Genomic DNA, 144,179 nt, shown 5'->3' on the forward strand with positions numbered 1-144,179 from the left:
ATACGAATATTTGCCTTTTCTACATTTGCTGACATTTTCCTAATAGTGATGATAACATGAAAAGAAGAAAGGTGTGTTATCCAGAGCTGATCCTTATATGATTTTAAGTATTAGAAAAGCCACCTAACTAACAGATGGAGAAGAATTTTCAATAAACAAAGATTTTAATTGTTTTCTTTTTTGCTGAAGCTTGGAAGCATCAGCTAGCTGCAATACGATAAAAGTTGCTTCACTTAGAAGAATATTTCTACATATCAGTGAAGTTTTGCCCTCTTCATGGTGCCAGGACATTTCTCAGAATGGCTTTTATCTTCGTTTAATCTCAAAACGTCTTGAGTAACAATAGTTACGCAAAATAACTTTCAATACTTTGGTGAAACTGTTCATGCTTCTTTAGCTAATACTATATTTTACTGTATGACCCAAACTAATGACAGCCCACCTATAATGTTTAATAATTTTTTTTTGGTATTTCCGAAAAAATGTCTAAATGTGAAAACATCTTCATATTTCTTTCCAACTTAGGCTTCAAGCATGTTGTTTCAGAAACTGCTGATTGATTAGCGACGCTACACTCATGCATTCGAATTAGTCATTAAGCTGATACGATCGTTTGAAAGCACGTATTTTGACCATAAATAGTATTCTCATTTACATAAACAATCAAAAGGTATTTACATTCTTCTTCCCTATCTTTTTTACATTTTCACTTCTTGTTTTACTGTTGGTCATGGAAATGGATTATGAAAGATGGAGGAAGAAAGTAATAAAAGTAATTGCAGAAAAACAAAATTTATATTAGAAAGTAAAAACATGATTCTGATATAATGTAATATAATACAATACCAATATTAAGTACGCACGGATATATACCAATATTAAGTACCAATATTAAGTACGCACCAATATTAAGTACGCACGGGATATATACCAATATTAAGTACGCACGGAACTTTCGATATTAGCATTATTTTACACCTAAACGCGTTTTGGCGGTATAATCATTTGTAATATTAGTAATTTTAAAGCATAACGAAAAGTACTAGAGAATTAAGAGCTCTGAAAATGGCCGAGTAAATGAAGAAAAAGTAATTCAAATGCGGGAGTTTCCGGGAAATACGGGAGAACTGGTCACTTTATATTCAAACATATAAAGTGATTATTTCCCTAAAGACTGGGAATTGTCTACAGATAATATCCTTCAAAATAAAAGTTTCCAAAAGCTAAGGTATTTGTAATAAATTATAAACATGGCAATCAAATTAAGTTATAAACTGATAAAACTTTTCAAACCTCAGGTTTTGGTATTCAGTTTATACAAATACAAAGTTTTAACGTAAAAAGAAAAGTATTAATTTTCAATTCATTAATCAGTCTCATGATACTGTCCCTTTTAAACTAATCCAAACAATACAGCTTCTTGGAATTCTAATTATAGCCATCCACTCTGTCGTCTATCTATTCATTTGAGCTAACGGAAGCTACAAAGTAAGTAACTTTATAACTGTTGTTAAGAAGTTTAATCTCATCATTAATAGTTTAAATTTTATCTTGCCCTAAGAGAGGTCGGGAGGGGGGGGGAGTGTTTAACGCAAGCTTCTTTTTAATTTAATGACCTGCATTTTTATTGTTTTATTCACTGAAGAAATATATTATGTGTTTAATCTTCAACTAATGTATTCATTACATTAAACGTTCTATAAATCAGATGTAATGAATATTTTTTTTTTCAGTATCTTCTACAGGGTGATTCTAAATTGTTTTTACAAATTAAAAGGGGTGATAGTACTCATCCAGATGAGCAATAATTACCACAGAACATAGGTCTCATTCCACTCTGAGAGGCTACCGTATTATATCCACAGATGTGCCAATTCAATTTAAACGTCTTCAATTTCCAATTAGATTGGCGTTTGCAATGACTATCAATAAGACCAAACGATGTCTATTTGTGGCTTAGATTTGAGGCTTAGATATACCACATCCTTACACACTGTAAGTTAGGTATTTTTTTCTACCAAAATATTCCCTAGAAATAATTTATATGGCAAAACAACGTTTGCCGGGTCATCTAGTATAACGATAAAATTATCAAATGAAAAGTAAGCAGTAGATTTTTAATAGTAAGTTAGTATCAATGAAAAGTAAATAGTAGAAATATAATTAGATTTTTAAATAATCACTTGAATTATAGTAAAATTAATATTGATTTTTTTCTCCATTTAATTTTAGACCGAAAGTGATTTTCCTTCAAAAGCTTCAAATGCTGTTATATTCCTTAAACTGAACATAAAATAAATTTAACGGCGATTCTTCTCTCTGGTTAAATTCTAGAATTAATATGAAAGTGCAGTTTAAGTAATGTTGAAAAATTTGTGTATTTGACATCTCTTTTAGGTAGTGTTGTAGTAATTGGATTGTCACTAATTAATGAAAACCATGAAGGATCCATTAAGTCATTAAAAGGGCGGTTTGTCAGAAATATATCGTGATTAATTAACACTAGAACAAATTGCTAAATATAGAACCGGTAAAAAATTCTTTGAACATTATAGCTCTTAGGAAGCTCTATTATGATCAAGAAATAATATGTAACTCTGGTCTCTAGACAAGAAACATTAGGTTTGTGTCCTTTTCTTAAACACAAGGATATAAACTTAATAAATGTAGGATATGATGTTCCCGAAATAACAGTGCTTTAGGTGCTGATATAATGGGGCATTTTTTTGACTGGTGTCTCATAAACTTATAAAATAATTTGACTTTTTTGCAAACTCGGTTACGCTGAATGTGATGAGTTAAAACTTCAGTAAATAACAGTTAACAACTTCTTCACAATAAACACAGTTATACCTCGAATGCTATTGATTTAGCGGATTTACAGAAATTGGAGACTACAGTAATCAAAGTTCCAGAGGATATGGAAGCAAAGGAAAATACAGAAAATGCATTACTAAAATTCTTTAAAGAAACCGTGCGGAAGAAAGATACGAAGTTCGATTACCTTTCAATGATGGTCACCCTAAGTTAATTAGTAATAAAGAAGAAGCCAAAACGATTATTTAAAGTCACTGTGCGGTTAAAGGCAAACAATATGAAGAATACGAGAAGAGTGGTTGAAACCTAACATTATAGAAAACATTGCTGGGAATGAAGAAAATAACTATGAATATTTTTTGTCTCACCATGCTGTCTTCAAAGATACTAATTTGACAACACAAATCAGATTTGATTTTGAAAATACATCAGATTTTGATTCAGTTTAGAAAATCCGCTATTGCTGTAATATCTGATATACAGAAAGCTTTTCTACAAACTAAACTATCCGAAGGAGACGAAAATTACGTGAAATTTCTAAGGCGAGAGACTGATTAGTTTATCAGCATTAGGAATTGCCGTGGGGTATTTTGCGTGTCATCTAGATCCTTCCTATTAGAGTGACCATAAAGTATCTATTGATTAAGCATCTATCTAATTCTCTTAGCGCTAAAGGGTGCTTCAGAAAAACCGAAACTGTCATTTTATGTAGATAATGCGTCACTTGCGAAGAAAATGGAAAGAAACTGTCGAAATTTGTAGAAGCTGAGTTGATGTCCATAGGACAATTTGAACATACAGGATGGATCAGCAGCTCTAAAACTATAAATATATATAGGATAAAATCTTCGGTAAAAAGCCTGTTTTAGGTCTTAGGCTTGCTATGGAACTTGTCTTCTGATGGAATGTTTTGTGACATAAACCGAATTTCAGTGTCATCTGGCACAATAACCAAAAGACAGTTACTTTCAATACCGTAAAAATATATTTGATACTGGTTTCATTTGCCCGGTGATATTTGCTGAAATTATTATTTTAAGAAATTTGGAATGATCGATCGAAATGTCGGAAAGAATTTATCCATGAGATGAAGATTTACGCATTTGTATTGCAAATAAACATAACAGGTGGATGAAACAGATCTTGAGGCGATTCGCTTCTGAAAATCTAGAAACAGCTAAGTGAGTCTTGTTTCCTGAGACGCACGCAGGAACGCATTCTTCCTGAGGACAAAGAAATATGCTGATATGTCCTTAATGTTTCATTGATAGAGGATAGGAGCATTTCTGAGGGAAGAAAATGGGCAAATGTTATTCTAAAGATTGCGATAATTAGTATAGTATTGGAGAAAATGAAATGCATACTGGAAGATCAAAATTCGCTTTGAAGACTGGGGTACAATGGCAAGCACAATTTTGAAAGGTTGCATACAAAAATTAAGAAGAAAGTAATACTAAAATTGAACAAACATTGTTTAATTATTTAATTGTAAACTATCCGTATGGAGAAGCTTGGAAGCCCTTTCGTTGATGCATTCGTTGACTCATATGTTGTCAGGTTCATTTTAATTAATATGTTATTTGCTTGTGTTAAATCGGTAGGGTACGAACTGCGCAAAATTTGATCGAAGATTCCCCTCCCCCTTTTATCTAATCCAGGAACTGCGCGACGTTTCCTGTCCCCTCTTTCTTTGCCCAGAAGATTGGGTGCTACAAGAAGTCATTTATCGCCATTAATGGGACATTTTATTGAGACTGCAAGCCTCTATTTTCGTTTATCAATATTGTAAAAACTGTGCATGCGAAACAAATATTAACTTAAAGTCTGGTGTGTGCTAAAGTAAAAATGAATTTCTTTTACACTCATTTTAAAGTTTTATGATGCTTAAAAGAATGATGAGCCAGATCTTTTTTATTCTCTGTAAAAATTAAAAACTTTCCAAGTTGTAGATTTTAGTCGCTGATATATATATATATATATCAGTTTTGAATAATAAAATTCATAGATTAATGATATACACAAAACTGATACATAATCAACCTATCAAATATAGGATTTGTAGCGCACTTTAAATAAGTTTCTGGCCTAGATAAGTATTAACAAATCTTCTTAGAGAGCAGATTGGTTTTAACTTTCAAATTTATCATTTTAGGTAAACAGTTCTAATTTAATTTAAACAATTCTCTTTATTAAATCTAAAAATTGGATTTCTTAAGTGGTTCTAAATTCACACTAATATCATTGCAATATATTGCCGTATTAAGCTTTCCATTTTTAGTCATTGAAGTCCTTTTAAGGTTATTTAACTTTTTTACAAATTCCATATTTTAATACTAGAAACGTTTAAATATTTATTCTGTTTTCCAGTTACTCTATCTGATGTACTTTGGCATACATTTAATTTCTAATGCACATTTAATTAATAAATTCATAATTATGAGCGTTTTCAGAATTTTCTTTTCATGTATGTAGAATTTATATATTTTGTATTGCATTTATGCCAATTTATATTTAAATGATAATTTTTAGAAATTCTTGCATAATAACTCTAGTTAACAGAAGATGTTTCTAACACCTTGGTAAAGTTTAATCTTCAGCACGCAGCTCATTTTACAACCTAGTTTCAGGCTGAATTATTTATAAAATTAATTATTTGAAATTATTTATTACCAAAGATGGTCGCTTAATTACGCTAATAATATTTCTTACTGTTGTAATTTAAAATACAACGAGTTCATGTGATTTATAATATAATTCATTTATAATTTTTTCAGCAGTATTGATATTAATAACAGATACTGATAATGTTATACATTTAGATTACAGTGATTTAGATTGTCATTGCCTCACTGATGCTTTTATGCTACATTCCTAATATTTCATAATGGCATATAGATAAGATTAACTCATTCACCAAACATGTAAATCTCTAATTCAGCCCACTTTTGTTCTTATCTGTGCTGTATCTTCCATTTTCCTTAAGATATTGTTCAGCCTAATTTCAAAAGGTCTTATGATCAAGTGGGAAAGTTACTAAACATTAGTAGTTCGACCCGAGTTTCTAATCCCAGAGATCTCCCAGCTCTTTCTATTTTTGTACTTATTTACTGTGTAAAAATGTATCGTAAAAATTTCAGTTCATGAAGTAAAAATACTTTTTTAATTTAATCTTTAAAAATATTGCAAACATTTTCACCTTGTCGCGCCTTTTTACAAATTCCCCTAATAAGAAAAAATAAGGAAAGAAATTAACTCCTTTTCGGTGATTTATTCCTCGGTGCAAATTATATGTAACTTTTTCCAAAAGCATAGAGTTTATATGGATATCAATAAATTAAGGATTATTTCTCCATCTAATTTTCTTAACATGTTTATTCCAGAATTTTCTCTTCACACTGTAGCGCTTAACTTTATATGAGTTTTCTATAATCATTCAGTTTCTCTAGCCATGGCAACTTTGCATGCCTTCTGACAAGTAGTTATATTTTTAACCACTGTATTTCAATTCCTGTTGACTATCAGTATATTATTCACTTGTTTCACAAGTGCAACTTTTATTTTATACGCAAATCCACGTAAAATAGCATTAAAACTTCAGTTATGCGGAGCTCCTGATCGATTGCTTGTTTTAGATTGAATGAAATTAAGCTTAATGTTACTGTTAATTAGCTTGTTATTAATTTAATTATGCATTTCTGATTAATTATATGTTCAGATATTTCTAAGTATATTACTTAAACTTTTGCATACCAATTTTTAATTTTTGGGTAAAAAACTAAGCTTTTATTTATTGAGAGGCCTGACTGATTATATTAATTTGCAGTATTGTTTACATAATTCCTTTCTTCTAGATAAATTTTAGAAAAACTTCTGAGCATAATAATTTAAATTTATTTACAATTTATACGTCAGTGTTCCAAATGCATAGTAATGTTGTTATAATAGATTTCATGTTAAGCTTTTTTTAATTTAACTAAATTTAATTTCTGCAAACATTTACATGATTACTTTAATTAACAAAAAATATTTTTAACATACTTTGATATGGAATAAGTTTTTGCACGCTAGTGAACTCTATTAAATTTTCCAGTCTAGTTCAGACATATTGACTATTATTGATGTCATTTATTAAAAATATAATTTGTATGCTTTATAATTATTTAATTTATGATTATCATAAATGAAAGATGTTTGTAATGCTAATATGTATGTTTACCAATACCTTTTATTTTCTTTGTTAGCTCTCGCATTTATTACTGTTATTCAAGTAATTAGCCTGCTTGTTAGATATTTTTTACTTGTTCTTGTGATATGTAATTCTATTTATTTATTTTTATTTTTCTCTTGGCTACGATTGGCTTCGAAAAGTTAAATTGTTACCCTGTAGGCAGAAGGGGGAAGAAATTTTGATTGGCGCAGTTGGACTATAGCATGAGCCGGGGGGATTTTCATTAGCGCAGTTGGAGTACACCCGTTAAATCTATCCTGCATCCTTACTGTGTAGTCTGCTTCCCCAGAATATGTTAAAGAGACGAGTTTTCAATAGAAGTAAGAATCTAAGTTGAGAGGATGAAGTCTGTCAACGCCAATCGGCCATAAAGCATTTATCTGGTTGTTTCCGACGTGAAGGATATTTGCTAACAGTTGAAGAGTTTTCCCTTTCATGTTAATATTAGATAGCAGTTATTAAATAGCAAAGAAAGCGGAAGTAAAGTTTAGCGAGTTGAATTCCATATTTCAGGCTGAAGGTAACAGTACGTTTTTAGTTTTTTTTAATTTCTGTTCCGTTTATTTAGCGTTCTGCCGTTGTAATAAAAACGGGACGTAAACTCGTCTTTCAGGTTAGTAGGTTAGAGTAAAACAAAGTGCAATCTTATAAAGTAACCCAGGTATTATTAAAAAGCATCAAATTTTCCTCTATACAGATAAATATTAGCACCAAACTATTGATGAAACTGTATACAGGATGTACGCACTAACGTACACTAATGGAATAGATAAATGTCGCTGCCTACGTATCTAACTGCGCATCTAACTATGAATCTAAATGCCACATCTAAATTTCTGTAAGTGGTGGTTCAGTTATGATTCTATGATCAAAATACTCAATCCAGTTTTAAAAAGGATTTATTAAAATACTAAACAAATTAATCTAATCCAAAATTAAATGTTATTTCTCATGGACAGCGTTCGAGTTGCATCAAAAGAATCGAAAGTCAAGTTCTGATTGTTGCCATTCCAAGGCTGAGAAAAGTTTCTAATCAAACCGGAACATCAGCAGAGATAAGTTTCTAATAAAACCGAAGCATATGAAAATACATTATTTATAAATATTTCGTACCGTAAGTCAGTGTTATTTCTGAATATTGAAGTTATTGGATGACTTCAACAAATATCTTTGCTGTGAGCTATTTTTTATTCATTCCATTATTTTTTAAGAATTTTATACTTGTTTACTTTTCGCAATATAAGAATCATTGGAAAAGAATAAAAAAATTTATGGAATAAGAAATTAATATGATTAGAACATATTGAGTGGCAAATATTTAAAGAACACTTTTTATCCTTTGAATGAAATTATTAAGAAATTACACAGATAAAAATATTTTTGAGAGACTGAATTAAAATTAAAATTTGCAATACTCTTAATCGGTCAGAATCAAGAAACTTTTATAAATAATAGTTAAATAGTAAGCTATGAGTAAATAAATAAAAACATAATACTAATAAGGTAATTTTCTATGACACCTTAAGATATTTTAGTATTCTTTCTCAGATAAAAAGTCTTGAATAGGCAAATTAAATGTTAAAACCAAATTAAATGCGTATTAAATTCAGATAGTTTCTGATAGGAAGTTATGTTGCATTCAGATTTCCCCCCGTATTATAGTCTTAAAAAGATGTTTAGTGCGTCAAAGAAAATAATGCTAATAATAATTTATGTTGATCATCTTCGTGTGTTTTGTGATAATCACTTACATTTAAATTTAATTATATTATAAATTTATTAACTGACTGTCATATCGCTAAAACTTCCTTCGAATTGGATTATTTTTTTCATAAGCATTTATATATATATATACCTAATCTGTAGAAGGATTCATTTGTTAACTATGTAAGACAATATTGACAAGAGGTGTACATTACAGTTACTAAGTTACTGAACAAAGCTCTTGAAATAGTTTCTAATTTAAATTTAAATTCAGCAGAACAAAAATATTAATGAAGGAATTTATTTTTAGTAATTTTGCTACTATATATTTACAAGTTTTGCTAAATTTTCATTTTACTTCCTATTCTTGCGGTCATGACCTTAATCAGAACAGAGACAATAGTCTATCGATCTCCGCACGCTTCCACGTTTCAGTAAATCAGAGAACAAGACTCGGATGTTTTGGTATCAAAAAGAGGAACTTTACGCTTCGGCGGCTCCGTGAGGTGAAATTTATTGACCATCGCACGACAAAATTTCGCAGAACAATCTTTTCCCTGACAACCACTATCCAAGTTCAAGAAACTTTTTTCCAAAGCCATTGACGCGGCGATGAGGTTTAACTACTTCACTCTTCCGAGCAGGATTCCAAACATGTCAGATTTAATGAAATCATGTGTTTATTTAGCTTTTCTTTAACGGAATGCTACAAATTCTCAGAAAATAACATATGATCATTATTAATGATTCCGGTGGTATGGAATACGTCGACAATATACGAAAAAAAAGTAAATGTCTGATTATTAAACCGAAAAGAATTCTAAGAATTAATTTCTTTATTAAAATGTCGATTTCCTAATTAATGTGTTCTCATAAAACTAAAGAGCACTTGGTTAAACTTCGCTGTACATGTCTTCAGAAAACTTAGTAACTTAGCATTTTTATATAATAGGTCAAGTACAATTAAATATTATAAAAGCAGGCTATAGTTCCTTCAAAGCTTTTAGGGCTAAGGAATCTACTACAGTACTCTAAGCTTGCAGAGCTGACTCCACCGGGCTCGTCCGATTTCACTAGAACAACCATTTTTGTCAAAAGAGGTTAGGTTAGGTTAGATTATTTGAAAATGACAAAGCTATGACGGCTATGTGCCTAAGAGGGGGGATGCCTGCGTGGAGAACTTTCTAAAGGGAAACTAGTTTGCATTCAATTTACACATGGGAAAAGCCACAAAAATCAGCCATATATCCAGCCCATTCATCTGGAATAGAAACTAGATTAGATTCAGGGGTCTTAATTACTTGGCCACTAGTGGGACTCTGAAAAGAGGAAAATACTATTTATCTTAAGTTTTTTAAATGTTAAGCAAAAATTTATCTTTTATTTTAATGTTTTGAAATATTAGATATATGTTCATCGTTTGACTTAATGTTTTGAAACGTTAGATTAAAATTAATATTAGAAAGCATTATTGCCATTGTAAGGATCTTAAGTTTAACGTTTATTTTATTTTAAAACTTTACTATCATCTCTTATTTTCCACTTCCGGCCAGAATAAATTCGTGAATATGTTTATGCAAATTGTTCTTGCTAATGCTTAAGTATTTAAGTTGTGGCTTTTTGCCAAGAGCAGAGTTTGATGGGAAGAGAGTGAGTCATCTTGGCCACTATACTTCACGCGACCTTGCAGTTAGTTGCTGTCCGCCTTTAACCCTTTCCGGCACGCTACTCCTTAAAGTTGGAATTTTACCAAAAAAATTTGTAGGCAGTCTATTTAGGCCTAGAAGAGTATGCAGGTATAATTTTACAAAGATTGCACAAACCGTTTCCATTTTGTGGGTGTGTTCGAAGCGAACACACTGAGCTGCACGAGCTACAATAAGTGTGCATTGCTGTGAAGCACGTATCACAGTAAAATACTTTGTCTATGATTTAGAAACAGTAGAATCTGATCTCTGTAGCAGATTTAGCATAACCAAGTGTGCACCTCGGGGAGGCCTGCTACTCTAACCCCCCCCCAAAAAAAAAAGCTGGGAAAATAAAAGAAACTCTCATTGCTTCGGCAATGCTGAAGCCTCTCCGAGCCATTTACGCAATTTTAAAATTTATGAGAAAAATAATTAAAATACCATAATATTTACAGTTAATTATTAACTAGAAAAAATTATTATTAAATATATATACAAATAAAAATCTACAGAAATTAAAACTAAGCAAACTACGCACGATGAAACAAGAGAAAAAAAAGATTCTGCTCTCGCTGAAAATCAAATAGCTAAGTGAAAACAAAGCACCGGGGACTTCAAAACCAAGAACAGAAAAGAATAAAAACAAATATAAATAAATCTGCACTCTCAGCCTCCCCCGTGTTTGAAGCACGAGACCAGATTCTGTGACTCACTCCCACGTGACAAGCGCTACAGTACAGTGGCTTCAGTCCGAACACACCATACACTGAAGGCTTCACTATACGCAATATTTCAAAGATAAAAATTAAAAGTAATACAGAATAGGCAGATTAGCATACGAACAACAAAATTATATAAATCTTTTTTTCATTGATATTCTTTATATTTAAAAAAAAGTCTGAAACATTTCTTTGAAAAATCAGTGTCTTTAAAAACAGAATATATCTCTCTAATAATATAAACAGAATATACGTTAATGATTTTCTTGTGTCGTCCTGCCATCTATTATTCATAAAAGAGATTAAAAGTAACACCATTAGTGTAGTTTTCGTGATACTTATCGATTATTTTCAGTGTCTAAAGAGGGAATATTTTTGGTGGGTTCACACCGAACACACTGCGCCGGAAAGGGTTAAGGCCAGAGGTTTTAGTCGTCTTGAAAGCTAAAGACGTATTGAAGTTTTCCGCAGTTTGCGTACTACATACGCAGTAATTTAAAAGGCCAGTCTTAGTGTTAGTTATTTGTGTAAAGTTTTCAAAGTTAACTCTTATTTTTAGTTAGTTAATAGTTCGCATATTTTTACGTTCAGACCACAAGTGGTTGGTCTTTGTATCCCGAAATGCGGGAGCGCATATTATATCGTGGAAAATAAAGGGTAATTAAACCCTTCTCATCTTGTCGTCTCTTCGACACTCCATAGGACATAGTTTGTAGTCAAGCTCACTGTCTAGTCAGGACACGTCATGTTCGCCAAGCAGATTAGGAGAAATGCAAGTCATGATACCATAAATATTAAAAGACTAGTTACAATAATGAATATGCCAATAACATGCTTTGGGTTTAATTGCTGCTGGGAACTGCTTAAAATGTTAAGCAATATGCGGAGGAGGCCGTGAAAATGCCTATGAAGGAAGCCAATTACGTACGAAATTCCAGTATGCCATGATTTCAACCATTTGACCAGAAGGGAGCCAACTCTGCACGAAATTCCAGTATGCCATGATTTCAACCATTTAACCAATAATTAGAAGATCTCTAGCAGAATTTCTTTTTAGAATACGAAATAAAATCATTTACTTAACATTGAATCTAATGCATCATTAGAGCCATTTAAACTTGAAATTTAGGATATAGATTCACTTTGTAAGGGAAATGGTTCATTTTCCTTGTGCAAAGCATAAGTGCTTAGCATAGCACGCTCATCTGCGTAGTAGAATACCCAGTGTTTGAGTCCAGGCGCGGACTGAGTTGACATTTCATGTCTCCTATTCCAAAAGAGAGGTTGTTTTTGAAATGACAACCGAACTTAAATCTAAGAGTAAATACTAATTTAATCACCTCCTGCATTTGAACCACTTGACTCTGTGGTTCACTTATGTGTGTGCGTGTACATGAGAGAGGATGAAAGAACCCTTATTTCTCCATACGTATTTCCCCATACGTACTTTCGTGGTATAAGTGGATAGTATGTCCAGTCCAGATCGGAAGATTCATGGCTGAAAACCCCGTGACGGCATTGCTAATTTTTTATATTTCTTGTTCCGCAAAACCTAATAGTCCTATAATCTATTAAAAGAAATTATTGAAAATTTCAAGAAATCACTGAGTATATCAAAGCACCATTTTTATGCCTTATTATTATTTATGACCACATTATTAAAACACCATTATCATTATTAATCATAATATCATCTATAAATATTAATTCCAAACAGATACTAGAATGTTATAATAGAAAAGGTTGATTCAATATGATAAGCAAATTTTTGATTTTATATACTAATAAAGATTATTTGATAGTTAGCTTCTAATGATTGTGTTGACAATCGTACTTCTGTTTTAATAATTAATTTTTTATAAAAATTAATTAATTTTTATAAAAAATATTTTACTTGAAGAAGTAAAGGAACTAAAGCCAAAAAACAAAAATTTTAAGTTAAAATAATAATAATAATGTTGGGAGATATTAAATAAAATTCATTAAATTCATGACTCCCCCTTTTTTCGGTAATTCACATTTAATTTTTGGCAATCGATTATTTCCTCTGTCTCCGTAATACGAAATAAAATGTTACGAATATGGTTGCTTCGATTATTTATCACAAGCAAAATTAGTTTCGTTTTAGCGCAATGAAAATAGACTATTACAGTTATCATTTTTATACGCATTTAAATTTATTGTTTGTTATAAAATAACCATTATTTTAATAATAACGTTTAGGTGAAGGAATACGTTGTTTAAAATTTGATGACTGTACGTACTGTCGTTTTCTCACAGTGAAAGGAACATACACGCGGATTCATCATTATTTAATTTTTTAAGAATAATAGAAGACGATAAAATCTGGCAGTAATAATTTGAATAGTGATTCGTCGTTTATAGTGTACCGATACAAAATACCATTTCGAGACTAACAGCCACTTTAGAGCTAAAAATTGGAGAAGGGAAACTTTTTCATCTGTTCGAGTGAAGATTTTTCAACTAAGATAATTGGCAACCACAAGATTACTTCCTGTTGCTATAACAACCATAATCAAACAGTTCCTAGATGAATTTCTACTAATGTTACACTTGCTGGGTGAAAGATGAGACGTAAACTATATATACATGGATCGATATTCAAAGATAATAAGACATTTGAATTCACCAAGGTAGATAAAAAGTACAAAATATTTGAAGAAAGAGATTTTAAAGAACATTTAACAAAATGGTAAAATATTAAATATTTAATTTATAACAATGCTTGGCTTTTTTTGTTTAGCAAGGAACCAGTTTACTATTTAAATTATAATGCTTTTTATATATTTTTAAGGAATATGGAGAAAAATTTAAAACTTTTAAGCTACTCTTTTCATGGTGACGTAAGAGAAGGAGAAAGAGAACAGATAATAGAGGTAAGAAGATGGAAATAAATCTTATTCTGCGTTTACGTAATTCAGTAAATTAGATTGTGGTGACTCTCTTATGCTGAAAAAATTCTATTTCATTATAGATTTATAGATTATAATACGTTTACATAAGGATGAAAGTCTGTTGATCTTAAGAATATTTATTTTAAAAATTCTGATGGTTGCGATCTTCAAAATTTTAAAAATTAGCCTAAAAAAATTATTGAGGTTTTATCCTCCACAATTTTTAATTAAGGTACCATTCTTTCTTGAAGTACATATAAAACAAATTGACGAAAATTAGAAACTCAATTCTATAAATATTTAACAATTGCAGAATGATAAAACGTGTAAAATGTCGATACTGTGATTGTAAAGTCAGTGATTTTTTTAAGCTTATCTTAGAGCTACTTTTCTTTCGTCTTCGCTAGCTTCAATTGGTATGCTTTCGCTTGCGATTCTTTTCTTTATTCAAGAGTTTGGTATTAATTGATACATATGCTGTTGGTATAACTCCGCAAATCTGCATTTTTTTGGTGTTTTTACATACAAGCACTTTCTACATTATTTACGATATCTTAATAGTAGGACAAATGAAACGAATGTGTGTTCTATGAGATGAAAAGAAAATAGTTATTATGTAGAAGTCCCACTAGATTTTTTCTAAATTAAGTAGTTATTAAGCTTTTAAATGGACATTATTTTTGAAACAGTGATTTTACACATTCGTGGTTTTTGCTTGATGCTGACGATCTTAAAATCTAAAACATGTTAAATATTTTAAATTAGAAATGGCGCTGAAAAAATTAATATTATGCTTATTATTTATTTTACGATAAGTGGTATGTAGAGAATAAGTTTTTGTTTATAGATAAAGCGCAATTTTGATTTCAGAACCAGAAGTTTACCATCTAGAAAGGTAAGGAACAAATTTACGACTAATAAACTGCAATTTGCTTTTATAGATTGTATCTTTAGCTCTCAAAATATACAGAATTTAATATTCCAGCGAGTATTAATCTTTCCGTTGTAGGGCAGTACTGCATTTTCCTTTCCAGATTGAAATTAGGAATCTTTCAACTGCTAGTTGGATGAGCTAACCACTCACGCAATAACAGTGAGCGTGTAATTTCTTACATTTCCCGTGTTTAGCATGCTGCCCCATTTGAGTCGTTCTCAGATCAGCAGAAAATCAGAATACTCTCACTTAAGCAGATAATACTGCTCCATAAAATTCAGAAAAAGACACCGACGCAAATAAATGGAAACTTCTCAATTTAAAGACCAAGGCAATGGTCAAGATTTCTCAGATTTCTTCATCTTCAAGTTATCCATACGCAAACATACCCCGAATGTCCAATTTCTTACTTACTTAGCGACTGCTTGCAAAATTTCAGTTTTAATTAATAGGAGTTCTTTCTTTGGTGAAGTGAACAATCTGTATTCTTCCCATATTGCCATTTTTTAAATGAAATTTCTCAACAATTCACATGTTGTTGCTTAAATCTGAAAGAGCCAAAAGTCAGCATTATGATTCAAAAATTCTTTAGAAAAAATTCATGAAATTAAAATTAAAATATGTAGATTTATAAAAAAAATGGGCTTCATACTAGTGTACACACGGGATTTGCCGACTTTTGGCAACATTATGATGAGCAATAAGCACGGTTCTAACAGTAAATTAACACCCGAAAGAAAACCAAAAATAAAATTGCTTTAAATAAAATCTACTGCTTTTTTAATAGTATGTCAAGAATGTCAAGCTTGTTTAATAACTTCATTAATTTTAAGAATTATTAAGGAAAGATATTATTTATATTTCTACGTATTTTATTTTTATTTAACTGAATTTATGTAGAAGACTTGTTTTTAATGAAAATTACTTAGAATAACGCTTTTAACCTTTCTAATTGTTGCTTAAATTAGAATTCGCTTATTAGATACGATCATATTCATATTGTTGTAAAATTTTTTTAATATTTTAATCCTTTTTTATTGTGTATTTGATTGTTTATAGTGTTGTAATAATTTACATTGTTTTATTTATTTATTTTATTTTATGATGTTTTATATATTTTACATAATGATGTTAATGCTTTTGTAATGATGTTTTTGTGGTTTTCTTTGCGTTTAATGTGGTCTGTGGCCGCAAGTCTTGCATTTCAGTGTTTATTTGTTGCATAGATTGTAAACCTGTTGGTTCTGAGTGCAATGGTTTGGAATTGTATTGGTGGCTCAGTTGGAACTCGAGATATGAGCAATTTTATAAGGGTTCTTGGCAATAATTTGTATCGCCACGTTGGCAGCGTCTGCCAATTTCTCACCAACTTGGCAACTTTCTGCAATATTCGTGAAAACATATTTTCGAAACCCTACGAGCGATTCTTCCATAAGTTTCCAGAGCCCTCGCTGCAGAGTATAAATACGTGTGGGAGTGCCATCAAGATATCAGGGGAGTTCAGTTATGAAACAGTTGCGAATGGGCTGTAAGATTTGTCGGTTAGCTGAGCTGCGAGTTAGGTTTTTTATCCTGAGAGTGATCTGAGAACTTTACTACTGATTTAGTAAGTTAAGAGGAAACTGCTGAATATCCGCGTTTCCAGCCATTTTTCTTCTGTGTACAGTGTACTATTTATTGCGCCTTTTTCTTAATACATTGGCATTTATTCCTGCTTATATGGGCTCATTATTCAAAGAAACATCAACTGTCCCATAGTTCTCAACAATATGAATTTTGTGTGTGTGTTGTTGAGAAGTTTTATTTCAAGTATGATAAAATGGAGAAACTATAGCTTGTCTGGCACGCGAGAGAAAAAGGTTCTATTAATTAATATGCTATGTTTGGCAAACCATCGCTATATATATATGCAGACCAGGTTAAAAAGAAGGTTTAGGTCATTCCTTTGTGTGACTCCTTCCCGACGCGGTCCTTGTAGGGGGGTTAACAGGAAGTAGTCTGACAGGGGGGTAACAGGAAGTAGTCTATGTTGCATCTGCGCTGACTTCGCATGTTTAAAACTAGCAATGTGGGCATTCCAAATTAATTTTAATCACATATATTAATTTCTATTAAAGCAGTGCCAAAATCAAATTGATGGCTCACGGGCCGCATGCGGGCCTCGAAATAATTTTTATGTTGCCTGCGAATACATTTTGCGCAAAGTAATTAACGTTATTATGACAAGAATTTGAAGAAAAATTTTTAATGTTTTGGAGCCCAGTTTTACGTTATATTCATTACCAAAAACGAATGTAACTCTCCGAAAAATCTAGAAATAAATATTGCATAAGAATACTCGCTTTGTTTTTGAGTACATTTGAATAAGATCAGTGTCCCCCCTCTTAGTTGAAAATTAATAAGTCTACGAAAAGAACCAGACTGCTGATGAGTATCTACAATTTGTGATGATACTTTCCAGTAATTTCCCTCCAAGATTACAAACTTCATAAAAATCGAAATGTCTTGAAGTGGTTTAGCTGAAAGGTGTAGTAAAAATCAAATACATTTACAATAATTTACAAACAAGTATTATTTTTTCTATTTTGTGACATAGAAAAATCTAATAAGAGAACAACAGATTGCCATTATTTATTCTCAAGTTTTGTCCCTCCCGTATATTTCTTTTTATTTTAAATTAAAAGTAACTTACTTAGTAGTTTAATATAATATAATTAGTTCAATAAATGCCAGTCTGAAAATTTTAATATTTAGCTGTCTGTTTGAATTCCAAATTGTGACCAATAGAAATTTCTTGCAGATACCATCTTTTAGATTTCAGCAGTCTACGAGTATAAATTTTATATTTTCCTTTGCATTATTTTTATTCCTAAGTTTTTACAAATATTAATTAACAATTTTTTTTTTTAAAAAAAAGGCTTTTGTTTTTTAATTGCTGTTCGTCAGCTACTGTGAAATTATGCATTGGCCCGTGTGCAGTGTAAATTTGAGACCACTGTTGTAAAGTATCGTTTATGCAATATGTATTCTTGCGTTGCAGCAGAGTGCCATAAAACTGTAGCAAAGTGCCATAAAATAATCATAGAAAGAAGAAAGATAATGATATTGTATTCATATTGTTACGTTAGGAACAACGATACGTATTAACAATACGTATTCATATTGTTACGTGAAGGAAGAAAATCCTTCACGTTCGTACGGGGTTCGTAGATTTCGAGTGAATAACGACGACACTTGATGAAGTATCGAAACACACTTTCTTTACCAGTATTGTCAGCACAGCTCCAAAACACGTTTTACAGCCGTCGATGAACTACCATAAACACGCTGACACGATCAGCGACACAGCCTTCAGGTTATCAGGCTATCACGGTGGAAACAGCTTCACGGCAAAGCACTAGAGTACAGCTCGCGACTCTGCTTGGTCGTTCTCGGAACTCCATGTACTCTCGAGACTCTCCACGCTACAACTCGCGATGCACCCGACGCCACACAGAGCACAGCTCCTGACTCTTCGGTTCAGTCGTTCCCAGAGCTCAACACGTTCTCTCGACGATACACTAAGAGACTCCTTCGGTGAACTCGACGACCCACTCGGCACTCGCTGCCCGGCTGTCAACTCGATCGACTAGACGAAAGATCAACTCGATACTGACTATCTCGCACTGCAGACGAAGCACGCACACCCGCCTTCTCGACGAGGCTTTCTCCCGATACTAACTGACTGTGGACCAGTAGGGTTTATATAGCTTTCGGCTTGTGTTCAAGAACATTCTGGGCTGAACCGGTAAGAATTCGTTCCAGAAGGTTCTCCATCCGTCTATGGTATGTTGCCAATTTTGTCGCCAAATATCGCCAAATGGGCTATTTCTCGCCAAATGGGGCAACCCTAAAACTGCTTTGCGGGGAAGCCATCTCACCGCGCCTGTACATTTCGCAACAATTTCAAAAAGGCAATTTGTCTTTGGAGAAAAAAATGGATATATGTGTCGAAGACAGGATTCTGTTAACGTGAAGAGCGCAAAAATTTTCAGTGAACATTTTCTAATTAGTGATTGGGAAGATGATATGAAGACTCGCTTACTTGCGCAAAAGAAACTGTTAAAATCCAATACTGGGCCAAGAAAAGCAAAATAATGCAGAGTGCTAGACTATACGAATTAAATTTGAAGAAAATTCATTTTGAGGCTGATTACGGAAATGATGATGAGGTTAATAAATCAAATACGAAGGATTTAAAAATAGAACTCACAGATGGCGATGTAAATATTGCTGAATGCCCTAACTATAAAAATAAACGAGAATGTATTGATAGTTTGTGAAAAACAAAGCTAGATCAGTATTTTAAGGTAATTTATAATCCTATAAAACGTCAAAATAATTTCGCATAAAAAAGATCTTCCTCCTTTAGCCCTCTTTTGAAAGATTAAGTAATTCTTTTTAGATACTGGGAGCAAAGCTCTTTTGGCAAACTTAAGTCAACGATCTTGTATTTATTTAAATATAATGTGTACATATAAATGTGAGTATTGGTTAGACCAGGGATTCTTAAACCATGGGTAGTGGGACCTGCAGCAGGGGGTAGCCAAAAATTTTAGCAGTTTTGGCATTTCTTTAACTTATTAGAATAATTTCACAATTACCAAATATTTTTACACAATTTATCTGAAAATAGATAAAGATAAGACAATACAGGCAAAGAAAAAAACGAAAATGTTTCGACGCATTTTTTTTATAATATAAACGTTCATTTTCCTTGCTTTGCACGTGACGCTGTCATTTCGTCTGTTACTTATTTAAAATTTTCACACTGTTCTATGTCTTAAAATTAGAAATTAAAGTTAATGACTTAAAACTTCAATAGTATATTAGAGTACAAGTGAAAAAATTGACAGTTTCATTCACGCGTGTGTCGAATTTGCGCAATACTTATGGGGTCCCACAAAATTTTTAAAAATATTACGGAGTCCTAAGGGTAAAATTCTCAGTGATAAAAAGGGGTCGCGACTGAAAAAAGTTTAAGAAACTTTGGTTTAAGAATTATTTTTAAGTATCTGTAATTATATCAAATCGGAAGAGAAACACGCCAATGTAAAATTTATAATTAGGTCAAAAAAGCAATCTTAGATTAGAATAAATTTTGAATAAAACAATGGATTTCAAAGGCATTCAAACATAAATTCTTCTTCTTTAGCAGCAGAAAAAAGAATTTATATACATATTCAAACTACGACAAACTCAAATGTTCTTTTTTTCCCCGCCTAACTTTAAAAAACTGCTGTTATAATTATCTCAGAGAGAGTAATTGAATTCTCCCACTTAGTATACAGATAAAGAAAAGATAATGAATGTCATAGTTTTGTTTTTCATGATTTAATAATAAATGCACAGGGAGTAAAATGTGCAACTTTTCAGAAAAGGTAACGTATTTTATCAGTGATTTTTAAAACTAATAAATAAGTATTACTGACTTTTTAAACGTTATAAATCTTTGCAGTAATAACATCTTCTAAATTATTTTTTCAAGCAAAGTTTTTTAAGGCTTTTTTTTTTTTTTTTTTTTTCAAATTTAAAACGTTTATTTCTTTGCTGCGAATTGCGCTTTGCAGTCAACGTGATTACGTCATCACTTACTTCCTGTTTCATAGGGAAAAGCTCTATGAACTAACCCTTCTTTTCTAAATCCTGTAAGAAGACTGAAGACACGAGACACGCAGAAAAAAATTAGCGTGTACATAATTAACTTAGGAACGTGTGCATATCTAATAAGACAAAATCTGTTAAGTGCTGAATGAAATGGGAAATTTTTATTCACTTATTACTTTATAAGAAGGAGTTTTCGGCTAAAGTTAGGTGCATTTAACTTGATATAATCGCATTGACAGAGCGTCTATGGACGTATTTAAAGATTATTTTATTTAATGTAATGTGGTAAAATTCACACTTTAAACCCATCTACAGATAATTTATCAGATTTTTTTTTAAACTTTTCAAAAATTATATGAGAGTAAATAATATAAAAATAGACCTTTTTTATTCCAAAATTCTCAGGCGCTGCAAAAGTTATATTCGGAGCACAAATTAAATGATGATATAGCATATACATATATACGTGTATACCTAAACACACACGCATTTATACGTATATATATATGTAATTTAAAACAATTTGTGATATGTTAGCAAATTATTTATATACGCGTAAATTGGTCTTTATACCAAAACGCAAGAGTACTTTGGAATCATTACTGCATATTACTTTTCAGAATAAAGCAGCATTTATTTGCCTTTAAATGTGCTTTCAGTTATTTCCATAATTTCTTCTGTAATTGCAGTTTTATTGGATTTTTTATAAAATTCTGTAAACTGTAGTTTTTGATATCAGAATTAAAAAGATATTGCAGATCATTAAAATAAGTAGATCATCTTCTTTGATGTTTGAAGAATTCTAAAATTTATGAGCTTCTACTTGATCTGTTAAAAGTTAACTAATCCAAAACCCCTAATAGCTGAGAAAATAATTATCACTATGTCTGAAAGTAACTACAGAGTCAGATAAAGGTTTAAATAAAGCATTTTATTTAAACAGAACTTAAAACATACATGCACGTTCTTGTGCTAACAAAATCAACCACAGCTCGGGGTAATGTGACTAAATAGAAACAATCAGTTTAAGTTTGAAACGTAGGATAATATTCAAAAACTACACAATTAAATTTTATAATCTAAGCTAACTCAGTAACTCTACCGGTACATCAAATTCAAATTTTGGCAGCGATATAAAGCAAAACCGAATAATTACAACTTATCAGGGCTGGCTGGAATTAAATGTAACTTGCTCGCGAAAGGCAGGAACACGCTCTATCTTACAATCCCAAAAGCTCAATTTAAATACTAGCCAAATAATTTACATTCTCATAAGGAAACGGAAAGGAGAAGTTATAGTAAAGATCCAAATCATAAATAATGGTTAATTTAAATAATAGTAAACGTACAACATCATTGCTCAAAACTGTGATTTACTAGTTGGTAAAGCATAAATTTCAAAATTTACCGGTCAACTGGTAACGCGGTATTGCATCCCGTGGAGTTGAAAGTTTTTGTCCACCATTATTTATGCCTCTGTAAGGAATATTAGACTTATTAGTGAAGAAGTGCGCAAAATCTATTGCAGTCTTCCTGGGATTCGGATAACAGATCTTTTATTGTGTATTCCAAATTGCCTGTTCGCCGGGAATCCGTATCTTATTGAGAATGCGTTAAAATTGAAGGACTGGATGCAACAATCAAGTCAGTCCCAATTACATATAATAAGAAAATGGCATTCAAGATTTATGTATGAAATCAAGCGTGAAAATTGAAAATAATTAAAATTCTGCTATAAGAATTACTACAACTGTAGTTAACACATCCATATCTGGCAAAATTGAAGATCGTGTTTGAATGCCGGGGAGGGCAGTTGCTAGTTGGATGTGCTAACCATTTATACGACAATAACGATGAATGCGTTTATATGAACTTTATGCATTTAAAATGAAGGATGCATTTAAAGGGAAGAATGCGGTAATTCCTTTCATTGTCGTGATAAGCTATGTCCTATGATGCAATAATAGAAGAAAGAGAAATGTAAATTTATGCTGCTGATTTAACCACTTAGAATTTGTTAATTAAAAAATAATACTTTTATTAAAATTACTGGTTTGCGTTATAAGGCGATTTATTTAAAAATTAATAATTCCGTCAGATAGGTAAATCTATCAGAATCGAATTAATGTAGATTAGAGTAGGCCTTGGCTGACAGCGAAGTTATTTTATTATTAAAGCGAAACAAACTTCGTGTATCTTTCGCAACAAAGAGAAATATCCCCCAAATCAATTTTTTAATAAGATCTTAGAACAAAGCTTTTATTAGAAAGCTGATTTCCAAGACGATTCATTCTTCTTTACATAGAAATATCAACATTTTTTTTATGTCTTACTTGTAGCTTCAAAATATTCTGCAAGCTTACCTAATTACTTAACTCGTTTCAAAAATTGTCGTTTTCTTTGGTGGATGAGGAAGCACTTTCTACTACATTAGTAGGAGCAAAAGCCGCCCTGGACAGCAGACCATTAGTACATTAGCCAGGAAATGATGACCCCGAAGAAGCCTTGGCTTCAGGTCATTTTGAAACTGGTGAGAAACTGAACATGTTACCATTGAAACTAGAATCCGAAAATGGGAAACTTAATGAAATTATTGGATGCAGCAAGCTTTATCGAATACATTTTGGAAGAGAAGTTCTGAGTAATATTATCTAGAACTAAGCAGTTATCCACAAATTAGTTCCCATTAGAAAAGAAAATCCTGTACTTTTGCAGGAAGACGCAAGGTCACGGCATATTTGGAAAAGTGCCTTATTGAAAAGGTAATCGAAGGCTGCGATTGAAAATGCAGATCATGCGTACTGTGTGTTGATCGCAAAGAAATGACTCGACCAGTGCAGCTAGCTGGTCACGCCTCTTGAGGTTGAGCAGGATGGAGATGATGTCCCAGCCTCTCGACAGACAATGGCTACTCGTGATGTCAGTTATGATTTTCCTACGCGTGGGGTATCGCTGAACTTTGGAATATGGCAACAAAATAAATAAATAAATAAATAAAATGGTATATTTATGTTTAGAACACTTGTGTGTTTAATAATGAAATAAAATGTATATACAAATCACAACATATGCCATTCTTTCTAAGTGGAAGAAGGTATTCTATATGCTACTTTTGGCTAGGAATAGTAGGCTCTTTCATCGACATAAAAAAAAAGCTCTTGGCATTATCTTCCCGACACATAACTGAGAATGTGATTTAAAAAGGTGAATTCGTTAAAAAAGCAACCTGCATAGTGAGGGCGTTTTTTTTAAGTATTAATCTTTATTAGGGAAAGGACATCAAAAATTATATTGCACAATTTATAAAGGTTTTAAACAATTTGTATGCATTTCAGAATTTATTTCGGAGTAGTGATGTTTTGATGTCCATCGGCTGCAAGGAATTTCTGGACTCAGATGGAAAGGATTTGGCAATTGAAATTGAACCAGTACCCTGCAATATTCTGAGCATGGAACTCTTCGATAGAATTTACGATAATGGAATCGTTATCTCAGATGGAACTATTCGTAAATGCTTCGAAGATTACGTCGATGACATAGTCATAGCGGATGAGCTGAGAACTATGCTTCTTCTAGAAGGTTCTGAAAATTATTCGCTGTATTCCGAAGATGAAAGAAAAGAATTTCTTTTTCGCATTTTCCAGCATTTCTGCCTTGGAGGAAACCTAAATCAGTACGAAGATAATATAGAGCCATACATAATGATATCTAAAGCACTGTATAAGGATATTATGTGGTAAGTAATTTATTTATGAATCCAAAATGTCTTATGTTTTTAATTGTGAAAAATTAAGCATGTTGCAAAACTTGCTATTGCATTAACACGAAATTAGGTGTATAAAATGCATACAAGCTAGCATGCTGAACAAAATCTACTGATGGCAGACAGGCAATTTACTGCAATGTCCCCGTCACCTATATATGAATGATGATTTTATTGACCTAATCGTCCAGGACGTTTGCTGGCAATTCCAAAGTTAATAATAATAACTGTGCACAGTTATAAGTAATTTATCCGTAGAAAAATTACGTAATGTTAAGCCGTCTTTCTTGCATTCTTCGCAACAATTAAACTTCAGATGCCTTTATAAACAAGCATTTTTTTCGATACTTTGCGAAACAAGAAATTTACGGCCTTTTAGGGAGAGCTTCAAAATTCCAGTTTCCTTTCGTTTCTTCTTTTCCTTTTCTTTTTTGTAGATATACGTATATTTTACATAAATATGTGTATCTGAAATGCTAAACGAGTTATTTATAGCACGTTATTTTTCACTTCCTCTTATCTCTCCGTTGTAATAAAAATATTTTCATTCTGATTATAGAAGCTATACAATCTACCATAAATTAGACTTTCGAAGCTTAAGTATGTATTCAAGGGAAAACCGACGAGGCCCTGCTCATCTACTGGTAGAAGAAATATTTCAGACCAATAAAACGTGTTAAGAAAAGAAGGAAATTAATTAATTTTTTTTTTTTTTAAACATTTGAGTGTATTATAAGTTCCAATCTCATAAAGTGGTAGTACTCAAGTGCTTGCCCTCGGATCACATGTGGTCCGCGACATTCCTTTCTGTAGCTCAGTGTGAGATTAACAAAATTTTTCGTACCGTGTTAGTGTGTTGTGGACGCCCTGCTGTGTCATTGCATGAGATGACTTAATAACTTAAATGATAATTCCAGAATGGATTAAGCATAATTTAATTCGCAATAATAAAAGAAGACGTTACAGTTACAACATTAAAGCGAACTTGTTTTTGTTTACATTTCTGCTAGTTGCTACTCTAGAGAAACTAAACTTTGCAACAACAAAGGTAATATTATATATAAGGGAGCTGCTACATCCCTCTTTCCCCCGTAACAACATAGCTACGATACACTCGACAACCTTCAATAATAATAACAAAAATTTCAGTGTACATGCAATGTATATAAATGTGAAAAGAAAATATATGTATATAAATATAAAAAGTATATGAAATTTATATGAAATAACAATAATGAATAGTATGTAATTAATCTGTGAAACGCCCTGGAAACTTCACATGTCTACCAAAGCGTGTAGTATTTTTATGAACCTCTATATCCATCAAGTCTGATTGTTGCTTTTCAGGCTGTTGATGTGCTGTCAGATTTTCACTGGGCAACGTTTGTGCTCTATCGGACTGCTTAGGATGCGGAGACTTCACCTCAGTTAACAGCAAATAGAGTGGTTTTAATCTAGCTAGAGATATATTGACATTTCTACCATTAATGGTCACAGTAAAATACTTTTCATATCTCTTCACAATTGGAAAGGGTCCATCATAAGGAGGTTCTGATGGTTTTCGAATTCTATCAACGCGTATGAAGACATGCGTACAATTATGCAAGTGCTTATGGACAAAAATGTTTCGAGAAGTATATCGCTCAGATTTTAGTGGTTTTAACAGTTCCATTTGTTTCTGCAGTTCTTAGCAATCGTCTCGGTATCCAAATTATCTTTTAGTTTGTCAAAAAAATTTTCAGGTAACCTGATTGATTTTCCGTAAACCATTCGTGCAATGGTATACTTTATATCACCACGCAAAGCCGAACTTAGTACTAATAAAACTGTTGATAAGGTTTGAGTTCATTTAATAGAATTGTGTGCTCTGATTGCAGACTTTAAAAATCGATGGTTGTTTTCAATTTTCCCAATAAATTGGGGATGATATGCCGTTGTTGTGCATACTTTAAATCCACAAATAATACCAATGGTTTTAAACAGTTCGGATCGAAACTGACTACCTTGATCAGTGATTACACGGCATGGCATTCCAAAGCGCGAAATCCAGTGATAAAATATTGTCGCAAGGGATCGTAAAAATGAACAAGCAAGTACTCAAGTCTAAACTCAAGACTTTTTTATTAACTCGAATTCAATGAAGAACTACTTACTCGTATATACAGCTGGTGAACATTCCATACTTGAAATGTTCTGGAAGAATAAGAAAGAAATTTACATAAATAAGATAACATTAACAAGAAGGAAATTTACATAAAAATCAATTATCAGGTATCATGCCGTTGATGCGTTTTGAACCCAGAACCTTCGGGCTTCGAGTCCTGCGTCTTCGCCTCAAAGTTATGAGGAGCTCGGGCAAAAGGAGCAATTTTCACTACAATATTTTCGAACTAATGTTTTAGCTGTCACATTTGTTAAATAAATAAGTTATATCCAACATGTGAATCGATCCATATGGGTAAGGAAGTACGTTTTCGCTTTATAAGTACGAAATGGGCCTGGGATATCAATATGAATTTTACTGACTCTATCATCTGCTTCTTTAAAAGTGGCAATTTGTGCACGCGTATGTCTGGAAATTTTGTTCTTTTGGCAATGGATGCAAGATTTTGACCACTGGGTGATATCCTTTTAAATGTTAAGACAAATAAATCTGGAACCTATTTGTTTAACTATAGGCTTCATACCACGGTGAGCTAAGCTCTGAAAGTTTTGAAATATGTGCTTCCGAAAATCTTGAGGTATAAATGGACGAATTTTTGTTGGTGAAATATTACACTAAAGTAATTTACGAGAGTCCAAAGGATTTGGCTTAAAATGTAAAGATGGTTTAGAGCGTAGCTCGTTAAGATCTTTGTTATGGATTTGTGCATCTGCAATTTTATCATAATCTATGTCAGAGATAGATTCTCTACTGGATAACGAATCTGCAACAATATTCTCTTTATCGCCAGTGTGACGTATATCTGCTGAAAGCTCTGAGATATATTGCAAATGACGGAGCTGTCTAGATGACGCGTTCTCTCTCTCTCTCTTTTTTATTAGTCCAAAGGGATTTGAATCCCGAAGGACTATTAGTTTCGTTTTGGCATTTTGCGTCGGACTCATAAATGTCGGTTCACTTTTCAAACTGTTGCCACAAAATGTTACAGTCCTGCATTATATTTGAAGAAATTAAATAATGAAAAATCTGCATAAATGTATGTATATTTCTCGTATTGTGATAAAACAACGGTACATAGAGTCATCGAATTTTGAATAACGTAATCCTCCAACGAATATGAGCATGTGGAAGACCAAATTTGAAATTTGAAATTTGTTTTATGATCGATTTCCTATTTTTTAAAACTTTGACGAATTTTTGATTAACAAACTCAAGGATTTCAAAGCGAGCAATGGCAACGTTGTGCAGAAAAAACATTATTATCTCCAGCGCGTGAGTCTCTGTATCGGAAATTCTAAAGATATGCTCGTTTTAAAACTATTTTGCGATATTGCTGTTGCACTGGATCTTATGGTTTAAGTGCGAGGAACATGATATTTAATAAAGAAAGGTAACACACAAAATGTTAAAAAACGCCCCTTTGGACGTAATTTAAAATCTGAAACATTTCAGATTTTGTTTTTATGTTTTTTATTTATTTATTTATTTTTTTATTTTACGAAAAGCAAACATCAAAGCTTTATGGTTAGTATAAATTGTTATCCTTCTAGCATATGCTTGAATGATCGAAAGGTATATTCCTAAGAGTTTTCTTTCGTAAGTACTATATCCTTTTTAAACATCAGTTAACTTTTTGGAAAAGACAGCTAAGGGTTTCCAACTGCCTGCTTCTCACTCATGTCATTGTGAAGCGTCTGTTCTCATGAATTGCTTCATCAACTTTCCTTACCAAATCATCGGTGACAACAGAAGGCCGACCACTCCGAGCCTCGGCGTGGACATTTGTTCGACCTGCATTAAACATTCTTACCCACTTTCTCACCATTCCATCACTTATCGCGTATTCACCGTAAACTTCTGTCACTTGACGATAAATTTCGGCCGGTTTAACATTCCTCGCGTTCAAAAATTTAATCACGAAATTAATCAGAAAAGAAACAGAAGAAAGGATAATTTTAATGGTTCTTTTAAAGAGTATTACTTTATATTATCCAAGGAAAAAATTTTGCAATATTTTGATTTCTTTGAGGAATTACAGCATGATACTAAAAACATCCAATGATTAATCCACAACCATTTTAGCCAGAATAGTACGAAACTTTACCGCTCAGAGATAAGTTAGTTGTTATTTGTCTATTGAATCTTTTCATTAAATATAATTAATCTAATAATGATCAAGTTCGTTTTTTACTCACTTATTCTACAAAATATCAATAGCCTAAAAATATGGGTTAAAGTAAGAAAAGCCGAATTCATCGTTATAATAAAGTTTCTAGGAAATACGAAAATAGCGCGATAATGAAATTACATTACGATGGTTAGGAATTACATGACCGCAGCTCTGAACTGAGCCAGAACAAAAACAAAAAATCATTCATTAGATTGTATTTACTAGACTATGACAAAACGCGCTAGGGTTATGTGTCAGACAGGAGGATGCCTTCGTAAAGGACACTGAAGGAGAAAATTGCTCGTATTGATGTTGTATTTAAAACACGAAAAATTCCTCGTTAATCAGTCCGGGACCAAGTAGAGATACTCGCTTTCACCAGTCATATTCACTCAGCCGCTAGCGGTTCCATTCATTAAAAATTCAAGCATTTCATACTTCAGATCTATATACTGTTTTGAGAGTCTTGCATTTGCGCATGAAGCTAAGGATTTCATGTTGCTTTTTTTGAAGGTTAGCTCTCGAAAAGTAACACAATAAATAACTTCTACGCCGCGTTACTTCGGTAACTCCTAAAATGAAGAAATTGTGTGACACGCAACAAGACACAATTTAATTATGGGAAAATCTACATTAAATATGCAAACATTTTTCGGTACTATTCCGTTTTGAGGACCGTAAAAAATTGCAGCGAAAATGTATGCGCAAAAGCGCCAAATCTAGCAAAAGCGCCCATTTAAACAGCCAAATCTAGCGTACGCGCTGATTTCAGATTGCGTAAGTTTATGTAGTTCTATATTTCTTAAGACGCCATTGAAATACTATTTTAATTTTTAAATCCTTTTTTTGATATCCTATGGATTTAACAATTTGGGAATTGCCCATGACGAAAAGTCTGCAATAGAATTTTGGGTAAAGTGCAGAATCACCCACTGCTTGACGCGTTTTTAAGAATTGCACATATTAGGTATCCATGTACACATCGACCTATTTTCACTTCAAAAAAAATAATAATAATAAATTCCAGAATTGCACAAAAATGGCACTGCGCACACATCGATCTATTGTCACTAAAAAGTAAAAGAAAATTGACAAAAATCCAATTGTTTTTACCCTTGTAAAAAGTGGCAAACAAATAAGTGGGCGATTCTGCATATTACCGAGAATTTTTTCAAAGAAAAGGCATCATTCATTATAGAAAATTAGGATTGAACAACCAACGAAATGAAACTATGCTTTAGCGATAACTCGGTAGCGAAATAGTGATGCAGGCATCCATTCAGTTATGTTTAGCAATTTTTACATAAATTATAATAATGATCTGAAATAGGTATTTATTCTTATGCTTCCATTCAGTCATATTTAGCCTTTTTTATATAAACTACAATAATAAAAAAACATTATATAAAATTAACCATTCATCTAAATTAAAACATCAATCTTAGATAGTTATTTACTATACTTCCTTTCTTGCGTTTAGATTGCCGCAATTATTTTTGGCAGCATTGGCATCAACAATAGTTTAGTGATTTTTTACGGCCCTCAAAATCGAATCGTACCCATTTTTCTGACTACATCTGGTTACTAAGGAAATTACATCTCGTTGCTACATTCTAAAGATATTAAACGCAACAGTTCATCACGCGACGTCAGTCTTTAACTTGTGTAAAGTGGCAATGATGCCATTCGCATGATATCCTCCCCCTTTAGATTTGCTGGATAGCTACTCAAAACAGTCACTTAAAACTTAGATCCACTCTCTGCGGTTTCTTAAGAGCACGACCAGATCGAGTCACAGTCTTTGCAGACTTCTAGTATCTGTCATCACCTGGATCCGGCGAATATGCTGCCCAATCACTTGATGAAGAAATCTTTCTAGGAACAGGATCCAAGGGCAAGTCTTGACGAATCTTTACGCCAATCTGTGGAAATAATTCAATAACTCTGGGTAAAAGCCAGTATTAAGAGCTTTTTAATATCATTTTCCGATAGAACGATGTCGCCGACATGTATGCGACAAATTTGAGGATTTTGTCGATGCCTTTGGATAAGTTGCCCTAAATATTCTTTTCTGTGGCGTAATCTCAAATCTTATATTAACTTATCACGACACTTCATTATTTTCTTCAAATTCCTAGCATCAACCTCTTCGATATCCGCAACATCTGAATTCGGTCTGTAGATAAAATACAGGGCTGGAGTTAATGAAATCAGATCTTTCATGTCTTCTGATAAATATGTTAGAAGTCAGGAAAAAACTCTTTCACTATCGTATTGTCACTAACTCTTCGTGAGTTATAACAGCTTTTCCTAAAGATCTTCTGAGGAATTTTTTAACAATTCTAACAAGTCTCTTCCACCAGCCTGCCATGGCAGGCAAAAACTTCCAAATAATATGTTGTACCTCAGCTAATCGGTTTATTTTCACCCAGTCCATTTCTTTTAAGTAAATGCAAGCACCCTTATTTTTAGATACAAATTTACAATCTACATTGATTTCTCAGTTTCCTTGTATTAAAATATCCTCGAGAGGCATAACCTGCCATGCCTTTTCAATAAATGTTTTTTGTTCTATCACATCTGAAATACTTGTGACATAATTATTTGCATAAAATAAAGATTTTAATTTTTGAGCAAATTCTTCTAATTTAAATGGCATATTATCCAGCAAATGCGAAATTGAACCTGCCAATAGAAATGGGCTTGGCCTGACACAGAACACTACTCTACAATGTCTGCAGACAATTTCCTCATTTTCAGAAGGATAGAAAAATCGTAAAAAATCTCGATGTTCAGGCATTATAGCCAACTGCAAAAACGCTTTTTCTATATCAACTGAAAGTCCAATCATATAACTTCGAATCTATCAAAACATCAGAAATGAGCTCTATCTAATTAGGCCCTTTACGTAAAAGATCATTTAAAGAAGGTCTCTTTCTAGGAGATGCGTCAAATATGGGTCTAATATTTGTTGTTGTGCTATCATTTTTAATGACGGGCAAATGAAATAAAAAATAATCACTTTCCGGTATCACCTGTAACCCTTCTGATAATACCCAATTTCTCCCATTCTTGAAATACATGTTTATATTCATCCAAAATTAATTTTATCTTTTGTGCGCTGGCAGAGAATCTGCCAGCGCACAAAAGACTATTTATTATGCAACCAAAATAAATAGTCTTATGTGTGCCAGCGCACATAAGACTATTTTTAAAATTCTCCAATACCCCTCCAGCATACTCCCTGTTTTTCTTTTTATTTTCAAACAGGGTCTGAAATCCCAATATTTCCTAACCTCCTTAATTCACTAACTGATAAATGAATTATCCACTTGCAAAGCCGTTACATTACAAATCAGGTCGTTACTTTTCTCAGTTTCAGGAGTATTACATTTCCTACGCGAATATTTAGCAAATGCAAACTGGAGTTCAATATCACAGACTACTCTGTAAGAATAACGCCAATTACATTGGGTCCTAGCAACAAATTAATTTCAGTCTCCAGCAGTTTCACATCTGATAAACAAGTTCCTTTCTTTTTCAATTCATCAAAGACACTCATATCAGTGTCCCTGGGCACTGTGTTGCGAATATTTTGCTTCGGAAATGCTTCTATTTGAAAGGAGGATGTCTCTTCACTTAAGAGCAAATCGACAAACTATAAACACCATGTTCTGCTTGTTCCGTTCCCCGCCTAAACAAGTTATGCATCATCTTGACTTTTCGCTGTGGGTTTAAATTAAACATATCTATCATGAATTTGAGAATGTTGAGATCCGGTATCAAGGATGCACCTTAAAGTTGCTTCTGCATTACTTGATTTAGCTTTAACATTTATGGTCCTTAAAATATACAGTTTCATTTGTACAGTTATTAGTTAATGCATTAGTCTGAACTGATTCACTCTTTTCTTTATTTTCAAGTACTTCTGGCATATATTTTTCATTATTATTTTTACTGTGAGCACAGACTGATATAGTTTTTAGAGTTATAATAAGAACAAATATTTTGCATTTTACAAAATTTCGCTAAATGGCCAATACGAAAACATATAATGCACGCCTTTTTTCTCATCAAAATTTTCCTTTTAGCATCTAAACCCATATTTCTATCGGTAAAACAATCGCTTACCTTAACTATTGTAAGAGGTGTTTACCAAAACTGCTGCAGTAGGGGGCTTAACAGACGGTTTATCAGCACACTCTTTTCTTACTAACTAAAGTAGCACTAAAACTTGAAAGTGCGAGTTCAATCATTTCATCGTTTTTAACTTCTTGCCTCATGCAATTCATCAATTTTTCTAAGGAACGCTCTTATAATTCGCTTGTTTCACTTAAATTTCTTCTTTCGCGAGCAATCAGAATTTTTTGGGGCAAGCATGATTCCACTACAGGGGTTAAATCAGTATTTTTACTGTGTTACTCCCAGACTGTCCAGGCCCGCATTTTTTCTCCTAATTTATCATACAACGCCAACAGGTCTACTTTCAAACATCCAGAAACAGCATTCTTCAAGACCATATTCAACAGATCTCGCTCGTAAATTTGAACGAGTAAAACGTTTTGTCCGAAGCATTCCCGGAGTTGACTGATCGCTTTTGGGTAATTCACCAGCCGTAGTTAGGAATTTTTTTACCACTCTCGCTGCTTTTGAATTCAGGATTACCGCTTGAAACAAATACTGGAATTTAACCTCTTCAGGAATACTTTCGTCTTCATAAATCTTGGAAAATTTAGTCCAAAAAGTCAAATATTCTTATGCGTCTCCACTAAATTTCTTCAGTTCAATCTTCGGTAATTTGAACTTCCTTTTTCCGGAAATAATTTCTGCTGGTGATTAAGCAGTTGATATGGTTTTCGTGTTTGATAATTGTGCGATTCTGGAACACAGTTCTGAGAATTTATCACGATATGTTTCAGCAGATTCAAAATCTTCCTAAAATTCTTTCTCATTATCCTTTTAAAATAGCTGAAGTTAGTTATTTTCGGCATTCTTCTTTTAAATTTATCATTTAGCTGAAACTCCAAAACTGAAATTGTTTTCATATCGAGAACTTCTTTAAGTGATTCACTTATATATTGTTTACACACATTGTAAACGTTGCTCTCAACGGTTTTCAAACGTGTCACATCCATTATCTCTTATTAATTACTATCGCCAGCGCCTGCAAAATAGCTGAAGTCCTCGCCCCCGACTTTTTTTAAAAATTTCCCTATAGGAGAAGGATGTTTTGAAGAAAGCATTTGTTGAAATTTTTTTAACAATTTAACGAGAATAATTTATTTTTCTGCTTATCATATTTACAAACTTTTCTATAATTTCTTTTGCATCTTATCTCTTAACAGATTTCATTTTCAGTGGCAATCAAGCTAAATTTATAAGTCTTTCTTGCGATATATTTCACCATAAACATGTCTTAATCCATTTTAATTTGGAGAATGATCTTTTGCTACTAGGAACACTAACAGGAATGCTAAGTAGTATTCTCAATATGATCTTCAAGTTCGGGAAGCACAAATTATTTGACATAATTAAGTTCAGAATATCGAATGTGTCATTCATACTGGTTGTAAAAATATCTTTCAAAGCTACTATTTCGTCATAAAGGTCTGTGTTAATATCTTTATTGTCACCACACTGTAACAAGTTTTCTAATTTACTGCATTTTATTTTCAAATTTGCATTATCAATTTCTGATAAATTACCCAGGAAACTAAAATTATCTCAGTGATTTTTCCATTGAATAAAACCTTTCATTTAATGATACCCAAGCAACATCCAAAATTCTAAAAAAGACATTTCCCCTAAACTTCTCTTCTATGGAGATTAAGGGTTTTCATCAGAATGTTCGTAATCGAAGTGACATTTCGTTTTCTTTCGTCCGACTTCTTCAACAGTTTTAAACTATTGCTCGCCATCCTCTTCTTCACTAAGTTCTTTGGATTTCTCGAGAATACTTTTATAATTGGTGTCACTTCTACTATATTCTTCAATGAATGCTTTTATCTTACTGTCTTTAAGGCTAGTGTAACACTCAAACCCTTTGCTTGCAATTGTTTGCTGACAGGATTAATTCTGTTACGCAAATCGTGGCAAAGTATCAAGGAACTAATAAATTTATAATCCTTGATTTTGGGACACAGACTTTGTGCTGCATGTTGCACTTCTTTTGAAAACCATTCACCTTCGGATATTTCAAAATGAGCGTCATAGATTTCTCCTAGTTGATATCTTAAAGATAGAATGGCTTCAATTTTGCTTTCCCATCAAGTGTTTGAGAGGGGCTTTAAGGTTAAACAGAAAATGTTTTTTTAAAAGAAAGAATTGCCATCGCCAGAAGAAAAAAATAAATTGCATAATTCTTAAATTGTCGAAAAAAAGCTTATAAGGATTATGTTAATTTTATTAACAGTTAAATGTTCAGTTAAAGTTCGTTTCCTATCGATTCTTAACTTCAACTTACTACTTCCGGCCAGAACGTAGTTTTAGAATCACGTCTGAATACATAATGAGGAAGAGCGGTATTTAACCGCGAAGTTCTTAGGTCTTAGAGAGAGAGATACCAGGCATTCTGGCTGCACGCGTCCGCCTTTTTAAGCTACTTTCTCGTAAGCTATTATCTCGTTCGGCCGTACTTTAGGCCCTTGATAGCTTCGCAGTCTATTAACGTTAAGGGACCAACTCTGTTAGAATCTTGATAGCTTCGGCTATATCTCTTTAGTTAAGATTAGTTTACTTTAATTCTTAGTTTCTTAAGTTCAAGCCCAAGTGTCGGCTTTATTGTACACTCCAAGACGGAGTTTTGTTAAACTTTAGTTAGTTTACCCTTCTATCTTCTTGTTTCCTGTCACACGAACTCAAGAACGAACGAACTTATATTTAACACACGAACTTATATTTAATATTCTTCACTTCCAACTGTAACTTAGAATTACAAAGTGAGGAACTCTACAAACTAACTGTATCTGCAACCTTTGCTGCATCGTTAATCATTAAATTTAAGCTATGAGCGGCACCAGAAACATAAAAAGCATTAAGATTTATTTTTAAGCTATTATTTTAAAGACCTATTTTCTTCTCTTTCATTATTTGCTCAGTAGTTATATTCCTGGCCTCCCACAGCATCAAGGAAAATGTTCCACATTTTCAACATTTCCATTACTGTCTCACATAGGCCGTTACCTGCAGAATCATCAACTTTAAGAAAGCCTAAGAATACTCCTTGATTTCTACCACTCCATCGCTGCAGTAGACGAAATGTATGACAAGACTCATCTGTTCAGTTTTACTAATATCGGGAGTACAATCTAAAATTGTAGATTAATACTTCGAGATAGTAGGATTTTCTCTTAGACTATTGTAAATAATTTGCAGCATTTCATTTTGACTGTCTTTGCTTATATAATGAACTGTTGCTACCTTTAGATCATAATACTCTATCTACGTGAAGTTCCATAACTAGATCGAACTTTGCAAACAAATCTACTAATTTTAACAAGTTTCCGTTGTCTTTTTGGTACAGCACATCAGATGAGCTTTCTAATACATTTAACCAAATTCCACCCCTTTTTTTTCTTTCATTTTCGTACATCTCTTGTATTTGGGAATCAATTGCTGCTTTAGTTTTTTAATTTTTCTCAAGCTCTTTCCCTTTTAAGAAATTTTTCATATGTGCTCAACTAGTCTCATGCCTTTTCTGGGCTTTAGATACATTTATTCAATCATTGTAGCCTTTTAGGAGGATACTACTGTCAATTGATGCAAATATCTTGCAATAAAAGCAAAAAACAGAATTTATATTTATGGAATATAGTAGCCATGTAAGGGGAACTAATTCTCCGTTTTCCATTTTTCTGTTGTAATATGTATCACTAAATTTACGTCCATTATTACTTTTCGGATACATTAAACCTTTCCTTTGAATAGGCCCCATTTCAGACAAATCATTCTCACTTTGTTGCAAAGAGTTGGCCACTTTACAGGATCATCAAAATCAATATAAAGGAATGAATTTTCATTTATGCCAGTCTCTTCCATCGAATTATCTGGATAATCTTTAAATATTCATTTAATTCCATGCTTGGATCATCATTCTCTTCCATTAGAGTTTCATCAGTCCTTTCAATAACTTCATCCAATGTAGTTGATGTTCTTTGGCTCAATGATGTGTATTCTTTTGTAGACGATTCTCCTCCTGATTAAATATGAACATCATTTACGTCGCAGTAGTCTTCGTCTCCTTTATGAAATGATGCATTGCGTCTGCCTGCTTCTGAAGAGCAGCATTATTTTCAGCCTTGCATTTAGAATTTTGCGCATCGGATGGTTTCTTCTGTTTCCATGTAATCAAAATTTCACACTGAAATTTAAATTTTAAAATTCAATTCTAATTATTAAATATCTAATCTTTCTTTTAAAATAAATCATAACATCTGTTAAATAAAGATATTAAATCGATTTTCAGCAGGAGTTTATAATTGCAAATGAATGTATAAAGGATAATGAAGCATCGTCGCCAATACTGGACTTTAAAGTACTGGTTTTGAAAAAAAAAAAAAAAAAAAAAAAAAATGGAAAATTTAGTGAGAAGTTTTTCAGTCTTATGTGATGAGACCCGAGGGGAAACTCATGTGGTGTGATTTAATCCTCCGGTGCACAGCTAAACCTCAACTACACGGTAAGAAAAAAAAGGAGGTAATAGAAAAGCACGGTGAGAAAACACTTAAAATTAATTCAATTCTAATTATTAAATATTTAAAAATCTTTCTTTTAAAATAAATCATAACATCTGTTAAATAAAGAGAAAAAGAAAAAAAAAAAAAAAATTGAAGCTAATATGAAACTAAAACAATAACCTTTATGATAACGTTTTCGAGCAGTTGGTGAAGAATTAGCATCTTTCTAACAAAGGACAAGGAAAAGTTTGACCTGTGATGGGTCAAACTTAGATGCTTGCCAAGTGCTTCGTGTACAATGACCCGGAAACTTCTCTCTCCCCAAACACCAGCTACGTCTTATTTCAACCCATTTGTGCAACGCCACAACAGCACCGAAAACAAAACAGATACCAGCTCACGGCGAAAGTTAACCAAATAACAATGCTCCTGCAAATATTTCTGTAAAAAAGAAAGGTGGGGGACGCAAGCGCCCATAGTCCCTGTCCTGTGTAGCATTTAAGGTACATTTATTTTTCTTCCCTGGTAAGTGCAAATTCTTTTGCATTAAAAATATAGCTCAGTGTCGGTCCGCTGGTCGGCGCCCGCCTGCAAAAAAGGCCTTGCAGGCCCGCTTCCGCCGGCCTTGACTATCGCCTCACTGATGGGCACCAAAATATTTTATGTTGCGCATATCACAATGAAGCTCTGAAAAATTAACACAATGAATAACATCTACTCGAAGTTACTTCGGTAACTCCTAAAATGCAGAGATAGTCCGCGCCTCTTTTGACACGTAACAAAACACAGTTTAATTACATGAGAACCTACATTAGACATGCAAATACTTTTATGACTATATATGTTTCCTAAGGAAATTATATCTTGCTACATTCTAAAGAAATTAAACGCAACAGTTCATCAGGCGACGTCAGTCTTTAACTTGTGCAATTGGCTAGTGAAATGATGCCATTTGCAACACTATATGCCAAGGACTGGATGCTTTGAAACTCGAACCGAACTACCAATATTTTTTTACCCACTCGGCTACTGGTAGGTTCAAATAATGAGAAAAATTGATTCATATTTATGTTATACATGAGAAAATTTCCATGATTGTGTGTGTAAAATTAAGAAAATTTTTATAGTGTTACGTAAATATGAGCACTTTTCTAAAAACAAACTCACTGCGACTGAGAGGCTAAATGACAGAATAATCGTACTAGTTTGTTATAGGTGTTTAACAGCTCCCTTTAGTTGAGAATTTCAGAGCATTTTCAGTGTACTTGCTCTGTCTGGCCTATTTTGCAGACTGAAGTAGTCACACTCTTTTAGTTTCTCTGTTGCATTTTAAATCTTGTGATTTAACAGACATTTTAATGAGACACGAAAAGCTTAATGACAGTGCAGATCGCTAAAATCCTCTGGTCGTGAAATTACTACTTTTGTAATATCAAGTAAAGACATTATTGGGGAAGTTATTTCTCCAGTAGCATCAGATTATGTCCTCACGCGTCTCTTAACGGATCAACTGTCCGACGTTCACTTTTGGTGAGGCCATGAATTTTTTTACCTTCATACAGTTCACCGCAATTCGTCCATAATTGTAAATTTTCGCGGATATAGTAAAATAATGTAACATTGTAACTCTTTCTGCAGAATGAGATAAAAATACGGTACGAAGATTCAGTTTGAAGATAATGTCAAATCATCCGATTCTAAACCAATTAATTTCCATATTTCTGTTTGGATATTGTGAATGAACGCAGTTTTATTTAATTATGTCTCAAAAGAAAACCACTAATATTTTCAAAATGCTTCATCTTAGATTTTCTAGAGCATATGTTTGTTCGGTGTTTTAAATGAGAAAAACTTGGAGACTTAGCGTTTAATTTTCAAATATCTTTGATCAGGTGAATCTCTCTTCATTCATCTCACGTTTTAAATATTCTAAACAGTTTTGATTGCCATAAGTAGAATTTCTTCAGAGAATCTTACTTGGAAAATGATACTATATTTAATATTCGAGATTATTGCTTCAGAGTTTGCTGATGATAATCACTCGTCCTTAAAAAAAAGGCAAAATAATTCCCTCCAAAAAACTTCGCTTTCAGATAGTTATTTCTCTTTTTAAATATTGATAGTTTCTGTTTTTACTTCCTTGTACGAAGTAAAAAGGAAGTATTGTAATCGCGAAAAGTTTCAGGCAGCATATTTCAACGAAAATATCCATTTTGACCGCTATCGAATGCAATTTAACGGTGTTTTTGCGTCATATCTGTACGTAAGGACAGAATAAAATACTCTTTTCCTTCAAAAAAAAAACTATAAAACTGCTTTAAAATTAATTCTGAAGAGAATTTTCGTGGCGTCTGTACGAACGTATCTCGCATAACTCAAAAACGAGTAGCCTCAGAAAGTTGAAATTTTGTATATAGGACTGCTATAACATGTAGATGTGCACCTCGTATTTTGGTTGCAATCGGCCGCACCAAACGTATATAAATATATTTATATATATATCCACTCTGTTACCCGCCTCAGTGATCTCAGTTTCTTTACTCTTATATGTTGGTAAATTGTACATTTTTTGCTTTAAAAACGATTGAATTATGTTGTTTTTATCTTCCGGTTAAGGATTTTATGCCTTTAGTAAATCTGTGTGCAATATTTTTAGAATTATCAGCAATTTTAAAGTTTGTAGGGTTTATATTTATTTTAACTAACATTTAAGCTATCTTTCCTGTCAAGCCTTACTTTCCCTTGGAATTGCCAATGCCAGAGTATGTAAATTTTAGTAGAACGCGCAAAGTATTCAGATTGTCAGCGGAAGTAATTTTGAGTTAAATAGAAGGGAAACGAGTTCGAAACTGTGCTTTCTTGATTCACGAGTGTGAAGGTTGCTAGGTAGAAATTTAACAACCGCGCGTTTCGGCTTGTGTGCTTGCTTCGGCAGATAGTTGAATCTTTCAACTTTTTATTCAGAAAGTTTGCTGAAATCTCAGCTGTATCTTAGAACGCGGTTAGGTTAGTTACGTTTAGAGAGCCTCGTAGGTAGTGACCTGTTATTATTCATTTTTAGTTGTACTTTCTTATTTTTATTTTACCGTCGGGTCGGCGTAGTTTGTGAGCGTCAAGTGCACGCATCTGTAACTTCTAAAGTGGAATAAAAAGGGAGTTAAACTCTTCTTAAGAGTTTGTGTACTTTCCAGTTCATAGCAGTCACTACTATTGTTGCGTGCAGATTGGGGTCGCGCAACACCACAAGTTGTTTAATTGCCGCTAAGCCTGTTTTTAATGGCGGCTATTGATGTTTACATTTGAAACAGGAGATTAGTGGATTTGTTGCCAATCTAGAGAAACTTAGCTTCGCAACAACAAAGATAACGCATTCATTTATTATTGCCAATTAAATCATGCTTAATTCGTTCTGGAATTTTTTCGAGGAAATAAGCGTTTGAGATTTACTTTGTAATTTTTAATATAGATATTTTGAGTGTTTATGTATTTTTGCCTTCTCGCGCAGTGAGAGCTGAATTAATTCAATGAGAAATACTCAAGCGTCTGTGAAAAACTGTTTCTGTTTTGTTTTGTTTGCTTAATTTCTTTTATCCATAGTTCTAGCTTTATTATAGTACTTGAATAGAACATGTGGCAACGATTAGATAATTCTTTAAATGATATACATTTTGTGCATTCTGAGTTATAATATGAATGAAATATAATACTGTTAAGCAAACCTAGCGCCAGAGTGTCGCTATGGTAAACAAAGTGAATTTTAAAGAATGCATTTATTCCATTGTGGTTTATGCACTGTTGGCGAAGTAGGTTTAAATCAATCTAATAAGTTTAAATAAAATGCAAGAAAAAATGTGTATAATTTAATATTCTGTACAAGGAAGTCATGTGGTGTACACATCAGATTTTTTAATTTCATTTTATCCAGCATCAATACTATTAATGTGTAATGTAACTTTACATATTATGTAAAGCAGTGCAAATTCATTTATAAATTTTGGCTATCCTAAAATTTCCTATGTAAATGCAATTTTTGTTGTTAACTGACTTAGATATCATTCGCGAGCATGCAATTCTTGCAGTATTATTGCTACAGATGGAATAACCATGAACAAAATAAGCACATGCTTAGGGCACCAAGGAAAGGGACACCAGAAAAATTTTACATTCCACATTTTATCATAGAATGTATGGTGTCGTTAAACAAGACCGGGCTAAAGAAATGGGAAAAAAACTGGCATAAACATAGTTGGGAGGTCCCCCAAACCTTTAAGTGCTTTGGGACTCTTAAAATTCTAAACCCGGCCCTGATAATTGCATACAGATTTTTCTTATATTGCTCGTATATTCAAAGTAGTAAAATTGAAAGTATTTAAAAAAATGTCTTTTCATTAAAAGAAAATAATACATTGGTTTCATGAAATGATGGGATAAGAATAATCCTGAACGGTGCATAGATTAGAAAAGGCTGACTACCATATCAATCAGCTCCTCATAAGGAAGTATGTTTGTAACATCTTTCTAATCCCTTAGAACAGTATAATCCTAGTCTACCCCTTGTAGTGCAATACAAGTAGTGTTCTCGGTGAAGAAATGAGCAATGGGTTCAATCATCCTTTAGGAAGTGCTCAGCTGATAGAAAGGAGATATAAGAAATGCTGATAAATTTCAATTACTCTATTCACTAGATGTAACATGCCATATTTAACAAAAGTGAATAAATTAAGAAGGGCAGAGCAAATTCAATAATACATTCAAATGTAAACATTAATAAATGTTCAAGAGGCGCAGAGATCAATATCTTCAAAGACCTGAAATACTATAATAAAACACGGGCGCTTCGGTCGCAGGCAATTGTTTGAGCACTTTTCAAAATTATCTAAACGATAATGTTAGATGCCTAATCATAATGGAGGATATTCAGTGCTACCAACTATTATATAAAAGAAAACTGGAATAATATGCTATTATCAGATTTCCTTTATCGTATTATTATTATTCAATACGGCGCATGGTTAACCTACCAGAAGTCCTTAGTAAATTTTCATCCTGGTATTAATTTCAAAAGCTTCTTTAGCCATTTAAGGTTGCAACACTGACAATGCTCTAAATTAATGAAGGTGTATGGCATCACAGCGTTTACTGAATATGAAGTTCTATGTGATATACTTTGATATTCATAACCTGGAAAGTAATTTCTAGATGCTCCAAGAAGCCAGTATTTTAAAGGGACACAGGGAAGCAGCTAACTAGTTTTTATTAATACCACCTTAGTGTTATGCAAAGCAGGACTTTAATCCAACAAGGTATTCGAAGTTCTGAAGCATAAAATATTTCTTGCCTTCAGAATATCTCTAACGATATTCCAAAATGCACCAGTTTTTCTAAAAGCTCAATAATATATACTTATTCTTTAGTTAGAGTTATAATATAAGCTGGTTCGACTTACTATTAATTGAAGAACGTACAAAGTGTAGTTAGTCTGATTACCCGATTAGCCAAATTCCAATTTCCTATAGAAAATCTTCTGTGCAAAAGGAGAAAACACAGATGGAGTTTTTACAATCATTCTGTGCCTCTATTTAGATGGAAATTTTGCTCAGAAACTTCTAACAAATATATGCATGACATTTCAAGCACCTTTATAATTAAGTGGTCTTCATATGCAAAAACAAAAAAAAAACAAAAAAAAAAAAAAAAAAAAAAAATCCCGAAAGGATAAATACATGTTCTAAGAAAGGAAACAAGAGAACTCCAAAATACTTATGATAAATCCAGAAAGGTTACTATGAAAATGCATTTCATTTTCCATGTTTGAAGGTAACTTTTAAAATTATTTTAAAGTCCTTTTAAAGATAAAAACATTAACTAAGAAACATAATTACATACCAATATACAAATCAATAATGGCAACTTTTCTTTTTTCACAGTGTAAGAAAATCTGGAGTACCTAAAAAAATAAGCATCAAGTCCGAAATATTCAAAGTTTTATTTTAAAGTCCTTTTAAAGATAAAAACATTAACTAAGAAACATAATTACATACCAATATACAAATCAATAATGGCAACTTTTCTTTTTTCACAGTGTAAGAAAATCTGGAGTACCTAAAAAAATAAGCATCAAGTCCGAAATATTCAAAGTTGTGTGTTACGTAAGTAATTCTTAAGATTTTAAATAGATGTAAAAGTACAAGAGAGGAATGCTTAGGATTGGAAATATTTACTACTAAATATTTAGTCATATCGCAACAATACTAAAAGCTCCAACAATTAACATTATAGCAACAAGTAGCTGTGAAAAGTTAGCAACAAGAGGTGAATCAAAATGCATGCTAGGATTTCTTTATGACTGAATATTGATCATATCTTGGGCTGAATTCAATATCTCTGTTTAAAATGTTTTTAAGGGAGTCCTAGTATTACACAAAAGAAAATTAATTGCTTGATGGTCCTATGCAATGAAGTGGTACACTACAGCAATAGACGTGTCTTATAACCCAACAAATACTAACACTAACATTTTGGGAAAACTTTATGAAGAGATAAATTAGCAATGAAAAACTGAAATAATTTTATACATTTACAAATTAATGAACTAATTAAAAATCGTACAATATAATTATCTTACTCATTATTGTGATGCAAATGAAATAAATATGGGTAATATATTTTTAAACCATTTAAAAGAATATGCAAGGCTTTAAAAAGAAATACCAAATATGGAAGGGAAGAAGTAAAACTAATACTACCTGTTTCTGTTTTTGGTAATCAAGACATATTCACAATTAAAATACTATTAGTATTAAAATAAAAGGTACCTCTAATAAGTATTTGATTCACAAAAACTATGCAATAAACTTTAAACCAAATTTTTTTGGTACATCTGATTTTTTATTCTGCAAAATTTTCAAATTTTAACCTCTTGTGCTCAAGGTCATAAAAGAAGCATGTTTTTACAACAATGTGTGTGATAACTTATGCATTGATTTTATTTTACGTTCATTCTGCAAAAGAAATTTGTAAAGAGTAAATATTTAAGATGTTACTCATACGGTGTTTTAAAATAAAATTGAGCAATTGAGAATTATAGCAGATTGAAAAATTGGTTTTATATCTCTATTATCTAAATGAAGAACCTGTGAATGTGCAAGTTCATCACACAGTGGAAAGATGGTGGCATCTAAGTTTTCAGCAATCTTAGTCTTGCACACAAACAGGTGCATCTCAAAGCCCAAACACTGAATTTTGGGGAAATTAAATGAATTTTACATTCAAAAAGATTTACAAACACGGTGCATAAGCTATTTCTACACACACATTGCTATAAGGATACATTTATGACATCGAGCACAAGAAATTAAAATTTAAAAATTGTATAAAATAAAAATTCCGAAGCACTAAAAAAAAATTAGCTTTTAAGAGAAGTTTGTTGTATAGTTTTTGGGAATAAAATACTTATTAGATTACCTTTTAATACCAATAATATTTAATTTGAATTAAGAATATGCCTTGACTACCAAAAAAAGGGTACAGGCAGAATTTAGAATTAGTTTCATATTGATGGGATGATAAAACAGTTTTATATTAGAACAAACTGAAATTTGCAGAAAAATTACAAAGAGGCATAATAAATCTGGAAATGTTTGGAGAAAGAGGAAGAAGAATGGATTATATATGACTTTTGAAGCAGCATTATGAGCACGAAAAACACCTGAAGACAATTGCAGCAAGACTGCATTTTCAGTTGCTGAATTTCTGCATCTGTTGCTCAGTTATGATAATTCAGCATTCACATGCAATACAAAAGTAAATTATGTTTTATCCAGCCTGTGCTCTAGGAAGTATGACGGTGAGATGTCAAAACTGTGCTGCCCTGAAATGGAAAGGTAAGTGCTCCTGATGTGTAATGTCAGGGTGGGAAAATTTGGCTGCAGTTTTTGAGTGATTCTTCAAACTGTTGAGGTCATTGTTCAGTGCTGATTTACTAAATGATAAATATTTTTAAAGCAACACTAGTTGCTTGAGCAAGCAGCTTTTTTTCTGGCATGTGTAATTTGTCGGACTGAACATATACCAGGCCAAAAGCTAGTCGCACAAGACATTAATTTACTGTTAAGTGACACCATATAATGTTGCGATCTCTAAACCACACTTTTCATTTTTGAAGGGCAGATATTTTGCTTAAAAAATGGAATGTTAGATTGGTCACACTTCTAAACAGAAAGGGGGTGAACAGCAGCTAATTAACAGATACATGGATAACTATAACCTAATAAAATTGTATCAGATATCAAATGCATAGAAATACTTGAAGAAAAAGATTATGATTACTAGTGACCATTTTAAAATGTGAAAATTTTAATACCTGAGATGACTGTTCTGTATTTATTTGTTACATTTACTCTAAACTTTCCTAATTTTTTTTTTTTTTTTTTTTTTTAAGTTTTCAGAATATTTAAGATGACAGGGAAGCTTATGTAAGCCAAATAAAAGTTATACAAAAAGAAACTATACAAAGTCCAGCAGAAATAATTCCTTTAAAACAGCATGTTAATTTTCTTTAACATCTTAAAGACTAAAGAAGTATTATATAAAATAGCCCTCCTTCCATTTTATAGCAAATAGCTCTTTTTTTCCCTATAAATGATACATTACACAGAATTTTCAGGATAAATGGACATTTAAAACACAAGACAGATTTAAATGTATTTTAAAATATTATGAGACTTTATAATCTCAAAAAGAAATATTTAAACTGCTGATGTTACACTGAATTTAAATCTTAGCATATACTGAATCCTCCCATAAATAATGCAGTTTCTTCAAATGACCGAATTAGAAGTCATGAGAAGATGGAATCACCCCCCTCCCCTGCATCAACTTACGATAAAAGTAAGTAATAATTTTTCTTAGTCCTTATTCCTAGTGAAAGGTTGAAAAGAACAGTTTGATTTTAAGTGGTAATTTTTAAAGCTGTAATGAAAGTGACAAAGAAGCATATCTTGGTTTATGAGCTCAATTATAATTATAAAAAAAATTGCATTATTTTTGGGATGACCCAATATAACCTGATTAATCTCATTCATAAATACCTTTTCACAAAGTTTTAAATGTTGCTGTTATTTTACAGAAAGATGATGTGCCAGTGTATCCAACAAGTAAACAACACTACCAGGACTTTGCATACATTATTTTGAATATGCCCATGAAGCAAGTATCTGTCTTGCATCACATATGGTAAAGAGTAGTTTTTGTCCTCAGCTGTCTCTCTCAGAAATACGAATGCCACACATTATTCTTTATATTCTATTTAAAACCATATGTTAACAGTATGAATTAAGAAGAAAAATGAAAATTCCATCAATATTTTTTCCAAGACTGATCTTAATGCACTGTATGAAGCCTCAAATATATACCTTCATTCATGGAATGGGGTTAAAATATATATCAGTCATTCTGTGAGTAATGGCAACTTCTCATTTCTTGCCCAAAACAGGTTAAACAAATTTAAGATAAGTTAACTTGCAGGTTTCCGAAAAATTATTCATTTGAAAATACATACAAGAGAAAATATATTTCGTGTTAAAATCTTTCTTTAATCACACTTTTTACATAAATTAAAACATAAGACAAATTACTTATATTTATTATCACAGGTAGCCCATAACAATACAAGTTCATAAAATACCAGCACCATGTACTGACATCTGTAAACATTCACAAAGAAACTTTTTTTTTTTTTTCAAAATTTTCTTACTGTTTAAATTTTAATATTTTGTACATAATGCTTAAAAATATTCATTTCAATAATTTTAACAGTACTCTTGTTTTAAGAGATTTCACATGGAATGAAATACACCATTTAAAACACATACATACCATGCTATAAATGTATTGCTGCAGAGCATATCAAGAGCTTTCATCAAATGCACATGCAGGAATGTTAACTGCCTTTTAAATGAAAGTAATAACAATTTGATTTATGAAAAATTTATCCTCTTAGAACTCAAAATAAAAAACTTATACATAATTTAAAATAACTACGCTACCAATCCCTGCATATAACTCAATCATGGGTATGAAAATAACTTCCTACCCAATGATTAAAATTTATGTGAGACAGAATTTATGCTCACTTTATATATGAAGAATATTTATTCCCTGTGATCTTATAATAGTAGTGATTAAATTTACACAACTTTGTTTTTAAACTTTTTCACTAAACATTCATATATTTGAGTCGCTGTATTTTCAAGGTTTTATATAGCTGCCTTTAGTAGTATGGTGGTATTCAGAGGTTGCCTACAATGACATTGAAATGAATGTAAATTTTGAATGAGTTATGGATAACTGTATATGTAACATCAATGAAGAATGAAAACATAAATATATTGATCCAAAAGTACTCTTGAAAAACAACTGGTAGGGAAAGAGTGTAAAAGACCTCAGATCCAGCACCTCTTGGATTTCCTTGGTTAAAACTGATGAAGTTTATGCAGATATCCTCATACACTTTCCATTGATCAAACCCAACTCAAAGTTTTAAAACAGGATATTTAAAAATATTCTAATTATTATGATGGCAATCACATTTTTTTTAATTCTACATACTTTTAAATAAGGTTGTTACAGAAAAATATTCAAATCTACAATGAACATACAAAGTTCACATTCTCACATAAATGCTTTATTCTATGAATTAGATTCCATTATGATATAACTTTTATTCCTGACCTCTGCTTGAATGTGATTTCATCCATCATTATAAGAAATGTCCTAATCTTGAATAAATTCCCAAACAAAATTATACTTTTTGTTTACAGTTGAAAGTTGAATACTTTCAATGCTGTATACTGCTAATGCTTAAGAAGCTATGAAATGAAGTTTATATGAGTGAATATTTAAAAGACATGCAACATGCATGATGATGCAATTCTTTATAGGTGGAAAATGACAGTTCATTACAATATTCTTCTTGGGGGGGGGCTCAACTGAGACTTTTCTAGTATAATAAAAGATAATTTATATCTTTTGAAAATTTAGTGTTGCACTTTACAAATACACACATAAAGTACTTTTTAGAATCAGGTTCCTCTAATAAATATATGCTCATGCATACAATAACACAATATAGCAGTACAATACATACAGTTTAGTGGTACAAGTTCACTTACTGATATTGATGTTCATTTATTACACACACAAAACCATCAATACAGGACAATATCCTTTTACCTTCTTACAGGTCATTCTGTTTATTACACTTAAAAATAGATTAACTTTTTACATTAATAAAATTACATTTAAAAATATATTGATTTTCTACAATTATGTGCTCTGAAATAAATACAAATATAATTTACACCATCAAATTTCAGAGTTTAAAAGTTTAATGTATCACATAATTTTAATAATAACTTAAAACTCGCTGATCTATTAATTTATTATTGATACAGATTACATCAACCATTTTACATGACACATAATTACTCTGATAATGAATCTTATGATTATTCATAAATTAGGTTATTATAAAATATTACCTGGAAGCTTTAAAAAATATTTAGTGATATAAGTTTACAAGATTAATTAGGAACTGTGCAGTAAAACATCTGAACTATATACTGAACAACAGTCTAACTAAAATATAGTATATTTTACATGAAACAATGGATTTTAAGATAAAAGTTAAAAATGGCATAAAAAAATTTTAAAAAAAAAGAAGAGGAATTATTTCCCCTAAAATTTAAGAAATCTGTTTCTATGACAGTGTGCACATATATACATATATTGAATAAATTTTTAATTATTGTAATTTCAGGGAGATAAGCCACTGCTTATACATACTTAAAAAGTTACAAATTTTGGTCTGTGGCATATCTGAAAGAATTCTATTCTGCCTTTAACTGCTCTAGTCTATATTGCAAGTTATGCATTATAGAATTCCCTGGTGATATTTTAGCCTGTTACAAGCACTCAGGTTATGCTAAGGCAGTGCAACAAGTCTGAACTCGTTATGAAATTTGCCCAACTATAGTAGAATGCACTAAGACTAATACATGTGCTTTCTGCTGAACTCTGTGGCACTGACCAAGTTTTCTGATGATCAATTTCTGATGATTCTTAATGGCCACTGAAACTTATTTTGCCAAGTTCATTCTTGCATATATCTCACTGCTTTCTTATTGCTTATTTGTTGCAGTGATTATTTTATTGTTTGCACATGTTGAATTAAAAAAAATATTAGTAGTATTGCTTCTACTCAAAGAAAAAGTTACATAGTTGCTTTTAAGCTTTCGGCAATGACGAAAATAACAGAAATTAGAAATTGGGCTGAGGCTAGAAAATTTCAAATTGATGAGAGATGCAGTCAGTTGTGGAAGTACGGACAATAATTAGGGAAAATGCTCAAGATCTTGTTGGACTGGCATCATAGCCTGGCCTGTTTAGAAAGATAATTTAGAGAAATGGAGAACAGTGCGGACAGAAAAGTTATTATCAGTGTCAACAGTTAGAATTAGCCTTCAAGCAAAAGTAATAGCTGAACAAAAGGTCACTAAAGTCTCTTGAAGGACCTAATTGGTGTTTCAGATTTATGAAGCGAAAGAAACTATTTGTCAGGACAAAAACAACAGTTGGACAGAAGCTTGGACTGGACTGGACTGGAAAATGATAAAATTTTTTGGAAGTACACATCTAAGAAAATCAGCGAACAAAATTTGAGTAGAGGGCAAATAATTAATATGGATGAAGTGCCTGCTACTTTTGACTATCCTCCAAGCAAGACTGTTCATTCAACAGGTGAAAAATTATTTCTGTATTAACAACCAGGAATGAAAGGATTTCTTTTACTTATGTTTTGGGTTGTGCTACTAATGGAAAGAAGTTAACCTCTTTGATAATTTTCAAAAGAAAAAACAGTGTTCAAAAAGGAAATTTCCCTCAAGGGGTCATTATTTGTTCCAATGGAAAATGATGGATATGTGAAAAAATGTTGTTGTTTTGGCCAAGAGAAATTTATTGAAAAAGGAAAAGTGCTTTTTTCCAACCTTGGGGATTCAATGCGATCCCATTAAGTGGGTAGAGTAAAATTCGAAGTAAAAACATTCAGCAGTATTATTTCAGTAATATCAGGTAGGTTGACAAAAACTTTACAGCCACTGGATCTCTACATGAATAGAATTTTTAAGCACAGACTGCAGAAGCTGTGGGAGGAATAGATGTGAAGTGGACTCCATTCTTTCACAAATTCCAGATTGATGTAAAAAGTTTTGTACGAAGAGGCAGCCTTACGAGTTGAAAAGCATGGCAATCAGTTCAAACTAACATGATCATATCAGCCTTCATTAAATCCAAAATTATCAAAAAAGAAAGTGAAAATGAAGAGAGCAATGTCGAAAGAAGTGATTCAGAACAGAATGATAAAAGTGACCTTGATGGTTATTTGATAAATTTATTTAATTTTGACATTGATAAACTGAATTTTGAAGTTTGGTATAAATAAATGTAGTTTATTTTAATTATAAAATTCTGTTTGATTATATAATTTATGTATTTTTTTCATAATACGGTAATTTATGGTGCTAAACAAAAGTTTACCAAATCAATAAAAATAACATCTATTAGAAATCAGAAAAGTTTGTTTTTAGCGTATTTATTTTTTATTTATTTATATATTACTAATTATATTTATGCTGGCATACTACAAAATGTTATCAATGATGATTACATTAATATGGAAGACAATTACTGAATAAATGAATATTTAAGTTCCATGTTTCAGAATTCTTTGAGGCATTATATACGGTAGAGTGGCTGATCTGATGAACTTTAATTTTTTTTAGTCAATTATTCATGTTGCAGCTTACATGATAAGGTGGGTTTTCTACCCAAAATTACGGTATTTTACATTCAACATTTGGAAAAAATTTATTTATTCACAATTTCTAAAATATTATAGTTATTGAAATATTTATAATTATTCAATATAAAATTATTAGCATGTTAGATCATAAAAAAATTAAAATTATCATTCAATTTATAGATTTTGCAGTAAAAGTAAAATTAATATCAAATTTAATTATGTGTTAAATTTAATGATGCTTAAACGACTAATATTATCAACAGTATACAGTAAACGTTTCCTATAATACTGGCAAAAAAATACATACATAAAACAAGTTAAAAAATAAAGATTTTAAAACATGTAAGCAGTTTCCTTTTCCTAATGCAAAATAGTTAACTAAATTGCTTAAACAAAGATCTGGAATTCTAAAAAGGTCTAAATCTTTTTTCAAACTGCTCTACACAACCAGCCAAAAAAAAAAAAAAAAAAAAAGAGAGAACTCTTATTGTCTATGGAAAATACAAATATTAAGATTCAAAGTTTTATTATTATATATACGAATCACATTGAAAAATATTTTAATTCTACTTACTAAAACTATTTTTAAATTTAGAAATACTATTATACATAGCAAAATTCAAACATTGAAACACAAAGTATAAACTTGAAATAGTGAAAATAAGTCACAAACACTTAAACTACATCACTTACATCACAACAAGGCAAAAGCAAAAGAACACAAATGAAAAACAATGCTCTGAACTAGCACTTAATAAAAAAAATAAACTGAAATTCTTACCATATATAACATAATCATAAAATTTAATAGTTATATAACTAATTGTTCTTGGATATAATAATACAATGTAGAGCAGAATCTTGTTAAGGAAGATCTCAAATATATCTGTTAAAAATTCTAACATCTTAAGTATAAAAAAAATGTCCACAAATGATCAATCAATACAAGACATAAGATATATAACTACTGAATTTGGTATAACTATGGATTACTATCCCAATGTGGAACATTATGTCACTTTGGAATAGTTAAATTATTAAAAATTACACGAATATAGCATAATTTTATTTAAAGAATGATTTTTTTAAGTGAAGGCATATAATCAAAAATAATTCAGTCTCGGCATAAATCTTCACTGATATATAAAAATGAAATATCTTCTAAATTGAAATAGAAGTTTCATAGCACTTCTTCAATCAGATGTGCTCTAAAAGACCAACTTCAAATATTTTCTTGGATGAGATCCACAAATGCATTGAAACAGATAAATATTTCAGTCGCATTTATGCTTAACTGTAATCATGATTAAATTTGTCTGATGTATTAGACAAATGGCACTGAGGAAAACAGCTTGTGATCTAATAAGAGAGAGAGAGAAAACATATTAAAAGTGGAAATATTTAATAGATAACAGATTTCATACATAAAGTATGCAAAGAACAAATTAATTGCATTTTAAAGGCAATTAAGAATAACGCTTTTAAGAACAAATAAATATAGAAATATTTTCTTTGTTTAAACTAAATTTAGTAAGAATCAATAAAATTTGAAATATTTGTTATAAGCTGGTTGTTGTTCCACCTAAGAAATAAACATAAATTTATAGCCACAAATATATTTACGTACAATGAAACAAAAATATAACCATTTCACTATAATTCAAATGACATCAACTGAAAGCAAATAATTAAGTATAATAACCTGATTAGTAGTAAATAGGGGAAACTGGCTAATACTCATGCTACCCATGGGAGAAAAACAAAAACGTTCTATGCAGCTTATCTCATCAAACAGAAAATGAACCTAGCATGCTACTAATGTTTAGTTATTTTAATCAGTCAACCACTAGTATGCCAATAGTTCAGTTAAGGAAAACAATGACATTAATTGCATTTCTGTAACCATGCTAATTTTTTTAATTTCAGAAAAATTAAACTTCAGCAGCCACCAACTGAATGATTAATTTTAATAATGCAGTCAAACTTACAAAAATTAAATTGCAGGCTCGCGCTTCAACTGAAAATATGGAGGTGCAGAAAGGGGGATCAGGTGAACTGTTTAAAGCCTATACTGAAGCAGGACTCTGGTATCAACTTATCACTAACAACATAAGAACCAAAGATTTAGCTTATTACTTACTTCTGCATTATGTGTAATAATATATTTACATTATGTATAATAATTGTTCACCTTTTCTTCTCTAACAGTATAAACCTGAGCACTAACCAACATCAAAAAGAAATTTTATGCATATACAAATTTTAAACAACATTTCTTAACTAATCAATTTTCTGAAACATGAAATTACACTGAAAGTAAATTTTTACATAACAAAGTTCAAATTACTTACTGTCCTTCTCTAAAAAAGTCTTTTAATGTATTGCTAAATCTCTTGGAGTATTTGACAAATTCTCGTTTTCTCTGGTCTAAAGCCTAGAAAATTCAAAAAGTTAATTATAGTAATAAATCTGGTATCATGATTATGCTACAATGCAAATTTTTTATCTCATTAGCTGCTGAATCTTGCATCGGGTATCAAATCATACTTATAAAATATCTTGAAGTCCTCAAAATTAATTTGCTATATGCACCACAGAGAGCTGACACAATTTCAAGATTTGAAGAGCATACATTTAAAATATGGATATGGCCAATTTTAAGTTAAGTGTTTCATTTTGGAATGCTGGTGTTTTTACTGTTGAAAAATTCACTGTACTCAAACATCATAATATTGACATCTTGGGCACAGTTTCAGAGCTGGCCATGACTATTTACAAAAACATCTCCATTATGTGGGACTGGTAAACTCACCAGAGACAATCTCTACAATTGCCTTCACCTTAACGGTACTGCAGGCAGCAATTCTGCAAAAGCTATTAAACATTTTACTTGTCTCGAAACTTTACAGGACTGTCTGACAGAGACTAATGGCTGAAAATCCAAGGTCCAACATAGGTTAAATAAATGAAAAGATTTTTAGCAAAGATAAAACTTACAATCATTACAATTACAGTATCAAATACATAATAAGTCAAAAATGTCCATATAATATAAACAACATTATTTACTTCTTAATGTGAAAATGCTGTACAACAATTTAAAATATAAACTCCGTAATTTTAAATAAAAATTCATGCTGGATCAGATAGTGACACGTTTCTTTGTTAATTATACTGCTTCTGCAAATCACAGATTACTATTTCCTGCTCCAATTGAAAAACATAAAATTTTTGGATACTTAGTGATTATCTGCACGCCTCCTCCTAAAAGTTGTCAACCAATGGTGAATAATTTTTTTATCAAATTAAGATATATAGAGGCAAGAGCCATTTTACAAAATAGTGGCGTATTGAGCAATATGTAAAATAGTAATCAATTAACAGAATTTACAGTGCCAAAAATATCCATAGTAAAACACCTTTTTTCTCCCCTCCATGTTGTTCTTTCCACATATAAGATCTATTTTTCACTTTAAAAAAAAAATCCGAAAATTGCATAAATTTGGCATTATGCATGGTGTTATTTTCCTATGCACACAGTGATCTGTCTAGAAACAAATTGCTGTGTGCCCATTTTCAAATTTTGCTTACATATGCATATGCTGTCCCAGAAGAAAAGAAAGAAAATTCAAGATAAATTATGTTTAAAGTTTAATTTGAGCAATGCATTGCATAAAGATGACTACAAATATATGTCTACAATTCAAAATGTAAAAAAATCAATTGAAATTTTTTATATGAAACTCCTGAAATGTGTGATCATAGGCAAAAATGCCTCTCCCTTTCAAGTTTCATGTTATTCAACCTCTTTGTTTTGTAATTTAATTTTTTTAAATAAACAAGTTTAATTATTTTAAATATGACTTATTAGTGTGTTATATTCATGATAAAAATTAATTATGGAAGCTTTTCTCTTTAACAAATCAATAGAAAAATCATTTGTCTTCCACTTCATGTCAAGTCTGTCATTCTGAGATTATTTTATCCAAAATTAGTTTATAAATCTGTCTAAAAGGAGCAGTACATACTCAGTGACATAGATAAACTAGTCAAGCTAAGTTTGATTACTTTGAATATGTACTGCCCGCCATTAGATTGATTTACAAACTAATTGGGACTAAAATAATCTCAAGGTAACAGACTTGACACGAAGTGGAAGACAAATTGTTTTTATTGATTTACTAAATTTTTATATAAAACTTTTCAATTGGCTTTTTTATATTTTAAATTAAACAAATATATTTGCTCATGCAATGCATTGCTTAAATTAAACTTTAAATATTAATTTATCTTGAATTTTCTTTCTTTTCAAATGTAAGCAAAATTTGAAAATGGGCCTTCTGCTTAAAAATCCTTAGTGAGGCGCAAAACTCTGGCATCTGAGCACAAATTTTTACCCATACAATTCGATCATTTATGAAGTACAGTTTTATGGAATGCGACTTTTTACATTCTCTATTGATAAGCAAAATGCAGTATTTCTGATGACATGCAATACTGTCTCTTTCATCAGCTTGCGAACTCCACAGCCCATTACGCTTCTTTACATGAGAGGGGTGATGATCTTAATGCAACAAAAACACCGAATTTATCATCATCATCAACCATCAAATTTGAAATAAAAAATGTGACCTTCCATGAAATAAGTGCTTGTCTACTATGCACAAGTACATAAATGGTTTGATACATAAATTGGCAACATATTGCATTGCCTCATGAATGCTTTTCAGGGGAGGGGGCTGTTGATAATCAGAAGGAACCAATCTTCATACATTCAGCCTAGATTTAAATTTTGAAACATAAAAATGCTGCTAATATTTTAAATAGTTTTTAAGAAAGCTGGTAACAGGAAGCTAAAACCTCAATTACATCAAATATTTTTCTAACAAAGGTGTTCAAAGAAAATACAGAAATCTGGCATTAATAAATTTTTGATATTGCAAATATTAAAAGATCTCTTACAATTAGCTAAAGAATATTTTATATTAGAAAAGGTGAATATGTGTGCTGTGGATGCAGTCAGCTAATCAATGTTCATATTTACAATTTTAAGTGTGGCCATACTTTTTTTTTTTAGATTTGCTATACTTACATTTGAGATGTAAATTGATAAAGATATCTTGAGTCTTGCTTCGAATATCTTCACCTATAAAAACTGTTACTACTTGAAGTTGTAAAAAAGTTTGTAATTTTTTTTTCCTTTTCTAGATTATTCACAGAGTTTATATAAACTGTTAACACACAAAAATACTCAGCATTTAAAAACACTGGAAAATATCAAAATGTTTAATTTAATTATTATTTGATTTGAGGCTGTGAATGACAATGACCTGTAAAGCAACTTAAAATGGAATCCTAAATCTTAAAACTTTTATTTTGTAAAACATGCGAGATGATGATTTGCATGAAACATGATTTTTAATCTGTGTAATATTCCGATATTAGTTTTAACCCCCTTCACCACAGCATGTTGCTGAACAGAAAACTCTCTGCAGACAGGTGATGCACTGGTGCATTTCCACTTGCATTATCTTCCAAATGGGTGTGCCATTATGCACTTTCAAACATCTATGTTCTTATAGAATTTTTTTTAAAAAAATCAGTAGATGGCACTCCATGTTGATTACAGTTCGCTTAACCTTGTATCCCTGAATTCTCTAATGCTGGTGATTCGTTTAGATATATGAGCAGATGATATAAAGTAAACAAAAACCAGCTGATGCACAGTTAAGGCTTCATGTGATATAAACATTGAACACTTTCTGTTGCTTCAAATTTGTCTGTTTTTTTTCTATGGGAAGATTTGGTAATGAAGCTAAGGGGTTGATCTTTACAATATGGTAACTGGTAGTTTGGCGACATTTTGGAGGCGATAAAGGTTACTACCTGGGACTTTGGTAATAATGTGAGCAGTACTCAGTTCCGATTACGCATTATTTTGTGTGGGGGAAATGAGAGATCATGGGATATGTCATGTGATATTAATGGACGAATTACGGTTCTTTAATCGGAAAAGGGGGGAATTTGGACAAGTATCTGTGGATGTATATTATTTTGTATTAAGCTTCATTGTGTGTTGTGTGAAGTAGGGTTGAATAATTTTGGGATTGTATGGCGCTGTCTAAAGTGAATTGTAGATGTGATAAAGAGAATTTTTCTTTTATCAAATTCTATCAAATTCGGAAAAAAAATCATTCAGTAATTTTATTGAATCCATAATAAAAGTGTATCCACCATGTAAGGAAGATTCGGAAGAAGATTAGACTTTGTTAAGAATGTGAGTAGTATTCAGTTCTGATTACGCATTATTTTGTGTGAGGGAAATGAGAGATCATGGGATATGTCATGTGATATTAATGGACGAATTACTGTTCTTTAATCGGGAAAAAATCTGGCAATTTTTTATTTGGCTTTATTCTGTGTTGTGTGAAATAGTGTTTGTGAATTTTTGGATCCCATGGCCGTAACTAAAGTGAATTCGAAATGGGTATTTAGTGGTATTGAAAAGGATAGTAATAAATGTTTTTTAAGGTTGTGCGAGAGAGAAATAAAGATGTTTTATTATGTTATTTATTTTACCTGGTATCTTGCTTTGAAAGATAAGTATGATTTTAAAGATTCTGAAACAGAAGGAAGAAAAGTGTATCCGCCACGTAATCAAGATTCTGAAGAAGATTAGGTAAGTTAGTATTTTTAATTATTTGAGGATATCATTTTTATGCATTGTTGTAAATGTAAGGTGGAAAGGAATTTGGTATTATTGGGAAAATTGTTATTAGCAATGATTTAGTTTAAAGTAATTAGGATTGTAAGGTAATTTTTATTAATTGAATGTATGTGCTCATTTATATTTTAAGTAGTGTTTTTGAATTCAATTATATTTTAATGAAATGATAGTTATTTTGTGAATTTTATGTTTGTAGGAATTTGGTATACGTTTAAATTGAAATAAACGTGCATGGAAATAATTTAAATATTTGATATTAAGTATTTGTAATGCTTGCGGTATGAATTCATTGGTGACGTGTATAATGTAATAGATGATTTAGAGGTAAAAGTTTTTGGATATTCTATTTATTTTATATGTGGAAATGTTGATATTTGTAAAGGGTAAATACTTTTTCGCGATCATGTAATTTCATATATGTTCTTTTTACCGGGTTTAAAGATTGAGAAAATTGTCATGTATTTTCGTGAAATTTTTTTAATTTATGAGAAAAAAGCAGTGTACATGGATATAGTGAAGGGTGTGCGCAATGCCATTTTTGTGCAATTCTGGGATGTTTTTTTAAGTAAAAATAAGTCGACGTGTACATGGTTTAGTGATATTTTAATGAAATGATAGTTATTTTGTGAATTTTATGCTTGTAGGAATTTGGTATACGTTTAAGTTGAAATAAACGTGCATGGAAATAATTTAAATATTTGATACTAAGTATTTGTAATGCTTGCAGTATGAATTCGTTGGTGACGTGTATAATGTAATAGATGATTTAGAGGTAAAAGTTTTTGGATATTTTATTTATTTTATATGTGGAAATGTTCATATTTGTAAAGGGTAAATACTTTTTCGCGATCAGGTAATTTCATATATGTTCTTTTTACCGGGTTTAAAGATTGAGAAAATTGTCATGTATTTTCGTGAAATTTTTGTAATTTATGAGAAAAAAGCAGTGTACATGGATATAGTGAAGAGTGTGCGCAATGCCATTTTTGTGCAATTCTGGGATGTTTTTTTAAGTAAAAATAAGTCGGCGTGTACATGGTTTATGTGTATGTGTTATTTTGAAAAATGCGTAAGGAGGATGGTATTGTGCAGTTTTTCCTAATTTTGCAGTGAATATTTGTCATGATTAAGCAGTTTTGTTAGATAAAATTTCTAGCATAAGTGTAATTCGGCTAGTAGATTGTTGGAAGAAGTGTTCAGGAGATAAAAAGAAAAGAAACATGTCTTTACTTCGTGAAGACAAAATGGCGGCGGGGAAAAAAAATAGAGGGTTGCTGTAGGAGAGTTGGTCGCCAAATTTTCGCCAAAAAATCGCCAAGTTACCATAATGTAAAGATCAACCAGCTAAGGTTTTAGGAACTCTGGTTTATAATCAGTTTATATCTTCTTTATATAGCAGATGTAAGTTTTTTACACCAGTTAAGAGAGTTAAACTAATAATACGATGTCTAAAAGAGATAAGTTTTTAGGGACAGAAGAGTATATTCAAATTGTAAAGCCCATAAGTGTTCGTTCGAACTTAACAGTGACTATTTTGACACCAAAGACTCTAGATTTAAGTGAGAATAGTGATTTTGATACTCAAATTTTGTCAGAGACTGAAATGGAAGTTTGTTTTCCTTTCGCCTCACAATCCAGTAGAACAGTGGCTATTCTATCATGAACTCAATCTGTAAGGTAATTGAAGCCTTATGGATTTATGGGAACTGCAGAAGTAAACGTAAATCAAAGTTATGTGAATGAAATTGATTTCTTCAGCATTTTTTGCATACAACTAATGAACATAATAGTTGAAGAAACTAATAATTTCTATCAACAAAAGATGAGTGAAAATCCATTTTCATCCAAATATCAACATGCACAGATGTAGCTGTGCCTAAAATGATTAATCCTTCCTTTTCTTCATCAATAACTCTTGAAGAATGTGAGCAAAATCAGCTGGTTGCACATATTTTTTGCCATGAAAACCGATATAAAAATTACAGAGCCAAATGTATACAAATTAAAATAATACATGGCAACTAATAACACAAAATTACAAAATATTTGAGAAAAAAGGTATCTTCCGAATTTTCACCCACGACCACACATGTGACATAACTTTTACAACAAAACTGCCAAGTAGTACAAAAGCCCAGTTAAAAAAAAAAAGTCAAATGACTTCCTGTTGGGACATTCCATGATGTGGGGAAGGGTAGAAAGGAGGAATAGAAATGACCTTCAAATGTCTCAGCTTCAATATGCAAAAAATGGGCATTGAAAACAGAATTTGTTGTAATTTTTTTGCATACACGCATGCTGGAAGGTTAAGGCATGAGTTGCCCATCTTAGTTATTACTTCTAGTACTAGCAATGACATCCAGCATCTTTGTTACTATGATTCAGAAAGGCAAAGAGAAAAAAATGGTGAAGGGGGAAAAAAAATCGTATGCTTTGGATGCACCCAGCTGATCAATGTTTACATTTTTATGTAATGTTTTCAGAAATGAGAGTAATTAAAAATAATCTGAGATCACCGAGCAGTCAAAAAATTTTGTTTCTCTCTGTACACTCCACAAGTTAATATCAACACAGAATAGTCCAAAACATTTTTTCACTATGCACTCGAAAAATTTACATCAATATTAATAAAAAAGTCAACAAAAACAATTAACATAAAAAGATTATTCGAGACAGATTCTTTGGGAAATGAAAAAAAAAAAGATGAATGTTGGACACGACACATATATGTTGGATGCTCACTTAAATTTATTGGTTTATTTTAATTATGGCAAAGCACACTAAGGCTATCTGCCTAAGGGCAGGGATGCTTTCGTGGAGGACTTTCTAAGGGAAATTGGCTCATATACACGTTACACATGGGGAAAACCACAAAAACGCCCATGCAGCCAGCTCGTTCGTGGAATTCCAACCTCGGACCGAACTACCAGTAGTGCTCAGCAACTTTAACGCTCGGCCGCTGTCATTTTAACCTAAAACATTTCATTCATTTGAGAATCAAGGGCTTACTAGTACTAATATAAAATAGATTTGTGTAAAAATATAGTGCTATACAATTAGAATACTTAACATTGGGGGAGATAAATTTACTTAAAATTACCTGCTTTCCTGTAGGTGAAGGTATATACCCTGAAACTTCATTTACAGCATCAAGAAGTTTTTTTATGGCACTAGCGATTTCCCTATAAAGAATATGAACAAATTTACACTACATGATAGTTTCATTGCAAAACTCATTACTCTGATAAGACAAATGACATTTCAAAAAGATTAATAGCATGAAAATGATATACATGAACATATTATATATTATGAATCGTTTTCTAAAACTCATTCTAATTATTAAACATCAGAATGAATTTTTATGTATGGGCATTTAAGTTAGACCCATAATAGGTATAGCAGGAATTTTGACAGATGAACTACTCACGGATAAAAATTAAAGTGTTTAAGCTTTCATCAAATTCTGAACATTCTGACTGCAATTTGATGCAATAATTATGAAACAGAAAACAATAATAATAAAAATATATTAGAGCTATCTATATATGGATAAACAGAACATCTTTTCTACTCATGAGATTACTTAATTATTAAACTAGACTAACGAAATAAATTAATAATTAATCTTTTGTATAAAATAACGTAAAAGATAATTTTACTTTCACACTTTATAAATAATTGAATGCAAGTAAAACTGAAGCACTGATACAAAAATTATTTACTTGATTGTTTCTAAAAATGTTTTACGATCATTGATTTCATCAGGTATTCGACTTAGGATTCTTTTCAGAGATGAAGATTTTTTGTTCAGTTCTTGGAAAGCATCTTCATGACGAGATGATTTATATTCTAACAAGAACAAAATTAAATTTCATGAATTTTTAACATATATATAAAATTATTTTTAACTTCAAAAATATTATTTTTGATACTATACACACTATATTAGAGTTAAATGCATAAAAAAGTAATTAAAGTTATGAGAAACTATTCTGGTAGAAACATTATACTACCCAAATTCTAAACATTGATTATTTGATAATTCAAAATATAGTTGCTCTTTCATATCCAACTTTCTTAAAAAGCTGAGGTATGAACAGTTGATAAGTAACAAAATAAGATACAGAGCATTTTTGCATTCAACTTAGAGTAAATTGAATTTTTTGATTGGGCTTTTTTATGCAAAGAACCACATTAAAGTTGCATTTTAAAAAGTATTCTGCTCCCAGCATTGCAATTGTTCTCATAAAATTCTTTATTTTATTTGAAACAATATAGCTGAAAGTATACACATGCTTAGGATCAACATTCACAGAAATGATCCTGTATAAATAACAATTGCAGTCACAAAACCCCCTTATCCCTTGCAGATTTAAGGGCATGAAAATATAATATTCTTTATTTTTACATTTCACCAAGGGATTGCAGTCTAGAAATTCAGATAATATTTCAAAGAAGATTTTAGCACTGACATATACAAATTTAAAATTATGAAAATTTATTTAGGTATTTAACTTATCTTCTTAAATTAAAATAACATCAACTGTTGTTAACTCATAAAACTAAATCATAATTATTGAACAATAAACTTCAATTAACACAATTTAATTAAAAAAACTTTAGTGTTTGTTTCTCCATTTCTTCTGCAATCTAAAATGATTAACAAGAAAAATGTCAAAATACTTTTTTTAAAAAAAATCTTTAAACAAAAATAAATATAGCTATATGGTGGTTTGCACTCTATATATTAACACAAAACTTCATCATGATTATAAATTTTACTTTTATATGGAAGACACTATGCAGGAGATGTACAGTTAAAAATTTTGAAACTCAGCAGCTACAGGTTGCTAAAAAATTACTTTACTTACAAGCTAATGGTATAAACTAACATAACACCTGTCGTTTCTAAAACTTCTTTGCAGGTTAGAATATTATGTTGATCTCCTGAGACTGCACTAAAAACTTTTATGTTTGTTATCCCTGCAGTATTAAGATCATTACTGGTTATTATAATACTATAGTGTTCAAATTCTGGGATCTTCATTTTCTAAATTAATGAAACTCATTTCCTCTACCTCAATGCTGGTTGAAATCTGTCATAAAAGACACTGTAGCAGGCCTCAACAGAGTGAGTAAAATGTTTCATGTCAAGAAGTATCCATGTGGGTTGAGAATGTTTGTCATGAGATGTCAAACATTCTCAACCCATACTGAATTAAAGAATGAATATATTGTCATGGGATGTGTGTAATGATGGTACTATGTATTACAGTGTATATAATGAATTAAAGCATTCTAGTTTTAAAATGTGGAGTTATTTCTTTATTTATACAAGTTGTGACACGAAAAAAAAAAAAAAAAAAAAGAGAGAGACTGGTCCAATGAATCATTGTACTTACAGAATAAGTTCCCTTACACATTCACATACTTCTGCATTCGTTGCTGCCATTGCTGGTAACAGTTCTGGAATGAGGTTTTTGGATTCTCTGTTTTTGCCTGAACCTCTTCAACTGAGGTAAAATGGTTCCCTTTAAGCAAGATTTAACTTTAGGAAATGAAAAAATGTCACATGCAACCAAATCAGGTGAATAAGAAGGATGCCCCATTACAGTAATGTTTTTGCTCGTCAGAAACTGCTTGATAGATAGGGCTGTGTGAGAAAGTGTGTTGTCCTGGTACAACCACCATCCATCACTCCACAACTGTGGCCTTTTTTTTTTCCTAATTTTTTCATGAAGTCTTTTTAATATTTCTATGTAGTAGTGTTGATTAACAGTCTGACCATTTGTATCTCATTCAATCATGATGAACGTGCTGGATGCCCCCGGGTGTCCAGCACGTTCATCATCTTGCACACGGCCCCTTGCCCTGAAAACTGCTTATCCATTCAAACACAAGTGCATGAGACAAAGTTTCATCTCCAAAAGTCTCGATTAACATTTGAAATGTTTCCTCCGTGGCCGATTTCTTAAGTTTCACAAGAAACTTGATGTTGATTCACTGTTCAGTTTTTACATTAAAAATTTTTCTGGCAGAATGTAATTGCCTGTCACTCAAGGATGCAGTACTCCCTACTGGCATGGTCAGTTAAGTCGAAACGGCCGCATGGATGGAGGACGTGTGTGTGTGGCATGACATCACCAAAACAGTTGTTCCCAACTCCACTCTTTTTTCAAGTTACATACCTAGTCTCATTTTTTTTGTGTCACACCTTGTATCCACACTATTATTGAAGTCACCACCACTGAGGATAGAAGCTGTGAATTCTACTAGTTTAGTTGCAAGATTTTTCTGGTGTTTTGTAGAATTTCGCAGGAAGCGAAGGTAAGATTTGATTTGATCTTTTGTTTGATATTTGATATCGGAATTAGTGAAGTTTTGAAAGAAACATAGTGGAGTTAGGTCTAAATTAAATAATTAACGAAGTCGAATCTTTTATTATTGAAGATTCTAGCTAGATACATGTAACAAATGAAGAAGACAGATGTAACAAATAAAAGAATTTTGAGCCCAAATAGATAAGGAGACTAATTTAAAACACTTAAATGATGAAGTCAAAACTCTTTGTGATGATGATACAGAAGATGAAATTACTACGTAAGAGGAATATTCAGAAAATTATCTTCTAGAAACAAAAGATAACCATCTTAACTGACATATTAATCAGAAATGAAATCAATATTGATTATGTATTCTTTTCTATTCCTGCATAGGTTACACCAGAAAAACAAACCGGTTAAATTTCCTGAGTTGATAATTAATAAATACAATAGTGATCTTGCTTCTTGGTTAAAAACCAGTTTGAAAGCACTAAAATAATATTACATAAATAGGTAAATTTAAATATTTAAGGTTGTATTTAGGAGGTATGGCATACAACTGTATAAGTGGTTTAGTGTTAACTGAAGAATATTATGACTCTATGGTAAACAATTTGAATGAGTGACTTAAAATTCCTACTGTTAGAAGTATAGATGATTTAACTGAATTTAGAAGGTCCTTTGATAAAGCCGATATTCAAATTAAAATTTTAAAGTTATTAGGAGTTGAAACTAAAATCTTTCAGCACTTTACTGATCAACATTTTATTGGACAGAATTCCAAAATTCCTTTAGAATTCAACAGAATATATCCAGATAGTGACTGGAACTTTAAGGATTTATTTACTTTTCTAGACAAAGAGATATGATCTAGGGAAAGAACATATTTATTTAGTAGCAAAACTGAAAATTACCATAATTTGGGTAACGAATAGAAAAGTAATTCTAGAAAATTTGAAAATAAAAGGCTTTATATTAATTAGAATATACCAATTGCGAGTTATACTACAGATGTTAATAGAAACTGTATATTTTGCAATTGCAAAGAACATGAATTTTACAAATTTGAAAGTGCATCAAAAAGGAAAAATAGATTAAAAAAGAGATAATCGATGTTTTTGCTGTTTTTTTTAAAATTCCATTGGCCATGGTTTTGTAAAACTATACTCAACCCATGCAAGAATTGTAACAGCTTACCTCATCAATCTTTGCTATTAGAAAAAAGGGTACTTTTCTGTTTTGCCGGCGCAAGCGATAAAGTCGCCAATAATGGTACAACCGATGCCAAACGGAATATTCTCGCTGGTAACCTTTTAAGCCTCATTTTCAAAACAAGTCGCAGCTTTTTCTTATCAGATTGATTGTTTCTTTCAATACTGGCATATAATTACATAGAATTTTTATCAAATAGTTCAGTTTTATGTCTAAGGCCATTTTCGGTAATTAAGTCAATCAGGATGCAATCACAGCGCTTAACCCGAAGCCGAAAATATAGAAAAGGTAAAGTCAAGTGTTAAATTCATCAATTCTAACGAGAATGCATTAGCAAAGTAAAGCACTGCAGTTTTACATAATTTCTGAGTAAGCTATTCGTACGAATTGAAATATTTCTTGCATTTAAACTTGTGTTCCAAATTAAGATTTAACTTGAAATTAATGTAGATAATTACTGAGAGCATTAGATTTTTGTAGAGTAGTTTACGTGAGATGAGATCGCTTGGTGTCACTTGATATAAACCGGCGAATCAGGATGTTGAACCATGAAAGCATAGTAAATTCTTAAATTAATGTCTTTTTACAAATTTATTGTCTTTATTTATTGGCTTTTTATAAAATTTTAAGCGATATTAAAATGTTTATGCCTTCGAAAAAGGAATTCTTAGAACTAACATTTTTTTAATATTTTTTATGTGTATACTGTATGTTGTCGCCAATAAAGTCTGCTTGGCGAGATTTGCGCCGGCGAAACGGAAAAGTACCGAAAAAAGTAATAAATAAGCTGGAGTTGAAGGAACAATGGGGAATTAAATGTGTGATTCAATACAGCTTGTCTGATCATGGGCCAGTTGGCAATGCTTTATTGCAAACCTGTAATGTCTTGGCTTGTTAGAAAGGAAACTTAAAACTATATGGAGTGTTAATGGATAATGCCAGTGAGAGATAATAGATAACAAATTGTTTGGCAGATGCCTTTAGACGTAAAAGTATTTGAAAGAAAAGTTGTTCGTTTATGCTTTTGGGTCTTTGAAAGTCATAAGTAAAACTTGTAGTGTAGTGAATCTAATACTGAGGAATAGGAACGATCCTAAGAAATCTACTGAGAAATGAGCATTAGTTACTGAAATGATTATTGCAACACCCATTGCAATTACTAGTGTAAATATTCAGAACAAAAGATTTTAATATTAGCTGATACATAAAATCACTCAAGTGAAGATATTCTGACTTTAAAAGAAGCAGATCATTTTTAGGATGTCATTCAAAAGTAGGAAAAAAAACCAAAATGCTAAAATTGCACACGAACTGTTTTTGGAATCTCGCGACAAGGAATACAAGATAATTCTGAGGACAGAAATTGGGGAGATGCAGTATAAACACCTTTTTTTTTTTTTTTTTTTTTTTTTTGTTGCCATCGATATGCAGATGTTAGAGCATTTATAATCTTTGGGAATTACAAATTCTAATAAGTTGTCAGTTGCAGATGATAATTTAATTAAACAATTTGAAGATAATTTGAGGTTTGTAAATGGAAAATACAAAACTTGTTTGTTACGGGGAACCATGCCAATAGATTTAGAAAACAACTTTTGTCTAGCTAAAAAATGTCGAGGATGTGTAAAAAATTTTTAAAGCAGTCGACAATATGTTCATACACACTTACTGGTAAAGAAGCTGCCCTTTTTTCAGCTGTTAAATTTAAGAGGTGGCAGGTGCACCTCATAATTCGCAAATCTGAATTTTCCTTTTTTAAGATGCCTGCAACACCAGTCTTCAAAAACCTACCATTACTGGTGCATTATTGGCACCAAGTGCTAAGCAATAATTCAGAGGAATTGTATTTTGTTTTAAAGTTTTAATAATTAGTTATGATATACTAAAGCCTGTAGAATGCCTTTCTAAAGTGGAAGTAATCTACGCTTAAAGAAAGTAAACTATACACTTAATTTCTGAAGAGAATGAATTAAAAAAAGAAACAATTGGATACAGTTTTGAAATGGCATTATTGTTTCCATCCATAGAGAGGCAGAATGGAACTGTTTTAATTATTCAGTAACCGAAGAACCCCAATTACTTTAACAATTTCAGCCGTTCTGGTCACTGTACTCGAGTATTTCTGAGCGATTTCACTATTGGAAAACACTTTTCTAAATAAAGGTGCAGTGTGATCTAATGCATTCAATGGCAGGTTGTGCTTTAGTAAAAAGGCAGAGAACAGGCATTCTGCATTTATACCTTTTTGGTACTTTGTTTCCATGGAGAAATTTGACTTTTTATTTATTTCAATAGAATTTATGTTGTCCTTATGTTTTTGCATACGCGCATGTTTGAGAACATCAGCCCTTCCACCATGCAAAATTGAAAAATTGTAATGGCAAACGGTACACATCGCAAATGTATTACATTTCCTTGAGGAAATAAATAATAGAAGGAAAGTCATCTGTGCATAATTTTTAAAAAGTACATGAATATTTTTTGCCTTTTTTGCAGACTTAAAAAAAAAAGATAGTAATATCTTAAATTATTTCTTGAAGGCACATGCACTTGCACCACATTAAGATGAACAAAATAACCTTGATCTTACTTTACACTCATTGCCTAATATATGCCAGACGACATGCAGTATCACTTGATGCTCAATGGAGTACTGGAACGCAATGTTTTCGAACACATGCGCTTTCACTCACAAAGCAGAAGTGTGCCATAATTTCTCACTGATGAAGCAACTTTATGCAATGTACAGAAAGTTCAAGTGCTTTCAGACACCCAAAATCCCTTTTAGTGCAAATAACAAAGTATTAAACCAAGCTGCATAAAAATCGTGAAAAATTTTAAGAATAATATAAAGGTAACAGAAATATGATGTTAATCAGGTTGGCAGAAGAACAAATGGAAATTGGGAGTTTCCCACCTGAATCGGGAGAGTTGGCAACTTTAAGACTTCTTTCCCTAAAAGCATGTATATTCACACTGCACATAAATTTCAAATGTTCTGTATTTTTAAGTTGCCATAGAAACACAGGCTTAATTTTAAAATTATTTCATAGTGCTATGGATCTAATAATCTTGGAACTGCCTAAGAATGAAAAGTCAGCAGTACAATTTTTTCAAAGGAAAGGCATCATTCATGATAGAAAATTATGCTTGAAGAATCACAATATGAAAATGGATTTTATTTGTAACTCAACAGCAAAGTGGCACTACAGGAAGAACACTGTAACAAGAAGAATGGCTTAAGAGCACAAAATTGCTTCGAAGAATCAAAAATCCCCTTCCTTACGGACAAGAGGTTCATCAATTTTTGGTGTCAGGAGATGATATCTTTTAATATTTCTGAACTCCAACCAAATACATTACAACTGTAGATTGGAAGAGTTACATACATGAGGTGTGTGCTACAGCTTTAATTCATCAGCCTATATTGACAATAGGCAGATGTGACAACTTTTTGGAAATAGATAAAAATCATTTCACTTGAAGAAAGAGAACATTCAGCCTGTTTTCTTCTACCACACTGGATGTTTAGGGAATTGTTTAGAAAATCAACTGAACGTACTTTAGTTGCTGTTCTATATCAATCGGCAAAAATTTTGTTGAAATGCAGCAAAGGAGAATTGGAAATACGTGATTAACCAAAAGTCCATTCAAGAGGTTGGTGGGTGTGAGACCCTCAGACCACCTCCCAGGATGTTCTTCCTCAAAACAGAAGTGGAAGTTAAACAGGTTCGGCAATAGCTCCCTGAATGCCCTATGCTAATCTATTTAAATTTATTTTTTGTGGCTGGTTGTCCACACTGGTTTGCACAGGGGTCCATAATGCTGTTAAGATGGCACTGATTGCTAAAAAACATACAAATCAAATGTGTTGCGAGATACCGGCTTTGAACATTTTACTCTTAACCACAAATATAATTTTGTGGATCCTGAAAGTGGGTGTCATAACACAAACGGTAGCATGGCTATGCAGCAGTTCTAAAATAGTGAAAAAAACGTCATTGGGCACACTCCTTGACAACATCTTGATTCTCATTATCTCTGAATTCATCTAGTGATGTTCTCTCTCTTTCTCACACACACACGAAAAAAAAATTCTCTGCAATATTGAAAGAGATAAAAAAATTGTAATGCCTCTTGTTTAATTTCAATAATGTTTAGCTGTTTTATTTACTTATTAGCCTAAAAGGGACAATAGTCCTGAATGAGATATTGGTCTCAAAACAGCATTTTGCACTGAATCATAATAAATGGTGTAACCCTTTTCAAAATGTAATCAACAAATATCGCTCTGCATTACAGATAAAAAAATTAAATAATGAAGAATGTGCATGAATGTATATATGTTTCGTGCACTGTGAAAAAACTGTGGTATCTACAGCCATCACATTTTGAATAACACACTCCTCCAACAGAACATGAGCAACTAGGAGCCCAAGTTTTGAATTTGTTTTATTACTTATTTCACATTTTGTACAACTTTAATGCATATTTGATTAATAAACTCAATGATTTTAAAACAAGAAGTGGCAATACTGTACAAAATAAAACATTTTAATCTCCAGTGGGTAAGGCTGTCCATTGGAAATTGTTAAGATATGATGCTTTTAATTATTTTGTGATTTTGCTGCTGAATCTAATTTTATGTGGCATTAAGCACCAAATAGGTGATATCTGTGATAAAGTGAACACATGAACCATTAATAATAAGACAAAAAAATAAAGTTTTGTAAACAATCTTAGCAGGAAAACTGAACATTAATATGAACTGGCTGGGGGGGGGAAATGTATGCGAACACTTAATGCTGCACCAGGAATTCTAAATGTATAACATTATGCTCCTTTAAAATTTTTGTAATCTTGCTGTTGAATTGTATATGGTGTTAAGTGCAAAGAAAATGATGCTTAATAATAACGCTAAAAAAAAAAAAAAAAAAAAAAAAAAAAAAAAAAAAACTTAAACCCTTTTGGGGACTGTTCAATTCTGAAACCTTTCAGTTCTTTTATTAGTATTATTTTTTTGATGGTAATACAAATGGAATATATGAAATTAATCTATCATCTAAATTAAAATAATATTCTTCGATAGTTATTTTCTATTACGCTTCCTAACTTGCATTACATTTATCGCAATTATTTTTGGCATCACTGACAGCAGCAATAATTTGGCAATTTTTAACAGACCTAATAACAGAATTGTACGAAAACTTTTTTGGAACCATATTCTCAAAGAAAGAATCTTTGTTTAAAAGGAAGATGAATTAATGTTGATTTCAGCAGATATCTGTAATGTGATGTAGATTTTTTTCTCTGTGACATATTACATTAACCCAACTAATCTTAAAAATATTAAAGAATTATTTGGTAATCCAGAAATTTGCACATGCACAGCAGATGAGCAGAATTTCCACTTTCAAATCCAACCGTCAGTCCCCCCCCCAAATAACTGCATTTTTTGCTAGTAAGGAATCATTAACATGGATTTTAGAGTTTGCCAGCTGATGAAGAAGAAAGCATTGAATCTCTTCAGAAATAGGAGTTTTAAGTAACATTGGGAAAATGGAAAAATTCACTCTCCATGAAGTTGTGTTTCGTAATTGATAATATTTAATGCAAGTTGCTGATATTTTTAAGTGATAACAGACCAATCTAAGTGGCTTGGTGAAGCCAATGGTTGACAACTTTTTGGAAGGGGTTGCTGATAATCAGAAATTACTGGAAATTTTTCAGTATCACGGCAAGCTTGCAGGGTACTTCCTTATTATAGTGAGTCCCCAAGACTGAATCGCTAATCAATTGGGATATAGCACTGAAATCTCGCCATGTGTTCTTATGCTGTGGTACATGCTACATCTCGATTGATTAGTGATTAAATTTTGGGGGCCACTATAATAAGGAAGTACCACTTGCAGTTACCCATCCTTCTGAAGCACTGCTAAGTTACATAACTGCAAGAGCAAAAAACCTTATCCAAGATATTTAATATGATATCACATTTAACTGTATTTTTGAAAGCATTAAGTATTCCTCAAACTGATTATTTTCTAAAAAGTATTAAGACAGGCAACAGTCTGGGAAATTAAATTCTGCAGCTGTATAAAGAAAAAAAATATGACTTTTACCTTCACAATCAGGAACTGATCCCTGTAATTTAAGAAGACTTTCAGCCATGTTAACTGAAACATCTGCTTGCTTCACCAGCCCCATAACTAAATCATATAAGAACCCTGGATGTGTACTTTCAACCTAAAAACAATTCAATAGAAATAATTGTCAGATATATGAAGAAATTAAAATGCATAAAAATAGTATCCAGTTTACACAAGCTTTCAATATTTCTGAATTAATATGCCACAGAGAAGAAAAATATAATCTTGATTACAAAACAATTACATATACAGTCAAAAGTCGTTAATTCGGACACCCATAATCCGGACTTCAAAGCTACAAACTTTCTGCGCGTGCGGCGCATTGACGCATGCGTGTAAGACCTTTACAGCTGCGAATATGCATGTGCGCATGCCCAAAATACGTTTACGTATTCGCGTTTAATGTATAATGGACGGTATAAGCTAAGCTAAAATTATCTAATTCAGTTAATGTTGCAGATTGCGTTGTTCCTTAATCTTCAAACTGGATTCGGCTTATTATTTTTTGCAGACTGTTACAGCAATTTTATAAAAGTAAGATTGAACTTTCGATTATGTCAAATAGAATTTCCGATATATATTTACTAATATGTAAAGGATCTACAAAGCGAAAGTATGTTTCGAAGTCCATTAACACCTTAACTGCCGCGGGCGTATATATACGCCTTGCTCAGCCGATGCGTTAACTGCCCCAGATGCGCCCAGATGCGCAGCCGATGCGTTAACTTTGCGAATAATTTTAGGTGTAGCAGCGCAAAGCAAATGATAGCAGTTTGGAAGGACGTATATATACGCCTGGGGCAGTTAACGCATCGGCTGAGCAAGGCGTATATATACGCCCGCGGCAGTTAAGGGGTTAAACAAAAAGTGGAATTGCTGCAAAAAATGGATAAAAGCATATCGTTTGTTTATCTAACCATTCCGAAATCTGTTTATCAATTTCACGCTGCTCTGCGGCGGGGGGACGCCGCGGTGCACAATGAATTGGAAAGTGATCTGTCAGCACTATCCTTATCTTCAGGGCAGATGTTTTTATTTTATTTGGCTTATAATTCCTTACTAAATGTCGTATTTCATCTCGATGTACTCGTCTTTGATATGATTTAAATCAAATTCCTCGTCATTATAATTCGCATTTGATAGCGAAGAAAGTAAAGTAAACAAATAAATATTAAGCTTTTTTATGTAAATTTTGATACCCTTTAGATCATAATTGTTCTTTATTTCATAAATTATGGTTTCATATTTTTAATGTTATAATTTCTGCATGCCATCTTACCAGATTTAAATTGATGATCTATAATCCGGAATCGCCGAAGTCCCGACGAGTCCAGATTAATGACTTTTGACTGTATATATATATATGAAACACTGAAATACAAGCATATTTCTATTTTGTGTAAGAATGCCTACTTTGAACAAGATTAATTATAAATCAGACAAAGTGAATAAAACTGTTTTCAGAAAAAACTCATATAATTAACAAATTAACTTCATTATTATATTTTTGTTAAGATTCTGAAACAGAAATTAACTACTCATAATTTCCTTTTAATATTAAAATATATTATACATAGAATCATATATGCCTTTTAGTACACACTTCAAGAATAAACTATTAAAAATATGAAGAGTTTTTGTTTATATATATCACAGTCACATGGACAAAGCAGTAAGAGATATGAGCAAAAGGTACTTACATATTATTGCAACAACCTAAGGAGAAATTGGAAAAACTTCAGAATACAACAAAATCAGGTAACCATGTGCATAACAATTATTGAGGCAACTATACATATGATAAATATTCAGTTCCCAACAAAGCCATTTTCACACATGTTCTTTTTGTTGTATTCTAAGTTCTAATGGCTTTTATAGGAATATTATGATTATTCTATTTTAAAATTTATGCTTATAAAATTATCTTATAATAGAAGAAAAAAAAAAGAGGAGGTGAAATTTCTACAGAAATACATTATTTATTTAAATTATTTCTGCAAAATGACCAATGCTTTGAATTCTTTCTCAAGGAAAACTGCTACAAAATGTCCCCAGCAAGAACAACAACAACAACAACAACAACAAACCCCTTATTTTTAACTAAATTCACTGATTGCCTTTTGCAATAAATATATAACTGAAATGTAGACTATGTATATATGCAATATATAGTTTTTTACAATAAAAGTAACTGTTCTTTTCTTCTGTAAAATTCCTCTAATTGTGCCATGGTGGTTGCAATAATACATAAGTATCGAGCGAAGTTCATTAGAACTTCAGTAGCTATTTACTAATGCTAAGCAACTGAAATACAAAAGTAGCAAAACATTTCCATGAAATTCAATAACATTCAAAAACAAATTAAAGATCTTCAGAATCCTAATCTTAAAAAAAAAAAAAAAAAAAAAAAAAAAAAAAAAACAGTAAATGTTTGGAAAGAATAATTTTACTGATTACGAAAAAAAGTTAATTAAAAAAAGAATGAGAACGTAGCAATTTTAATCCAACTTTAATGGATTAAGTACCATTTAAGAGTTAGTGATGTACTATTTATAGGGCAGTACCATTTATAGTGATGAACTTGAGTGCTTCACTATATTTTTTGGATACCAAATAGCATTCCATATTTAGTATCCATATTAGTTTCAGAAATAATCCTTTGCCTTCTTTGCATTAAAATGATTATTTAAAAATGTAAAAAATTTCATTCAATCTAGTATTTTTTGTCAAAATGTACTTTATTTACTACATTTCAGTTGAATAACACATTACATTCATTGATGTCACTAATGCCTTAATTCTTGAAAATGCCATGAGAAATCATCATAGATAAAGTTTAACGAAATATTTCCTGTTTCGAAATTTTAAACCATAAAAAAGGGAGGGGAAAGAAAAGAAATTGTTAAAGCTTTCAGATTTTATATTGCACCCAAAAGGGTTTTTTTTTTTTAATGTTTCATGTGTTACCTTTATTTATTCAATTTCATGTTCTTCGCACTTAAAATTCAATTCAACAGCAATAGCACAAAATATTTAGAAACAGAATGTCTTTAGAATTTCCGATACACACTCTCGTGCTCTGGAGATAAATTTTTTTTTCCAGTAGAGTGTTGCCATTGTTCTTTTTGAAATTGTTCAGTTTGTTAATCAAAAATTCATTTAAGTTTTACAAAATTTGAAACAGATATTTAAAAAAATTCTAAATTCAAAAATTCAGGCTTCCAAGTGCCCACGTATGGCTGGAGGACTACGTTATTCAAAATTGGATGGCTCTAGGTATCGTTTTTTCACAATGCGAGAAACATTTATACAGATTCTTCATTATTTAGTTTCTTTAAATATAATACAGGGTGATAATATTTGGTAGTAAGAGCTTGAAAAGTGAATCAATGCAGAAAGTGAAACGATGCAAAATGACATTTTGAGACTAATAGTCCTTTGGGTCCAATTCCAACTTGGGCTAAAAATAGAACACTCAAACTTTATATTCTAATAGCTCCCGATTTCTTACAGTAAATTTCAGGAAAAGGCATTACCTTTGATATAGCAGATTTAAGAGTCTGTGCTGCTGTAATATCCTTTCGCTCAATCTGAAACATTAAAGAAAAGTACAATGCATCAGAAGAATTCAATATAAGTCTTAATACAGCTTCCAAAACATAAAAAAACTTAATATGAAAACGTGTATACATGATAATATGAACTAAGTTCTTCAACAAAATGAACTATTTAATTATCTTAATGAAAAATTATTTGATCTATAAAACTTTCAAATTAAATTTCAAATCCAATACACATTTTAATTGATACACTTTTTCATGCTATAGTTAATTAACAATTTTTCCGTTGTCTTGATGAGATATGAACGCTCAGAATTATCACAGAAATTAATTTCTTTTTAAATATTTGTTCTCTTTTATAAAAGTTTTATTTCCAATAATACAGAAAGAAAATCAATTCACACTTTAAAGTATTTTTAAAATTTTCATACTATTAATCTGTAACTGTATGGATAAAAATTACCCAGAATGTTGAAAAAATAGTTATATGTTTAACTTCCAAGGTTAACTCTAGCCATCTATGCAAATTTTGGGTTATTTATCAAATCGCATTCATGAAAAATATTTCAAGATCGCTTTATGTTTTTCAGAGCAATTTGACCTTCTGCTTAATATTCAATTTTGCACAACGAAGTATAACAAACCTAAGCATTGTAACAATTCTCAAAGTTCTCTATACATAGTGAAACAAATACTTATGCTCAGATATATGCAATTAACAGGAGTTCTGAAAAAAAAATGAGGTACTTTTCCATTTTACCGGCACAAGCGATAAAGTCTCCAAAAATGGTACAGCTGATGCCAAACGGAATATCCTCGCTGATAACCTTTTATGCCTCATTTTCAAAACAAGTCACAGCCATTTATTATCAGATTGATTGTTTCTTTCAATATTGGCAATAGAATTTTTACCAGATAGTTCAATTTTATGCCCTAAGACCATTTGCGATAATTAAGTCAATTAGGATGCAATCACACCGCTCACCCAATGGCGAAAACATAGAAAAGGCAAAGTCAAGGGTTAAATTCATCATTTCTAATGAGGATGCACTAGCGAAGTAAAGCACTACGGTTTTACATTATTTCTGAGCAAGCTATTTATATGAATTGAAATAATTCTTGCACTTGTATTCCAAATTACGATTTAACTTGAAATTAATGTAGATAATTCCTGAGAGAATTATATTTTTGTAGCATAGTTTAGATGAGATGAGATCACTTGGGATCACGTGATACGAACCGGTGAATCAGGATGTTGAACCATGAAAGCATAGTAAATTCTTAAATTAATGTCTTTTTACAAATTTATTGTCTTTATTTATTGGCATTTTACAAAATTTTAAACCATATTAAAATGTTTACGCCTTCAAAATAAAAAATTCTTAGAACTAACATTTGTTAACATTTTTATGTGTATACTGTATATTAATTCAGAAGTCAAACAACAAAAATTATTAACAAATTATTATTGAATTAGTATTTATTCATTGAATTAGTATTTACTGAATTAGTATTTATTCAGCGTGTTATTGTGTCTTAATACTGTATATTGTCGCCAATAAAGTCTGCTTGGCGAGATGGAAAAATACCAGAAATGACTATAATATAGATAAAATTTCTCTTTCATATTTGTAAATATATCAGACTTTAACGAAAGTACCGCAAATACCTTCTGCACAAACAGTTTGCATTGGCATATTTAATCATACTCTTTTATTTTGAAAGAAAAAGACTTGCTTTACATCACTGTATTGTGAAATTTGTAAAAAAAAAAAAATATGGTGTAATAAGGTAAGTATAAGGTGTTTGAAATGGAATTATCACAGGATTAGAGCCATCATTTACTTCCAGTTTTGTTACAAAAAGCAGCTACAGAATGTCAAAAAATCATATATTTAGGTACTATTGTTGTATCATATGACACTGTGATGGTTTGTTACCAAAAGTTCAAAAACAAGCACTGTGACATTCAAGAAACAAACCTCTCTGGTTGGCCTACAGATGTTAATATTAGATCAAGGCCTGCCTGTAAGAACTAATAAAATCAATATGCAATTACTCGAGAGCTTGCTAAGGAGTTAGACCTTAGTGCCATGTCCATTAATCATGTTATGCATCGCATAAACTTGACATACTAGTTCAGTCACTGGGTGCTGCTTGAGCCAGGTTCTTCTGCACTAATCTGCTTGAATATCAATGCAAGGAGAAAATTCTGGACCGGATTGTCACTTGTGATGAAAAGTGGATTTACTTCAACAACAGAAGGCGAAAATACGGATTGTTCTGCGCCCGGTGAGCTCATCGGCAGCGTCACAAATATCATGCTTTGTATCTGGTGGGATTGCCGTGATATTATCCAAAAAGAGTATCCGGAAAAAAGTAAAACCCTCAATAGTAAGGTGTACAGTGTGACGGCAGTCCATCTTGACACTGCTATCACGGGAAAACGTTGAACTGAGTTCCGGAGCAAAGAGGTAACATTTAATTAAGATAATGCAAGACCACATGTGTCTGCATTTACCTGTTGGACTCGAATGGAATCTTTGCCACACCCACCATATATCACTCCTTTAGACCCAATATTGCTCCTTCGGACTTTAATTTCTTTCACAACTTCAGCTACATCTTGCTAGTGCTATCTTCCATTCTGCACAGGACATCCGAAATGAGGTTGATCTGTTTTTGGGTGCGTGGCCACCAAGTTTCTGGGCTGAAAGCTTTGAAAAAGTATCAAAACATTGGCAGAAAAATTATAAATTTGGGTGGTGATTACTATCTGCACTAAAATTACTGCTTTCATGTTTTTTTTTTTTTTTTTTTCTTTTTCTAAATTTATTAAGAATGTTTCTTGAAATAACACTTTCATTACAACCAGATATTACTGGGTTTTTTTTAACATTTCACTTTTACCTGCAATAATATAATTTTATACTACTAAATATGAAGGATAAATATTTAACCATTTTTGTGTAATAATGTGCTGCAAATGTACACATGTGGTAAAGGATTAAAAAGTTGAAAAAAGTATTTTTGAATATTAGATCACTTGAAAAAATTCTCAACTTTAGCACTGATGTAATTATAAATAAAAACAACAACAAAAAAAAAATGAGTTTATAAGTATTATTTAATAGTGTCATTTTACTTTGAGCACAAAAAGTTTAAATTCTGTTGTTAAGGTTTGAAAGGAAATTAATGATTTCCTGCAACACACAGAAAGAATTCGGCTGATCTTTACGGTACGGTACACCTTGATTTCTGTCTGAAAAAATTGTCCAGTGGTATTGGTAGTTCAAGAAATCTGGAAGCCTGCTGCATGAAACAGGTTTTTCAGTAACTCTACTGTTACTACTGTTGGCAAAAATTGTGTTTTTTTTTTAAGTTTTTGTTGTTAAAAATGAGTTATTTCTGTGAATATCACCAAATGTGTTGCGATAAATTTAGATTTTGGCTATTTTTTGTAATACAATCAAAAGTCGTTAATTCGGACACCCATAATCTGGACCTCAAAGCTACAAACTTTCTGCGCATGCGTCGCATTGATGCATTCGCACAGTCGTTTATGCATGCGCGTAAGACCTTTACGGCTGCGCATATGCATGTGTGCATGCGCATAATAAGTTTACACATACGCGTTTAATGTATGGACGGTATAAGCTAAAATTATCTAATTATCTATTTCAGTTAATGTTGCAGATTGCATTGTTCCTTAATCTTCGAATTGGATCCGGCTTATTATTTTTTGAAGACTGTTAAAGCAATTTTATAAAAGTAAGCTTGAACTTTCGATTATGTCAAATAGAATTTCCGATGCTGGAGCTCCCAAAGGATCTACAAAGCGAAAGTATGTTTCGAAGTCCATCAAACAAAAAGTGGAATTGCTGCAAAAAATGGATAAAGGCAAATCCTTTGTTTCTCTAACCATTCCGAAATCTGTTTATAAATTTCACGCTGCTCTGCGGTGGGGGGGAGGGGGAACGCAGCGGCACGCAATGAATTGGAAGTTAATCTGTCAGCACTATCCTTATCTTCAGGGCAGATGTTTTTATTTTATTTGGCTTATAATTCCTTATTAAATGTCGTATTTCATCTCGATGTACTCCGTCTTTGATATGCTTTAAACCAAATTCTTCGTCATTATAATTCGCTTTTGATAGTGAAGAAAGTGACACAGAGGTAATTGAAAACGAAAAAATTTTGATTGACAAATTAGTCGGTATTCTTGACACAGCAATTATAGGACTTGAAGAGTGGAACTTTGTAACTGAACAAGAAATTATGTCTGTTTATAGAATTAAAGAGAAAGTACAGTCAAAAGTCGTTAATTCGGACACCCATAATTCGGAATGATCTATAATCCGGACATAAAAACTAAAAATTTCTGCGCATGCGCCGCGTTGACACATGCGCAGAGGCGTTCACGCCTGCGCGTAAGACCTTTTACGACTGCGCATATGAGTGTGCGCAAGTGCAGAATACGTTTTCGCGTGCGCATTTTATGTATAATGGACGTATAAGCTAAAATTATCTAATTATCTATTTCAGTTAATGTTGATGATTGCGTTGTTCCTTAATTTTCGAATTGCATCCGGCTTATTATTTTTTGCAGACTGTAAGAGCAATTTTATAAAAGTAAGCTTAAACTTTCGATTATATCAAATAGAATTTCCAATATATATTTGTTAATATGTAAAGGATCTAAAGCGAAAGTGTGTTTTGAAATCCGAAATCTGTTTATCAATTTCACGCTGCTCGGGGGCGGGCGCATAATGAATTGGAAGTTGATTTGTCAGCACTATCCTCATCTTCAGCGCAGATGTTTTTATTTTATTTGGCTTATAATTCCTTACCAAATGTAGTATTTCATCTCGATATGCTCCGTCTTTGATATGATTTAAAACAAGTTCCTCGTCATTATAATTCGCTTCCGATAGCGAAGAAAAGTGGCAGAGGTTATTGAAAACAAAAAAATTTTGATTGACAAATTAGTCGGTGTTCTTGACACAGCAATTATAGGACTTGAACGGCGGAACTTTGTAACTGAACAAGAAATTATGTCTGTTTAATAGAATTAAAGAGAAAGTATTATCACATGAAACGAAGCAAAACTTAAACAACTTACATTGAAAGAAATGTTTAATAAAGTAAACAAATAAATATTAAGCTTTTTTTTTTTTGCAAATTTTGATACCCTTTAGATCATAATTGTTCTTTATTTCATAAATTACGGTTTCATATTTTTAATTTTAGAATTTCTGCATGCCATCTTACAAGATTTAAACTGATGATCTATAATCCGGAAAAATCGATAATTCGGAATCGCCGAAGTCCCGACGAGTCCGGATTAACGACTTTTGACTGTATTATTACATAAAACTAAACAACTTACATTGAAAGAAATGTTTAATAAAATAAACAAATAAATATTAAGCTTTTTTTTTTTTTTTTTTTTTTGTACATTTTAATACCCTTTAGATCATAATTGTTCTTTATTTCATAAATTACGGTTTCATATTTTCAATTTTATAATTTCTGCATGCCATCTTACCAGATTTAAACTGATGATCTATAATACAGAAAAATTGATAATCCAGAATCGCCTAAGTCCCGACGAGCCCGGATTAACGACTTTTGGCTGTAGTAACCCTTTCGTATGGACGCGGGTTTGATTTTCAGTTGTGTTTGCTTGGATGTGCATGGTATGGTCTTGGATTTTGAAATTGCTATTATGTTGCTGTGGGTACCATCATTTGAGTATATCTGAGATGGGTAAGAGGACGAATGTTGATTAACAGTAGATGAGCCAAAGCGACCAAACATTTAATTGAATTTCTTATATGGAGGATGCAGGAGATAATGTTGGGAAGCGTGAATATATACACGTGAGAAAAACGTATGTTAAAAAAATGAGGTTTCATTTACTTATTCATGTCTGTGTGTTTTGTCAAAAGATTTGTTGTTTAATGTTTTTATGTTAAGAAATAGGTATTTTTGGTTATTTATTACTGTCTGTTTGTGTATTTTTGGTTATTTGTTCGTCTCTGCGTGTTAAGATAGCTTCGAATTTTTTCTGGTTAACATGATAGTTTTAACTTTGTTTTAGCTTTCTGATTTTGTTTAAGTGAAAATAGATCGAGGTGTACATGGACAGAGTTAAGGCAGTGCACAATGCCTAGTTTGTGCAATTCTCTGATGTTTTTTTAAGTTAAAATAGGTCAATCTGTACGTGGACACCGAGTTTGTGTAAGTGTTCGACTTCTTGTTTCAGTTTTGTGTAGCAGGCGGAAGGATTGGCACCATCTTGAAATTGGTGCCGATCCTTCCTGGAGACGATCTTAGTGTCAAAAAAGAGATGATTCACCAATCAGTACTGTAGAGTAAAACTTAACTAAAAATTGAACTATATTGTTATGAAAATTTTCTTCATAACAAATTTTAAAATTCTATCAAATTTGACCTGTCTACGGATGCTTTTACCTGTCCAGTTCTTTAATAACTGTATATTGCACATAAAACTGTAGTACACTATAATATTTCCTTGCTCATATACAACAGTTACAACTCAATATTTTAGATTTGGTATAACAATGCTGCACATATAAGAAGTTCTAGTTTTCTTTCAACTTAATAAGAAAATTACAGCATACAATTTCAAGTCAAACATACTCATACATTTACTGTAAATTGTAAAATTGCTTCAATGCAAGTTTCTGAAATTTTTTTTATACAGAAAATACTTACAATAGGTATTTACTTAGGTAATACAGAAAATAGATTAGAAGAGAAATCTATTACCTATCTAGCTGATCTTCCCACTGTAAACGTTAACCCCATCGTTAATATCTCTAATAAGAATCTTTCGGAAGATCAGTTAAAAGTATTAAAATATAATTTCAACTTTTCAAAGACATCTAAACCTTCAATTCCTCAAATCATCGCCCCTCTGGAGAAAGCCTTTAAATTCTCCAAAATTTCAGAAACGCAGAAGGATACAATCTGCCACCTAATTACTCATAACGTTAATTTTAACAACAAATCTTTGGGTTCGAATCTCAGCAAAAAGGAAAATGAGATCTTACGTGAAATTCATTCTGATACTAATATCATTATCTCTAAAGCTGATAAGGGCGGACAGATCGTTGTTATGGAGAAACACACATTAATACAGAAAATACTTATGAAGTTGATACTACACTAGGCGAAATAAAAGACATTATTTTACCAAGGACTATTTCTCATAAAATCAAAATAATTTTACTAGTTTTAAAATAATTTCAACATCAAGCAGTGTAGAAATTCATTTCATATGTTTCTAATTTCAACACATGAAGCAAAAGTTCAATCTGGCATTCGCAGTACTCTGGATATAAACTACAACTGTTATTTATTAAACAAGTTATACGAAGAGATGATATCAGTATATAAAGTTATTTTCAGCATAACCATGACTTCTAAAATGTAATCACACCATTACAACTAATGTATATTCTATGAAACTTAGAGAAGAAATTAATGTGGCTCTACGAATAGATTTGAAAATAACTTTTACTTATAATATTCGAACAGCAAAGAGATTTATTAGGAAATTTCTTAACTTTTACAGTTAAGCACGATATATTGGCCATTTAATTTAAACAAACATATAAAGCAGGAGGAAAAAAAAAAAGGACCCACACTGTTTTTTCCTTCATACACGGAAACTGGCTAATAATAAAAGCGTAGCGCATTATGCCAAATCAGAACTTAATAAATTACAAACACTTCACATTTTTGACGATATTTAATTAGTATAGCTTCTGTTTCAGATTTAATATCTTAATCATCAATAAATATGCACTGAAATTCACTTACTAAAACCGTAAATATACGATGAAATCCAAACCCCATAATTAAGATATTTATCAAGAGAACTTTGCACAAATACAAAATAATGTTTTCACATCACGTAACATTTTGTTGACGTTGACAATACAGAATACGGCTTACTTTAACATCGAATTCAACATCGTACTGGTACTTAATGTTAAATTTATATTTAAAAGTGCAATTTGACATTTAACATAAATATTTCGAAATTTCACAAACCTTGTCTAAAATAGGTCCAACCAATATAGGCAGCACTAGGGCTGAAACAGGAGTGTCTTCTCCCATTTTCATGCTTATAAGGTTTAAACCTTTTATAATGGAATTCACAGTAATTTAAAGAAAATAAAATGCAAACATAAACTACAACAGATTCTTAAAAAGAGGATCTTCAGTTTCACACGTCACGTATTCATTCACAATCACAATCCTTACCAACGAACGAGTCTTTCGTTAATGTATTACTCAATATAAACGACGAATCACGATAGATTCGTTCTAGGAAGACTCCAGCGGAAGGTTTTTAATTCTTGTTATTTTGCAAATCGCTCATATTACGACTATTATTCATTTATTATTCGCTCCCTTTGGAAAATAAAATTTTCATTAAATTTCCACAAACAAACTTAACAAGACTTTTAAATTAAATAGTGTTAGTGTTTGCCTATAATATTATATGAGGATATTTGTTGAAGGGAATGGCACTTAATATACTGTGCGAAAATTAGCAGAAGTCTGAAATAACGGATAGAGCGGAGGTTTCTGACTGAGATTTCAAAATTGCTTTTTATCAAAATTAAAGATAACGAGAAGGAAATTATATATAATGTGCATTTATATATATATGCGTGTGTGTGTCAAGGAAAAGGAAGAATAAAGATTTTTCTACCGTGAGAAAGAAAACTACGTACGGTATAAAAAAAAAATCGATTAGTTCGGTTTAACTGGGACTTTGTGAAATGCAGAAACGAGTGCTTTGGAATTGCGTTTTTTTTTTTTTTTTTTTTTGTTAGTTGACAGTCTCTCACATCTCTCTTCTTGGATGGCGCTGCGATCACGAAAGCTGGAGGCAGTGTCTAAACATAGCTCCGAAATTTTTTAAATAACTGTTTCAGTAAATATTTTCAACTCTCTAAAAAAGTTTAATGCACCTTTCCTATGCAATGTCTCTTTCATCAAATTGAAAAAGGAAACTTCGCTTCATCGAAACTTCAGGTGTTTTGTTAGCTGTTTACTATCAACACGAGAAATCCAAAAGAGGCCCTGACACGGAATATTCAGATAAGTAACATTCTGTTCTCTATACAATATATGTTTCTCTATCACCAGAGTGCAATTAAATTTTTTTATTTATTATTTTTCATAAGATTCTAGCATTATACAATAGTTAGTAATAGTAGCAAGTCATGTGATTCTTTTCTTCGTAACTATTCCGTAGAGAAGCCACATTCCTTATCAGTAGCCGGTCTTATCAGCAATTCACACCCTTCGGATATAGTGTACTAGAAGATATAGTGGGAGTATCGCCCCATACACCCCATGTTAAAACACGGTAATCTTTTTCGTACAAATAATAGAGGGCGCTGTCAGCGCATATGCCCCATCGAAATCAGGTAGACGTTTGTTTACAATCGTTGACATCTGTCACTTGCTATCTTCCTATTAAAGATCGAATCATTACTGCTACTTTTAATGCTGTAAGTGAGCTAATAATTTTACACAATAATCTTGGGTATTCTTTTTTGTTGTGAGCTGCTGAAACGTAATTTGATATGTCGGCAAAACTCTCACGAAAGTGTTTTGTTCCCGGCTGTATATCTGGTCACCAAAATGCCACAAAAGCATCACTGTTTAAAGTTCCCAAAGACGAAAATCTTCGTCGAGAATGGGCGAAAAGAATCTCCAGAGGAGATACAGAACTATCGATTCACCACAGTGTGTGTGAACTGCATTTTGAAGAACATTTTATTGAGAAATATTATCATCATATTGTTAACGGTGAGGAAATAAAAATTCCAAGAGGTAAACCACTGCTTAAACCTGAAGCAATACCTAGCATATTTTCGAATGCTCCAAAGTATTTCAATAAACCTCTACCACAAAAAAGGAAAGTCAGAAATAATATAACAACTATGACAAAAAAAAACATGTATGAATAAAGAAAATATTAGTATTTCAAACATCCCTGTTAAAAGAACTGTAGCGATAAGTGATGTAGAGACTGTCCAGTTACCTTCTCCATTTTGGTCAAAATTAAAAATCAAAAGCTGTCCTCAATCCATAGTATTCTTAAATCTGATTTGTAATGAAAATTTTCTGTACCCTTTGGTCAGAAAATTAGTCAGTATCATTAAAAAAAATAATGAATTCATTGCAGATGTTTTCATGTGTGGCCAAAAAACCCAATCTGTTACTTTTAATGCTGTGAGCGAGCTGGTAATTTTACTGAATAATGTTGAGGCAATATCTGTCTGCATTGGAGTTGGAACCATTTTGGAATATAATCAGCACTATCATAAAAATGTAAATATTATGCATGATCAGATGTACAGTAAAAAGTGTGCAATTAAAATTAATGAGTCTGCAACATGTGTGCATTGTAAATATGTAAATAGATTACTGAAAAGAAAAATTTGTAAAAATAATTATTTGAAATCAAAATTAAGCAATAATAGAAAAAACAAATTGATATGTTGTTTAAGAAAAAAAATTACAGAGTTATCCTTAAAACTGAAGGAACAAAAAACAAATGAAATGGGCACTTCTGTTGTTGCCTCAAATCCGAAGCAATTACTTGCTATAAATGCTTTTAATAATGCCTCCAAACGTAAAAGTACTCAAGGTATGATTTATGATCCAAAATGGTTAATTGAATGTATAATAATGAGAATGAAAGGACCAAAACTTTATGAACATATCCGTGAAAATAAAATTCTGATTGTGCCTGGAAAGAACTGCCTACAAAGATATGTTAAAAATTACCGCAGTGGATTTGGTTTTTGTGATTCTGTTTTTCAGGCAATCAAAGTGAAAACTCAAAGTATGGAACCATATTTTCTCCATATTATTTAGTATTGCTTCAGGTTTATGTAATGATTTGCCTCATAAAATTTTTGTTTCCTCAACTCTGACAGTATGGCTGTAAAATGTATCAATAAAATGCTCTTCGAAATGCAGTTTGCACATACAATCCTGATTTGATAGCTCTGTATTCCCTCAAAATTATTTTTTCATTAATTAGAATAAAATTTAGAGGCTTTAAACAGTGACTCTCTTGTGGCATCTTATTGTCCACATGTGCAACTAACTATAAAAAAACTTTCAAAATAAATTTAGGGTTACATCAAGGTAAAGTATCTCTTTTATTTTTACACCAAATAAATGGATTTTTTATACTATATATGTGTGTGTGTGTGTATTGTCATTTCTCTCATTTCATTCATATATAATTTAATAATGTTTTGAAATCTAATTTGCACATTATTTGACTACATTCAAACAATAAAAATTTGACATTGCTAATTTTGCTTTAAGTTAACCAGATCAGATGTAATAATTTTCATTATCATTTAGAAATGAAAATTAGGTTGTTTGATTAAGGCAAAACATATGCACTACATAAATTAAACTAAGAAGAATAATGTTTTCATGGAGTACATTTTAGGGTGCCAATTCATTTCTCAAATATTATTAAATCAAACTGCCTTACTTTCATGATTCAGTTTGATTTAATAATATTTATAAGTATATACATTGCTATAATGATGTAGAAGTCATGTAAAATTTTCTATTCTAAAGTGATGATAAAATCAAAAAGCCTCTAAGAACCATGAAATTAAGGTAAAAATACATTTTTTATAACAAATACATAGATTTTATATATGCATTTTCATTTTCTCACTTTCATTTCATTCATACGATAGCGCTTTGACATTTGTTGTAAAATTTAATTTTTATATAAGTTGCCTGCATTTCAAATGCAGTTCGACAATAAAAATTAACATTACTTATTTTGCTTTTAAATTAATTAGCATCTGAGATATGATAATTTATGTTATAACTTAGAAATTGTTTAATTTAGGCAAAGCACATGAAAGTTATCTGCTTAAGAGGAGGTTTTATATTTGCTTTTGTAGAAGGCTTTTGAAGGGAAACTGACTGAGATTCACATTAGGTTTGGGGGGAAACCATACAAAATCACATGCAACCAGCCTGTTTGCTAGGAATGATTACAGGTTAACCAGTGTCCAAGAATTTTACCTCTTAATATTGGTGGGCCTCAAAATGATCAAAGATTGTTTCACACTTCTGTGCACTTAATTCAGACATTATCTATCAGTAAAACGAGGTAAATATTAAAAGATAATGCATGAAAACCTGAGTAGTAAAAATGTAGAGCTCTAAATGTTCACAAATTTGAATTAAAATTGTCTAAATTTTTATGGTTTTTATAGATCCATTCAGTTTTAAGTGATATATCATAGTTTCATATTAACATACTTGTACAAAAATAAATAAATAAATGATATATAAATTTTAGCATTCATGTAAATATCTTTGAATGAAAGTGTGAGTCCATTGTTCCATGTGAATTCATTTGCTATATTACTTGATAAGAGGTAGAAGGTATTGAGTTTTATATAGTGCAAGTTATAAAGAATTTAGGAAATGGCAAATTTAAAATGGTCATACAAGATGAGCATTAAAAATATATAATTTCTGTAATATATGCAAGCAAAAAAAAAAAAAAAAAAAAAAAAAAAAAACTTCTGTAGGCTTCTTAAAGGCGCCATGAAATTAAATAAATATATTTCTTAAAAAAAGATGAGAAAAATTTCGTGTGAAATATGTTAATTTAGACCTTTAAACATAATTGAAATTGCAGTAAACGTCTCGGATTTATGGGGCACATGTGATCACAGCGCCATCTAACGGAATGTCGAAACTCGATTACGAAAAATAGCGCCGATAATTCCACTATATCTTCTAGTACACTATACTTCGGAGGCCCCCCTCTTCGTGCTTAGGAATTTCTTGAGAGGGAAAAAATGGGGATCTCTTGACCATCGATGAGTATAGATTGTGATTTTTGTAACTAAGATCCCCGACTTTTTTTTTTCAGGTCTCAAACTTAGAATTATGAGCAAATAAAAATACAGTGTGACGGAATTTGTTAAAGTTGTACTATAATAAATTACAACGGTTAAATTAATAAATTAATTTTATATTTAACTAATATTTAAGAAAAATAAACTGTGTAATTTATTTTTGCTGAAATGCTCTCACACTGTGTATGGATTTATGATTTTGTCAATTACTGTTTTTATGAAATATACATGAATTTTTTGGGAACGGTAATATTTAATGTTACTTTAGTTAAAATATTATGTACATCTCTGTGATGATATATGTCTTTTTTTGTTAGGTCTCAAGATAACGGCATACACATTACCATGTAGGAATTCATTCATTCATTCATTTATTATTTTTTTTTAACTTAGCTAAAGTTTGCTTCTTAAAGACAAGAAAATTTTTGAAGATGAACTCCTTAACTACACTCATGGACACAATCGTATTTTAGGGTATTTTCTACTTCTTTTCCTTTTCTTTCTATAGGCCCTTTTTCCCCCCTCTATTATTTTTGGGCCATTTAATTTAAATTTTATTTTGTCCCATCTTTTCTTTCTGGCCTTTTGAACTCGTACAAAATGTACGAAGTTCCTTTTTACTCTCCTCAAATACGAAATTGCCCCTCTTTCTATATATCTTTCCTTCGCACCTATGCTTGATTTTTCGCCCATCGGTGCAGAAAGACTTAGCGGGTGCAAAACAAGACATCTGTCTACTTTGTCGGCTTTGGAATTGCTTTTAAATTTGTCTTTCCTTAACACGTTCAGGATCAACGTCGAGCGCATATACACGAAGACCTGAAATCAATCTTTTCAGCCAAAGCCAATTAGATATCTGAAGCAAGGCCAACTAGTTGCTTCAGCACAGCGTCGCGTATACATAACTTGAAAACGGAGCACTTTTTTTAATATTTAAATGCCAGTAGATGGTGCTAACTGGCAAGATCAGTAAAATAATAGGATATTTTAAAAACCTTGACTAAATGATAACAATTTTCACGTCGGTTAAGTCATGCGGCTTCATGTATGAGCACCAGTTTCTGTTCTGTGCTTCTGGTTTTGATAGATTTTTTGGTGTAAACACACTAGGAATCTAAGCTTTATAAGTTAAAGGGACATCCGCGTGTTTGTTCATTTCGTTAGGAATTTAATTTTTGTTTGTTTGTTTTAATTTTTTTCCTTTGCGTTTTCCATTATTAGAATGTGGGAAGGGGAAGTGCATCCAGATCAATTTTTTCATTTATGTTGATGTTTTTAGCTAGGAGAATGTAGGAAAATACATCTAGCTGACTACAGCGGGTGTAACGTCGGAGAACTTCTGTGATGGAAAAAACTCAGACCAGTTGTCCCTTTTTATATTTATTTTAAAACTTGTAATTTTATAACAAATATTTTAAATTTGTATGACTTTCCTATCTCTTCTAGCTTCAGATTACAATTCCTTACCAGAATGAGTTTTTAGAATCGCGTTAAATGCAAATGAGTAGTTGAGCATATTTAAGTCACAGTTCCAAGACTTCGAGAAAGAGAATTAGGATTCCTGAATAGCGCGCGTTTACCTTTTGGCTACATCGCTCTACGCTGTTATCACGCTCGGTCGTATCACGTGCCCTTGATAGCTTGTAGCTAATTTAATATTACGAGCCAACTAGTTTAGAAATTGTGTTAGCTTCCGCTAAATCTCTTTAGTTAGTTCTTATTTCTTACATTCTTAAGCCAAATTGGAGGCTTTGTTGTTCGTCCAGAGAAAGGGACCATCTGCCAATCTTTATTTTGAGCAATAAAGGATAATTAACCCTCCTTGAATCTACATTTCTGTTTTTGGATTTAAGCGATTCTTCGCTTAGTAGTTCACTAGGTTCCTCAACACTTTGTTAATAAGTAAAAGTGAGGATTCCTACAAACTTAACATAGACATTCTTGATTAATTAAAAAGTAACTTTACAGCACTATTACAGAAGGAGAGAGATATGAGCTTTCCGCATACGTGATGCATCTTACTTGCTCGGCGAAAAAAGCCTTCATTGTCCTGTGTGTGTCGATCCTCATTTTTTATTATTCCACACACAGCATGTTGGTTTGTTATTGGTATATAAATGATATTCTCTAAAGAATTATCTACTTCTAATAAAAACACATTATAGTAATATATAAAAAGAAAACTTTATTAAATAAGTTTAGTCATAAGAAACCTTACCGCATTCTACAAAACTATAAAAAACTCTCTAGATGCCAGATACATCTTTTAACTCATTCTTTTTACAATTTAATATCAATGTTGCCAAAATATTAAAACTTAAAATTATACTTTATAAACAAATACTATCAATTCACCCCTTATTTGTTTTTAAAGATATAATTTTAATCAGTTATTCATGTCCATACTTTAACTTTCTGAAGCCGGCGATACAGCAGTTGTACCAGGGAAATGACGTTCTTTAACGCCGGCTCAGGTACAACTGTCGTACCAGCCATCCCCTCCAAGGAGGTTAGAATAGAAGGAGGGAAGGTTCAACTCAAACGGTGAAGCTTGGCGGCCATCTTCCTGTTATCACCGTGACTTGTGCAACGAAGTCTGTCATTGCAACATTTTTTTCTTTTCTTTTTGAAGAATGTCAGCTTGTATTGCATATTAATGCACAAATAGATTCTCGAAAAAAATTCCGGGCATTATTTTTTACACGTAACTATTAATTTTCTTTTTTTATGTAATATGACAACTATGTCAAAAATATCACAATGCCATGTGGTTTTCTTTCCAGATGTGAAAAAAAAGGACTTAAAATAGGTTATTTAATATAACTATAATCAAAATATATTAAATACATTTTAATGTTTCTGTTTATAGCTGGTATCTTCGTACCTTAAGATACAATGCTATATGGTAGGATTTAAATTGTATAATTTGAACGTTTTAGTTAATTCGTTTTATAACTTTCATGAAAAGTAAGAAATCAATTGTTACTATTTTTATTAATTGTAAAGGTGTTAAATAAAGCAATGCTTTTCTTTATATATTAATTATTATTCATTTTTTTAAGTTAAGATAAACTGTTCTGTTGTTAAAAATTTTTTGCATAAACTTACAAATTTCTGGGCAGTATAGTGATAAAATTAAGTAAAATATTTACACAATTGAACATGTGGAAAGATGTATCCAAAAACTAATATAGGTGTATTTCTGTAATTCAACTTAATTAACGGCAGTTTCTTTGAGATTAATAAATATGAAATGCGCATAAACTGAAATCAATGAATTCACATAAATCTGTTTTATTTTATTAAGATTTATTTTCTAACCTAAGAAAATTCGTGAAATATGCAGAAAAATCATTTTTTAAAGGCTTTAATGTTATGCGCATGCGTTTAGATTTCGAACTATTTCTTAATAATTTGCTGTACATAGTAAATTATGGATATCATCTTTATTACTTTAAAACAAAAATTCAACAATAGCGAAGGATTTCATTATAAATTTAACATACTTTTACTGGAAAATAAATGCACGGAACGGCTTAGAAACACGTACATGTCACTGCCGTAATGCAATGTTTTGAAGTCACAAACATGGACGCCGCTTGTTCCGCGGAGTTTCATTCCCCGATAGTGGAGGAAACTGCGAACCCTCCCTCCTTCTATTCTAACCTCCTTGATCCCCTCTATATTTTAGAAAACTGCCTATGTCTAGATCTCTGGGTGGTCCATTGTCGCTGCTCAGAATAGCCACTGGCTACGCATTGTTCCCCTCTTCTGGGCATTTTGGCAAAAACCCCAGGTTTCGTCTCGCGTCAATATACTTGAAAATGAAATAGAAGCCATCGCTTTCTCAAACGTTAAAGCACTGTCTCATAATTTTAATGCTAACTTTTTTAGTACTAACCTTTGCTATGATTAAAACGTCAGCGATTTTGCTCGCTGTTTAAGCTACTAGATATAATGCTTTTTAATCATTGCAAACAAGAACAGATTAATATTTTAGATTTAATGCGCTTCTAGAAAATAGGTAAAACCGCTTTTATCGTTTACTTCTTTTTTATACTTAATAATAAGAATTTATTTTGACCTTTTTTTTTTTTTTTTTTTTTTTTTTTTTTTTTTTTTTTTTGGAGCGCATAAAACCCTTAAGAACAATTAACTCTTTCAAAGTGCTTTTATTATGTAGGCAATTTTGTCTGATTTATCAGGAGATAAATAAGAGACAATTGTACGCATAATTGTTTTTGTGATTTTCATTCATTCAATGATTTTCATTGATTGTAAATTAAATAAAATCGATTTATCTTTAGACCCTCTTTTAGGATGAGATCTGCCAAAAAGTATTTAAATATCAGTAAAGCTCACGTTACTTCTGTTTGGTTTATTCAATTATGGCGAAGCACACGAGAGTTATCTGCCTAGAGGGATGGATGCCTTCGTGGAGTACTTTCTAAGGGAAACTGGTTCGTATACACGTTACATATGGGGTGTGGTGTGGTGTATTTAATTATGGCAAAGCACACTAGGGCTATCTGCCTAAGGGGGAGGGATGCCTTCGTGGAGGACTTTCTAAAGGAAACTGGCTCGTATACACGTTACACATGGGGAAAACCACGAAAACACCCATGCAGGGAGCCCGTTCGCGGGATTCGAACCTCGAACCGAACTACCAGTGTTCAGCGACTTTACCGCTCGGCCGCTGGTGAGCCGTTACACATGGGGAAAACCACGAAAACGCACATGCAGCCAACCCGTTCGCGGGATTCGAACCTCGAACCGAACTACCAGGGTTCATCGTCTTTACCACTCGGCCGCTGGTGGGCCGTTACTTCTAAATTGAATCAAAACATCAGTTACATTGTATAAAATTTTGGCCAGTTTTATTTGCTGAAATTCTTATACTCCTCAAGAGGGATAAGGGGAAGGATGCCTTCGAGGAGGATTTTTAAGGGAAGCTGGCTTGTATTTACGTTACACAAAAGCCATAAATCCAACCTTTTAGCGGGGATTTAAACCCGAGCGAGCTACAAGTGTTCAGCCACCTTTACCGCTCTACTGAAAGGCTCGTAAAAAAATTTATAAAGAAAAAGTATTGAAATAACCGGTTTAATTTACTAACCTATATTTCTCAATCGACAGTACATTAATTAGGCATATGAGGGTATTATTTGTGAATAAAATAAACTATATTGCACTTTTCTCCACGATTTCATATTACGATGGAATTATTGCATTTCAAAGTTATTTCTCATGAATTAATTTTGCTCCGTTCATGATTTTTTACTTTTCCAAAGAGAATAAATAAAAAATACACGAGAAGATACAAAAAGGCAATAAAAATTTAATAGCTTTATTTGAAAAAGCTCTTAAATTCTTTTTTTTTTTTTTTTTTCGTTTAAGTTAACAAGTGTGTTATTTTTAAAATCTTCAGTTAGAGTTCAATCACAGGAAATTTCTATCAATTGTTCTCTTGCTTCACGACATAAAATTTCAGGTAGATTTGAACAAATGAATTTCTAATTCAATTTTCTTTTTCATAATCCTCGGGAAAATAGACGTTGAAATTATTTCTCAATGAAAAACAATGGTTTTTTAATGTCGAATGTTTCTTCCTCTATTTTCAAATTATTTTCGGTTAGAAAACTTTCTAAAACTGGCAAAAAGATTAACATATTATTATCCAATTCTCTGATTATTACCTCGAGTTTTTTTTTACATTGCCTTTATTTTATCTCTAACGGTTAACAAATTAACATTTTGTCCTCTTAATCCTAAATTTAATTCATTTAACTTTTTAAAAATATCAACTAAATATGCTAAACGCGCCAACCATAATTCACTAAATAAACATTTTTGCAGTTCAAATTTTGAATCACAGAGCAAAATCTGAATTTCTGATTGAAGTTCCAAAAGACGATTTAAAACTTTGCCTTTGGATAAACACCTTATTTCGGAATGTAACAAAAGCGTTTCATGTTCATTGCCCATCTCTTGACATAAAATCATAAATATTCTTGAATTTAAAGCTCGGCTTTTAATAAAATTAACAATTTTCACAGCTTGATTTATAACGGTTTTCAAAGCTTTCAGGGATTGTTTTGGTTACTAAAACTTCACGATGTATGAAGCAGTGAGTAAATTCAGTTTCAGGTGCGACTTTCTTTATTTGAGAAATCACTTCCGAGCTCCATCACTGCATACGGCAATGCACTTATTCAAGGAATATCATTCTCGGACATAAAATTGTCAACTACTTTGAAAATTTGATTTGCAGTTGTTCTACCATGAAGCGATTCACAAAATAAATGCTCTTCGGCAAGTTGTTTACCTTCTTCGAAACGTATTGTAAATTAAGGTCCATCTAATTAGTCTCGGCGTTAAATTTTTTCCCGAATATTGTCTACCTACGGCCGCATAGTCTGAATATAGTGACGAGAGCTTTTTCGAAATATACTCGGAACTTCTGAACTGCCTTTAAGACGGCTAATGTTCCGGCTAATGTCGCGGTATAATTACGTTATGTGATGTTTCAGGCTTTACTAAAAAATGTCAGGGAATGCCGATTTTGCATTAACACCGCGCCCACGGCATAATCTGAGGCGTCGGCCGCAATCTCCAAGTTATCATCTCCCCTCGGAAACTTTAACACCAGTGCATTAATTAAAGCTGTTTTCAATAGTTCAAAGGCTGTGTTTGCCTCAGCTGTCCGCGCAAACTTTGATTTCTTCAGTTTGAACACTAGCAAAGGTTCCACAATATTAGCGAAGTTTTGAATAAACGAAAGATAGTAAGAGCACAAGCCAAAAAAAGATGACAGCTTCTTTGCTGTATTTGGCGGAGGGTAATTTTTAATAGCTTTAATTTTAGAGTCCTCCGTTTCGATACCCTTAGCCGAAATTTTGTATCCTAGATATTGTAATCAAAGGGTTGCAAACTTACGTTTTGATGCATTTACGGTTAACCCCGCTTCCTTCAATAATTAAAAAACTTCGTGGAGATCATTTACATGTTCGTCAATGGTATCGCTTGTTATAACGATATCATCTAAATAACTTAAAAGGGATTTCCCGAGGACAGTACGTAAAATAGTATCCATGGCACGTTGAAAAGTTGAGGGGGCCCGCAAAGTCCAAACGGCATACGTAAAAACCCATAAGTGCCTGACTTTGTGATAAAGGCAGTTTTATTAACGTCTTCTGGTTTCATCTCTATTTGAAAATAGCCTGAAGTAAGATCGAGAGTGGTCATAAATTTCGTAGACCCGATTTTCCTAATTATCTCCTCAATTACCGGTAAAGGGTAAACCAGAAATTTGGTTAAACTGTTGAGTTTTCTATAATCAATAGCTAAACGATAAGCTTTTGGATCCGTATTGGGCAAATTATTCCTTTTTCCGCAGAGCAAAACAGGGCTCGCATATTCAATATTTATGGGAGTAATAATTTTATTCTTTAACATCTTCCTTATATGGCACTCAATTATTGCCTCTTTCTCCTTATCATATCTCTAAGGTTTCGCTTTACAAGGTTCAGTTGATTTTAATTGGATAGAATGATTTAATATCTGTGTATTCCACGGCCTATCAGAAAATAATGAAGAAAATTTACTTACAATTTTTTGCAGTTTGGCTCTTTCATCTTACTTTAGATGATGGAGGTCAATTTCTGGAATTTTTTCAGGAGTTTCTATCACCCTTGGTTCCATATCCAACGTAATTCAGTTACTTGAAAAATCAACTCTTGCATCTGCGGCTCTCAGGAATTGAGTTCCCAGAAGGACTTTATTTTGTCAATTTTCACCACGAAAAATAGTATTTTTAGATTTTCTTCTTTAACCTTCACGTTAAGTGACAGTTTCCCGATGCATTTACAAACTTTGCCTTAGGCGGCTATGATTTCCGTCGTATTATTTTTTAATAATCTTATTTTTCTAAAATGTCTGTAATAAAAGTTTAGGTTTAGGAAGTTTCCTTCAGCTCCGGTGTCCACGAGTGCTTCTACGGGTACATTGTTCAAAAGAACCTGCATTACTGGTAATTGGCAATTTTTCACTACCACAGTATTCACATACATTTTAGAGGGACTTTTCGATGGCCAAGGTCTGGACCCTCAACTAAGCCGTTTTTTGTCCTCAAGTGTTCTTGGGTACGCTGGCGGGTTTTGGCTTCATGCTTTTCATTTTTGCTCGTTGACAGCTTAGCTGAAAAACGTTTTCCTCCGTTGTATTTATTTCTTTCCGCGGCCGGCTGTCGGGAGAACTACTAATTAAATCTCTGGGCAGGAAATCTTGATTCTTCTGCTATCCGCCGATTTCGAAACTTTCGGTTAACTGGAATAATTCTTCCAGCATTTGAGGATTTCGGAGTTCCACAAAGTCTTGCACAGCGGGTAATAACCGTGGTAATATGAATTCAACGACTTTGCTGTCGGGTTTCAAACTCAGTCAGTTCGTCAACCCTCCGTTGATAAAAGCTGTATAGTTCGGCTTCAAGCTTCGCATGATTTTTAACTACCGGGAATGCTTTTAGGAGTGCCGCTTTAAAACTCTCGAATGTGTAATTTATGCTTCCGACTTCTACAAGTAAGAACTTCCCAATTCCTTTTCACCAAGCCACCGCCTGTCCACGGAGGGCACTTCAGGCAATTAGCTACCTTTTGTCTTTCGGGTACCAGATACAATTGGAAGTGAGTATCAAGGGTTTTCAGAAATGAGGGGATGGAATTCTTGTCGTCGAGTACCACTGGATTAATTGCTGCCCTCATTGTCTATATTAGGAAGCCAAATCCATCTAGAGGCTGGTCAGCATTGGGTCTGCCACTTCTGAGCCTTCTGGGAATACCTGTTTGTTGGCCATCGGATTCGCGCAGTAATTCGAGCGCCAATATAGAGTTTAACAGGTTCATTTCTATATGAAAGTCTGGAGTAGTAGTAACTACGCAAGGGAAGGGTTATATGTACCATTTATTAATTCTTTAAAACTTACAATGCGTCAACTCGAAGCTAACCAACTTCACCTCTGCTTGGGCGGTAACTGAAAGTCAAATGATGAAACTAAAAATTGAAGATATTAACAAGTGATAGAGCTAACCTATAGGGCTCAGCGAGATCCCGTAACTTAAACCCCCTTCGAAACCAGTGGCAGCAAGTAAATGCAATTAAGCCACTTGAACCAGCAATAAGCAAACGTATCTTCGGCAGAGGTGGCGGTTATAGCCTAACTTCCTTTCCTCCTACCGAAACTCGGCTTTTAAATACTTTCTTCAAAATAGAAATTTGCATTCCTTTTTAGATAATGTTTTGTAGGGGTACTCTGGCCAGTTACCTAGAATTATAATTTTTGTGAAAGATTTAATAAATGCTTTTATTGATTTATTATTGTATATTTTATTTTGAGTTTTTTTCCTGATGGTCTACTGTAGGTCACCTATGAGTTACTTACGGAAAACATAAAACTCTTTTCCGAGTTATTAAAAACTCGGAACTCACTACTATAGCTATCGTCACCAAACTTTCTACAATTCTTTTCTGGGTCCTGGAAAAGGTCAACGTCCAATTTAAAAAAAAAAAAATGTCAGAGATATTAATTAAGTCTCTTGAAACCTTAATTTTCGCCCTCATTTTTCCGAGTGGCAATAGTGCTGATATAATGAGAGAGAGTTAGTTTATTTTTCTATAGAAATTTTTATGTGGGTTCCATATCTCTCAAAATAATTCCCTTTTGCTCAAAATAATGATGTATTTTTTTTCTGACCCAAATGGCAATTCCATATGTCATATGAGTATATATACTATATGATTTTATGATTACGTAGTCAGTTGTGGTACATGTATTGAATATTATTTTGTTTCTTTAGCATTTTTCATGCATTGCAAAAACGTGTTATATTCCATATGACATGTAATATGCTATTATACAAATTTCCAAAAGAAGTCATGAACAAAATAATACATTACTCTCAATCTGGAATCAGGTACTTCCGCTAGTCTATATATATAAAGAAGAAACTCTATTTGTTTGTTCGCTAATAACTCAGTCATAACTATAGCTATCGTCACCAAACTTTCTACAATTCTTTTCTGGGTCCTGGAAAAGTTCGACGTCCACTTTTTTCCAAAAAAAGTAGCTAAAATCAGAGATATTAATTAAAATATCTGAAAAAGAATAATTTTCGCCCTCATTTTTTTAATGGCAACAGTCTTGCATTGGTCATAAGGATACAATAGGCATTTAGCATTTAAAATATGCTTTTACCTATATTTGAAGTTTTTATTCCAGGGCGCTGGCGTTATTAAAATGTTTAAGAACACAGGAGTGCTCACGCCGAAAAGGTGAGTGAAGTCACTGGAGACTAAAAGAGTCTTTTGAGCTGTTGTATGGGTAATTTGAAGATTTAAGCTTGAAAAACGAAATAAAAATTTACCATTTTGGATTGTGATGAATGGTTCTTAGTCTTTTGACAATATGTTCAATAGTTGGATCATAGTTAACAGGTTCTCTTATATGGTGGTATACCGTATAGTAAAATGGGTCGAATCATAATGAGATATAGCATACGTTTTGTTCTTATGTGAAGTTTCGAGTTTCTTCGTAGGAGAGGATAAAGGGCTATAACCCCTGCGTTAGCTTTTCGTAATGCATTCATAGTTTGTTCTTTAAACAATAATTGTTCGTCAAAGAGCACACCTAGGCCAAACAAAAAGAGCGTTGAAGTTTCGTATCAAGGAACATGAATCTTATGTCAAAAAAGGGGAAATTAACAAGTCTTCAATAGCGTATCATAGCTGGACTTTTAACCATAATTTTGATTTTGGGTCTGCAAAAATCATCCAAAAGGCTTCTTCCATAGGCGAATTGGATTTTCTTGAGGCTTTTCACATTCACAAAGATTTAGAAAGTTTAGTTAATGATTTGAAGTCCAATCCAGTCCTTCCTAATGCCTTTAAAATTCTACTGTCTTAATTCAATTATTTTTGCCGATAGATGGCGTTACCTCCTCGCACTTGGTACTACCAGAGGGTATAAAAATCCGTTCAGTGGTTGCTTTCCATTATTTGAAGTTCAGATTTTGAGCGTAATGTGCATTTGCCCCTCGCTCCCTATTTTAACTTCGCTAATATTTCTTTATACTTGATCAGACAGCCTGGCTCAGTAAAAGTAGGCGGCCAGTGCAACTCTGATTAAAAATCTAGTTATAACCACGTGCAGTGCTGATAAGCACCACGTGTTTCTGTGATTCCTATTTTCTTCTTTCTATGTATTTCTTTCTCCTGATGAGGAGGGACCTTTAGCTGCCCTCGAAATCGATTTGTTTCATTATACCTACGCTAAATATAAGGTTGTTTTTTTACGATTTTGATTGTCACATTAGCGTGTTTCTCTTCTAGTCTAGTCTATTTAATAAGCTGTTAACTGGTATTTTCACATTATTCATTTGAATATCAATGTCAACAGGAGTATTCTTCATATATCTTCTAAAAATAGTGACGTTATACGTATTTGTGTTTAATTTAATTCTCCAGATCTTGAACCAATGATCAGTGATGTCAACTACGAACTTAAATTTGTCCATAGCGAGTTGCGTTTTAAAGACTTCATAAGAACGACAGTATCATCAGCATATTTAGCGATTTTTGCATTTAATGGCTGTGAAGCTGTGACATGTCATTTATAACGATGTTAAAATTAGGATTGGTGATAAAATGCTTTCTTTGGGGACGCCACTTTTAACGATTTTTCTATTGGAAAAAGATTTTCCAATTCGAACTTGAAATGTACGATTTTTTAAATAGGAGTATATTAATTTGATGACATTTATAGGAAAAAGTGCTTTTTGCATTTTGAATAAAAGGCCAGCATGCCATACTCTGTCGAATGCCTTTTCTATGTTTAAAAAGCATGCAGCAACAGCATTTTTCTTAATAAAAGCATCAGCAATAAATTCAGTCACATTAATGAGCTGGTGTGTGGTACTATGTCCTCGGAGAAACCCATATTGTTCAGAGTCGATGATATTATTTTTTTCTAGGTGATTAATTAATCGAATTTTAATGATTTTTTCGAAACGCTTACCAATGCAAGGAAGTACACTTATTGGGCGGTAACTGGTGGTTTCTTTTAGATTTTTACCTGGTTTAAGGAAGTTTATGACTATAGCATGCTTCCATTGTGTGCAGCATTGATGTGGAAAATAATTTAAACGAAGGCAGGCATTAAAGAGATTTGTTAATTATACGATGTAACGGCAGGGTAGTTCTCTGATAGATTTATTGAAGATTGAATCGTATGCTTGTACTTTTCTGATCTTGAGATTCTTAATGACGTTCTGTACTTCTCTAGGGGAGGTAGGTAATAAATAATTTACATCAGTGTGATGAATTAAATTCTCGTTTGAATTCTTGGACTTCTTGCTCAGTTTCAGGATCAAAGCTGAAATTAGGAGTAAAGGTGTCTTCAAGGTACAAGCTAGAGATGAAAATCTGCATTATTTCTAAAGTTGTTGCTACTGCTCGCTTTCAAATCCTAGAATTTGTTAGTAAAAAATTTCTAAGTTTTACGATGAAATAAAAATAGCATTGCCAAACATTCAATACGTTATTCCCGATTCCAAAAATTCGCGGGAAGCCATTTCGAGTATTCCATCTTCGTACTACTTTAATCAGACGAAATATTAATTAAAAATTCTGAAAGCGCTAAATTTAGCACTCATTTTTGGCAACAGCCTCGCGCGTTACAGATAAAAATGCTTTATTTCGAAAAGTATTTCTATTGTTGCTCGTTTTCAAATCGTAGAGTTTGTTAATAAAAAATTCGTAAGTTTTACAAAATCTACACATATAAAGAAGAATATCTGTTTATGTGTTTGTTCGTTTGTTCGCGCTATTGATTTCTGTTCATTTATGATACATGTTTTACCACATTTAATCAACTAAATTTGAATATAGGTAAAATATTGGATGGAACTTGAGCTTTTAGGAAGACGAAAATCATTAAAAACTGAGTGCCATAGTTACTGTTATAATGAGAGAGAATTAGTTTATTTTTCCATCGAAATGTTTTACGTGGGTTCCACATCGCATCAGACTGAATAACGTATGACTATGAATCGTACTTTTTTCATCGTTATTAGAGAAGTATTACAGTGGTATCGTTCTTTCTGTTCATTTCTCTCAATCTAACTTAACTGCCATCGGCCACTTCCGCTAGTGTAATATAAAATGGAAAACGAAATGTCTTTAAACATCTTTAACATCAAAATGAAATTCAAAGAAATCCTTTATTGTGTAACAAAAGAATAATAAAGAATACCGTAGGCTAAACTATTACTAAACTCCTTAACATGCGTAATAGAAAAGGATAAGTGAAAATCTTTTTATTAATTTTACATAAATTATAATTAATTACTTGTATATAAAAAAGCCCACTTACATTTGGAGGATATTATATTAAATAACATGACTATCTTATTATTTGGCCTATATCTACTTCTTTCAGCTCCCACCATTAAGCAAATTAATTAATGTACAGTGCGAAAAAAAGGGCAGTTTTGCATTTCCCGTTCTACAGTGGACCGATTGACGAAATACAAGTTTCATGTCTCGAGAGAGCTATTTAGGATATGTATTAGATTTATATATAGCGGTGTTCTAACATACGTATTTTGACACAAAATCGGACTTTTCTGAAATGACATGGCAATTTTTTTTCCGTATTTCGATTCTGCGACTCAAATTATGCCAACCTGGCAGGTTTTGCAAAAATCGCACCAGTAGTTTTTAAAAAAATTAGCTCTCAAAATTTTAGCTTCTCAATGTTAAGTGAATTTGGTATATATTTATTAACCTCTCTTTTATTATTAAACTCATTTGATTTTTCCTTTCACATTTCGAAATTTAGGTTCATTCAAAGTAAAATTCGCTCATTTTTTACGATTTATTTTAAAAATTTGTATTTTAAAATAATTTTAATAAATTTTTCGAAAAATATTTTGAATTATAATCTATAAAATTTTTATTGTCATCTTAAAGTATATGTATTTCTAAGTATATGTGCAAACAATTAGTGTGTTAAATTCCAAATTTCTGAAATTATACTTGAATTCATATATTGGCGCGTTCTGAAGTGTGGCATATTTGTTGAAAGCGGTAATAAGATGAAATAAGGTAGGCACTTTGTTAAAATGATGCGATTTTTTCCGCTCATACACAATGTGAAAAGGGAAAAGAAAATAGGTTGCCATATATTAAGAAGTTGGCCGAGTGAATTATTCTTGGTGCAAACAAAAAAAGATGAGCCGAGATAACGTTTTGAGTTTCTCCGTAAATTTCCACCAAATTTTACAAAATTTAATATTTAAGCATATTTTGAGTCGTAGAATCGAAATAGGGAAAAATTGGCATGTCATTTCAGAAAAAAAGTCCGATTTTGTGTCAAATGACTTATATTATAACAATGCTATATATAAATCTAATGCACATCCTAAGTCAGGCTTTCGAGACATGAAAAACGCAATATGAATTTCGTCAATCGGCCCAGTAGAACGAGAGATATAGAACTGTCTCTTTTACTTTTCGCAGTGTACCTAAGCACCTTCTTGAGTTTGGGCGAAAGCCTTTAGCAGATATCACTGACTGGTTACTTTGTTACCCCTCCTTGCTACTAGTGAATTGTTTTATCAGCTTCACTAATTGCATTTACTTCGTGAATATTTAGGCCAAGGCAAACTAATTCAGGCACATATAACCTTGTATTTAATGCAAGGGCTAATTTCTAAAATAACAAGCCCTAAAGCGCTATGGAAGGCCGTCGGGAAGAAGGAATAACGATAAGTAAATAAAAATAATTAATTAAACAGCTACTAATTAAGATAATTTAATAATAACATTTCATAAAATATGAAGAGCTAAACAAAAATTTATCAATTTATTAACTTATTGATAAATAGTTAAATAATGAAATAAAATACCGGATCTCGTATTATATTGGGCTCCGACTGGAATTACAGTTTCATTCAAAAACTAAGGAATAAATAGCTCAGCATGCCTCCATCTGAATTAAAAACCCTGAATACGCAGTATTAATGTACTGTTTCAAGAAATGATAGAAACAAAGATTATTTTGTTTTCAGCACACCAGTGAAAGGAGGTAAAATGATTAAAGTATCAGTAATGAGAACAGAGAAACACTATGACTACATTCTCCGGTACTTTTCCGTTTGGCCGGCGCAATTTCCCATTTCGCCGGCGCAAGCGATAAAGTCGCCGAAAATGGTAGAACTGATGCCAAAGCGAATATCTTCGCTGATAACCTTTCACGGCACTTTTTCAAAACAAGTCGCTGAGATTTATTATCAGATTTACCTTTTTTTTTTTTCAATATTGGCATACAGTTACACAGAATTTTTTTAATTATAATATTGAAATAATTCTTGCACTTTAAACTCGTATTCCATACTGAGATTTAACTTGAAATTAATGTAGTAATTAATGAAATTAATGTAATTCCTGAGAGAATCAGATTTTTGTAGCATATTTTACGTGAGATGAGATCGTTTGGGATCACGTGATATTAACCGGCGAATCAAGAGGTTATACCATGAAAGCATAGTAAATCTTTAATTTAACGTCTTTAAATTCTTAAATTAACGTATTTTACAAATATGTCAAAAATGGATGAAAAACCAATGAAAATTTGGGATTTGCCCAGGACAGAGGAAGAATCCGTCAGATTTTTTCAAGCGAAAGGCGTTTTGCCTAACATTGCTATTTGTGAAAATAATCATGAAATGAAATTATATTTCGGAGACGAAATTCAATGGCGTTGCAACCTTTCAACTTGCCGCAGTAAAAGAAGTATACGGAAAGGCACATGGTTTGAATCATCGAGATTGAGTTTCTTGAAGTGTTTAAGATTCATTTATGGTTGGAGTGAAGAATTAACTTCAGTTAATGGTGTGAAAAGCAGTTGGAAATCAGTCACGGAACAGTTGCGGATTGGAATAACTACATGCGAGAGGTTTGCATGGATTCTTTACTTAAACGTCAACAACGCAAAATAGGAGGACCTGGTATGATCGTTGAAGTGGATGAAAGTATGTTCACGAAGCGCAAAAACAACGCGGGACGGATTTTACCACAACAGTGGATCTTTGGTGGAGTTTGTCGTGAAACAAACGAATGTTTCCCTGTGATGGTGCCAAACCGATCCATGAGTATTATATTAGAGGCAATAAATGAAAACATCGAAAAAGGAACTACAATATATTCCGATTCATGGAAATCATATTGCACTGAAAAACTGGAAGAGGAAAGTTTCGAGCATTTCAAAGTGAACCATAAATACAATTTTGTAGATCCGGAAACTAGAACGCACACGCCAAAAATTGAAAGATTATGGGGAAGCGCAAAATGGCGGAATAAGAAACACAGAGGAACTGCTCGGCATCATCTGGAAAGTTACCACGCTGAATTTATGTGGCGAAAGGACACAAAAGACCCATTTGAAAAAATTCTAAACGATATTAAAATATTTATGCTTCCAAAATAAAAAAAAAAAATAAAAAAAAAAAATAAAAAAATTCATAGAATTAACATTTGTTAACATTTTTTTATGTGTACACTGTGTGTTGTCGCCAATAAAGTCTGCTTGACGAGATTTGCGCCGGAGAAAGGGAAATGGCGAGGCTTGCGCCGGCGAAACGGAAAAGTACCCATTCTCCATTAAAATTTCCTTCTAGAGTATGGAAGGAAATTTTAATGGAGAATGTAGTCATGAAAACAAAGCGCACTTTCTGACCAACAACTTTCTGTCAAGCAGTTAGTCTAGCTGTTTAGTTTTTATTGATTATATATGCAGTATTTCACAAATAACAACGAAAGAGATAAATTATTCACGAGAATGCCTAATACTTCTACTGATAATACACAGTAATTATTAAGAAATCTGAGATGGCACCAAAAGAATTTACACAACTTAAAATAACAAAAGATACAGTTCAAAAATGCACTGATTCAAACGGTACAAAACAAGTTAATAAGTGATCTTTACTTAATATGTTTCACAAACAATAAATACGTAACACATGGACTGTATTCCTTCACTTTTATTTCATTACACTAATTATAAATAAGATGTCAGCGATGCGAAATAATTGATACAAAATAAGCGAGCCATTCTACATGGCTGTCACAAACACAATTCTATCAAAACAATTATCTTGTTGCCACACATAAAGTTCAAAACTAAAGGAAGAAAAACAAAAGAAATTTACGCTGTTTGCAAGAATAAAATGAAGCAAACGATACTCATATAAATACAAGTATAAGGAAAAAAACAGAAAAAAAAAAAAAAAAAAAAAAATACTGCGTTTTACAAAAGATAGTATCTCCTCTTACTTTGACTGGGAAATAATATCTTTACTAGTAGCATCAACCGAGCTTTCCGATCCTCTTTGTGCACATAATGATGTACTTATGACATTTATCCTCTTTTGGAAAGTGCTAATAAAAACCCGTATCTTATTCAGTGTGGAGTTCTCAAAGAGAAGAGAAAGAGAAGCAAGGGTAAAAAAAAAAAAAAAAAAAAAAAAAAAAAAAAAAAATCTATATTTTTCTTCCTGTTTTTGGAAATGTATTCATGGTGAACCTTTTCCTGGAAGATGGTTCTTTATTCAGCGGTTGAAATGAAGTTATCTCTCATAATGTCAAAGGTGGCCATGTCACCTTACAGGAAGAAAAGAATATCTCATTTATCTTTTTTTCAGTCTCGTAAATGTTTCATCAAAAACTGTCGCAGCCTAGCAAATGCTCGAAACGAGAGTTTTTGCGCCTATTTTTGTTCGAAGGGGACCTTTCTTTTTAGTCAATATTGTGCTAGAACTACATTGAACTTGCAAATTAATAAGATTAAGCCTATTGTGAATGTTAATAAAAATGGAAACTTTCAATTTGTTTTAGTTATTTTTGTTTTAATTATTCTTACTGGCCTTTTTTCTGCACAATTTTTTTAGATTTTATGGATTATCACCAAAGCATGGTTCAGTTTCGGAATGATGGACTGGATCCAATAAAACTACTTTATAACATTAAAGAAATAAATCAAGTAAAATACAAGAAATAATGATTAGATATGATTTTCATGTACCAAAGCGGGGAAACTGCAAAACTCTTTGAAAATGTTGAGAATATATCAAGTTCATGTATGACTGTGTCTCACGTTGCCCCCTAGTTATAGGTCAAATCTCCAAAAATTAGATAAGATTAAAATCTACATCATTGATATTCCCACTGCGATACAGACTCTTCTGCGGCAATCATTGCGTATCATCCCAGTTATTACAAGTCATTCAAACGTTTGAAGGCACCTTTTTTTTTTCCTTTTCCCATTTGATAAAATTCAAAACAGATTCGGATTTCATCTATTTTACAAACTTCTATGAATTATTTTTTTTCTCCTGATTTTAACATATGATTTGTACGATAGAAGCTATAGGGGGTATTTCAGAAGGATTGTACGACTAACTACCTCTTCAACGGTTGGTTATAGATTAGTGATTCCATTTTTAAGAAATGAATCAAAGAAGGTAGATTTTTCAAATTACAAAAATTTTGATTATATTATACTTTTTAGTAAAATGTACGGAGATTAACTTTTTTTCCTCATATATTCTGGATTTCCGTACATAAAAATATTTTGATAAGAAAGTCTTTATTATTTTTATTTATTTATTTATTTATTTTTGAATTAACCAGTTTTTCACTAAAGCACACGTATTGCCTTAAAGATTGCCACTTTGTCTACATGAATTTATGTTGATTATCCATAATTAGTCATTTAAACATGATTAATGATTGCGAAGTTTATTTTGAAACTGTTTAATTCTGATATTTATAATACCAAAATGTTGCTTGAACCAATTTTTTACATCAAAACTGTTAGCTTGCGTATTTGGAACTTTATTTAGTCATTTTGTAAGGTATATTTTAATTTTATAACAGTTATTTTAATTCGGAAAACCTTTCCTATTAATTCTTGTTTCTACTTACAACTCCCCCCACCCCAGAATGAGTTCTTAGAATGTATTTAAATGTAAATGAGTTAGAAAAAGTGTTTAAGGGAGTTCAACTTACTTCGTGAGAGAGAGAGCTAGGAATTCTTAGTAGTGCGTGTTTGCCTCTGGGTTAAGTCTCTGTTGAAGCTGTTACTCTCGGCCGTATTATAACGTGCCTTTTGATACTTGCCGGCTAGTTTAAATTAAGGGCCAACTACGTTAGATAGTAGCGTTTAGCTTCGGCTAAGTCTCCTTTAGTTAGCTACAGTTTAGTTTCTTATTTTTTATTCTGAGTTAAACCCCGAGATGAGTTAAACCCTTTGTTGTAAGCCCGAGAAAGGGGCCGACTGCTATTCTTATTTGAGTAAAATAAGGATAGTTTAATCCTTCTTGAGTTATTTGGACTCAGCGATAATTCGCTACACAGTTCACTAGGTTCCTCGACGTTCATCTTAGACAAAAGGAGTGAGGAACTCTACAATTTATAAGGTATTTTTAAAAGTAAACAAACATTTATTAAAAGGTAAAAAGTACTCGTAACTTATTAGGCCTACACATAACTTATTTTTAAACCTATATCTCGTATCTGACTTTCTTACCGCGTCATACATAATTCTATTTTGAAAAATATTAATAGAATGACAACCAGAACTTACTGCTAGCTATTTCTTAGGACCCATTCTGTCTGATTACAATAAATAATTTACAGTCATACCTACAGAAATGAAAATAATTACATGAACTCTTTCGGAAATCATTACACTGTGTATTAGCATATTGCAACGTTTAATCCAGGCTCACAACCATTCGTTTAAAATTTTTGCTGTGTCAAGTCTCTTCTGTTTTTGTTTGAACAAATGCTAACTTTAGAAATAGACACAAATTAGTTAACTCCAGGAAAAGATTAGGGATGATTGTAAATATTGTGTGTTAACTGTAACTGATTGAAACGATTTATGTTGTAATTCATTGTTGTGTGATTTCTTCTATCCTCATCGTCGCTGCCGGTGTTGAAGTTAATTACAATAATGATAATTTTCTAATTGCATTAATAATGATAATACTGATAATTTTAATCGTTATCAATTATACAAATTAGATGTTTTATGAATCTAACTAGTCATAAATAATTGGTAATCTAGTGGGAAAAATATATTATAAATTATGCCAATTAGTGGCCTTATAAATTATAACAATTTGATAGATATTTTAGCTTTTAAACCTGTAATGGCATGTACTGTTTTAGTTAACGTATGTATGGCGGATGAATGCAACACCTCTCAGAAGTGTGAATTTGACAGATCAAGCTGAAAATAAATATTTTGGGAGCGTAACGCAATGCAGTGTGAAAAACACAAAAGCTAGCCTATAAACGTCTTCAACATCAGCTACTCACTTTTATTTCTAAATATTAAAGATGTAAAATAATGTTTTCAATTTCATGTAGTAAGAAAAAGAATTATCGGTAAATCGTTTATAAATTTCAGGTAAATAAATAAATAATAAAACAACCTGAATAACCTATTAGTGATAAATGGCTTTTACCATCACCATGGGAACGCAAAATCATTCTCATCCGGGTGTATATCCATAGGAAGATGATAGCTAAAATCGATTTATTCTCTATTTTATCTTTCTGTCGCGCCTTAGCTTATTTTTCGTAATTTGTTTTATTAGTTTTTGAATATATCGTTTTATTGGCAGCGCTTTCAGAGAATCGCACCAAGTCATCTGAAACTTGTCAGTTTGGTACTAAATTGCGGTTGCGATAATTTTCAAAACTTGACTTTAAAAGATCTGAAATTACTTGATGCTATTTCCCATCAATAGATGGCGCATCTTTACTATATGTGGAGCAACAGATGAATCGTTCAAAATAAATGGTTAGTTTGAAAGTTAATTATGTTCAGTAAAAAATGCTCCGAATTTAATGACTTTCTTTTATTTAAACAAATAAGTTAAAATTTTTAAAGGACTTATTTCGATGAAAATTTATTTTGCAGTCTTAATTTTTATTAAAATGTGGTTAAGTTTAGCTTTCAGTTTTAAGTAATGATGAAAAAAATATAAATATAAATGTTTACGGCTTAATACTTTTGTTTGAACTCTAAGCATGCCGTAATAAATTGTGTTTACTTGTTTTTACTTCTGCTCTTCACATGAAAAAACTGATTTCAATGCGTAGGAAAAAAATACTTAATGTTTGAAATATTAGCTTAGCTTACTTTGTGCAAGACTATACAACAGTGACTTTGCGATTTCTGCATATAAGTAAGCTAATTTAAAAGGTATATTGGCTTTCCAGGCCACGCAGTTTGTTTTGCGGAGTCGATATAACAAATGCTCCTTTTGATGATCCCCATTTTCATGAGTAAAAAAGACGTAGTAACACTGGAAAATGAACAGCTAAATGAATTTAGGATGAATTATGAATTTCATCAGTTGGTGGGAATAACATTGTAATGGAACTGTCGCTATAACTATAGCAGTTTATTAAGAAGTGAATCCTGAAATAATATTTACTGTATACATATTAACTATGCCCATATATTGCCCATATATATCTGCCATATATATTTTGACGCTGAAAATTGTCAATACATTGGCAAGCATATGCCATTTTTAAATCCGTTATAAGATGTATCCTTTATAAGGTTAAAATCAAATACAAATAAATACTAAAGTAATATGAAAGTAAATACAAAAGTTTTTATGTCTCTTGGATGATAACAAGATTGTTAATAAAATATCTGCTGTTTGAAAAACGATTTCGTTGTTATTATAAATATCAGTATCACAGTTGCTTATATTTCTTAAATCTTAAATAATGGTTTTGCATAAAAATAGGAAAGAAAAGCAATAGTACAAAGCGTTCCTTAAAAAGAATTTGATTAGCTGCATAAAATTCTTTTTCTTACTATAAAAATATATCCTGCTACAATTTATGAGAAGATGGAAGTTTGCTTATGAGTTAATTTATGTGTGCATCTCCTATTAGTCGACATACATCAAAGCGAAAATTAATTTCAACACATATATGCATTAGATGAGCAAAAGTTACGAAGTATATTACTGCAACAGTTCATTGCTAAATGTGGCGGTTAACAATACATTTTGTCGTTAGCCTCCTCCCTCTGCCCGGAAGGTCATTATTTGATCGTTACTGCTATGTCGCTCAGCAATAATGTTCGTACGAGTAGCTAACTGACATAGCAGTATATAATTTAGAATCTCACACAGAAAGGTCTTCTCCGTTTCAAGATGAAACTTTCAAATATTTCTGCTGTAAAAGAAAGTAAAATGCTTATGCTAATATATATTTACATATATATTTTCACTTAGTGGGCAAATATTAAAAACTTTTATAGAACATTTATCATTTCTATAAAATATTAACACTATTTTCCAATTTATTTATCTGAAAGCTTCTTTCTACTTCTTTGACAAGAGTAATAGTGCTACCGATTAATTTTGTCATCTACCCTTTTCACGTATAGTTTAAAGAGAAGTAAGTTTGAAAAATGATCTTTTCATAATACTTTAGAATATTAAGGGATACTTTTAAAGAAATTTCAGTTTTTGAAATGCTACAAACGTCATAGTAAAGAATTCTAACATTTCTCTTTCTTGAATGTCTGTGATCATCTGTTACCACTTTGCTACAAGAACTACTTGCAAGCCATTACTTCTCGGTGGATAGCGAAATCGTTGATCTTGTAAGGCCAAAAAGAGGAACACATCGAACTTCGTTTGAGAAATAGTCATGGGTACAGTTTTGGTAACCTGCGGAAAAAAAAAAAAAAAAAAAAAAAAAAAAAAAAAAAAAATATCTGAAATGTTTCAGATTTTAAATTACGTTCAAAGGGGCGTTTTTTTAACGTTTTGCGTGTTACTTTTATTTATCAAATATAAATAAACCATATAATAAACGCCTTTGCACTTAAACCATAAAATTTAGTTCAATAGTAATGTCGCAAAATAATTTTAAAATGAGCATATTTTTAGAATTTCCGATACGCGCTGGAGATAAAACGGTTTCCCCCCTCCGGTAGAGTGCTGCCCTTGCTCGCTTTTAAATCGTTGAGTTTGTTATTCAAAAATTCGTTAAAGTTTTATAATATATGAAATCGATCATAAAACAAATTCGAAATTTCAAATTTGATCTGCCACATGCCCATATTCGTAGGAGGATTACGTCATTCAAAATTAGATGGCTCTATGCACTGTTGTTTTATAACAATGCGAGAAATATACATACATTTATGCAGATTTTTCATTATTTAATTTCTTCAAACATAATGCAGGGCGCTAACATTTGGTGGCAACATTTTGAAAAGTGAAACGGACATTTTATAATGAATCAACGCAAAATGCCAAAACGAAAGTAAGAGTCCGTCGGGACTCAAATCCCTTTGGATTAAAAAGAGGATAGTTCTACATCTCCCGTTCTACTGGACAGATTAAAGAAATTCAACTTGCGTTTTTCTTGTCTCGAAAGCGCGAATTAGAATATTTATTAGATTTATATATAGCATTGTTCTTATATAGGTATTTTGACACAAAATCGGACTTTTTCTGAAATAACATACCAATTTTTTTCCATATTTCAATTCTACAACTCAAATTACGCCAAACTACCAAGTTTCGTAAAAATCGCAGGAGTAGTTTTTAAAATATTAGCTCTTAAAATTTTAGCTCCTCAATATTAATTGAGTTTGGTATATATTTATTAATCTATCTTTTTTTTTATCCAGCTTATTTGATTCTTCCTTTCACATTTCGAAATTCAGGTGCATTCCAAATAAAATTCATGCATTTTTATGATTTATTTTAAAATTCGTATTTTTAAATAATTTTTATAAATTTTTCTAAAAGAATTTTCAATTATAATCTATAAAAGTTTTACCATCATCTTAAAGTAGTCGTATTTCTAAGCATATCTGTAAAAAAATTACAATTTTTTATTCAAAATTTCCGAAGATATACATGAATTTATATATTGGCGCGTTTTGAAATTTGGCATATTTGTTGAAAGCGATAAAACATCAGATGTGGTTTAAACATTTTGTTAAAATTATTTGGAAGTAGAAACGAACTGACTTTTTTTCCATTTATGCACAATGTAAAAAGGTAGGAATGAGGTGGCGTTTTTTCCACTCAGGCATAATGGAAGGGAAAGGAAAATTGGTTGTCATATATTAAGAATTTCGCCAAGTGAATTATTCTTAGCTCAAACTGAAAATATTTCGCCAAGATAAATTCTTAAATTTCTTCGTAAATTTGGCACCGAATTTTACAAAATTTAATATCTACGCATAATTTGAGTCGTAGAATCGAAATATGGAAAAACATTGGTATATTATTTCAGAAAAGTGCGATTTTGTGTCAAAATACAGATGTTAGAACAATGCTATATATAAATCTAATATCTATCCTAAGTCGTACGTTCGAGACATGAAAGATGCAATTTGAATTTTGTCAATCAGCCAAGTAGAACAGGAGATATGAAACTATCCCCCCTTTTTTTCGCAGTGTACATTTTTTTCCTTTATTTATTTATTTTTCTTAAATATAATACTTAACTTTTAATATTATTTTATACTTATTGTAAATGGAATAGACTAGTTAAAAGAAAATATATATTTTTGAAATTAAACATTTACAAATGAGAAAAATGTAACAGCCATAGAACGTTATATGTGTATGTAACAAATGCGACAGCTTTCGATACAGAAAAAATCTGATGTGTACACCACATGACATCCTTGTATGGAATATTAAATTATACGCATTTTTTTCTTGAATTTCATTTAACTTGATTGGATTGAATTAAATCTACTTCGTCGACAGCGCATAAACCACAATAGAATAAATGCACTCTTTAAAATTCACTATATTTGTTTACTATAACGACACTCTGAATGCACAAAATTTATATCATTTGAAGAAGTATCGTTGCCACATGTTCTATTCAAATACTATAATAAAGCTAAAACGATGTATGAAAGAAATTAAGCAAACAAAACAGAAAAGCAACAGTTTTTCACAGACGATTTAGTATTTCTCATTTAATTCATTCAGTTCTCATTTCACGACAAGGCAAAAATACATAAAAACTCAAAATATCTGCATTAAAAATTACGAAGTAAATCTTAAACACATATTTCCTCGAAAAAATTTCAGAAAGGATTAAGCATGATTTAATTCGCAATAATAAATGAAGGCGTTATTTTTGTTTTGCGAAGCTTAGTCTCTCTAGATTGGCAACAAATCTACAATTCTGCTGTTTCAAAGGTAAACAAATATATCCGCCATGTTATTTAAAACTTAACCGCACTTAAACAGCTTTTAAATTAGACTAGAAGAGAAACACGCTAATGTGACAATCAAAATCTTAAAAACAACCTTGTATTTAGCGTAAGTATAATGAAACACTCAATCGATTTCGAGGGCAGCTAAAGGTCCCTCCTCATCAGGAGAAAGAAATACCTAGAAAGAAGAAAATAAAGGAGAAGGAGTCTCAGAAACACGTGGTCCTTATCAGCACTGTACGTGGTTATAACTGGATTTTTAATCAGAGTTGCACTGGCCGCCTACTTTTACTGAGCCAGGCTATCTGATCAAGCATAAAGGACAAGAAAAATTACAGAAGTTAAAATAGGGAGCGAGGGGCAAATGCACCTTTACGCTCAAAATCTGAACTTCAAATAATGGAAAGCAACCACTGAACGGATTTTTATACCCTCTGGTAGTACCAAACGCGAGGAAGTAACGCCATCTATCGGCATTTTTGCTGAGACTCCTTCTCCTTTATTTTCTTCTTTCTAGGTATTTCTTTCTCCTGATGAGGAGGGACCTTTAGCTGCCCTCGAAACCGATTGAGTGTTTCATTATACTTACGCTAAATACAAGGTTGTTTTTACGATTTTGATTAGCTTTTAAATTGTTGATAATTGTACAAATATTGCTTCCAGAATTACGAAAGGCAGAAAAACCTTAACCGGAAGATAAAAACTACATAATTCAATCATTTTTAAAGCAAAAAATATACAATTTACAAACATATAAGAGTAAAGAAACTGAGATCCTGAGCCGGGTAACAGAGTGGATATATATTGTTACGAATTTGGTATTTAAAAAGCTAATGTTAGTTCAATTAGAAATTAAATGGTTTTATTTCTCGCGCAGTGCAGCGCGTGACGAATATTAAAAGAAAGCTAAGCCGGAAAATTGAAAATACAAGAGCGCGTGCATTAAATAAATAAATATCTCTTTTTGATTTCGAGAAAGTACTGGAAAATTCTAGCGCGTGATTTTAAAATCTTATAAAAGGAGGAAAACATCTCAGTTTGTAGTAGTTGCTTAGTTTGTTGTTGTTTAGAAAACTACTGTTGTTGATTGTAGCGAATTCGCGGATTAGCGTTCTTTAGCTGTTTTGAATTACGTTCTATTGGATATTTGAGTAGTTAAAAGATAACTACTGTGAGATATTGTAATACTGCATGATAATTTGAGAAAATTTAAGCATTTTTGTTGTGATAATAATAAATTTTTGTTCATTTTTCATCGGACTTGTGCATTCATTTCATAACGAACCCGTACGCACGCAACAATTTTTGGTGTCAGGAGTGGGGTTTGAATGCCAATAACAAGAGCGATGGAAGAACAATTGAGACAGCTCATTAGTGCTTTTGCTGCATTCCAAGAAAAGATGGAAGCTGGCCAAGCATCATTTAAGGAAGAAATGAAATTGGGCCAGGAATCCGTTAAGGAAGAAATGAAATTGGGCCAGGAATCCCTTAAGGACGAAATGAAAGCCGTTCAAGCTGGTCAAGAAGAAATGAAAAGAGAAATTACTTGCATAATAGAAAATAAATTTGAAGCTATGGAAGGCAGAATTGACGCAGTTGAAAATAAAGTTGGACATATTGAAGAAAGAGTTTCTTCGGTGAAAGAAGAAATAGAAGAAAGAGTTTCTTCTGTAAAAGAACAAATTGATGAGAGAGTTTCTGCAGTTGCCAAAGAAATGGATACTTTAAAGAAATTCGTAGCGTCGGCAGGGAGCAGGAGTGATGATTTTAAATTCTTACCAATACCTGCTCGTCCACCTCTGAAGCTATCCACATATGATGGGAAGACCTCCTGGCAGGTGTATAAGACACAATTTTCTATCGTGGCGGATGCGAATGGATGGGATTCCCAAGCTAAGGCCTGTCATCTCGCCGCTTCTCTAAGAGCCGACGCAGCGGATATCCTTCAGACTCTTCCCGAAAACAAAAGGTTAGATTTCGAAGCTCTGTCCGGCGCCTTGGAGTTGCGCTTTGGGGAGAAGTGTTTAAAAGACTACAGCAGGCTCCAATTAAAATCTCGTCAACAGAAGCCTACCGAAACACTTCAGGAGCTCGCCGCGGATGTTGAAAGGCTGTCCCATCTCGCCTTTTCGGAATGCCCGACAGAAACAAGGGAAATCCTGTCCTTGCAATACTTTATCGACGGCATCCGAGATACTGAAATACAGAAAGCTCTACGAATGGCGGATGTAAAAGATTTAAAAAGCGCTCTGTTGTACGCCATGAAGTTCGAGGCAGCCCAGCAAGCAACTAGTAGAGATCGCTACCCAGTTAGAGCTGTGCGAGTCCATGAGCCAGTGGATCAACTGATGGCTCGTTTAGATTATTTAGCCAGACAAGTCGAAGATTTGATACGGAGTAGGAGCGAGAAGAAAGTGGCTCTAAGGTGTTGGAGATGTGGTAGTGAAGGTCACCTAAGACGGAATTGCAGAACTCCCCAGGGTACGGAATATAAAGCAGATGATTTTACCAGACAAGTCAGTGGCTTGAGACGGAACAGAAGTGAAAAGAAACTAATTCTAAAGTGCTGGAACTGCGGAGTTGAAGGCCACATACGAAGAAACTGCAGAACACCCCGAGGTACGGAAAATAAGACCATTTCCCAGCAACAACGCAGTAAACAAATTAGTGACCATATCGAGGAACGGAGGTTGCCAGATAGTGAAAAACCTTGTTTTAAAGCTCTTAAAATTTATACAGTGAGTGGCAACAATAACGGACTGTCCATCAATGGGAATATCGATGGAGTTCCTTGCAGAATGATCATTGACACAGGAGCTAATGTTACCATCATTAGGAAAGATTTAGCTGAACAGTTTAAAGATAAACTTATTTGGACGCCATCCTGTGTTACCCTTCAGACTGCGTCTGGTGACAAGATCGACATAACTGGGAAGTTAAACGTAAACATCACGTTTGGAAGTGCCGCCTACCATCACACGGCATATGTGGCGGATATTACAGATCCATGCATACTCGGATTGGACTTTTTAAGGAAATACAATTTTTCCTTAGACTTGAAAAACAACAAACTGCTTTCAGGATCTGAAGACATGACTATCCATCCTAAGAAGGGATCGATCCTCACCTGGAAATGCCGACGCTTTGTCCGAAAGAACCAGCTCGAGAAACAGCCGAAATCATGCTAGGGTCGAAAAGAAACACCAGACTACCAGCTATTCTCCATCTCAGATGCTCTTCGGTCGAGACCTTCGTCTGCCTTGTGACCGCCTGTTTCATCGCCGTACGGATGCGCCTTCATCGCCTGAGGAACACATCCAAGATGTCAAGGCCCGTTTTGAAGTGATGCACCGTTCCGCACGAAAGCGAGTGAACTTGGCGACGGAGAAAGTGAAGACCAGATACAACACGAGAGCTGCTGGACATAGATCCAACGAAGGAGACAAGGTGTGGTTGTGGAACCCGATTCGACGAAAAGGAGTCAGGCCTGATTTACAGTCACCTTGGGATGGTTCGCACACAATCCTAAACAGGCTAAATGACGTCATGGTTCGGATTCGTAAGTCTTCGAACTCTAAACCTAAAGTCGTTCATTACGACAGGTTAGCTCATTACTATGGCCATAGTACATAATGTAAATAATTGTAAATAATATAAGACCATGGTCCATTTTTGTTTTTAAATGTGTATTTGATTTGTATTTGATAGCATTTGATTTGTTTTATGTATTGCATTTATTGTTCATGTTGTTTATTATTGTAATGTAATGCTTATTAATGCATTTATGCCACAGTTGTAAGTTTTGCTTCCTGTCCAGGGATTGTACTGCCCGGGACGTGCAGTCCTTGGGAAGGGGGCAGTGTTACGAATTTGTTATTTAAAAAGCTAATGTTAGTTCAATTAGAAATTAAATGGTTTTATTTCTCGCGCAGTGCAGCGCGTGACGAATATTAAAAGAAAGCTAAGCCGGAAAATTGAAAATACAAGAGCGCGTGCATTAAATAAATAAATATCTCTTTTTGATTTCGAGAAAGTACTGGAAAATTCTAGCGCGTGATTTTAAAATCTTATAAAAGGAGGAAAACATCTCAGTTTGTAGTAGTTGCTTAGTTTGTTGTTGTTTAGAAAACTACTGTTGTTGATTGTAGCGAATTCGCGGATTAGCGTTCTTTAGCTGTTTTGAATTACGTTCTATTGGATATTTGAGTAGTTAAAAGATAACTACTGTGAGATATTGTAATACTGCATGATAATTTGAGAAAATTTAAGCATTTTTGTTGTGATAATAATAAATTTTTGTTCATTTTTCATCGGACTTGTGCATTCATTTCATAACGAACCCGTACGCACGCAACAATATATAAATATATTTATATACGTTTGGTGCGGCCGATGGCAACCAAAATACGAGGTGCACATCTACATTTTATAGCAGTCCTATATACAAAATTTCAACGTTCTGAGGCTACTCGTTTTTGAGTTATGCGAGATACGTACGTACGTACGTACGTTCGTACAGACCCCACGAAAAATTCTCTTCAGAATTCATTTTAAAGCAGTTTTATAATTTTTTTGGAGGAAACGAGTCTTTTATTCTGTCCTTACGTACAGATATCACGCAAAAACATCGTTAAATTGCATTCGATAGCGGTCAAAATGGATATTTTCGTTGAAATATGTTGCCTGAAACTTTTCGCGATTACAATACTTCCTTTTTACTTCGTATAAGGAAGTAAAAAGGGAAAACTTAATGCGGCCATAGTTTTCGGAGGTCTCTGTTGGCCTTCTGAAAAATTTGTGAGTTCTTCGAATGTATGTTTTTTCAAATTCCACGTCGAGAGATGAATCTCCTAATTGCGAGAAGGAATTTAGAAGTCTTAAGGGCAGGGATAATCACAAAAATGTTGAATAATGTAGGGGAAAGTAAGGTAAGGCCAGGTACCTAAGACTCGAAGACCTCTGATGTAAACTATTCGACTTACAGTTTGTCAGATTAGATTTAAATATTCCTTTTTTAACTCACTAGAATATATCATTCTTGAGAAGACATAGTTTTATTATTTTTTTTTATCAGTGATAAATCAAATCACTTGGTCTTACTGCAGATCACTTGGTATCAAATTACTTCATAGAAAATAAGGAAAAAACGGAACTTCGAAAGTAGTAGAAACTTTTCTTTTACAAAATTTAAGAATATTATTTATTAAATTCACAAATAATGTAGTTATCTTCTTCCTCCGCTCCACTGGGCCTAGTCAAGATACTTTTCACTCTGGATCTACTTTTTCCATTTCCTAAGTTTGAAAATGCATCATTACAATATAAACAAAGTATTATGCGATGTCTGATCTTCATAAGAAGAATAAAAAATCTAGGATTTAGAGTTTCTGATGAGATAGTTTTGTATACTGGTCTTTTTTTTTCTTTTTTTTTTTTTTTTCCTTTCCCTGGAACGACTGCACGACAAAATGATTTTCTCTCCCTTTTTAACATTTTATTTCTAAATTGGTGTTTTTTCAAAGGCAAGAATTAGGTTAACATGATAGAAAAAACATATAAAGTTCATATCATTGATCTATTTTAAATTGTTTATTTTTTTAAATCTATCTATTTAGGATGGGCAGCCTAGGGAATACATGGTTACCTTAACTAGCAAAATTTGTACTTTAGTCTTAAATGATATGAGCTCGGTCTTATTCCGAGTGCAGAGGTTATAAAAAACGAAACAGAACCACACTACAATTAGACTGAATCTTTACTGATTGTTAGGACATAAATCAATAGCAAACATATGATTAGCTAGAATAAAGACAGATTTTATAACTGCAGTGACTATATATGGTATTTTCTCCCTCTTTTCTGCATGCCTTCGTGGTGTAATTGGAAGATCGCTCGACGCGTATTCGGGAGGTCCAATATTCAAGCACCGGCGAGGACATTGCGGATTTTAAGACATTAAATCCCACTTAAAAAGGTGGTGAACGATAATTCTTCACCACCAGGATTTGGGGTCTGGGTCTCCTAATCCCCAGTCTCCCCATAAAAGGTGGAATATATAAGGCACTTTATCCCTCCTTTTCGCATGCCTTCGTGGTGTAACTGGAAGCACACTTGAGGCGTATTCGAGATTTTTGAAGTTCGAATCCGGGTGGGAGCACTGCGAATTTCTCCAGTTTCCGTCAATTCTAAAAGACTCTACAGCTATTAAATAAATCTAATTTAAAAGCGAAGGTAAACTAGAGAGTTGGCATCCTAAAATAAACTCAGCTACACAGACGCTGTGTATTCAACAGCGACAACAAATCCGTTTGGACGCATCTTCTCCTTGACTATTGGAATGTTGTTTAAAAGCTATTCGCAAGGTAGCAAAACTATCAAGAATCAAGGTACTCAGTTTTTCTCCCACTTGGTTCCCTCTTCCCTAATTGCACACCGTTTCCTTATTTCTGGTATAATTACGGTCGAGCAAAGGCCACTTCTGGAACTTTGATAGGTTTATCTTCTCTAATTTGGCTTGGTGACAGGTGAAGGGTATATATCTTGATGGTACGGCTTAACACTTATTCTTTGAAATACACCACATTGATTAATGACATAGTTTACTCTTGTCTCGTGTCCTATTCTTCGCTGAGCCTCCATCCGAAAATCAGATAAATAACTTGAATATGGCAAGATTATAAGATAACAGTTTCTGAATAAGTAGATTGACATTTTACGATTTTCTTTTAGTTCTCAGGATAACTTCCTTCATCCTGAAATAGCTTTAGTTCTGAGATTTTAGAATCTGCAGAAATGACTTTCTTCTGAAGTAAACCATTCAGTTCTTTTATAAAAAACTCTTATTGTATCCCTTTTTATCCAATATTTTGCCGATTTCTTTAGTTCATGTACCTTAGCATTCCCTTACAGTTTCTGGTTTCTCGATATGACGTTTATTGTAAAGCGTCAGTTCAAGCTGCAACACAAATAATCTTTCTTAAACTGCTATATCTTCGTAAATCGAAAACAACTTTTTCTATTTTTATATTTGCAGCTGAGCTTGGAATACACAGTTTCTTTAGTAGAGCTACTCTGCTTCACCATCGTTTGTGATTATCTCAGGTAAATAGCAGCTCCATCTGTGCTTTGGCTTGAAACTGCATTTGCACGTCTCTCAATTCGTCCTTTTTATTCATCCAGAAATAATGTCGCAAATATTTCTACGCTTAATCGCTGATGGCTAATTAAGCATTTTCTCATCTTGGCAATGGAGGATCTCAATTTACGCAGAGTTTCCAGTTTTCTTAATTAAAATTTTTATATACTAACAGGGAATTGAAAGTCCAAAGGCATCATCAATTTTTTCAATAGTTTTAAGGACTTCTTTTTTCGTGATTCGTTTCGCTTTCCCTTTAGCTTGATTAGTTTAGTTTTGTTTGATTAGATCTTGAGTTTTGTTTCACCTCCATTTATATTCCAGAAACCTTCTGATATTTTTTTTTCCCAACTCACAAAATGCCTTTGAAAAATTTCCCCTTGGGAACAATACTTTTTTTCTTAGAAATTTCTAGATTTCATTACCAGTTTCGTGTTCATGACAAAATTTGTAAAAATTCACCCAATTTGTCTTCCATTTCTGAATATTGAAATTAAAAGCTATCAATATTATTAATAGCTTCATATATAAGTTCAGTCTAGTTTTCACCTTCTTCCCCACTCAACGTATAAACAGTCATTCAATAGACTCTGCATTCTAGTTTGCTTCTTCAAAGACACTTTTGTGGTGTTTGATAATGGCGGAAAACAGATGTGGATTGGATGTAGCTCCGAAAAAAACACGAATCACTCAAAGTAGTTTCGAATTGGATTTTCCATGTTCATCTGCAAAGCTGTTTGTCCCCAAAATTTCGCGGCGTCTTTGGTAGCTAGTGGCAGAAAAATTTAGGGAAAAGCTTGTTATTATGTTATTTTGTGTTCTCGAAACTATATCAGTATCTCAGTATCTTTTATAAGAGTGACTTTAAATTAGGACCAGAACCATTCAAGGAAAAATCATTTTTACAGCTGTATAATTATTAAAGATTTGTCAGTTCAGACAACTGGCTGGTGAAATCCTAATTATTTCTCCCTAATTTTTCTTTAAAATTTCGACTAATTTCATCAGCTCTACCCATTTTAAATGCTGTGATATAACTATGTGATACAGTATATAAAGAAGTGGATCATTTTTCAACCTTTTGATCAGTTTAGTAAGGGGCGTATCTGCATTTTCGTAATTTGGTTAAATCAGATTAATCTTTATTCAGAGAGAATTCAACCTTATATCGCTTTTCTATCTGATGGTTCTGTTGAAATTCTCTAAAATATCATTATTTAGATTTATAATTTTCCTTGTTCAGTTCCCAGAGATCCTAGGTCTCAAAATTTTCTCATGAGGTTTGATATTTTGATATTTATATTTCATTTTTAATGTCAATCATAACTTCCAGACAGTTCAAAACTGATGTTGTTCCAGACAGTTCAAAACTGAAGTAGTATCCGACCCATTTGTAGGTCATTACAGTCGATTCTCACTTGCAAATAAAGAACCGAATAACATGTATATTTTCCCCGTTAAATATTTCCCAATAAAAGTCTTATTTGACTAATAATGCACATCAGACACATTTATCCCTTTTATGTAAACGGATTTCAATTATTCCTTTATCAAATTATTCCATGATAAATGTTTCACTAATAACTCAGGGATTAATAACTGGCGTCACTAAATTCTAAATTTCAGTTTTTGTTTTGAGACTGGTTAGAATATCCTAAAACTAACCTAAATTTTCGTTTTATCCTTCTGTTAACGGTTTATTCTTGCCGAAGGGACATACAGCGACTTTTCTTTGCCAATTAAAGAGAGCTCTCACTCTTTATAAACAGGGTCAAAAATAAATGTACTTGCATATTGTTTTGCTTTGTTGAGTAAACAATACAATTCTTAATCCTTTTTTTAAATTTTAATAGTCACTCTCAGCGTTTGTAGCAGAGCGCTGGTATTTACGGGGATGAGATCTGCGATTATAGAATTCATAACAGCTAACCGTATTTAACTACTTGCACATAACTGCTTAAATTAAGTTATCTCTATTTGTTGCTGAGTTTTTGTCTTTTCTTTATACTTTCTATTGATATAAGATAGAAGTCAAAATATAGAGGTTAACATAAAACATAAAAAATAACATTCTTCATAATTTATAAGATTTAAACTTAAGATTATAGAAATCAAATTTATTAAACTGTTTTTCATAACTCTTTGCTAAAATGCTACAATATATTAGCTGAGCTACAACTCCAACGCTTCTACACTGTAAAAAAAAAATCTGTAAGGTTACTAAGAAAACTCATGGAAACTGGGATGCCATGAGTTATTTGAATAACAGGTGTTTTCTTTGTAACATTACAAGTTTTGCCTGTAATGGTTAGAGATCTTTTTCTTGTAATATCACAGCATATAGTTATGTAAGTAGAACATATTTTTCTCATGTAAATTCCCAAACGATATATCTGTAATGGTTACAGATTATTTGCTAGTAATATTACAGCAAATAATTATGTAAAAAGAACATATTTTTCTCATGTAAAATCTCAACCTTTTTCATGTTTGTTTTTACATGGTTTTCTCATGTAACCGTTACAGATTATTTGCTTGTATTATTTCAGCAAGTTATTATGTGAGTAGAAGATACTTTTCTTACGTAAAATTCCAATGGTTGTATCTGTAAAGGTTTCAGATTATTTCCTTCTAATATCTCAGTAAGTAAGTATATGTGTGTAGAATATATTTTTCATAGATGAAATACTAAAGGATATGTCTATAAAAGTAATAGATTTTTGTCTAAAATGATGCTTATTATAATAAAATACATTGAAATCAATATGTTTTGAGTAAAACAATGATATCTGTATGTATATATATCATTTTGATTAATAATTGACTTGAGCTTAATTTGATAATTAAGTTCAAATTGATATGCTACTCCTTACATTAAATTACATATATATCCTTTATATAAAATAATGAAATGGCATCTGGAATTTATATTTGGCCTCTAAAATAGCTGAGAAAAAAAAAAAACAATATGCTTTATTTGCATGTTTTATTGCCAATTATTAAGATATGTTCTAGAACTTTCTTTTTAGTGATTTTAGCTAAAGTAGACACATGTTGCTTTAGATTTAACTGATATGAGTAAGCATGTTGCATGTTGATATGATCATATTATTACTGTAAAAGACATTTTGTGAAATATTTCTATAAAGAACTCAGAACAGCTGTTCTTTATGTTTCAAAAATATTATATTCTCTCCTAAATGATATTTTCAGTAAATTAAAGAATTCAACATAGCAATGAACTTCATTTTGTTACTACAAGGAATTCAAAATTTTGTTCATAAGCTTGCATTACAACGTCCAACTAATCTTTTTATTCTTATCTGCACTTAGTGTTTGTCAACAGTCTGCTATTGTTTGAAATAATAGATGGTAAATGCATTACATTTTTAACTTACTTTCAAATAATTTCCTTTGAATTAACAGATAGAAGTCTTTCATTAAAAGCATAATGTCATGTTTTTTGAATAAGTATAAAACTTCACCAACTGACCTTAATTTTCAATGCCTTGCTTCCATTAAAATTCTCAATGCTTAATACAATTATGCCTTTAACAAATTTTTTTCAAAAATTAATACATCACTTTATCTTAAAATTTAATGCATTTTAATTTTACCTATATTTTTTTACAAACATGATATGTAATAAATTTAAGCTTAATATTTACCATTTAGAAAGTGATACTAAAAAAGTATTCCTATTTATTATAAAGTTCGAGATTTGCATACAAAATTGTGAAATATACATGTGACACCAGAAAACAAACTTTATGCCCTATATATATATATATATTACAGCATGTTAATTAAGAAGTTTATTAAATTTATAATTTTATTATGAAATATTATGAAGCAAAAAATATGCTAATTAAAATACAGAAGTAAAAATAATTTATTACTTGATTCATAAACTTTACATAAAATCTGAAAAAAGAATTAATTAAAAATAACACAATATAACATTTCATAAAAATTCGTTTCAACTGCTTGGAAAAAATGAATGGTTTTTCCCTCTTTGTAAACCATGCCTCCTAAATAAAGAAAAAAACATTTTTTTAAAATCATAATCATGCTCTTAAAAAGCTTATAAAAATTATTTTAATAGATGTTTTAAACGTGTGCTTATATAACACTTTTAATCATATTTCTTTATAATATCTTAAGAAATTAAGAACAGCTTAAATTCTTTAAAATATTGGATTACAGTGAACCGTCTCATTACGACAAACTACCACTGTCAACCACTTTTTAAATTTGCCCAGCATTCCTTATAAAATAACTAATTAGTAAACATAACTTCTCTAGGATGCCAACTATCATTGAAGATCAAAATCTTCAGGAATCACGTATAGCTAGCTTAGAGAAGGTTCATTGTACAAAAACAGCCAATATGCAAATCTTTTCATAAATGAAGCCACCATAGTTATTAAATATAATATACAGTATACTTATATTCAGAATTCATAACTTGAATAAATTTCTCGAACTATTCTAGCATTCGAAAATATTGTATTTATTACCTTAAATTTCTAAAACAATATTACATATTCGTCCAAATGAATCACTGGGACTCAGACAACATTTTCCCCCTAGCTTTCTTTTAGCACAGGATTCTGAATATGTTTTAATGATTTTGGTAATGTTTGTCTTCCTCACAAAACAAGTTACCCTAAATTTTTCGTCCGCATAGTGGTCGTTTTCATCTTACTAACTGATTTGCTAGGGGATTTTGGGTGCATGGTCTATCATTGATGAAACAATAATAGTGAACAGCTTCAAGAAAATGGGGGTATCTGTGGCGTTCCGACAGATACCTCAACTTCTATTCATGAGATGGCGCCACGTGTAAAATCCAGTTCTTAATCGGAGCAGCAAAGCGACATCTTTACTCACTCAGACTTCTCGTCGGACAAGTGTACGCGACGCTAGCACGAACTGTGTTCCGAGCTCTGTGTTGATCTCTGCAATGTAATTTAAATTGTAATTTAGTATTTAATATATTCTTTTGTTATAGGAGATTGTCTACTCTTATTTTCTTTAATTATATCATGCATTAAGCACACACGACCACCAAAAGTGGTGACCTTTTGACTGAGCACGCTACTGAGAATGGATTTTCAATGACCCTAAGCCACGTGCATCCAAGGCATTCTGAAGAACTGACTAAAAATAACAACGAATATGGACATTAAACGTATGCTACAACGTACCCCTTCAATTATTTCTAGAAGTATTGATATATATTGCTTGTGTTTTTTCAAAGTCGTGCATATCATCGCAAGGAGCTTCAGCAAATCATCAATGTGATCTGTTCCGTTCCGCTGACTTCGCCAGTCGTGCAATAATTCTTCGATCATTCAACGACAAATGTGCTACAACAGTGATTTTCGCTAAATGTGCCACATCAGTAACTTTTGTGCAACGTGCTACGGCAAAATTCTTCCCTCAGTGTTCGAAAGTAGCAAGGAGGTTAGAATAGAAGGAGGGAAGGTTCAACTCAAACGGTGAAGCTTGGCGGCCATCTTCCTGTTATCACCGTGACTTGTGCAAGGAAGTCTGTCATTGCAACATTTTTTCTTTTCTTTTTGAAGCATGTCAGCTTGTATTGCATATTAATGCACAAATAGATTCTCGAAAAAAATTCCGGGCATTATTTTTCACACGTAACTATTAATTTTCTTTTTTTATGTAATATGACAACTATGTCAAAAATATCACAATGCCATGTGGTTTTCTTTCCAGATGTGTAAAAAAAGGACTTAAAATAGGTTATTTAATATAACTATAATCAAAATATATTAAATACATTTTAATGTTTCTGTTTATAGCTGGTATCTTCGTTCCTTAAGATACATTGCTATATGGTAGGATTTAAATTGTATAATTTGAACGTTTTAGTTAATTCGTTTTATAACTTTCATGAAAAGTAAGAAATCAATTGTTACTATTTTTATTAATTGTAAAGGTGTTAAATAAAGCAATGCTTTTCTTTATATATTAATTATTATTCATTTTTTTAAGTTAAGATAAACTGTTCTGTTGTTAAAAATTTTTTGCATAAACTTACAAATTTCTGGGCAGTATAGTGATAAAATTAAGTAAAATATTTACACAATTGAACATGTGGAAAGATGTATCCAAAAACTTATATAGGTGTATTTCTGTAATTCAACTTAATTAACGGCAGTTTCTTTGAGATTAATAAATATGAAATGCGCATAAACTGAAATCAATGAATTCACATAAATCTGTTTTATTTTATTAAGATTTATTTTCTAACCTAAGAAAATTCGTGAAATATGCAGAAAAATCATTTTTTAAAGGCTTTAATGTTATGCGCATGCGTTTAGATTTCGAACTATTTCTTAATAATTTGCTGTACATAGTAAATTATGGATATCATCTTTATTACTTTAAAACAAAAATTCAACAATAGCGAAGGATTTCATTATAAATTTAACATACTTTTACTGGAAAATAAATGCACGGAACGGCTTAGAAACACGTACATGTCACTGCCGTAATGCAATGTTTTGAAGTCACAAACATGGACGCCGCTTGTTCCGCGGAGTTTCATTCCCCGATAGTGGAGGAAACTGCGAACCCTCCCTCCTTCTATTCTAACCTCCTTGGAAAGTAGTGAATTTTTTTCCCATGTGCTACAGGAGTGATTTCCTTTTTTCCTTCGAAAGTGCCTTAGCAGTGTGAAGTGGTGATTTTGTGCGTGCGCAATACAAAATTAACGCATCATTTTTTCTCAAATAAGGGTTTCTTTTCAAATGCATTTCGGTAAAATATTATTTGTGTGTGTAATTGCTGACCCTGTCTTATTTGTGTGTGTATCGTTACGTAAATTTTTTCTGCATGGTTAAAATATTTATTGTTATCATGTTAAAATATCAATAGTGTATCTTCATGCTACAATATTTGTGCTGTTAAGTGTTTATTATTTAAAGTGAAAATTATCTATCAGTATACCCGACGATATTCCACCAGAGCCACAAATCACACGCGTTGCGGTGAAGCCACCGCCTTTCTGGAAAAATAATCCTTCATTGTGGTTCGCTCAGATCGAAGCACAATTTTCTATCGCTCGCATTAGTGAGGATTCTACAAAATTCAACCATGTAGTTGCAGCAATTGAGTCTGATTTTCTGAATTCAGTGCATGACTTAATTCTCAAACCACCTGATTGTGATAAATACTCCAAACTGAAACAGCGGCTCATTGAAATCTATTCAGAAAGTGAATCTTCAAAAATACGTACTTTACTACAAGGACTTGAACTTGGAGATCAGCGACCTTCATACTTGCTGTCACGAATGCGTGATCTGGCAGGAAGCCATTTTAGTGACGACTTGTTGAAGTCACTATGGCTTTCGCGTCTCCCTAATAACATACAAATAATTCTTGCTGCTTCCAATGAAGATCTAACCCGTTTAGCAGCAATGGCTGACAAAATTAATGAACTTGTTACTCCAGCTTATGTCAGTGCTGCTAATGTCAGTGCTGCTAATGCTGCACCTTCCAGTTCATCCCTCGAACAACAAGTGGCTGAATTGACCAAAAAAGTATCTGAACTCTCTACAAGTCTTCATGCTTCACGGAGATACAATCGATCAAATCAGGGCCCACGTAATAAATTTCGTGCCCGAAGCAGGAGTCAATCTCGTCATAATACTCGAACGCAGTACAAAGAACCCACAAGTGGCATATGTTTTTATCATATGAATTTTGGCTCCCAAGCTCGCAAGTGTGCCCCTCCATGCACTTTTGTACAAGCGGGAAACTAAATGGGCGGTCTTCTGCTGGCCAACAGAATGTCCGCCACATCGACAGAATAGTACTGGCTGATCGTTCAACTCAGTTATGTTTTCTAGTAGATACTGGAGCTGACATATCAGTGCTCCCGAGAACTAAAACAAATGCTCACCAACTTAATAAACTTGTACTGTATGCAGCCAATGGTACCCAAATTGCAACCTACGGCACCAAACTATTGACACTTGATTTAAACTTGCGCCGGACTTTCAACTGGCCTTTTATTATTGCGGATGTAACTCAAGCAATTATTGGTGTCGACTTCTTGACACATTTCCACCTTCTAGTGGATGTCAAGAATAATTGCTTAATTGATGCTACAACTCAGCTGACATCACAGGGCCAAGCTTCTCACATATCAAACGTACCTACCAACATAAGTGTTTTATCGGGCAGCACACGGTTTCATCGGTTATTAGCAGAATTCCCTGACATTTTAAACCCATCCAAATCAGGGCAGCATACTCATCAGCCAGAAGTGTATCATCACATTGAAACACATGGCCCACCTGTATTTTCCAAGCCTCGTCGTCTTTCTCCAGAGATGCTAAAAGCTGCTCGCAAAGAATTTGAATTCATGCTAGCACAGGGAACCATTCGCCCATCTAAAAGTCCATGGGCCAGTCCACTTCACATGGTTAAAAAGTCTAATGGTGACTGGTGGCCTTGTGGAGATTATCGTCGACTTAATGCCGTCACAGTCCCTGACAGATATCCAGTCCCACATATCCAAGATTGTACCCATCTTTTTCATGGAACAAACATATTTTCTACCCTCGATCTTGCCAGAGCATATCATCAGATCCCAGTGCATGCTGAAGATGTGCCCAAGACCGCAGTGACTACACCATTTGGTCTCTTTGAGTACTTATATATGCCATTTGGCCTTCGCAATGCTGGCCAAACATTTCAGCATTTCATACACCAAGTACTGTCTGGCCTCGATTTCTGCATCCCATATTTTGATGATATCCTGGTTGCATCTACAGATGCGGAAGAACATTTTAAACATCTGCGTCAGATTTTCACTCGCCTTAAAGATCATGGATTAAAACTAAATCCATCCAAATGTGTACTTGGTCAACCCTCAGTTTCCTTTCTTGGATGTCTTATTACCCAGAATGGAGTCAAACCTTTACCGGAAAGAGTCAAAGCAATTAACGACCTACCTCAGCCGAAAACCATCTCTGAACTGAAGCGTTTTCTAGCAATGTTAAATTTCTACCGACGCTTTCTGCCAAATGCCGCAAAAACACAAGCCTGCCTACATGAGTTTCTGAAGAATAGCAAAAAAAAAAAACGATCAACGAGCTGTCCCCTGGACTGAATCTGCATCTGCAGCATTCGTGCAATGCAAACACGATCTGGCAAATGCAGCCACACTTTCTTATCACTCACCTAGTGATCAGCTCTCTATAATGGTAGATGCATCTGACACGGCCATAGGAGCAGTGCTTCAAGCCCATACCACTAAAGGACTTTCCCCAATGGCATTCTTTTCCAGAAAACTCACTACTGCAGAAAGGAAATACAGCACATATGACAGAGAGCTACTTGCTGTGTACTGTGCTGTTAAATACTTCCGGCACAACTTGGAAGGACACGACTTCATCATTTTCACTGATCATCGACCATTAACCTTCGCTTTTAGAAAAAACTCTGACTCATGTTCTCCTCGTCAGCTTCGACATCTGGATTTCATCGCCCAGTTTAGTACAGATATCAGATATGTCTCTGGTACTGATAATTGTGTCGCTGATGCCTTGTCTCGGGTAAACAATATCAACCTCACTACCCCAGATTTCTCTGAAATTGCAAAAGCTCAATTGCATGATGAGGAACTCAAGAACCTAATCTCAAATCCACAAACCTCCCTTCAGTTACAACCGCTGCACATTGATCCAACGCTTAAAATTTACTGCGACATAGAGAACAATAGAATACGTCCCTATATTCCTGTCAATTTTAGACGTGAAGTGTTTAATGCCTTGCACAATTTGGCACATCCTGGAATCCGTGCCACCAAAAAGCTGATCGCAGACAGATTTGTCTGGCCAGCGATGAATCAAGACACCACAGAATGGACTCGTTCAAGTATTAGATGTCAACGGTGTAAAGTATCCCGTCACACTCACAGCCCCATTCAACAATTTAACCTTCCAGCAAGACGCTTCGATCATGTGCACTTGGACTTGGTTGGCCCATTGCCTCCTTCAAATGGTTACACTTACCTCCTCACTTGTATTGATCGGTACACAAGATGGCCTGAAGCCATTCCTATTGAAAATATATCCGCTGAAACTGTAGCTCGAGCATTCATCTCCCAGTGGCTTTCAAGATTTGGCATGCCTACCACCATCACTACTGACCAAGGCCGACAATTTCAATGTCACTTGTTCGCATCCCTCCCCTCTCTTCTTGGCATTCGCCATATTCGCACAACACCATACCATCCATCTGGAAACGGGATGGTGGAACGCTTTCACCGATCTCTCAAACAAGGTCTGAAGTGCCACAGTAGCGCACACTGGACAGAAGCCTTACCCCTAGTCTTGCTTGGTCTTCGCGCAGCATTCAAAGAAGACATTGGTAGCACTTGTGCTGAAATGTTATATGGTGCAACCCTCCGTCTGCCAGGTGAATTCTTTCACCCGGAATCTACTCCAGTTATCGACCCTCCAACATTCCTTCAACGTTTACGTGAGACCATGAGCAATATCTCGCCAACCCCAGCATCTTCGCATAACCAGCCAAGCTATTTTGTACATCCTGCGCTTGAGACATCTTCGCACGTATTCGTGCGCAACGATGCAATTAAGCCAACTTTAACACCTTCATATGATGGTCCATTCAAAGTTGTCAAACGAACACCGAAACATTTCACCATCATCTGCAATGGTAAACAATCAGTGATTGGAATCGATCGTCTCAAACCAGCATTTCTAATGCAAGATCCAACAACTTCCTCATCAACATCACTCCCGGAAGAAAGCTTACATCCCTTTAAAGAGCAACCTAAAACTACCAGACCTGGAAGAAAGGTTAAATTTAACCCAAAGTACTTATAACGTACCGATGGTACTTGGGGGGGGGTACTGTGGCGTTCCGACAGATACTTCAACTTCTATTCATGAGATGGCGCCACGTGTAAAATCCAGTTCTTAATCGGAGCAGCAAAGCGACATCTTTACTCACTCAGACTTATCGTCGGACAAGTGTACGCGACGCTAGCACGAACTGTGTTCCGAGCTCTGTGTTGATCTCTGCAATGTAATTTAAATTGTAATTTAGTATTTAATATATTATTTTGTTATAGGAGATTGTCTACTCTTATTTTCTTTAATTATATCATGCATTAAGCACACACGACCACCAAATATCTAATGCTCTTGATGCCATATTCCCACATATTTTTACTAATTTTATCTTCCGAAAATTGAGAGGGAAAAATTAGGCGAATAATTTAATTTCCAAAGGACACAGTCACAGTAATAATATAACAAATGAAAAGTAATCATGGATAAACTACTACTATAACAATATTATTTCTTTAAAAGAAACCTATAGTTCAATAAGAATACACACAATTGCAACATCTAATAAGTTATCTCATTTCTACTTCTTTATAATTTGAATTTCTTTCATTCTCATTGTTGTTCTTGCAACTCCTTAGGCCTCAGATCATACATAAATAATTAGAGAAGGTGAATATGTAGCTGATATGGCAAAATTGCACAGTGAATAGCAGTTGGTATTTGCTTTAACTATCATAGATCATTTTTTTATTAGCCTGACATAATATTCAACAGTTAGAAGAGAAAGATTCAACGGGGCCTTTAGTGTGCAAAAGTTTGCCTTTGTTTGTATGACGAAAACAATCATTATGCCGATAAATCCATTTTAAAATCTTGGGATCTTCATTTTCTGAATGCATTAAAAAGGGGAAAATTCTGCAAATATTTTTTTAATTCTGAAATCTGGTTCTAAAGCTGGGTGGGATTGAAGATGCAACGCTATACGGTAATTCTGGAGATCATTGCTCGTGGTAGTACAAACTGAACGGTGATAACTTGCATGCTGTAGAAGACGACACAAATTGCAGTTCCAGATGCATTAAATGCTTTGAGGTCTAGGGAGTAGCAGTGGACAATAATAAGAGTAAAATTCAAGGTACAGGGAAGTAGGAATGAAAATTATTATTATCAGATACTGAAATGTTAATGTTACTAAGCATTCTTATTGGAATGTAGGTCTCTTTTAAATAATAATATGATAGTTACCAGTAGTTCATTCATGGATATTTTTGATTGGTTATCTTACTGTAATGATCTTACTGTAATTCTGTTACTTCAAAATTAAATTGATTGCTTAATTCCCCCCTTGATTTTCATACTATAATATTAGTAAAAAGGAAGAAAAAAGTCTGCAAGTAAACATAACTCCTCTTTCTCTCTCTCTATATATATAGGCATGTACCTTCGTGTGCAACTAAGAAAAACAAATGTGACTTTTTCTTCTTTAAAAAAATTTGTGTTAATAAATATGATGACAATTAAGTTCATTTTAAAGCCTTATGACACATGAAATATAAATGATCAAAATAAATTAGAAAATTATAAATTACGTGTTTAAGTTGCAATAATTCAGTTGTAATATTTAATACTAACAAAACCAAACATCATATTCCCGGTCTGCAAAGTATAAAAATTCTTCTGCAAAACTGCAAAAATTACCAACACTTTGGTTTATTTGATAACTTTCAAATTCACTCCTTTGTTTGCATTTAGAATTTATAACTTTAATTTTCCACAGAAATTTGTTTTTGATTTTAAAAAGTTTCACTGCCATAATTTCCTTCACTTCTGCATGCATCAATAGATGCAGAAGGTTTTTGTACCTTACATAATTTTAAACCTTATGTAACCTTACGTAATTAATAAAAAATCAAAACATAGATCAGAAACTGCATAAAATTTAATTAATAATTACTACTAGTGTCACATGAAATTAATCAATAACATAAGAATGAGATAAAATATATAGAATTAATATTCCACATGTGTGAGTTTGGAAGTTTTACGTTAAAAACTTTTCTTTAAATTAATTATTTTTAAAAATGGCCTTTCGTAATTAGAACTTGCAAAAAAATGGCTTTCTCTTTCTTCTGTAAATTTATCTCTTACGTATCATCTATGAATTTGTAAGTTTATTTTATTTTGTGTTGTGTTGTTGTATTTGTTTTTTTTTTTACTTACCTCTGTAATACTATGTGGTGCACAAGGATTTAAGATTTTCAATAATAATAATAAAAAAAATCCACTTCGCTAGTCTTTTATAACATTGCTTTTCTTTTATTAACAAGAAATATTTCATTCAGTTATTTAATTTAAGATTTCCAAAAATAATGCTACTGAAATGCATGAATACTTACTTAAATTTGAAATTAATTTGGTTAACTCAAAATAATATTAAAAAAAATTAATCTTCATATATATTTGGTGGTCGTGTGCTTAATGCATGATATAATTAAAGAAAATAAGAGTAGACGATCTCCTATAACAAAAGAATATATTAAGTACTAAATTACAATTTAAATTACATTGCAGAGATCAACGCAGAGCTCGGAACACAGTTCATGCTACCGTCGCGTCCAAGGAGGTTAGAATATAAGGAGGGAGGGTTCGCAGTTTCCTCCACTATCGGGGAATGAAACTCCACCGAACAAGCGGCGCCCATGTTTGTAACTTCAAAACATTGCATTACGGCAGTGAAACGTACGTGTTTTTAAGCTGTTCCGTGCATGCATTTTCCACTAAAAATATATAAAATTTATAATGAAATACTTCGCTATTGTTAGTTTTTTGTTTCAAAGTTATAAAGATGATATCCATAATTTACTACGTACAGAAAATCATTAAGAAATAGTTCGAAATCTAAATTCATGTGCATAACATTAAAGCCTTTAAAAATAGAATTTGTTTAGGTTTTCATAGCAACCTGTTGGGTGTACTTTCCAGTTTTTCCTTTAAGAAGTGATATTTCTGATTAATTCACAATATTTTAATTTATTAAAGAATCATTTAAAATATATTTAACCTGAAATTAATAGCAGATAATTATCTAAAAAAATAGTCACAGGTTGCATTTTTTTTAAATGAAAGTTTTAGATTCTTTTCACAACTAACAACCTTATAACAACAAGAAAATAAATATTAATAAAATAAAACAGATTTATGTGAATTCAGTGATTTCAGTTTATGCGCATTTCATATTTATGAATCTCAAAGAAATTGCCTTGAATTAAGCAAAATTAGAGAAATATACCTATATTTTTGGATACATCTTTCCACATGTTCAGCTGTGTAAATATTTTACTTACTTTTATCGCTATACTGCCCACAAATTTGTAAATTTATGCAAAAACATTTTTAACAACAGAAAAGTTAGTTTATCTTGATCAAATGCACAAATTATATTCTTAACAATTCAAAAAACTTTAAAATGAATAATAATTAATACATAAAGAAAAGCATTATTTTATTTAACACCTTTAAAATTCATAAAAATAGTAACAATTGGTGTTTTACTTTTCATGAAAATTATCAAATGAATTACCTAAAACGTTCAAATTATACAGTTTAAATCCTAGCATACATCATTGTATGTTAAGGAACAAAGATACCAGCTATAAATAGAAACATTAAAATGTATTTAACATATTTTCATTATTATTAAGTCCCTTTTTTTACATCTGGAAAGAAAACAACATGATATTTTTTACCATAGTTATCAAATTACATAAAAAAAAAAGAAAATCAATACTTACGCGTGAAAAGTAATCCCAGGAATCTTTTTCGAAAATCTGTTTGTGCATCCATATACAACACAAGCTGACATGCTTCGAAAAGAAAAGAAAAAAAAGTATTGCAAATACAGACTTCCTTGCACAAATCACAGCGATAACAGAAACATGGCCGCGAAGCTTCACCGTTTGAGTTGAACCTTCCCCCCTTCTATTTTAACCTCCTTGGTCGCGTCTGACGAGAAGTCTGAGTGAGTAATGACGTCGCTTTGCTGCTCCGATTAAGAACTGGATTTTACACGTGGCGCCATCTCATGAATAGAAGTTGAAGTATCTGTCGGAACGCCACATATACGTCTAAAACATCAGACCTTCATAAATTTCTTTTATTTGAACGATATCCGAATTCTGCATTACTTTGGACTAGTAAATCATTGGGCAATTAAATGGCAAGCTATAAGAGAACTAATGTAGTTTACGAATGCACTGAATTTTATTTCCTGCATTAACTTTAAAAAGTAAAATTTTTTGCATATTTGCATCATTTGATTGATAGAATATGGCAATGCATGCAAAGGCTATCAGCCTAAAGGAAAGTATATATTCATGGACGGCTTTGTAAGGAAAAATAGCTTGCACTTCTATTTATTCATGTGGGTATATAGTATATGTATTTACATTGTTAAATGCTAAAATCAGTGCTTCATTAAAATTTAATAATTATTTTATTTTTAATACTAACATACAGGTACAAAATTGTTTTAAATTCCAATAAACAATCATAATTTATTTTAAAGAAAACTTATTTTATGATTTATATATTATATTACATGAATAAGAGAAACATTTGTCAAGAAATGTATTAAACTTGTATTAGCAGATTCATGCTATCCTAGTAACAAGACTATCATACTTCAAAACTGTATTAAAACTGGGCAAAATAAAATCAACATAAATTCTACATTAAATGTTTAAAACTTATAAGTATGCAGTGGTAGATATTTATACAATATAATAAATTTTGTCATTTATAAAATATTAATGAAATGATATTTTTGGAAATAATGTACAAAATTTTAGTTTTCGTTTATAACTAGTTTAACGAATTTTTAGAAAAATATTTTAGGTCATTTCCATCTTTCCCCTGTTGATATTGGTATATTAAAATATATGGAATAATTAAGTTGCATCTAATTAGTAAAACAGAACATTACGAAAAGTATTTGATACGACATATTTTTAATCAATGTAATTACTTCATTTTGGAATTATAACATTTTCGTAAGAAATTAATACCAGTGAAAAAAATAATATTATTACACTAAAGAATAAATGAGATTCTCGACCGTGTTGTTCAAGTTTTTGTAATTTTACTTCATAACACACTCGTACATAAACATATTATTACACTGAATTATAAACCAAGTATAATTAATCAGGTAATCCTAAAGAAAGAATAAACTAAACCTAGTAAGCAAAAAATATATACATTACATTCAGAATTCTAAATGTTTACATAAACTTTTCTCACAAGGCCTGCCGGGAAAAAGATGTCAAACGTTCTTTGGTCAGACGATTGCAAACGACGAACGCTAACACAATTAATATTGTTTTCAACAACCACATTACCGGTTCAATTAAATAACACAACAGTAATTAAATTTTGGAAAAATTAGTTATCAATAATAATACGGGCAATTTAAGGCGTAATTTATCGGATGCACAATGACAAAATACTACTATTAGATCTGCATTTGGAATAAATATTTTGCACTCTTTCAACTCATTAGACATTACGAACACTGATATTAATTAATCTCTAAGCTTAAACGTTTAAATACTTACTCACTACATGTAGCAGTGCAAAGTGCACGAGAAGAATCTGCATAAAATGAACAAAAAAATATTTCAAACAGTAATTGTAAACATTTTCTTACTTACCTGCGCTATACAATCAACATGCATTCAGCCATGTTTTTTTCTGCAACTAGCTTTCAAACACTTTTCTCCTGATTACCTAATTTTCCGTCAGTCACATGATTCTTCCGCTCGGCTTCTGAAACATTATCTGTAATGCTACAGGCAAATCTGCTGTACCCGCCACAGTTTGCTTTCAACCTGTTACCATTACAGGAAATTCTTGTGTAACGTTTTGATTTCTGTAACTTTACAAAACTTTTGCCTGTAAAGAGCGAACTTTTTTTTTTTTTTTTTTTTTTTTTACCGTGTACGCGAACATACTAAGCTAACTTTGTCGGATATAAAAACGCAACAAACTTTTGACGCATACCAACAGTCCGAATGTTAGATATTTAGATATTTATTTATACCTGGAAGCACGGTTCTTTAGATAACCGTCTGGATTAAGCGAGTAAGTGACGAAATAAAATACAGAGGAAAGAATTAGCATAATGCTAACTTAGAAAATTTAAAACAAACAACTTTAAATTCGATAGCATACCAATTAAAATCGTAATTCTTATATTCGATCGTAATCATTAATAAAGGATAATGAAGGTAATATGACTTCCCTTGTGCTTTGGCATGTTAAGAACCTTCTGCAGATGTATCCAAATAAAGGTGCTAGACAAACCCAGTGGTTACAAGAACAGGTGTATGCGAAACATCTGTGTTATTTCAAGCTGTCTAAGGGTTTTCATATCTTGGGTAGGTACGTTTCTCAGCGAATCATTTTGGGGTTCATGACCTGGAAAGGTGGAGTCTGCAACATTATGAGATTGTGCATCGCAGAGAAAAGTTACAATAATATTCAGTTACTTTTTTTTCTGTGTAAATAGACATAAAATAAATTCCTGCGAATTTTGAAGAACATCAATGGATATAAACAAACTTTCTAGAATATGATCGTAATTTTTTGTTCTTAATGCTTTATTTCTGATGTGCAAAAATTATATCAGAACATTAAAATGTACGCCAATGAAGTAAATTGGAGCAAGGACGGAAGTTGGATCGAGAACTAGACTAATCAATGATGCTGAATTGCCCATAAAATTTAACTGAATTACTCTTCGAATCTCCAGATACTAATGAAACATACACATGATGACGTTACTTATTTCATGTGAACACAACCGAAATTTGAAGATTGCAGAATTTCTTTCATGTCAAATGCTCATGCTAAATGTTATGCGCCTGTTCATTTGAGATGGATATAATCTGTGTTATTGTTTTGATAAATCTGTGTTATTGTTTTTCAATCAGTGATAAAAAAAGGATTTGGTGATTCTTTTCAGTGATTTCTTCTTTGATTATATAATTTTAATGCCCATATAGCATTTCCAGCATATCGGATCGCACATACATTCCCAACAGCGCATGAGAATTTTCAAACAATAGAGAAGGAACTTCGTTAACATGGTTTCGAATTCAGAAGTCATTTTATTTTCACAAAAATATAGAATTTTACTTTTGCGTGAATCCTCCTTTCCCTGAGTTACACAAAATTTTAACATTTTCTTTTAGAGAGCTATCAACACAAACTACGCAAAATATTAACTTCGTTAATCTTGAATGATTGATTTCGACAGTTTTACTTCTTTGTACGAAGTAAAAAGGAAGTATTGTAATCGCGAAAAGCTTCAGGCAGCATATTTCAACGAAAATATCCCATTTTGACCTCTTTCAAATGCAATTTATCGATGTATTTCCGTGATATCTGTATGTAAGGACAGAATAAAACACTGTTTTCCTCCAAAAAAATTATAAAACTGCTTTAAAATGAATTCTGAAGAGAATTTTTCGTGGCGTCTGTACGAAGGTATGTACGTACGTATCTCGCATAACTCAAAAACGAGTAGCCTCAGAACGTTGAAATTTTGTATATAGGACTGCTATAACATGTAGATGTGCACCTCGTATTTTGGTTGCAATCGGCCGCACCAAACGTAAATATATATATATATATATATATATATATATATATATATATATATATACTAAAGGCATAAAAACCTTAACCGGAAGATAAGAACAACATAATTCAATCATTTTTAAAGCAAAAAATGTACAATTTACAAACATATAAGAGTAAAGAAACTGAGATCACTGAGCCGGGTAATAGACTGGATATATATATATATATATATATATATATATATATATATATATATATATATAGTAATTTAGTAAATCTGTATGCAATATTTTTAGAATTATCAACAATTTTAAAATTGTTTAAGTGCCGCTAAGCCTAATAATGTTTTTGATGGCGGCCATTGCTCTTGTTTACATTTGAAACAGCAGGATAGCTAATTTGTTGCCAATCTAGAGAAACTTAGCTTCGCAACAACAAAGATAACGCCTTCATTTATTATTTAAATCATGCTTAATCCTTTCTGGAATTTTTTCGAGGAAATAAACGTTTAAGATTTACTTCGTAATTTTTAATACAGATATTTTGAGTTTTTATGTATTTTTGCCTTGTCGCGAAGTGAAAACTGAATGAATTGAATGAGAAATACTCAATCGTCTGTGAAAAACTGTTTCTTTTTTGTTATGTTTGCTTAATTTCTTTTATACATCGTTCTAGCTTTATTATAGTATTTGAATAGAACATGTGGCAACGATTAGATAATTCTTTAAATGATATAAATTTTGTGCATTCTGAGTTATAATATGAGTTTATCTCCATTAAAAACTAACCTTCAAAAACCATATAAAAAATATCTGTAAAAAAGACAACCAAGCAATAGGCAGTATCTATGCACTCAAAGGGAGAAATTCTAAACTTAGTCTCCCTACAAGAAGAGTTATCTATCTACAAGCTATCCGCCCGATTTTACTGTATGCTTCCCCAGCGTGGGCTGCAACTGCAAGAACTCATCGCAAAAAAATACAAAGAATTCAAAGCAAGGCCATCCGAATAATTACAAATGCGCCATGGTTCGTACGAAACACATCACTCTTCACAATGATTTAAAAATTAAACCCACGGATTCTGAAATTCTAAAAGCTTCTTATAACTTTTTTATGAAATGTGACAGTCATCCTAACAATATCATAAAAAAACTAGGAAATTATGATTTCACAATTGAACAACGCCACAAGAGGCCCCGCGTTATTCACCATAATAGTCGGTGGTAATGTATATATTTTCGTTTTCTTCTTAGTTAGACAAGATTTTAATTCATTTTCTTTACTTATAGATTTACTTATCAAATCACAAAGCGCTATGGACTTTGTTCCTGCCAAAGCAGGTAGACTTTGTGTGTAAATAGTTTTTACTCTTGTGAGACGTTTCAATCTACTGCAAATTGTGTTTTTCATCATTTTACTTGCCAATTATTGCTTATCAAAATAATAATTTTTATGAAATTTGAAAAATGTCTTACAATACATCCTGCAAGAGATGGCGCAACCAGAGCTCCAGTCAACTAAAATGCTTTTCAAAATCGTAAAAAACAACCTTATATTTAGCGTAGATATAATGAAACACTCAATCGATTTCGAGGGCAGCTAAAGGTCCCTCCTCATCAGGAGAAAGAAATACATAGAAAGAAGAAAATAGGAATCACAGAAACACGTGGTGCTTATCAGCACTGCACGTGGTTATAACTAGATTTTTAATCAGAGTTGCACTGGCCGCCTACTTTTACTGAGCCAGGCTGTCTGATCAAGCATAAAGAAATATTAGCGAAGTTAAAATAGGGAGCGAGGGGCAAATGCACATTACGCTCAAAATCTGAACTTCAAATAATGGAAAGCAACCACTGAACGGATTTTTATACCCTCTGGTAGTACCAAGTGCGAGGAGGTAACGCCATCTATCGGCAAAAATAATTGAATTAAGATAGTAGAATTTTAAAGGCATTAGGAAGGACTGGATTGGACTTCAAATCATTAACTAAACTTTCTAAATCTTTGTGAATGTGAAAAGCCTCAAGAAAATCCAATTCGCCTATGGAAGAAGCCTTTTGGATGATTTTTGCAGACGCAAAATCAAAATTATGGTTAAAAGTCCAGCTATGATACGCTATTGAAGACTTGTTAATTTTCCCTTTTTTGACATAAGATTCATGTTCCTTGATACGAAACTTGATACGAGATTTTGAGCGTAATGTGCATTTGCCCCTCGCTCCCTATTTTAACTTCGCTAATATTTCTTTATGCTTGATCAGACAGCCTGGCTCAGTAAAAGTAGGCGGCCAGTGCAACTCTGATTAAAAATCTAGTTATAACCACGTGCAGTGCTGATAAGCACCACGTGTTTCTGTGATTCCTATTTTCTTCTTTCTATGTATTTCTTTCTCCTGATGAGGAGGGACCTTTAGCTGCCCTCGAAATCGATTGAGTGTTTCATTATATCTACGCTAAATATAAGGTTGTTTTTTACGATTTTGATTGTCACATTAGCGTGTTTCTCTTCTAGTCTAAAATGCTTTTGTTCACTGTTAATAGATGGCGCCACACGAGCACCTCATTTGTTGAAAGTTTACTTGTTCTACGGACGGCGGCACAGGAGACTCCGTCGCTAGTAATCTCTGAGTTCTAGCACAGCATGTGCACAAGTACTTCCATATTATTGGATACGACTTTCTCGATTCTTCAAGCATTTAAAAGTCAAGTATCATATATTGGTAAAGGCCGTTAATGGTCGATTGCCTCTTACTAAGTGATAAGACATAGACATAGACATAGTTAAAATATGAACGAAATATAATAATGTTAAGTAAAGCTAGCGCCAGAGTGTCGCTATGGTAAACAAAGTGAATTTTAAAGAATGCATTTATTCTATTGTGGTTTATGCGCTGTCAGCGAAGTAGGTTTAATTCAATCTAATAAGTTTAAATGAAATGCAAGAAAAAATGTGTATAATTTAATATTCCGTATATATATATATATATAAATGTGTATAATGTGTCATGTGGTGTACACATCAGATTTTTTTATTTAAACAATGACAACGGAACGAAATGGGAAAACAGAATTAAGCCGTACTTAATCGTAATTAAATCTGTTATGTCGTTTATCTTTCTCGTTAAACAACTGTTGTAATTATATTGCAAGTTTAAACCCTTGTATTGTAAATGAATTAACCTAGCAAGGTAAGAGGCCTAAAGGCGAAACCTAGCCTTTGGAATGTTTCAGTCAATTATGACACAGTACATTTACTCGCAATAAATTCATGAGCTTAAACTGATAACTAGGTTAGGGTTATCACTGAAGCTATAGAATTCCCGACCAAGCTGACAATAAAACCATTTTCATCTAATTTGCAAACCGAAACGCTTTGGGTATGCTTTTTTTTTATTATTACATATGAAGAATTATGTTTAGTTAGTCACTTTATCTTGTGTTTTGTAATTAGTAGGATCTAAAAGAATCTGTTATAAAGATTTCTTTATTATTCTACTTAGAGGTGTTCAGATTTGCATTAAATGATAGTTTTGATCAAAAATCTTTTTAAATTGCATAATTATTAAATAAAATCATGTTCTCTTGAGACTGATTTACATATAACATAATATTTCGTTTGTAAAATAATATTTATTTGCCTGATCTTACTAAGTGAATCCCGACAGCAACCGCAATTTAACTGAATAAAAGTCATTGAAAACTTTGATTGGCACGAAATGTTGTGCTCCCCCCATCTTATTTAAATCAATGCAATTTTTGAAAAGAATTAACTGGTGACATTGCTCAGATTATTTCTAAATCTTTCGCAAAACTTTTTTTTATCTTAATCTGCATTTCTTGAGATTTTTTTAAAGTTTTTTTTTTAATATTAAAAGTCCAGGCTTCTTCTGTTTAGTTTTTATTTCAGTAGCGTCTGCAGTCATTTTTCCTATATCAGAAGAAATAAAAAAGAAATTGTCAAAGAGAACTAAAAACAAAATATTTGATGTTTTTATCGCTTCGGTATATAATTATTTTTAGCGGAAAGCAAGTAGCGCTGAAATACAGTGATGAATCATTGTGTTAGTTTTCAAAATTAAACATTTAGAAAATCTAATAATCATTAAATGAAAATTAGAATGTCTTGAATTGAAAAGACCCTACGTATATAGTTAAGGGTTAGAAACGTCTCGTGCTAGAGAAAAAATATTTTATTCATAAGATTCTGTCCCATTTTTGGCATCAATTAATTATATACCTTCGTAAGAATTCAAATTTGAAAAATTTCTGAACTGTTTTAAGAGCTTTACAAGCAATAATCGCGACGAAAAATGAAATTTTATTTCAAACCATTAACAATATTACCTTTTACTCTTAGTACTTTAATTATATAAGTACTGTAATATTAGTACTGTAATTATTAGTATAAATTATTAGTAGTATTAGTAATTATTAGCATTTTTATGTGTTACATGAAGCAATCGGTGATTTATTTAAACCTAGAAAACCTGACCCTAGAAAACGAATCGCATTAAACATGGTGCATTTGCTGTTGCAATAATACATTCTAATTTTTAAAAGCTCATGCATTAGTTTATGGTATTTATTTTATCTTACGATCAAGCTAAAATAGTGTTGTAACATAGCAAGACTTTCATAATAATTTCTTATGAATTTGATAACAATAGCAAATACAAGTACAAGAATGGACAATCTGCTATTAGATCAAAGTGAGAAGAAAAGACGGCATTAAATTGAACAGCAAAACAAAAGAAGAATTGATTAGTAACACAGGGAAAAAAAGTGCAGACTGAAGAATGAAATGCAAAGAAGATGCAAGGAAAATAAGTGGAAACTTCATTATGGAAGAAATTTGTAAACTGTAAAATCAGTAATGACAGATTCAACTGATCGAAAATGAAACATCTAAAGGCTGAAAAAGATCTGCGGCAAAATGCTGCCATAGAACATTAAAAAAAAATG

The 144,179-nt window shown here is 32.2% G+C and overlaps 2 protein-coding genes across 3 annotated transcripts; one reads left to right on the plus strand and one right to left on the minus strand.

Moving 5' to 3' along the window:
- Positions 1-13,677: 13,677 nt before the first annotated feature.
- LOC118193151 (cilia- and flagella-associated protein 300-like) lies at positions 13,678-46,882 on the plus strand. Of its 2 annotated transcripts, none has more exons than XM_085815544.1 (5): positions 13,678-13,869; positions 13,972-14,053; positions 23,987-24,387; positions 43,506-43,572; positions 46,238-46,348. In XM_085815544.1, exons 1-5 carry the CDS (start codon positions 13,745-13,747, stop codon positions 46,331-46,333), a joined length of 771 nt encoding a protein of 256 aa, XP_085671670.1. In that variant the 5' UTR covers positions 13,678-13,744; the 3' UTR covers positions 46,334-46,348. The 2 variants fall into 2 exon arrangements, with proteins under 2 accessions (XP_085671670.1, XP_035220083.1); XM_035364192.2 differs by lacking the exon at positions 46,238-46,348 and adding an exon at positions 46,551-46,882 and having other exon boundaries at positions 13,693-13,869.
- A 113-nt stretch (positions 46,883-46,995) lies between these two features.
- Positions 46,996-83,594, minus strand: Ccm3 (programmed cell death protein 10 Ccm3). Its single transcript, XM_035364193.2, has 7 exons — positions 83,344-83,594; positions 75,235-75,288; positions 71,672-71,795; positions 61,737-61,863; positions 61,112-61,193; positions 53,636-53,718; positions 46,996-52,643 (listed from the first exon to the last, which is right to left on the minus strand). Exons 1-7 carry the CDS (start codon positions 83,413-83,415, stop codon positions 52,559-52,561), a joined length of 627 nt encoding a protein of 208 aa, XP_035220084.1. The 5' UTR covers positions 83,416-83,594; the 3' UTR covers positions 46,996-52,558.
- Between the last annotated feature and the right edge of the window lie 60,585 nt (positions 83,595-144,179).

This window comes from Stegodyphus dumicola, chromosome 4, assembly GCF_044657685.1.
Source record: "Stegodyphus dumicola isolate Sdum_Otavi_A_Nest chromosome 4, ASM4465768v1".
NCBI classification, from domain to species: Eukaryota; Metazoa; Arthropoda; class Arachnida; order Araneae; family Eresidae; genus Stegodyphus; species Stegodyphus dumicola.

Bases quoted from the DNA above. Each gene is read 5' to 3' on its own strand.
- LOC118193151 (XM_035364192.2), top strand. From the start codon at position 13,745: ATGAGACGTAAACTATATATACATGGATCGATATTCAAAGATAATAAG. The intron at 14,054-23,986 runs GTAAGAAGATGG...TATGCATTTCAG, and splicing joins AAAGAGAACAGATAATAGAG to AATTTATTTCGGAGTAGTGA. The intron at 43,573-46,550 runs GTAAGTAATTCT...GTTATTTTACAG, and splicing joins TATTCAAAGTTGTGTGTTAC to AAAGATGATGTGCCAGTGTA.
- Ccm3 (XM_035364193.2), bottom strand. From the start codon at position 83,415: ATGAAAATGGGAGAAGACACTCCTGTTTCAGCCCTAGTGCTGCCTATA. The intron at 71,796-75,234 runs GTAATGCCTTTT...AATTGTTTTTAG, and splicing joins TTAAATCTGCTATATCAAAG to GTTGAAAGTACACATCCAGG. The intron at 61,864-71,671 runs GTAAAAGTCATA...TGTTCTTGTTAG, and splicing joins ATCAGTTCCTGATTGTGAAG to AATATAAATCATCTCGTCAT.